This window comes from Triturus cristatus, chromosome 7 (assembly GCF_964204655.1).
Source record: "Triturus cristatus chromosome 7, aTriCri1.1, whole genome shotgun sequence".
Taxonomy (NCBI): Eukaryota; Metazoa; Chordata; class Amphibia; order Caudata; family Salamandridae; genus Triturus; species Triturus cristatus.
In genome coordinates, this window is record NC_140590.1 from 1,566,047,912 (window position 1) to 1,566,192,090 (window position 144,179).

Genomic DNA, 144,179 nt, shown 5'->3' on the forward strand with positions numbered 1-144,179 from the left:
TGCGCGCTTACGTAAAGTCTTTCCCTGAACCGGCCGTCTAACTAAGCGTAATACTTGAAAGGGGACACATTGGGTTCACTAACATGGCGCCTGTAGAACTGAGCGCTCCTCGTGATCAAGGGCCCCTAGTACTGTGAAGCAAGGCATATAAACATAGCGCTACGCGCAATCAGTTGCATCGTGAAAGAGCTTTCCAACCCCAGCGCAGGAAACAACGACATCACCCCATCGCAAGACCTCTGCAACTCCCTCGCCTCATACTTCCACAACAAGATCACGGACATACACAGTAGCTTCAACAACCAACCAACGCACACCATGACCGACCAACCACCCCCCCCCCACCACCACCCTCCACGCCTGGACCCCGATCAGCACCGAAGACACCATCCGCACGATGAACTCCATCCACTCCGGATCACCGACCGACCCCTGCCCTCACCACGTCTTCAACAAGGCCGACGCTGTCATCGCACCCCACCTGCGAGACATCATCAACACATCCTTCGACACCACCATCTTCCCTGAGAGCTGGAAACACGCCGAACTCAGCGCTCTACTCAAGAAACCAACAGCGGACCCCACCGACCTCAAGAATTACCGCCCCATCTCGCTTCTCCCGTTTCCAGCCAAAGTCATCGAGAAGACCGTCAACAAGCAGATGGCCGCCTTCCTCGAGACGAACGGATCCCTCGACCCCTCACAGTCCGGCTTCCGAGCCAACCACAGCACCGAGACCGCCCTCATCGCCGCCTCCGATGACATCCGAGCCCTGATGGACAATGGAGAAACAGCGGCCCTCATCCTCCTAGACCTCTCCGCGGCATTCGACACGGTTTGCCACCGCACCCTAGTACGGCGCCTCAGCAACATCGGAATCCAGGACAAGGCGCTGGAATGGATCATCTCCTTCCTCGACGGAAGAACACAGAGAGTCCGCCTACCACCGTACAAGTCAGAGGCCTCCGAAGTCATCTGCGGCGTCCCCCAAGGATCATCTCTGAGCCCCACCCTCTTCAACGTCTACATGAGCCCCCTCGCGGCCATCGTACGCAAACACAACCTCAGCATAATCTCCTACGCCGACGACACCCAGCTGATCCTCTCCCTGACCAACGACCCCGCCGCCGCCAGAGCCAACCTGCACGAAGGGATGAAAGAGGTAGCCGAGTGGATGACGTCCAGCCGCCTGAAACTGAACTCGGACAAGACGGAGGTCCTCATCCTGGGCTCCTCACCCTCCGCCTGGGACGACACCTGGTGGCCTCCCGCCCTGGGCACCGCACCCAAACCGACGGACCATGCACGAAACCTGGGCTTCATCCTGGACTCCTCCCTCTCCATGACCAGGCAGGTCAACAACGTCTCCTCCGCGTGCTTCAACATCCTACGCATGCTACGGAAGATCTTCTGGTGGATCCCCACAGAGACCAGGAAGACCGTCACCCAGGCCCTCGTCACCAGCCGACTGGACTACGGTAACGCCCTCTACGCCGGTACCACCGCCAAGCTCCAGAAGAGACTCCAGAGGATCCAGAACGCCTCAGCCAGACTCATCCTCGACATCCCACGATCCAGCCACATCTCCGGACATCTGAGAGACCTTCACTGGCTCCCCGTCAACAAGAGAATCACCTTCCGCCTCCTCACCCACGCACACAAAGCCCTACACGACCAAGGCCCGAGCTACCTCAACAGCCGAGTCAACTTCTACGCTCCCAAACGCCACCTCCGATCAGCCAACCACGCCCTCGCCGCCGTCCCCCGCATCCGAAGAGCGACTACAGGAGGAAGGTCCTTCTCCTACCTGGCCGCCAAGACCTGGAACTCCCTCCTGACCGACTTGCGCCTGACCCAAGACCACCTCTCCTTCAGGAAGAAGCTGAAGACCTGGCTGTTCGAGCAGTAGCGGCACCCCCCCCCCCCCCCCAGCGCCTTGAGACCCTACGGGTATGTAGCGCGCTTTATAAGTGATTGATTGATTGTGGATACGTTTGCGTAGAACATTTAATACATCGCGTGACTCGTAATCAGTCGCATGTCATTACCTTTGAGCAGAGCATATAACACAGTGCGCTACTCGCATTCCTGGGCATGTAACTACTTTCGAGCAGAGCATATAACACAATGCGCTACTCCCATTCCTTGGCATGTAATTACTTTCGAGCAGAACATGTAACACAGTGCGCTACTCGCATTCCTTGGCATGTAATTACTTTCGAGCAGAGCATATAACACAATGCGCTACTCGCATTCCTTGGCATATAGTTACTTTCGAGCAGAACATGTAACACAGTGCGCTACTCGCATTCCTTGGCATGTAATTACTTTCGAGCAGAGCATATAACACAATGCGCTACTCGCATTCCTTGGCATGTAATTACTTTCGAGCAGAGCATATAACACAATGCGCTACTCGCATTCCTTGGCATATAGTTACTTTCGAGCAGTGCATATAACACATGGGGTTACTCGCCGTCCCGGTCTCTCCGGCTGAGGAAGCAGAGTCGGTGGCGTGAAGCGCCACACGAGAGTAATGTCAGTCAGTACTTTGAACGGCTTCCAGCGGGGAAGATTACTGGACTTGAGGAGCGAGTCCCTATGCTCCGGTGCAGTTCACAGAGCACCGCGCTCAGTAACACAGGAGGGGGGACACGGACAGGATCCCTCGGCGGGGTCTCTCCGTCGCGCAGGCAGGGGAGGGGATTCCCACGGAGGGGACAACCCGGGCCAAGAGCGGTGTGGTTTCCAGACCAGCAGGGGGCGCACCAGGGGGGATCTCGGCCTCCGGGCTTACCTCCGTCTCGGCGTCAGCAGGCGTCCGTCCTCACGACGTTGGGGGAACTCGGCCCCGACCTTGCGCTTCTCCTCACACGGCTGCGACGGCAGCGACGGGGACCCGGACTTCGCCTGGGCCTCGCGACACAGCAGGGCACTCCTCCAGGCCTCCAGGCCGCGGCGGTGAGCGCGCTGGCTTCGTCGTCGCAGGGGGGGGGCTCAAATTAAGGATGGGGATATGGTGCTCAGCGGAGCACGCTGCCGGGGGTCCCAGACCAGGGCAGGGAGCGCGGGGGTCACAGCGCTAGTACCTGGTCGATCCCCGGTGACTTGGCAATCGGCTTAGTATTTTGTTCACTAGGGTAGCTTGGACACGCAGTCTCAGCTCTGGCATTCAAGGCTTACAGCTCGCTCTTGTCATGCAGTCTCAGTTCTTAAAGTTAGGTTTCAGTTCTCAGTTGACAGATGAAGTCTTTTGGCGCAGATGTATCTGGCGCCCTTAAGGGGTTCTGTTACAGGGGTAGGGATGGAGAGGGCGACTAGGTCCTTCCTAGTCAGGCTGGCAGAGAGTCTCTGGGTCCTCCTACTACTGGGCAAGATCAGTGGGATTCACAGGGCACCTCACTCACTTAAGAGGCAGTACCTAAATCCTGTCACTCTCAGAGGCATAAGTCCCTGGCTAGGCCCTACCGCCTACACTCCTGGTGGATTCTTCCAGCTCTGCTTCACCCCAATGGCCAACTCACCACAAAAGCTTCCCTCCCACTCTTAAGTAGCCCTAGGTCAGGTGACCTCTAGCCAAGGCGGCAAAAGTAAAACCCCACCTCCCTTCTAGAAGGTCCAGCTTCTTCCAGGAGCTTCCCCACTCTAACTATGGGACAAAAAGGCGGGCTGGTATCGCAACATTGTTGTGGGTCCCAGCCAGCTCCTGGCAGCTGGGGTGCTACTATGAAAAACGACCACCCTGCAGTAGCAGGGGTCTGTGGCAGCCATCTTGGGAGAAGTAAGCACCTGCACCTTAACACTGCAAAAACGAAAAAAATGAGGGAAAAAGGGCCAAGTCCAACAAGATGATTATTATATCTTGAGAGATGCTTTGATAGATGGGTTTGGTCTAACCACTGATCAATACAGGATAAAGTTCAGAGATAACCAGAAAGCACAGAATCAAGATTGGGTAGACCTTGTGGATTGTGCTACCAAGGCTCTTGAGGGTTGGTTAAATAGCAGTAAAGTAAATAATTACCAAGGATTATACAATCTCATCATGAGGGAGCAGATCCTTAATAATTGTCAAAACCAACTCTTACACCAGTACCTGGTGGACTCTGATCTGACCTCTCCCCAAGAATTGGGAAAGAAGGCAGACAAATGGGTCAGAACCAGGATTAGGCCCAAGAACCAAGGTGGTGACCAGAAGAAAGATTCCACAAAGCCCAAAGAGAAAGGTGGGGATAATAAAACAGAAAAGTCCTCTGAAGGGCCCCAAAAACCCAGTTCTGGGGGTGGGTCCCAAAATCCTTCCTTTTCCAATAAGAAACCATATTGCCATGTGTGCAAGCAACCTGGCCACTGGAAAACTGACTCCAGTTGTCCAAAGAATGGCAATAAAGAAAATGTTCCTCCCATTGCAGCTCCAACACCTCCTGTTACTACTAGTAGTAATCCCCCAGGTGGTGGGAGTGCACCCAAAAACTTAGTTGGGCTTTCTTGGGGATCTCAGGTGGACTCTGGCCTAACCAGGTCCCCTAAACAAGCAACTCTAGTCTGTGATGGTGGAATGGGGTTTGCCAACTTTACCATGAGTCCCCATATCTTGGGCAGGTACAGACAAGAGCCCATGATCAATGATCAGAAGGCTGTGGCCTACAGGGACACAGGGGCTAGTGTCACCATGGTGACAAGGAAACTAGTGTCCCTAGAACAGCTTTTACCTGAGTTTAGATACCAGGTGACCAATATTGATGGAATTAGGACAGACCATCCCATGGCAGTGGTAAATCTCAGCTGGGGAGGGGTCACTGGCCCAAAGATAGTGGCAGTGTCCCCACCCTTACATATAGATTGCCTACTGGGGAATGACCTGGAAATCTCAGCCTGGGCTGAGGTAGACCACAATGCCCATTTAAGAATGTTAGGCATCCCTGAGAGAGTTGATGGGACCCTAAGGGCCTCACCTCCACCCCAGGAGGAATTAAAGGGAGTGAAGCCTGAAACAATGGATCACTCCACTCAAACAGAGAGCATAGGGGGTAAGGAGCAGTCCTCTCCCCACCAGATTAAATGTAAGGGTCAGCTTTCTAAGGGAACTGATCCTGCCCCTTGTGAAGTAACTGCCCCAGAAGTGGTCAGGCCTGTCCTGGCCACACTCTGATGGCAGGGGATCCTTCCAAGGTGGTACCCAGTCTGGAGCAGGTATCCTGCCCCTCTCTACCCTGCCTCAATCAGCCCAGGGCTGCAGAGGACAGGGAGGTCAGTGGACCCTTAGTGGGCCCCTGTCCAGAGGAACCCCCTCATCTGCAGATTGGGGACACCCAGCAGAGTAGTTCTAGCCAGGTGACTATTCCTCTACAAACTGAGAGCATAGGGGGTGAGGAGCAGCTCAAATATTTTTGCAAACGCTTCACAGTCTCTATCACAGGTCTCACTAGAAGGGAAGAGTATTACAAGGCGCTGAAGGCCTGGTTAGAAGCCAGGGATGCCCCTGGGAATATGGAAGAGCCTGTGGAGGGGGGAGAGAATGCAGGAGAGCAGCAGGATGAAGTGGTAGATTTGGTAGGGGATAAAGCATTTTCCAGCCTGGGCACTAGTGTGTCCTCAAGGGGCCTGACTACAGAAGAGATGGAGGACAGGGAGAGAGATAGGCGGCATAATATGGAGATGGCTAAGCTTAAAGTGGATGGTCAGAGGGACCTAGAGAATAAGAAGTTAGAATTTGAAATGATGAAAGTGAAACTTGAACATGAGAGAATTTTGCGGGAGTTGGAGATTAAGGCAAAGAGTATAGAGATCTACCCCCTCTGGTGGCAGCATACCAGTAGTGCATACTGAGAGTAGAGTGTATATACCCAAAGAGGTTATTAAGGATTTCCATAAAAGTGAAGATATTGGGTAATGGTTTGCCGCTTATGAATTAGCTATGGTGTCCCACCGAGTCTCTGAGAAGGATTGGGGAGCGGGGTTGTGGGGACGCTTTGTGAGTGAGGGGAGGGATACCTTGTTGGACCTACCCCCAGAAAGTAGGATGGTTTATGCCCACATGAAGGAAGCTTTGATTACCCGCTATGGTTTGACCCCTGAAATGTACAGGCAGAGATTTAGAACCTGCAAGAAGCTAGAGGGTACCACGTGGGTTTTTATATGTGTATCCTTTTTTTGCAGAGCAATGGAGCGCTGGGTAAAAGGTAGCAAAGTAGAAACTTTTGAGCAACTGTATGATTTGATTACATGGGAGCACTTATCTAGTAATTGTTTACCTGAGCTACGCCAGCATCTGATAGATTGCAAGCTAACTAACCCTAGGAAGCTTGCTGAGGAGGCGGACTGCTGGGTGAGCACCCGGGTTCGCAAGGGTCCAGTGGGAGACTTCGCCAAAGGTGGGCAGGGTCCCCAGCAGAGAGGTGGGGGGGACAGGGGTAAACCAAGGGAGTTCCACAAAGGGCCCCAAAGTAATTCCCAAGGGAACCAAGCAGTGGGTGACACTAAGAAGTACAGGCAGTGGGTGAGCATCAATGGCCATAGAGTGGAGGCTCTGAGGGACACCGGAGTGTAACTGCTGTCAGCTCCCGGTTGGTGTCCAAAGATCAGGTTGTTCCCCATGCATTCTACCCAGTAGTGTCCGCAGACAACTCAGAGAGCCAATGTGAGGTGGCTCAGGTTCCCTTTGAGTGGGGGGGGGGTCTCAGGAACTCTTCAGGTGGCTGTGAGGTCCGCCATGCCTGTAGACTGTCTTTTGGGCAATGATTTAGAGAACTCCCCATGGGCTACGGTGGAGAGGAAATCTCACTTGGAAATGTTGGGTCTGCCTGAGTGGGCGTGTGCTACCACTCGGTCCATGGCAGCCAGAGAGGGTGTTGAGAAAGACCTGGAGCCTGAGAGTATGGCCCAGGTCCCTGCCTTAGAGAGAAGGGGCAGGGGGTGCGGGAAGTCAGCCCCCTTGGTTCCCACGGCCCAGGAGGGAGTAGACCCTGAGGGGGATGCCCTGGAGCCTACCCGGGAGCAGAGTGCCGACCTGGGAGACCTGCCTGAGCTGACCCATTGGCAGCAGGAAGGAGGGCCCACCAGGGAGGAGTTTTGTGAGCAGGAAAGAGTTTGCCCTTCTTTTGAGGGTATGCGGCGACAGGCTGCAGCCCAGGCAGCAGGTGACATGTCTGGTTCACATCTGATTTATTGGGAGAACAGTCTCCTGTATAGCGAGCCTGAGGCTGCTGAGCCGGGGTCAGCCCGTGTGCTGGTGGTACCCGAGTCCAGAGCCTTCCTACTGGGGTTGGCTCATGACATTCCATTGGCAGGACATCTGGGGCAGACCAAGACCTTTGAGAGGCTGGTCACCCACTTTTATTGGGCCTAGATGAGCAAGAGCTCAGATACATATTGTAGAACCTGTGAGACTTGCCAGGCAAGTGGGAAGAGTGGGGGGAAGATCAAAGCCCCACTCCAGCCCTTTCCAGTTGTGAGTACCCCATTCGAGCGAGTGGGATTGACATTGTGGGTCCTCTGGACCTCAAGACAGCCATGGGCAACAGGTACACCCTGGTCTTGGTGGACCATGCCACCCAGTACCCTGAAGCCATCCCGCTCATGTCAGTGACGGCCCCCGTGGTGGGACGTGCACTGATGGGGATCTTCTCCCGTGTGGGGTTCCCCAGAGAGGTGGTGAGCGACAGGGGGACCAACTTCATCTCCCAGTATATGAAGTCTCTGTGGAAGGAGTGTGGGGTAACTTACAAGTTCACCACTCCTTACCACCCCCAAGGTAACGGTCTGGTTGAAAGGTTCAACCGGACCTTGAAGGGCATGATCATGGGCCTAGAAGAGCCCCTGAGGCATAAGTGGGACGTCCTCTTGCCATGCCTGTTGTTTGCATACCATGAGGTGCCACAGAAGTCCTTAGGATTCAGTCCCTTTGAACTGCTCTATGGCTATCCAGTAAGAGGGCCTCTGGGTCTGGTCAAAGAAGGCTGGGAGCAATCTCCCAGGAGACCTTCCCAAGATGTATTTAGCTACATATTGGCCTTCAGGAACCAGACTCGGCGTTTCAGAAAGATTGCTGAGGCAAATCTGGAAGTCAGCCAGGAGGAGATGAAACGTTGGCATGACCAGAATGCCACTCTGGTCGAGTTTCAACCTGGTCAGAAGGTTTGGGTACTGGCCCCAGTGGAGCCTTGTGCGCTCCAAGATAAGTGGACCGGTCCATTTGAGGTGGTGGAGCGCAAAAGTCAAGGTACCTACTTGGTGGACTTTAAATCTCCCAGGAACCCCCTGCGGGTCCTGCATGTGTACTGCCTAAAGCCCCACTTTGAGAGGTCTCAAGTGGGCATGCTTCTTGCCACAGATGCAGGGATGGAGGAGGAGAGTGAGCCTCTTCCTGACCTCCTGTGTGCAGGAGAGAAGGATGGGTCAGTGGAGGGTGTGGTCCTTTCCACCACACTTACCCCTGAGCAGCAGAGAGATTGCCACCAGCTGTTGGGACAATTTTCTGATTTATTTTCCCTGGTGCCTGGTGTCACTAATTGGTGCTTCTATGAGGTAGACACCGGGGACAGTCCTCCTGTCAAGCACAAGGCTTACAGAGTGACTGACAGGGTAAGGGCCTGCATTAAGGAGGAGGTCTACAAAATGTTTGCCCTAGGGGTGATTGAGTCCTCTAGCAGCCCTTGGTCCAGCCCCGTGGTCTTGGTACCAAAAGCTGCAGCGCCTGGTGACACTCCAGAACGTAGGTTCTGTGTGGACTACCGAGGTCTCAATTCGGTCACGAGGACCGACGCGCACCCCATCCCCAGAGCTGATGAGCTCATAGATCGGTTAGGGGCTGCCCGGTACCTCAGCACGTTTGATCTAACGTCTGGGTACTGGCAGATCGCCTTAACTGATGGGGCAAAGGATAGGTCAGCATTCTCCACACCAGATGGGCACTACCAGTTTTGTGTGATGCCCTTTGGGATGAAGAATCCCCCTGCCACCTTTCAGAAGTTGGGCAACCAGGTGTTGGCTGGGTTGGAGGATTTCAGTGCCGCCTACCTGGATGACATTGCAGTGTTTAGTTCCTCCTGGGAGGACCACTTGCACCACCTCTGGGAAGTGTTGGTGGTGCTGCGCAGAGCAGGCCTCACAATCAAGGCCAGTAAGTGCCAGATTGGGCAGGATTCTGTGGTGTACTTAGGACACCAGGTAGGGAGTGGCCAGGTGGCACCCCTACAGCCCAAGATTGAAACCATCCTGGCTTGGGAGCCCCCAAGGACCCAGACCCAGGTGAGGGCCTTCTTAGGACTCACGGGTTACTACAGGAGGTTTGTCAAGGGGTATGGCAACATTGCTGCACCCTTGACTGAGCTGACTTCCAAGAAGCGGCTAAAGATTGTGAACTGGACTGACACCTGTCAGAAAGCGTTTGATGCCCTCAAGACTGCCATGTGTACAGCACCCGTACTCCAGGCGCCCAACTTTGCTAAGGAATTTATTGTCCAGACAGACGCTTCAGAGCATGGGGTGGGGGCTGTTCTGTCACAGATGAATGAGGAGGGACTAGACCAAACTGTAGCCTTCATCAGTAGGAGGTTACTTCCACGGGAAGAGAGGTGGAGTGCAATTGAGAGTGAGGCATTTGCTGTGGTCTGGACACTGAAGAAACTGAGACCATACCTGTTTGGGACTCACTTCCGGGTTCAGACAGACCACAGGCCCCTCAGATGGTTGATGCAGATGAGGGGTGAGAATCCCAAGTTGTTAAGGTGGTCCATTTTCCTACAGGTTATGGACTTCACGGTGGAGCATCGCCCTGGTACAGAACACGCCAATGCTGATGGTCTGTCCAGATTTTTCTGACTTAGTGATGAGAACTTCCAAGGGGATGGGTAGTTCTCCCCACATTTCAGCTGGAGGGAACGCGTGTTAGACCTGGCACCATTGGCGTGAGTCTCCCTTCCATTTTTCGCTGTGTCTCCTCTGTTTTTGCTGGTAATAGATGCTCTGGGCGCTGTGCCACTGCCATTCAGAGCCACAGCGCGAATGCTCCCTGTGTAAAGATGTTATATGAATTGGTACATTCATGATTGGCTTATTTGGTTTACCTGTTAGTCCCTAGTAGCGTGGCCTCTGTGTGCCCAGGGCTGGTAAACGAAATGCTGCTTGTTGGCCTGCAGCACTGGGTTGCGCCACCCACAGAAGCAGCTTGTAAAGTGTGTCTCAGACCTGCCACTGCAGAGTCTGCATGCAGTCCAGAACTGACACCTTGGCTGTGAAGTGCACCCACTTCCCAGCCCCTGAACCTTCCCTTGGCATCATGTAAGCCACCCCTATGGTAGGGTGCATTGTACGTGTAAGGTAGGACATGCTCTTATGTGTGTAGCATGTCCTGGTAGTGAATTACAACCAATTTCGTTTTTCACTACTGTAAGGCTACCTGTTCTCCATAGGCCAGAATGGGAGGTTTGGCTATTACATTCTATAGTCCTAACTGACCCACAGAACATGGTAGCAAAACGAATTTAGTATGCCTGAGCTCAGAATATTAAAATACATCTTTTAGTGAAGTTTATTTTTATATTCTGTGTTTGAAAATACCACTTTTAGAAAGTAGGTATTTTCTTGCCTAAGCCTTCCAGTGTGCTCTGCTGTTATGTGTATTGGCTGTCTGGTTTTGGAGGTACAGGGCAGGCTGAGTCAGACCTGGGTTGAATAGAGAGATCTGCATTGGAGTATGGGGAGGGGTAGCTCCTGGACCTGAATAGGGCTGTGCCTGGCAAGGTGAATGCTGGCTCCACCTCCCACTGTGCGTCTGATGGCAGACCCACTCTTTCTGAAAGGAAGGATGCAGCCTGGTAAACAAAGTGCTGCAGGTCTGGACAGAACTGGTTCTGGCTGGGTTCAGTGACTTGTAGCTTCTGAGAATAAAGACTTTTGGGGTATAAATATATGTGCCCAAACCCCTACAATTTGTATTGCTCCTGGACAACAAGAAGTACCTCTGTCCATGTAACTGAAGGAATCTGCAGGAGAAGGACTGTCCTTGTGCTTGTGTGCTGTTTCTGGGACTGGCCTGCAGTGGTTACTACTGGACTTGGAAGAAGATGAAAAGGACTTTGAAGGAACTTTTATTTTTGCTACAGCAATCACCCAAGGGCTAGAAGAGAGCTAGCCTCCTGCAGGAGTCTCAGGCACATCAGACTCCACCACCAGCCTCCTGTTTCCTCCCAGCGAGGAATTCTATCTGCAGGTGAGGCTCCTGTGAGTTCCAGGGCCTCTAGTTCTACTGTGGAGAAGAGAGTGCTGAAAATCGTCGCTAACGCCCGTTAGCGAGCCACTGCAGCTGAAGAGCGTGAGGAAAATCGTCGCTCTGCTGCCGCCGAGTGCTCGCTACCGGAGATCATCGCATCACCTGTCGGCGGGCTGCCAAACGCTCGCTAACCCGAAGATTATCGCATTACATGTTTGCGGGCCTGAAAGCGCTCGCTAACCAAAGATCATCGCATCACCTGTCTGCGGGCTGCCAAACACTCGCTAACCCGAAGATTATCGCATTGCATGTTTGCGGGCCTCAAAACGCTCGCTAACCAAAGATCATCTCATTGAGTTCATCGCTTCACGACATCGCAGAGCGGACGCCGAGCATTCGTCATTTTCATCGCATCGCATCAGGATCGTCGCTCCCTCGCGGAGCGCCATTTTCTTTCATCGCAACTTGATCGCACATGCAACAGGCTCGGTGCATCATCCTCCCTTCGCGGCAAGGATTTTATCGCATCACCGGCTTAGCGTGCAGAAGTTTGTCGCTTTGTCCTGCCCACAAACCAGCGCATCATCCTCCCTTGCGGCAAGGATTCAACGCATCGCTGGTTAGCGTAAGGAAAATCATCGCTACAACTCCTTAGTGACATTTTTGTTGCTTTGCTACAGAATCCAGGTATCTTGTGAGTAAAAGGGTCGCAGAGACCACTGCCTTGAACTGAACTCCTCTTTGCACACCTTGAACTATTTTTGCAGCATTTTAAGAGTAACCCTATTTTCTAGTATTGTGGATTTTCACTGTTATTGGTCTTGTGTTAAGTCTATATTTAAAGATACTTATGTTTTATAACTACTTGTGTGGTGCCCCTTTGTTGTGTTCTTCACTGTATTACTGTGTATGGTCATAAATGCTTCACACACTGCCTCTGAGATAAGCCTAGCTGCTCGTGCTACGTTACCACAGGGTTGAGCAGGGGTTATCAAAGGGTGTAGTCTGCTTACTCTGACTTAGGAAGAAGGGTCCCTACTTGGACAGTGGTCAGCAATTGCCAACTAGAGAACCCCATTTCTAACATTGGTGGTCAGCGGTGAGGAACAAGGCAGATGCATACGTCATTACGCTTAGTAAATCGATACATCACTGTTCAACTGCAACCCTTTATATCCAAAACTTACCTGCTTTGACAAAGTGTATTATTGACAATTATGTTAAAAATATCTCTAAATATGTGATTTACAATCAAATGTTTTCTTTAAGGTTCATGCAGCCATGCGGAAAAAACAACTACAGTATGAAATAAAAAAGGATTCATTAACTGATGCCTATTACATGATGTGATCATGTCTAGTCTAGGTCATGTGAACAGTCAGAAGCACTGTGATGATATGTTGGAAGAATCAACAATCATTAAAAGTTATGGTGAATCCCGTCATATAGTTTTCTTAATCACCTATATAATAAATGGCTGGGTTTTGGAACTTGAAGAATTATTACTAAACGTACTCATAATCTAAAGAAGTATTCTTACTGGGCCATCTTGAAACCAAAAGGTATAACTGAGCGTACATACGTGTTGAAATGAGAAATGCCTAATCCAGGACGTCAACTCCCATGATGCCATCCTCAGACTACACTATTACTGGGATATCAGATTATTGGGTAGATCTAGTGATTAATCTACCTTTGCATAATTAAAAAAAATCATTTAAACTAAACTGTGAATCGACCAGTGGTTTTTAACCTTTTGACTTCTGTGGATCTCCAATTAATCATTACGGGCCCTACCAATGACTTATTATTGGAATCTGGGGGACCCCCTTGTAGTCATTACTAGAAGCCAGGGACCCCTGCCTAAGCATTTTGGATGATTTGAGCCACAAAGCCATACACCAGAAATACAGAAATAAGCATTCATCAAACCAATCAAATGATTAAGTATTTTATCGAATACACAAACAAATACAAAAGAAATAAAAATATATACATTTTAAAGGGAAGGTTGAAACTTATTTAAATTCAATTGAGGCCACTCATTGTCCATATTATATTCAGTTTGATGCACTTACTCTGCTCCCACAAATCAATCTGAAGAAAGCAACTTAGGGGCATATTTATAGCAAAGTAACGCAACATAGTGCAGTGCATCAAGTCACCTTGCTGCGCTAGTCTGCATGATAGGGAAAGGGCATGAATGCTCCATATTTAAGAGAATACGGCATATTCCTACCTTTGTCCCTGTTTTAACTGCCTAGCACCAATGCAGGCACTCTTGCACCATTGTGCAAGAGTGCCTGTATTTCATGTAGGATTTTTTTGTGCAGAACGGGGCACCTTTCTGCAAAAAAACAATTGTGAGATTCATATTTCTCTTTTAATATGTGCTGCAGAATGCAGCACACATAGAAAGAGGAAGTAAAGAGGAGATATACAGATATTTCTACTTGTTACGCCTCCCTTGAGAAGGCGTATCTTTTTGGCACATTCCCAGGTCTACCACTTTTGGTAAATCCGGCAATGCATCAGAAACCATGGGAGCTGCGTGGGAACACTCATGCAATGGCCATAGAACACCTTCCCAGGGCAGAGTAACTCAACACAGCAATTTTCGCTGTGCTGCACTACTCCAGATTTATGAAGCCACTCAGGGCCATGCAAAGTGGCCTTGCATAGCTTCAAAAATCTCATTTTTGAGTTGCGTCGTGCATGCACCATGTTACATCATGAAAGTGCCACGCAACTGGCCTCATAAATATGGTCCTTTTTATTTTTTTGATTTTCAAAAACCTTTATTGAACAAAATTGCACAGCAAAGTTACAAGATTGCACCATATCAAAGCACCGTGTACAGGAATATAATAGAATTTGGGAAGAGGCACCGTATACAAGGGAGAGGGCGGAACAAGCTGGGGTAAGAAAGGACAGGGGGTGAGCTACTCACTGACCTACACCGGTGGAGCGCCGGCAGGGAGCGTGGGAGAGGTTGCTGGACACTGGGAATTACGACTTATGAGGTAAGACACGAGTTGGCCCCATATGTCAAGTGGGCGGGATCTGGCTGGCATGAGGTCCCAGAATTTGGACAGGAGAGTCTGGCAGTGCGATGCATCCTCAAGCCAAAGGGCGAACTTGGGAGCGGGTTTGGGGCCCCAGCACATGGAGACCCTACGCCGCGCAAAGACCAGTAGCATGGTAATCAAGTGGTGGGAGGCATCAGGGCAATATTTAACAAAGCCTAAGAGGCAAAGCGGGGGATCGGGCTGGACCGGCGACGAAGTGATCTCAGAAATAGCGGCACGGACCTCACTCCAGTAAGCAAAGACCTGGGGGCACAGCCAGGCAAGGTGGGAAAAGTCCGCCGCCGGAGCGGAGCAGCGCAGGCATCTATCTTTGGGAATACGTCCCATCTTGTGCAGTAGAGCGGGAGTCCGGTATAGCCTATGTAAATATTTAAAGTGAATAAGGCACAGATGGTAATTTTGGGAAAGGCGCTTAATCTGATTGCAACAATAAAGCCAGTCTACTGGAGATATCTCCATACCGAAGTCCTCGCCTCATGCCACACGAGCCAGGTCAGTGGAAATGGAAGAGGCTGGCAGTGTAAAGGCATATATTTTAGTCACTTGCTTCCGTGGGGAGGGGGATGAATAAAGGAAGTCGAGGGTGGCCATCGAGGGAGGGGGCTGGGGAAACGAGGGGTGCAGCTCCCTGCAGACAGCCCTGAGTTGATAGTAGAGTAAGGTGTCCATGGGACCGGAATCAGCAGCTAGAGAGAAGAATGTGTTCCCAGGGTAGAGATCCGCTACTGTAGTGAGCCCTAAGTGGGTGGCGTGTTTAACCATCCCAGAAGTCTGGAGAGGAGGGAAAGCCAGATGATGAGTGATTAGCATCGTATTTGCAGAAAGCATATCAGCACCGGAAAATCGGCGGTGCCCCTCCCAGGCCCAGCGCATGGTCTCGACCGTATCAATCTCAGTGCGTAAGAGTTTCGCTTGAGCGAACAGTGCGGTTGTAAGGGGCCACGGGGTGGCAAGATCGGCTTCCACCGCAACATGTGGCTGGAAGGGTGTGGGATGGAGCCAGAAATGTAGAAAACTGGCCTGAGCACAGAGTGCGTAAAGTTTCAAATCTGGGGTGCCAAGACTGCCACGTGCCATCGGAAGAGTGCGAATGTTATACGCAATCCTAGGCTGTCTGCCGGCCCAGACCAGAGAGAATAGCAACGAGCGAACTTTGTGGAAAAAGTGGGCAGTGAGGGGGATGGGTACTTTAACGCATGGATATAAACATTTCGGGAGCACAACCATCTTAGCTATTGTTATTCGACCGGCCAAAGATTTAGGCAGCCGGCTCCAGAGGGGAATCTTGCTCTCAAACCAGTCCATAGCGTGGCCAAAGTTAGCTCTCCAGAGTTCGTCCACGTGCCTGCTCAGACAGATACCTAAGTATCTAGTGGGGCCCGACGGCCACAGGAAGGGGTAGTCCTGGGTAAAAGGCGTTGTGGCATCAGTGAGAGGGAATACTACGGACTTATTCCAATTCACCTGTATGCCTGAGTAGCCACCAAACCGTATCAACTCGCGGACCAGGGGCTGAGGCTTTCCTGGGGATTGCAGACATATAGAGTGACATCGCCCACGTACATGGAGACTAAAAGGGCACGCGCCGCTTAGCCGATGCCTCTCTGGGTGTGATGTTGTCGGAGTCTATCCACAAGGAGTTCCATTGCGATGGCGAAGAGCTTAGGTGACAGCGGGCACCCCTGCCGGGAGCGCCGCCCGATGGAAATGGGATACGATATTTGGCCGTTGATTCGGAGACGGGCTGTGGAAATGGTGTAGAGGAGTAAGATTTTGCGCATAAAGACCGGACTGAAAACCAGACAAGGAAGGAGATAAAAAAGGAAGGGCCATTCTAGGGTTTCGAAGGCTTTGGTGGCATCAAGCAAGGCGGCCACCGCAGGGAGCGCTGGGTTAATTTGATGGAAGATGGAGGAAATGGTCCGGAGACTGTGAGAAGTCGCGCGGCTGGGGATAAAACCAGACTGGTCCGAGCGGGCAATGTGTGGCATAATAAGGAGAAGGCGGGAAGCGAGTAATTTTGCGAAGATTTTATTGTCCGTATTAATAAGTGACAGGGGGCGATAGGAGTATCGCAGCTCAGGGGGTTTGTCCAGTTTAAAAGCTAAAGTAAGCATAGCCTCGCAAAGCGAGGGGGGAAATTGACCATTTTCGAAGGAGTCATTCTACATGGCTGCCAAGTGTGGGACCAGAAGTTGAGCGAAGGTTTTGTGGAAGGAGACTGGCAGGCCATCCAAACCGGGGGCCTTGTCACCAGGCATGCCGTTTATAGCGGCTAAGATTTCTTCTTTAGAGAAGGTCTCATCGAGAAATTCTCGGTGATGGTTATCGAGCCAAAGGAGCTGAAGGGTATCAAAATATTGGTCAAGGACCTCACTCGGGGGGCAGATCCAGCAGTGTACAGTTGTGTATAAAAAGCTTCAAATCATGCCCTAATTTCCTCAGGGGAAGTGGTTCTAGCCGGGCCACCATCCTGGAGGGTGGTTATATAGGATGCGGCACGAGGTAGACGGCGGAGGTTGGCAAGGGTTTTACCAGGGCGGTCACCCTCGTCAAAGCGGCGTGCTCACGCCCCCCTACCGAGGAATGAGAGTTCTCTGTTGGCCTCGTCAGCAAATTCGGTGAGTTTCCTTCGAATCTGGGCTAATGTATCAGGGTTAGGGTCCCGAGCGTGAGAGGAGTCCAAAGATTTAATCTCCATTTCCAATTTGTCGAGAGCGCCGCGGATGGAGCATAGGACACCAGACTGTTTGGAGATACATTCCCCGCGAATGACAGCTTTAAAACCCTCCCACAGCATGGAAGGGGAGTCTACTGTACCTTTGTTGAGCTTGAAGTAGTTAGTGATCGCAGTTTGGATCTCATCGCAGAAGACAGAGTCCCGCAGCACATTGGTGGGAAGCCGCCAGGAGAACGCAGGGGGAGACGTAAACAAAGACGAACAGGCGCATGATCTGAGAGGGTGCGCGCCATGTGATCAACAGAAGTGAGCCAGGAGAGAGCATCTGGAGTGGTGATCCAGATGTTCAGATGGAACCAACAACCACGGGTTCCAGTGACGCAAGTGCCCTCGCGAGCCTCAGGGTGCATGTGACGCCATGCATCAAACAGGGAGTTATCAGCAAGGATGGAGCTAAGGAGTGCAGCAGCGTACGGGTGGGGAGCGTGGGGGCCGGAACAATCTAATGCCGTGGACAGTATTACATTAAAGTCACCTCCCCAAAGGAGTGCAGCAGGGCCCAGGGATGAAAAATGGTGCCAAACTTGCACAAAGAAGTCCGGGTCGTCGCTATTGGGACCATACAGCGCAGCGATTGTCAGTGGTTGGGCTTGAAGGGTACCATGGAGGATCACAAAAACCCCCTCGGGGTCAAAAATTACCTGGGAAGTTTGCCACAGGAGCCCTCTGCGTATAAGGATGGACACCCCCCGAGAGTAATTAGAGTAGAAGGATGAATGTGTTTCGCCCTAGTACCAGGAAAGAAGTCTGGAGGCAGTCGTGGGGAGCAGGTGGGTCTCCTGAAGAAGACAAATATCCACTGTGTGCCGGAGAAGATGGGCATGTACCTTACGCACCTTGTGGTGGTCATTAGGGCCACGAACGTTCCAGGTCCAGAAGGTGGTGTCTGTCATGGTGCCATATTAAGGAAAATAATGACAGAGGAGGTGGTGAATGAGGAGGAGACCTTGTGTAGATGCGTGGAACGGTGCAGCATATAGTGAAGGGAGATACATAGTGCAACAGCATTTGAAGTGCAGTAAAACAACATGGAATGTGCCAAAACAAACAAATCGGTCTCAGAGGGAGACCACGAACCCCAAGAACCACCCAGCCCGCCACCCACACCAACCCCCCAAACAGGCTGAGAGTCCACCCACACCCACCCCAGGGACCCACAACTGGGAAGGGAAAAGTATATGTCCAAGGAGGGAATCATCCCTTGGAGGCATGGCGTCGCTCAGCATACACCCTTGCTATAGAGGCCAAGCCCAGTATTGTAGCAGACGGCAGAAGAAGGAACGACAAAGGTTTAGAGGCACCTTGCCCAGCACATAGCTGTGAAAAGAGTAGCCCTGTGGGATAAAGAGATGTGGAGTGGGCCAAGGCAAAGTGCTCTGGCAACGAGAAAACCGGCCAGCAAAAAGGACAGTGGAACATGCCAGTTCAGTCATTATCGCTCAAATTACAGTCGGCAGTGGCTTGAGAATTCGCTGGTGAGGATCGATGTGAACGGTCTAGTTTCTTTGCAAAGGCCAGATCGTCCTTAGGGTCAGGGAAAGTGAGCGTCTTGGAGTCTTGCCTGACTATCAGTTTAGCGGGGTATGCCAAGGAATATGAAACTTCATGCTTCTGGAGAATCCGTTTCCCAGGAAGGAACTCAAGGCAGGCAATCTGCACCGCCATGGTGTAGTCGGGGTAAAAGGACAAGGTGTTGCCCTGATGCCGGATCTCGCCCTTCTCCCTGGCCGCTCGGAGAACTGCATTGTGGTCCCTGAAATTGAGAATTTTTGCAATGATTAGGCGAGCCTGCAGGCTGGGGCCGGGACGAGGACCAAGGGAGTGGGGGGCCCGCTCAACGATGAAGACCGAGGAAAGCACCTCACCAAAAAGTTCACGGATAAGTTGCTCAACAAAGTCCTCCATGCGCAAGATATTGGAGGATTCGGGCACACCCGTGATGCGGAGGTTGCTCCTTCAGGAACGCGCCTCCAAATTCTCGTTTTTGTTCCTTATCAGCTTTAATATCTTGTCCATTTGTAGAAGCTTTTGACGATCCTGGGTGGAGGCATCTTCAGCGTCGGAGACCCGAGATTCGACGTGTAGTAGGAGGGCGTCATGAGAGTCCACACGGGATTTAACTGTGTGAAGACGAGATGACAACTGTTCAAGTTGGGCCGCAATGCCAGAGACCGCGGATTTGACTTCCAGCATGATGGACTTCAGGTCATCCTCTTGTGTTGAGGCCAGCTCTGTGGGAGCAGCGGGGTCGTCCCCCCTCAGTGACAGCGTCATCGTGGCATGTCTGCCAGCGCTGGTCTGAGGCTATCTTTGGCTGTTTGGGGTCAGTCTTCCCCATGTCCGGGTGGAGGTGGGTTGAGGAGGCAGCCAAACGTAAAGAGGAGGTTGCAGCTGGGAGGCGAGAAGGCAGTGCCCCTGGACGTAGAGGACACGATTCGGCTGAGCAAAGAAAGGAGCAGGTGGGGGGGGGGGCAGCGGTGCAGACCCTAAGAGAGCAGGCGTCAGCAGGCCAGATGCAGGGTGCCAAAGAGAAGCGGCAGTCCGCGCTCCCCACAATGGCGAAGTGCAGAGGGTTCCCAACAGGTCCAAGGGTCCCAGCAGAATGTATCCAGGAGTGCGGCGTGATGGCGTCGGTAGGCTGGCGGAGGAAAGCAAAAAGCCTGTGGATGCTGCCCAGTGTGGGGTGGCCTCCGAAGTGTCCGTCCAGGCGTGGGCAGCACAGAGGAGAGCGCGACCGGGGGGCGGCAGCAGCGGGGAGACACTGGTGGCACACAACCTCCGGCATGGGGCCAATGCAACAGAGCCAGTGGGCAAGGGCGCTGCAAAGGTATCCCAACAGCGGTGGTGGAATAAGAAGCTCCACGGATTGGCACGTCACTGCGGCCGGCCTCAGGATGAGGCAGAGGAGCAGGCAGTCAGGAGGATGGAGCCGGCGAGCAGCAGGATAGCGCCAGGCAGCAGCGGCGGAGTGCAGGGGGGAGCCGGGGCCCTCACCGGCAGGAGATAGCAAGCAGCGGGGAGTCTCAGGAGGCGCGCCACCCCCGCTGTCAGACCCGGGAGCTGTGGGCCACAACGGCGGGCACCATTAGCTGAAAAATGGAGCCCATACTGTGGGAAGGCCTGGGCCGGACGATGCGGCTCGTGCGCCCCCAAATCCCGCTGCAGGACACCCCGCGGCAGCAGCACTCACCGGCTCTGGTGGTCCGGTGCTGAAGACTGGTCTCAGGCCAACACTCCAGGCCCGGAGGGCCTCAACAGCGGCGCAGCAGACAGGTCGGGTCGTATCAGCAGGGGAGGCCGGGCTCGAGGTGAAGGCCGGATAGCAGAACACAGCTCCACAGCAATGTAGGGGGCCAGAAATTACTTCAAGCGGTGCCCCGGGGGGGGGCGGATGAGTGCGGATCGCAAGGCACCAGGCGCATGAGATGTATTGGTCTGCAGGATTATGGCGGATTATAAGGCTTGGCCGGCAGAGCCCACTAAAGTTCGCCCATCTTGCAGCCGGCTAAGCCACGCCCCCATAAATATGGTCTTTAATTGTTAGCCTCTAATTTATATTGCTTCACATTTTCAGAGCATTTTGACATTTTCAATGTTACGTTTCGCTTCTCTATTTACATACACATTATTAATCTGATAATATTATTCAATTTCTAAGCAGTCGCAGACCCCCTGAATAGGCTTTGTAGATCGCCAGGGGTCCCCGGACCACAGTTTAAAAACGACTGTGCACTAAAACAAGTTCAGAGAAAGCTGCATAATGTCGTCATTCACATACATTATGCAAAACACTATCTGTATGTAACACCTCCAGCTCCTGGTAATGTGATTGGCTGATGTTCTGCCCATGTTCATTATAATAAGAACCACCACAGGTTTTTGATTCTTTGTTTTTATATGCATCTTATGTTCGCTCTGTCTTATGTCAATATTGCATTTTGTTTTCCTCATGGACATTTCAGCAAGTATAAATAATTTTTTGGGTCATGTACGCAGCTCTGTGATTTAAAGGAATCTTTTTCCCACTGTGTGGGTGCATTTCTGTTTTCATTCTTGTACTTGTAGTCCTTTTTGTCCGATAATACATATAGAAATACATATATCAAAATATCAAATAAAAAACGGTGCTCATAACATGAACCGCTGTTCTAGATAAGTGCACAGCGAAGATCCTTGTTTTTGTGTTTACCCCTATAATGTAGATATATTTACCACAGAATTCCTCTGATTTAGTACCATTGTTGCAGACAGAAAATCTTGGAGTCAAAGGCTAAGGATGCTCACTGTTTCTGGGCTATGCCATCTGCAGTGCAAGCGCTAGCACCAGGCGCGGCCCGTGCAGGTAAGAGCGGTGAGGCAGGGTGGGGGCAGTCGACAGACGAGGGAAACTTGAATTTAAAAAAAGAAAATCACTTACCTTGCACTCGCCACATCGCCTACTCAGCGATGCGGCAAGAGCAAGGTAAGTGATTTTTCGGCTTCCACCCCACCCTGTCCCACCACTCTTACCTGCATGAGCCGCACCTGGCTAACACAGAGAAAGTGAGTTAAAAGTATGCAGTTTGGACACACACTGTAAATGCAAAGAAACAAGTTCACCTCTGTGCTTTGAGCCAGGGCAGCTGCTCAGGAGATGGTCCTTCATTTGGATGAGCAGGACACGCTTGGATCTGAAAATGTTAGTGTTCTGCTATGGGTGGAGGGTCACATTGGATTAAAGCCCTAGCAGGGCCTAGTATTCTGCCCAGGGAGCAGAAAAAAAACAAAACACATTAGAGGTTGATTCACAAACAAATAATTAAACTTGCATTTGCCGTAGTGCCCCTAGCAATGGGGGCAGAGGTACTACTTTGTGCAATTCATAGACATGGCTCGGCGCATGCTGGAAAAGCTGCCCCAGTAGCAGGTTTGTAAGTGATTCTGCTGTTAATGTCCTCTAACTTTTATTTAATTTGACATTTCCGCAAATCTGATTTTTACTCACAATATAGTGATGCATTATGGAAAGACAGTCCTCTGTGCAATTGCACCTTTTTTAGATTATTTCTTTCTCCAAAGGAAAAATATGCTTCTCTATGAAGGAACCGCTTTCACTGCACTCTCGCAAAGTTTTAGAGGTTCCCCACACAGCCCTGAAAAAGGAGATTTACTCCAGCTCTTTCCTGGAGGAAACCTCTGGCCTTTAACAGGGCTGACGTTTGTGAATGATTGTGACAAGTTTGTAGGCGTCCACACACTCTCAAAGTAAACAACTTCTTGATACCGCAGTCACAGTTGTGGCATACATATAATAGCGCAAAGTAAATACATGCACAGCTGCTTGGGGCTGTTTTGTAGCCACCTGGCAGGTGCAAATGAATCCAATAAACTCAGGGTCTTATTTATGAACACCTGCGCTACTTTTGCACCGCCATTGCGTCACTTTTTGTGATGCACCGGCAGTGTAAAATATGCGCCATGTTGCGCCTTCTTTACAAAGTGACTCATCTATGCAGATACCTCACTTTGTAAAGCCCTGTGCCACATTATACCTGTGTCAGGTATAATGTATGCAGGGAGGGTGTTTCCCCACAAAAAGCCTCGCAGAAGTGGCGCATTGAAATCTATAAGATTTCAGTGCGCCACTTCTAGGATGCCAATACGTCAATATCTTACGACTGCCTCACAGCAGGCGTAAGACTGATCCAGTGCTATAATCATAGCCCTCCCTCCTGCATTGCTGGAGTTGCGTCACGCTTCCGACACAATTCCAGCAATGTGTCAGTTTTGCGCCGACAGTTACATCAGTAATACTGACGTATCTGTCATTCCTTGCGACATGATGTGTCATACAGTAAATATGACGCATCAATCATGTTGCAAGGAGGGGGCACTGAAAAGTGGCGCATCGTTGTTTTCACGCAGCGATGCGTCACTTCTCATAAATAAGACCAACTGTGTCATCTTAAGGTTTTTCGGGGCCCTCATCAAGAAATATTTTGGAGACCCCTTTTCGGAAAAAATTAGAAATGTATTATCTATTTTCTGTTAATTCATGCCTACATGATGCCAAACAATATTGAATTATATTTTAACTTTCACTCAAAATACTGCTGAGTCTGTCCGGGGAACCCAAAATTCATAAAAGTAATTCTGGTTAGAGAAAGTCAAAGGTAAAGATAGGCAGAGAGATGTTCTGATAGATAGAGTGGGAGAAAAATCGCTTAATAGAGGGCTCCTACGAAAGTGGGGACCTGGGCAGGTGGCCACTTTGCCCATGCCTTAAAAAGTAGCCGACATAAATTGCTGAAATGGAGGTGCTCGAGATTTTGTCAGACATTGAGGCGTAAACGTGTGGAAATCTACCCAGAAAAGATACGCCATAATTGCACAGCCGAATGCCAAACATGGACTTTTGCACCTTTTTACTGGTTGAGAAAAATGATAAGAAACAATGCTGTTGCTAATTAAATGCTAATGCGGATTTGTAATGTGAGTGTATTCAGACAGCAGTGTGAGTGAAAGAAATAGGACAGCTGTTCCCATAGGAACAGGTCAAATATTAAAATAAGTGTTCCTATCGAATGTGATGCAATAATGTGGATAACTACTGCTACATTTGTATTTGAACCAGTGGTGCTGGATGCACCATAAAAGCATGTGTAATACTTCATTCAACCAGTAGATGTCAGACCTTGACCATGGAAGAATATATCAAGTACACTTTGTCAGAGAGGTGGTAAAAACACCGAAACACAGAAGCCGTTTGCTTCACGGCTAAATGAATAAGTGGATAAGCTTCTATATAATAATGCATTAGTCATTGGCATAGAATAGAAACAAAGTTATTGCACATCACACCTATACATTGGAATTGGTCTCATTTTAGCGATGCTTTATATGTTCAACACCGCCTCAGATACTTTATTGATTTCTAACAAGATGAAATGTTAGATAATATTAACTATCTAAATAATTCCAGTGATAAACGCTCGAGAACTGACCAGACACTTTAATTAAGAGCCAGGAATTGCTGACATCTGCTTTTCTCTCCTCTGGCGGAGAGGCAGACAACAATTTTAGGCAGTAGTACTGCCTTATAAAAGGTAGCTTTGCTGTTATGATGCTCCTTAGGTTTGGGAAACTGATGTAATTCAGAGTTATGATATCTATGAAATGAAAGATCATGTTTGCATACTTGGGGCTGGCTCCTGCAGGATGAGTTTACAGTGAATGGGTGAGACCACAGGTTAGTGTTATTGTAAACAAGTAGGTCACGTAGGCCATCTCTAGGGCACCATTTTGTCAGTGTAACATGTCTAAGATATGACAAGTTCTTATTAGTGAGTGTCGTCTGTTGTAGATTCTGATTAATGGCCATAGGTGTGCTGTCTAGCCCTGTTGCTACATCTCCCCACTTGGGTAGTTTTCTATACCTACTAGCAATATATCCTCATGAAGACCAACATTTTCTTGAAAGTGCTAGTTGGGACTGAAATTGCATGTGCCTTTTTCTTGTCAGTTATGTTTGTCACTATTTTCTTCTCATCTTTAGATTTCGGGCGACTTGCTCTTATTTTGGTGTGGAGCTGATATCTGTTGCTGTGAAATGTATGGTCCATTCTTTGTGTGGGCATTCTGGTGGTGAGCTGTCAGGTTTATCTGGTGAATGTGAGGGTGGTTTAGATATAGTTATGGCAACAATAAGAACATGATAGAGGCCTGCTGCTAAATGTGGAAGTAACATCTGTGGGGCAGTGTGCAATTTGTAAAAACATAAATGCAGAGCCCCAAACTTTTACTCAGGGCCCTATCGCTGAATGCCAATGTTGCCATATCTTTTTTCTTTCACTACTATACATTTGCCCAGTTTTGATAGTTCTTTTTTCATCCTATTTTCTTCCTTCAGCTTTGTTTTCCAGTCTCTCTTTCTCCTTTTTTCCCTTTCTAACTTTCTATCTGTTGTTGCAAAATGAACCCCAAACTCCTAAAATGAGTGCAGGTGCCCACAACAGGCATATTAAGTGGTGGGTATGTCTGAGTAAGCATTCTTTCCATAGGAGAGGGTCTCACCTCCGCAGAGCACAGGCAGCTAAAGCAATTACATCTACATGGAAATGTGCTGCATATTGAATATTACGCCTGGTGGGGTAAGCTGGCGGCAGAGTTAGTTTGTCAATCCTTGAATAAAGGAAGCTTTACGCTGACAAAAGGCAACATTGTTTGATGTGTAGCTTACAAAAGCTTGAATTTTCTGCCTAAATCAGGAGCGTCTGTGTGTATACTCACAATGCACTCAAATGTACTCATTATATATCTGCTAAACATATGTGTGAGGTCTTAAGATCTGATGTCACTTCTTGTGATGCCACTTCTTGTAAAGTCATGGCTGTGATGCCAGTTCCTCTGATGTCACTTCTTGTGATCCCACATGCAATGCCACGTGCGATGTCAAGCGCCATGATGTCATGGGCCCTGATGTCTGTGCCGTGATGTCACCTGCATACTGCCTAAATTGGTTATTTCCTCCACTTTTTTTTAGGACTTGTGCCCTAGTACTACGTAAGAGTCAACAATACTGTCTTTCTAGTTATGGCTAGTTTAACTAGTGTATAGGAAATACATTTTTATCGTGCTCGCTATTAACTGTGGCTGCCTTTCATGACTACACAAATGTTTCCAAAAAATGCTTCTTCACTTACCATAAAATCGACATTAGCAGTGGCCACGGTCGGCCTTGCCTCCAGTGCAATCTGGCAATGTCAAAAAAGTTGGTCTGACCGGTCAGTATGTGGGCCATTGGTCTATTTGCAGGCCTGTTTTATGGTCAGGTGGAGTGAATTTTAGGTTTCACCTGCACAGCACTTGCGATGTGCTTGTGAAATCTATTGTTTTTAATATAAACTTAAAAGGGGATTACATCCCACCGCCTCTCTTTCCTGGCTTTTGATTGATTCCTGTGCTTGCCACTTTCTTTTCCTTGATTTCTATTGGCTGTAGCATATTTTCCTGCATTTACCAATGTTTGTTGCACAACTGCTTCTGTTATCAGTTTCCCGTAGCCTCAGTGGATTATTAACATTAACCCCTAGAACAGGTCTTGTGGCAGGCAAACCATTTAATTTTCCAAAGCCTTGCCGCATATGTTGTTTGTTACTCATTCAGATGATGTTCCTCGCGACTTCAGGTAGACTTCATCATTGTGCGTTACTATGCCAATTAAGAGATAAAGAATTCAATTTTCTAACATGAAAGAGCACAGCAGCATCCGTCTCGTCTGGTAAGTTTTTGTTTCACTTTGTTCTGGCAATGAAGTACAAAAACCAATGACGCGTTCATTAGATATGTAATCTGCTGTGTCTTGAGAGAGTCATGTGACAAGCATACGTTTTTACAACATTCTGTGTATTAGTTTTTAGATATCTATACATGCTGCCTATAAACATTCTCCCCGCTACCCCCCAGCGACAGGATACCATCAGAGGAGATATGCAGCGCTCTTCAAATTCTAATTGATCGATTGACTGATTGACAAATTGCAAAATGACACTACTGACAGATTGATAAATTGTGAAATGACACTACTGCAGTCTCATATTCCTCAGAAGGTAATGTTTCTGTTTTATTGTTTCCTTGATAAGTGCAGAGTAACCCGTTAATTTTCATGATCTTTCTTGCTGGGGGATGGTGGAGTTCATTGTGTCTTGTCTAAAGTGATAAGTGTTTCAGCCTTCACTTCTTTTTTTTATTGTCCTCATTTGCCTCTAAAAAACACCATTCCACTTGCACCTTTGAATGGAGTACCGTGCCCTTATGTGCTGGAAGCAGGGAAGAAGAGAAAATGGGGGTTTTGCCCTTTACTGCCCTTGTTTGTTTGAAACTCCATCTTCTTCAAAATTCCCTTTCTATCCCTCCATCCCCCCTCCATATTAAGAGAAGGGGGAAAAAGAGGACAGGAAAACCAGACGAGTCAGAGAAGGCTTAATCATTGGACTTCGTTAGTCTGTTGCTCACACCAATTCAGTATGGGAAACCAAAATTCGTGCTTTCTAAACCCCATCATATCCAATCAGACAACATATTTGACGGAGCGTACCTAATCATCGAAACTGGGAGGGGCCGCGGCCACCCACTGTTTACATATTTCCCTACGTGCCAGCAGTATAGAGTAAAAAATCAACCTTGCCTGACTTTTTGTAGTTTTTACCAGAGAATCTACACATCCAAAGATAACAAGCAAGACGCTTACCTTAATATCGATCTTCAGCATACTAGACAAGACCCTACTCACATCTTTCCAAAATGACTGGATCTCGTTGCAGTTCACAAACATGTTTACATCATCTTCTCTCATACTGCCACACTTAGGGCAGGCTACTTGACCTCCTCTCCCAAACTTTGCCAATCTCTGAGGAGTCCAGCAGGCTCTGTGGATGGAGAAAAGATGATTTCTTCTCAGGTGTGCAGGTTTAACTATTTTAAACAACATGGACATAGATACTTGCCATTGAAGTTCCAGCAATGTCTCCGGCAAGCATCGTCCCCACAATTCCGTTTGCAATGTAAAGGCTCCATCTTTCAGTTCCACCATCAACCAATAGATTGATGCAAGCTCCTTCTTGAGTACTGCCTCATGCATTAGTCTATCTTCAAGTTTGTTTGATTCTCCTATTATCGTACCAGGAACTTGGAACCAACTCTGCATTTGCAGATATTTGAACCTGGACACTTTATAATCTGATAGTTGTTTGCATAGTTCCCAAGTTATCAAGTGTCCGTCTTGAATTATATGATGCCATTTTGTTAAACCTGCCTCTTTCAGTGGTACTGCTAGTATATCTTTTGTCCACTCTGGTGAGCCAGTAGAATCCCAAATGGGAGCCATTAGGCTACAAAATTGTATTTTTAGAACTTTTTTAACCTTATACCAAGTCTCTGCCATCCCCGTCAAGATCTTTAGCCTAACTTTTTTAAAGTACTTGGGGACTGAATATTTAAACATGAAGTCAAAATACCCCCTGACTCCTGCCTTGACATTACTCCCAGTAATCTCCCAATCTCGGATTGCGTGGGTATATTCAACAACATTTTCCCATTCTTCAATAAAAAAACCATGAGTAAAACAACAAATCTGGCAGTGCTAAACCTCCTTTCTCCACCCTCCTTCTCAATTTTTAAGCCATTCCTTCTCAAAAGGGAGGGTAATTGCGTCAAACAAAAAAGTAAATTTCGGAAGGATCATCATTTTTACTAAATTTACACGACCCAACAGAGTGAACTGAAGATACGACCAAATTTTTTGACTTTTTCAAAGTTTACTTTAGTTATTTTAGTAATATCCTGTGGTATCATGATTCCCAGATCTCTAATTTCACCTCTACTAGTGGCATCTCCTATTCCCAAATTCCAAGACATAACCTCCGTCTTATTCCTGTTAATATCATAACCTGAAATTTTTCCAAAGTCTGCCGTCAAGGTCATGATACGACTCAAGGTATTTTGTAGGTTGGTTGTATAGATGGGGATGTCATCTCGCATATAGACTCAGTTTCTTACTCCAGCCGTCATATTGAAAAGGTAAAATGCCTGGATCCTCCCTGATTTTCCTAGCTAGGGGCTCTATATATAGATTGAATAAGAGCGACGATAAGGGGCAGCCTGTCTCGTTCCCCTGGTGATAAGGACAGGATCAGTCAAGGAGCCATTGATCAGGACTCTAGCTTTTTGTGCCGCATAAAAACCCGCCAGTGCTCTACAGAAATTTAACCCAAGATTTAGAGACTTTGCCACACCTTGTAGGTAGACCCAATTAACCTGGTAAAATGCTTTAGTGGCATCCAGTGCTACCACCACAGGCAGAAGCTCATAAACAGTTGCCAGGTCTATAGAGCCTATACATGTATAAGTCAGCTCTTTCAGAGATCGAACACGTATAAACCCTTTTTGGTCTACATGCACCAGCTCCGCCATAGACCGATTTAACCTATCGGCCAAGATTTTTGCAAAAATCTTATAATCGCAGTTTAAAAGCGATATTGGCCGGTAGGAATCGCAATTTTTGGGGCACTTTCCTGGCTCACAGATTAGGGAAATAGGAGCATCCTTTCACGAGGCCGGCATTTCGACCCCTTTAATATACAGGTCGATAAAGATTTTAATTATAATAGGAATTAGTACATTTGCCAAGACTTTGTAAACTTCATGAGTCAAACCATGGGATCTGGGAGCCTTCCCTCTCTTGCCCTGTCTCAATGCAAGATCTACTTCCTTCGCATTAATCTCCCCATTCAACTGCCTACTCTTGTCTGATGAAAGGGGGTTTATGAAGCCTTGCCCTAGCCATGCTTCCATCTCTTCTTCAGTAAGTTTTAACTCTTCTTGGTAAACTTTACTATAATAACTGTGGAAGGCATGCTCAATGCCTTTATTATCTCTAATTAAGGCTCCTGTGTGTTCACATTTAACCTGACCTATCCTATTTCTCACCTGCTCTCTTTTGACCTTCCAAGCCAGCTTGCTGCATCCCTCACTATATTCGAAGGTAGCCAGGCAACTGATCTACCACTTTTTCCTAACCTTATCATGTAGTATTGTTTCCAAGTTAGATTTTGCTTCCATCACTTCCTGTAACAGCCTTACCCGGTCTTCTTCATCTGCCCTAGGGTCAATCAGATCTTTTTCTAAAGAATGGTGATATATCTGCATTTTTTTCTGCAGCCAGTGCCCCTAATCTTCCCCTTAAAAATGCCTTGTATGCATCCCAGATCATTCCAGATGCAGCCGAACCCCAGTTAAACTAAAAAAAACTCTTCTGTCTCTCTACTCGGTACTTCTATGACTCCCTCCTCTTGCAGGATTGTGCGATCTAAGGTTCATCTAGATTGAGTGCCCCCTTCATAAATCTTCAAATGTAGTATCACTGCCTCAGCCTTCACTTCTGGTATGGGCTGCATGCAAGTTCATGCTAAGGAGCTGCACTGAAAGATACCGTAGACTGGGCGATTTAAATAGTAATATTGTAAGGAGATTATGGCCTCAGGCAGGCGTCATGCGATGCATGATGTGGCACACACAAAACACGGCTTAGAACATAGTGTTTCCTATAGAAGTCCAGTCCATATTGTGATGTCTTGGGCCCTAGGCCCACATGCTGGAGGAAATGACAATGCGGACACAGTAGTAAGGTACTGGAACTGGCCCAGGGCACATGCCCCGCCCCTTTTATTTGCAGGGTCACCTGACCGGTGACGCCTGTGATGGGTGGGTGTATAGTGTGGGGCAAAACACTAGAATGTGTCCAGCGGGGCACTTCATATATATCTTTGCCATGTATTAATGTAGTGCTGGTTTCCGAAACACTGGAGCTCACCCATGGAGAAGATTCTGCCTTCTAATTACAACACTTCTTTCATTTCTGAGTACTATAAATGTGTTATAGTTGCAAACTTTAATAGTACTCAATAACCCCAACTCGGAAAGGGGGCGGTCTTGTAGGTGTTTTAACCTGTGACCTGCTGTTTGTGCCTGTCGAAGTAGCAAGCATTCACTTCTCTGGGCAGCCTTGGTTTGTCTTTTTTAATGTTGACAGATGCAGTTCTTGCCTTGCAGTATTATTATCTAAAGAAAATCCGGCAGCAGCAGCGAAATAACCACAAATAACCCTTGCCCCACAAACGAATAGGAAGGCGTGCCACTGTCACAGCTGTACCTATTTGGGAGGAAGACCCCATTTCAAGAGGACGTCACTTTTTAGGAGGTGAGGTTCTTTTCGGAACAAAAATGAGTATTTGTGGGTGTATGCATTTATTAATTGTGTCAAACATAGCCCCGTTTTAGGTCTCGCACAGGCAGCGCATGCGCTGCCTCTCGGAGGCATTAAGTAGTTTGGTATACCAGCGAAACTGCTCCCATTGCATTTCTTTTTGTTTATGCGCTTGCCATTGGTCCAATCTGGCATTGCTTTTCTTACCTCGCTCATTGTTGGCTAGTGGTCCCATCCATCACTTCCGTTTTCTTTCGTTTCTGCAGGAAGTAGCATCGACCAACTACAGTAGGTACACTGCAGGGCGATATCTTTTGATGTAGGGACTACTTTGTTGTTTTGTAGGTCTCTCATAGGGATCACCGAGAGCCGCATGGACATCTGCTCTGCAGCCCCCACCACGTCCAAGCCGCAGCCCCCAGGCTCTCTGTTACTGCCCTGAACACACCACTGGCAATGCTTTCCCTCCTCCCGCTGTCTGTGCTCTCTTGCCCCTCTCTCCCCTGCATCCGCAAATGCTTTCACTTTCGCGCGGCCGGGTAACTGTGTAACTGAAACCCGTGTGTGAGGAAACTGAATCAATTAACTGCAAACATGAAGTTGTGGCTCACAAATGCTTTCACTTTCGCACTGGCAGCCACGCACATACCTTGTAAAGCACTTTTTTCCCGAATGCTGTTCCACCTAAAAATGCTCAAATATAAATCAATGCAGCGCCGATTTTACAAAAAGCACCATGCTTTAATGTTATTTGCAGCCTGACCCTGTCACAACACTAGAGCTCACCCCCACCACCACCTTTTGCTCCGAGGTTGTTGCTCCTCCCATTTGAAATAACAGCAGCAACTGCATACGTGAGCGCCTTGTTTTAACATGGCCACTGGCATCTACACACGTACTGGGCGAAGCACTTTAAAAAAAAAAATTGCTGCCACCTAAAAATACTCCTCCCCCAACAATGTCCACCTTTTAAAGAAAGAACATTCTCTTAAAGGCCCCGTATGGCCGGGTAACAGGAAACTGCGGTTTTAAGGGTGCAATTAAATCTCTTCCCGTTTACTGCCTCCTGCCTCTGAGGGTGACGCAGCTTAAAGGCAATAAGGCGCATGTTAGAAATGGGGGCCTCCAGTTGGCAGCGGCTGGGCCTCCAGTTGGCAGCGGCTGGGCCTCCAGTTGGCAGCGGCTGGCGCCGGTGTCAAATAGTGACCCTTCTTCCTAAGTCAGAGTAAGGGGGCTACACCCTTTGATAACCCCTGGTCAACCATGTGGTAACGTAGCACGAGAAGACAGGCCTATCTCAGAGGCAGTGTGTGAAGCATTTATGATCATACACAATAACACTGGAAAGACGCTACAAAACGAACACCACAACCGAGTATAGAAAAATAGTTATCTTTATATAGGTTAGGCATGAAACTGAGAAATGCTCAAAGAACCACAATGCACATAATCACAGATTCATTCAGGTTGATGGAAGCACTTGTGCGTGCGGTTGGAATGAGCTTAGTTCGAGATCGGGGCCTAGGCGGCCCGATGATGCACAATGTACCGGGGATATAAAGGGGGCACAGCGAACAGCTCCGCGGGGAGGGTGCGGGATGACGGGCAAAGGTTTTCGTAGCAAGGCAGATGCGGGCACTCAGCGGCACAGCTCCTCAGCTGCAGCGGCCCACAATGGCGATAGCAAAGGTTTTCGTAGCAAGTCAGATGCGGGCACTCAGCAGCATAGCTCCTCAGCTGCAGCGGCCCATGATGGTGATAGCAACAGTTTCCGTAGCAAGTCAGATGCGGGCACTCAGCGGCACAGCTCCTCAGCTGCAGCGGGCCACAATGGCGATAGCAATAGTTTCCGTAGCAAGTCAGATGCGGGCACTCAGCAGCACAGCTCCTCAGCTGCAGCGGCCCACGATGGCGATAGCAATAGTTTCCGTAGCAAGTCAGATGCGGGCACTCAGCGGCACAGCTCCTCAGCTGCAGCGGCCCACAATGGCGATAGCAATAGTTTCCGTAGCAAGTCAGATGTGGGCACTCAGCGGCACAGCTCCTCAGCTGCAGCGGCCCACAATGGCGATAGCAATAGTTTCCGTAGCAAGTCAGATGTGGGCACTCAGCGGCACAGCTCCTCAGCTGCAGCAGCCCACAATGGCGATAGCAATAGTTTCCGTGGCAAGTCAATTGCGGCGTTCCCCACAGTAGAACTAGAGACCCTGGATTTCTCGACAGAGGCCTCACCTGCAAGTCGGATTCCCCTCAAGAGGAATCCGGGCTGCTGACGAATGAAGTCTAATGTCCCTGAGACTTGAGCAGGAGGCAAGCTCAAATCAAGCTCTTGGGTATTTGCTTCAGTAGATGGATGATAGTTTCAAAGTCCTTTTCCTCTTGTTACGCGGACAGAGGTTCATCTTGGCATCCCGAAGTTACACAACACCAAGGGGTTTCAGCCCAGATCTTTATACCCCAAAAGTCTTTGTTCTTGAGAAAGTCACAAATCACTTGACCCGGCCAGAACCAGTTTGGTGTCGACTAGGGTAACTTTATTTACGAGGCGGCATCCTATCTTTCAGGGAGAGGGGGCCCACCATCAGACGCCCAGTGGGAGGTGGAGCCATCATTCACCTTGCCATGCACCCCTGCTCAGATCAAAGGGGATCATCCCTCCCCACACTTGAACGGCAGATTCCTTCATTCGACCCAGGTCGGTCTCAGCCTGCCCTGGCCCCCTAAACCAGGTGGCCAATACACATACCAAGAAAACACACGGGAAGGTTTAGACAAAAAGATACCTGCTTTCCAAAAGAGGTAGTTGTACACTCAGAATATAAAGACAATCACCACTACCAGATGCACGTTAATATTTGAAGCTCAAGCATACCAAGTTCGACTCTCCTAACATGTTCCTTGGCACTACTAAGACAATACAAGTTCATTCAGTTAATTTATAATAAGGAGCATTCGCTCTGTGCCACTGAATGGCAGTGGCACAGCGCCCAGAGCATCTAACGCAAGCAACCACGAAGGAGACAAAAAGTGACAAAAAAATAGAAGGGAGACCTACGCCAATGGTGCCAGGTCTAACAGCGCATTACCAAGTTGTACCCACGCATAATCTATAGAACTGCCCTTCCATTCTCTCTCACACAAATTTTCATGCTCCCTCCCACCCAACTAAGGCCTCTCTACTCTTACTCACACCTATATCAAAATAACGGACACTTCACGGGTTTTTAATCACGGCACGTGTGCAAGGTGCGGGTATAAGAATCTGAACAAAGAACACCCGCCCTTCCCTTCAACAGTACGCAACAGGCTGCCCAGAAACATTTCATATCCCCAGCGTCAAGGCAGATTTCTCTAAAAAATGCTCAACAATTAGAGTGTGCTGGACGTTCGCATGGTTGGCTACCCGCTGGGTTAACGATGACAAGCTCTGACAATCACGAGGCTGAGCATGGGCTGCACAGTACACAGATGTCTGCTCGCTGCTCTAAGACTGGAGGAAGGTACATCCGTGCTCTGTTAATCAGAAGAAACAAAGCTCAGCCATCAAGACACGCACAGTTGGGTGTTGCAAAGAGATTGGCGGTAGAGGACTGAAGACTGGTGTTGCGATATTTATGACAAATCGGGACTGTTTAACTTGTAGAAAACATTTGTGATATTTCTAGTACAGGTGTCCCAAAGAAAAAAATCTTCTTTGTCTCACTGTAACACTAGGTGCCGATTACGATCCGGTAAAAACCGGGTACGAACCGTCGGTCGGAGCGTTTTCCCCGTCCGACTCGTACCCGGTCGTAAAACTTTACAAACATGGAATTACGATTCGCACGGAAACACCATTTCCGTACGAATCGTAAAAAACACCGACCGACGAAAATATACATACGAATGTGATCCGGGAATGCTGCGACGTGACGTCGGTACGCTTTCAGGCAGCGTTTCACGACCCAGGAATTACGATTCGAACCGACAGCAGTCCGGACGGCAATATATTCACGGCACCCAAAAAGTGCCGGAAAAGCGAAGTATGGCGCGAATCGACCAGAGTAGGTGGCCCGGTACGCACCGTACCCCCCCCCCAGCCCCCGTACGTACGCGCCGAACCCCCCTGTATGTACACCCGTGTACGTGTCGAACCCCCCCGTGTACGTTCGAGTCGAACCCGCCCGTGTACGTTCGAGTCGTACCCCCACCCGTGTATGTACGGTGCGTACCCCCAGCGCTACGACATGTTCACGATTAAGAAAGCATTTATGGCTTGAAAAGAACAATCCCATTAAAGTGCCGTTTGTTGGCGCTTAACGCGTGTGCTTGGTTAATTGTAGGGTCTTTCCTTTTTTACAAACTCCGTGTCTGCCTGTGAACTAGAGTATCGATTTTCATTTTTAAACTAAGGTTGCAGTATCCCTAGTCAAAAAGGAAGATCATCCTGGAGTGATTCTGGACTCATCTGATGACTTCAGCCAGGCTATTCCTGTAATTATCAGGGGAAGTCAACTCAAGCCATCCTGAAGTATACCCATAGGGCAGAATATTGAAATGAGATGACTCTTTCTGTAATCACAAAAACTACTCTAGGATGGTGTTCTGATGACTTCCACTGGCAGGGAGTGATTACCTTTTACAACTCCACGAATACTAATTGACAACTTCAGGATGAGTGAAAAATACTCCAGGATGGGCTCTAGACAATTTAAGGATGACTGTTGATTATTCCTTGATGATCCTATAACCGCTTCAGGATGGAAGTTGATTACTCTGGAATGATCCCATGACATTTTCAGGATGAGTGTGGATTATTCCTGGACGATCCTATGACCGCTTCAGGATGGCTATTGATTACTTTAGAATGGCCCTATGACATTTTCAGTATGAGTGTAGATTACTCTAGGATGATTTAATGACAACTCAAAAATGAGCATGGACTACTCAGGATTATTTCAGGGCAACTACAGAATGAGTGTGGATTAATAAATGATGACTACATAAGGACTTTTAGATGATTATGAAATACTCTTGGATGATTTTAAGCCAAGTGTAGATTACTCCCAGATGATTTAATTAATAATATAGAATGTCTGTGGATCACTAATAAATCATTACGGGTTGGACTACACCTTGACAATTCCATGTTAGGAGCACGTTAGCCGACTGCCAATATTGTCTTGCAAGGTCCCACTAGTAGTTTAGGAATATTGATTTGCAGGTAGGAAAACATTTGGAGGATCACCTCCTCCATGTACTTTCCTGTCGTAAACAGTCAACTTGGATGTAATATGCCTTTTTTACGCAATACCAAGATTTTTTTGCAATGCCACGAGTTCTAAAGTAAGGCCCAGGTTTACTAAACTGTTGCTGAACGAAGTGCAGCACCCTAATTGGATGTGTTGCATAACCGGGAGAGTAGGAAAGTGTCATGTCTATCCCTCTCACTAGCAACACTGCACCATTAGGCAGCTGAGAGCCATGCACACAAATTGGCACTATAATGCAATGTGGTCTGCGAGAGTCTAGCTTAGGTTTTGTAATGGAAGGGTACCCTTCCGTTACCAAAAAAATACTATCTCTAGACAAACGTGAAACTTTTCCCAATTCGGATGAGTGGTGTACCAAATACCAATTTGCTCTGGTTTGCAAATCCTAAAAAGGATTTTGATTCAGGTCTGCATTATAAAACTCAAGCAAACCAGGCACAAAACTTCTATAAATCTGGTCCTAATAATCAGATTAATTTTCTCCTGCTTTAGAAAGATTACGTTTTAAACTCTACAGTGAGAGGTAGACACTTGTATAAAATAAATCTGTGATTTGCTATTTTTGGCTAGGTTTGTGCTGCAGAAATACCACAAGCACCTTCATACAAAAGAAGTGGTCTGCAGCAATGTTATACCTTTGCATTCAGATAAGCTTAACATGTGCCGCTACTCCCATACTCCTGACTCACTGGGATTTGCCTTACTTTGAGGTACAGAGCATTATCTGACGCTGTTTGACATGGTGACCAGTTGCAAAAGACTAAACAAAACTGTGGTTAAAGGAAAAATGATCAAAAGGGATGTGTCAACATGTAATTTTATTTATCTAAAGCACATATTTGGCCCCACAGGGGCCAGGATACCAAGCAAGAGAAAAAGTCCAGAAAAAAAAAATCCAGGGAAAAAAGGCCAGACTACTGCAACAAGAACAAATGGCTTAATGAAAACCAGCAACTTCGTGGTTTGATTCTAGATGCAGAGTTTTCCTTAATCCTCCTCCGGCATTGCAAATTTTTGTAGCCAGCTTCTTTCTCATACTTCTGTTGTCCAGGGGTGGCCAGCCATTGGCACTGCACACAGACTTCATAAACTCTGGAAATACCATACATCAGTATCATGCTACCACCACTATATTTGGATTTTAATAGGGCTGGACTGCCTATAAAAAGTTCAAATTCCATTATTTCATACAGTGTGCCAGATGAGATATGATTAGGGGTGTTTAGCCAAAATATCGAGTTTTAAATTTCGACCTACAATAATATCGTGTTTTTAATATCGTAGGTACAGAATATCGAAGTCAAGAATATCGATGGACAGAATATCGATCCCAAGGTAAGTAATATCGAAGTTAATAATATCGAAGTACTTAATATCGATGTAAGTAATATCGTAAGTAAAAATTTCGATGTCAATAATATCGATATTTATTTAGTGTAATGTCATTTAATATGTATTTTATTTGTATGTTAAAGATTATTGTAATGTATTTTAATACATTTAAAAATAAATGTTTAGAGATTTATAATTATTTTACATTTAATTTAGCGTTTTAGTATCAGAGCGGGTTGTGGGTTTATAGGGGAATAGGGTGGGAAGTAATTTAATTATAATTAATGAATTAATATGTATTGTTTAATTGGTATTTATGATTAATTAATTGGTAATTAATTAATAATTGGTAATTAATTGATTAATTAATTGTTAATTAATTATTAATTGTAAAATTATTTTATTAATTGGTTAATTATATACATTATAATTACTTTATTATTAATATTTATTTATTGTTATTGTTAATTAATTAATTGTTAATTAGTAATTAATTGGTGATTTAAGTTTATTAAGTGATTAATTGATAATTAAATTAATTATGTGAATTTTTATGTGTAGTGGGTTGTGGGTTTATAGGGGAATAGGGTGGGAAGTAATGTAATTATAATTAATGAATTAATATGTATTGTTTAATTGGTATTTATGATTAATTAATTGGTAATCAATTATTAATTGGTAATTAATTTGATTAATAGATTAAATAATTTTTAATTAATTATTAATTGTAAAAAGAATTAATTATTTGGTTAATTATATAAATTATAATTAGTTTATTAATAATATTTATTTATTGTTATAGTTAATTAATTAATTGTTAATTAGTAATTAATTGGTGATTTAATTTTATTAGGTGATTAATTGATAATTAAAATTAATTATGTGAATTTTTATGTGTAGTGGGTTGTGGGTTTATAGGGGAATAGGGTTGGATGTAATTAAAATAAAATAAATAATGATATATTTTATTTATTTGTAATTATTATTAATTAATTGTTATTAGTTAGTTAAATATAGTAAATATAAATAATTGATTATTGTATTTTATTTGTTGTTATTGCTAATTAATGTATTGTTAATTAATAATTAATAGGTGAATATTTGTAATTTTGTAGTTAATATGTATTAATTAGTGAATTAATAACTATATTAATTATAAAGAATGTATTATTAATTGTAAATAAGAGATAAATTGATATTTAAATCTATTGTGTATTTTGTATGTGTAGTGTGTTGTGTGTTAAAGGGGGAATAGTGTGGGATGTAATTTAAATTTATTTATTTAAATATTTATTTTACATAATTGGTATTTAATAATAATTATTTTTTTAAAACATTGTTAACATGCAATTTTTTTATAACAAATTATTGAATTGGTCATAATGTTCATAGAATCACTATGCTATCTAGTGCTTTCCCAACTGTTTTACTATCTGGAGTGGGAATAGTAATTTTTACCCCTACGCTATCCAGCGCTTTCCCTACTGTTGCACTCTCTGGAGTTGGAATAGTAATTTTTACCCCTACGCTATCCAGCGCTTTCCCTACTGTTGCACTCTTTGGAGTTGGAATAGTAATTTTTACCCCTACGCTATCCAACCTTTTCTCTACTGTTGCACTGTCTGGAGTGGGAATAGTGAATTTTACCTTTACGCTATCCAACACTTTCCCTACTATTGCACTCTCTGGAGTTGGAATAGTAATTTTTACCCTTACGCTATCCAACACTTTCCCTACTATTGCATTCTCTGGAGTGGGAATAGTAAATTTTACCCTTACGGTATCCAACACTTTCCCTACTATTGCACTCTCTGGAGTTGGAATAGTAATTTTTACCCCTACGCTATCCAACGTTTTCCCTACTGTTGCACTCTTTGGAGTTGGAATAGTTGTTTTTACCACTACGCTATCCAACGTTTTCTATACTGTTGCACTCTCTGGAGTGGGAATAGTAAATTTTACCCTTACGCTATCCAACACTTTCCCTACTATTGCACTCTCTGGAGTGGGAATAGTAAATTTTACCCTTACGCTATCCAACACTTTCCCTACTATTGCACTCTCTGGAGTTGGAATAGTAATTTTTACCCCTACGCTATCCAACGTTTTCCCTACTGTTGCACTCTTTGAAGTTGGAATAGTTATTTGTACCCCTACGCTATCCAACGTTTTCCCTACTGTTGCTCTGTCTGGAGTGGGAATAGTAATTTTTACCCTTACGCTATCCAACACTTTCCCTACTATTGCACTCTCTGGAGTGGGAATAGTAATTTTTACCATTACGCTATCCAACACTTTCCCTACTATTGCACTCTCTGGAGTTGGAATAGTAATTTTTACCCCTACGCTATCCAACGCTTTCCCTACTGTTGCACTCTTTGGAGTTGGAATAGTAATTTTTACCCCTACGCTATCCAATGTTTTCCCTACTGTTGCACTCTCGGGAGTTGGAATAGTTATTTTTACCCCTACGCTATCCAACATTTTCCTTACTGTTGTTTTTGTTGAAGTTGGACTAGTAGTTTTATTGTGTCTGATATTAAATATGTTTTGTAATATTTTAGCTATTGTAATATATAATTAATAATAAAAATTATTCAAATTAAAATTATTGATTATTATTTGCTATATGTAATTATTTAATATTTATTAATGTTATTGTTTTATGTATATAGATGTATTGGTAATTTAAATAAATATTTAATAATTTATATGTTACAGAAATTATTATTAAAAGTAATTATTAAGTAAGTGTATATATTATATATTATATATATATGTTTCATTAAAGTTTCATTTAATTATATATATTTATTATACATTTTACATATTATACAATATATTTAATTATGTTTATTTGATTTATAAGTATTATTTGGTTTATTTTACATATATTTTTAAACTAAAAAAAACCGATATTTTTGAATTACGATATTTTTGACATCGATATTAAATTATCGATATTTTTGTACTTACCATGTTGTAGATAGGATGTCGATATTCTTGACCACGATATTTTTGTTGCGATATTTTTGTAGGTCGAATTTTTGTCTTTCGAAATTATGTCATACAATCATGATTAGGGTTACAAGGTTCCTAAGTGTAAGATTAGGGTCCCTTGGTCAAAGAGGCACAGGTGAAAGCAAAGCATTGATGAAGAGGGAGGCAGAAGGTGAAGAAAGAAAAAGTTCCTTTATGAACTTAAGAGTGAAGCAGCAAGTTGTGTATTCAGGAAATCTGTTGGAGTTTCAGGAAGAGGACAGAAATGTCCACCTTCAACAAAGGTCTTAACTTTTGTGCGATGAGACCTCTGATGATGAAAAGTTGGGTCCCCTCCAAAACTTTATATAACACTTATGGCAGCAGGAGTAAGCATGGCTAAGAGCTGGGGTACTTTTCTGTAGCTCAAAATCTGCACAAAATGTGAGAATTATAAAAGAGCAAACGTGACTGACAACAGAAATTGAACACAAAGCACCACCACATAGCTGGTGTTTAGCCCCTGGTCCCTAATGACAGTTCTAGCCCCAAGTAGCAGCCTGTCGTCTCTGCCTCTTTCACCCTTTTGAAATGCTGGGGTTCTTGGAAGAAAGACTGTACCAATGTAGATGCATTGAAAAAAAATGTGCCATAGTCATGTTCACTAGACGCTGTCATGCTTCCTCTGCCAACAGAAAGTAATCAGTGCCAGATTTCTTTACAAAACCATCAAGGAGGCAGCCACGGTGAGTCTGAACTGTACTTGCAATATTCATATTTGGAAAACAGTCTAAAAAACTAGCATAATGAGCAGAAATCAAAATAGGAGCTTACAACCAAGTGCTAGGATCAGGACCAACTTATCTAATTATTAGGAGAGTTGGTCAGGTCTAAATAAAAGCTGCGAGCACAGTATATTTTATAAGTGCAGTTTGCTATCACCCATTCATCCAGTTTCCCCTCACACCTGGACCTACAGATTTAGAAATGAAATCCCAACTCAAGGCTTTGCGCCAGATTTGCATGCCATTTGTTGCCCAAGCTCAGCACAAACTGTTAAGAAATTACCAGCCACCCCCATTGCTCTTATTGTTCTTTTGCAGACAGCTGTTAAGTAATGATGGAGTCATCGTACAATTATGATACAACACCACATATGCAAACATAGCTTAACAAAATGTATAATAATGAATTTTCACAATCCAAGCTCGAATGAATGTTAATTTGAACATTTGTATAATATCTTACAAAAACAATGCATCAACCTTCTCCTCATCAAGGACAGCTGTTCCAGCACAAGCCTTCATTACACCTTTTGCAGATGCAAGTTATTTAGGAGAAAAAAGTATTTTGCTGATACCATTGAGAAGAAAACCTGCACTGTCCCGAGCTGCCTTGGCTTCCTCCAAGAGGCTGTGCAATTTTCTCTTTGGAACGAGTACATCTCTGAACCGTGAAGGATCATTTGAGGCCTTTACCAACTGCTGCATATCAGTCTGCAAAATAACACAACTATTAACTATTTGCCATTATGTTAGGTTACATACTAAAAATATATATATAGAAGAGAGTGTTTTTTTTTATTTTGATTTGGCATCTGTACATGGCTAGCAATGTAATATTTGCTAGGTTAGCTCCAGGAGTATAAAGCAGCCATATTTAAAAACATTGCATGCAGAAACATTTCAAAGTCCTCATGCAGGAAATCTACAAGGTTTGTCCTATATAAACTTTAACTGTGCTAAAAGAGTGGCAAAGAAAAGAAGTACCTTTTGTACAGTGAATGATCGACTGCATATTTTTGATGCTGTTGTATCTGTTAAATTCCTTGAATTGGTCAAAGCAGACAGCGCAGCTTGCAAAGACTGTATAGCCAACTCACTATTGCAAGTGCCTTGCAACTGTGCTATTATCAAATAAATACAGTTGTTAAAGGCGGCAGATAATAAATACAATATGGATGTATGACATTACAATGCGTGTCATTACAACGCGTGCAGTTACATCGAATGCGTTACAACGCATGCGATGTTACAACGCTATGCCATTACAACGCAAGTCTTTACATCGACTTGCACTAGATGGCGTGCTAACATTAGAAAAGTGTAATTTACTATTCCAACTCCATTCCACGTAACAGTAGGGAAGGTGTTGGGATAGTAAACTACACTATTTGTAATGTTAGCACGCCATCTAGCGCAAGTCGATGTAAAGACTTGTGTTGTAATGGCATTGCGTTGTAACATCGCATGCGTTGTAACGCATGTGCTGTAAAAGCTGCGCGTGGTAAAAACCGCGTTGTAATGGCTGTTCCCCATACAATATACACATAACAAGCATACTTTTTGACAAAGCATGTGTTTGGATGGAAAAAAAGGATTATTAATGGGAATTTGTTGCAGTTTACGTGGAAAGGTAGAATATCAAGCACGCACCTTTTAAGTATTCTTTTTCGACTTGTAACCGTACACACTCCTCATTCAGACAGGAACCAGGGCCAAAAGAAAAGCTTTCATTTTGATTAATTATGGATAAGGAGTTATATACCATTTCCTTAGAGAGAAAGCAAATCATAATTAGGTGGTACAAGTGGAAATGCTATTTCCTATGTACCTTAAAAAAAAAAAATTACTCCAGTGTTGAATGATGGACTTTCCTCCGTCATCAAATGAAATGATTCTTCATTGTCCTAAGGGGAAAAAAAAGAAAAGCAACCATTAGTCCATCATTTATACTGATCATATCAAACAGTTTTCCATTTGTTTACTCACATTTTAATAGGTAGGCTTATGTGCCCTATTGTTGAGGAAATTAATGCACCATATTAATTCAATATTTTAATAAGTATCAAGGCTTTTTGCAGAGATAACCGGTAAAACGTATGTGGTTTTGGCTGTGGCCTAATGTTAGAGCAGTTGACTCCCAAGTTAATAGCAGGTTCGAGCCTGCACCTCCCGTGATTTGAAAAATGTTTCCCCTTTATATTTTAACTGCTGCTCGATTGAATGCGCTCCCAGCATGCGCTATATATTTAAAACAAAATCTAGTCTCTGTGGCAGTGAGGGGTAGAGAAGGGCACCTAAAGATTAACGGTCATCGCCGGCAGGACCCGGCCCACTTTAAGCCCTGGGGCCGGGAGTCTGGGACTGCCTGCTCTTTTTTTATGCAAGGCCCAGGGCTCAGAATTGGGGTTGACCCTGGCCTGCTAGCTCCCCCCTCATAACAAAACAAAAAACAAACGGGCCCTTCACCAAAGCCAAACAACTTTCCTTTGCACAGAGCTGCCCTACTGGAATTTAGCTGCTTCTGTTCATTCATTTGCCATAAAACACAAGTAACGTTACACCTACAATAAGCCAGGACTATTGGCTTTGTCAATGGGTGTAATTTGCTTCAGATAAATAAGCAACAACTCTCACTTTGTTGATTATAATACTAAAGATTTTACTCGTTTTTAGTATCGAAACCTGTGGCCTAATGTTAGAGCAGTCGACTCTCAAGTTAATAAAGCAGGTTCGAGCCTGCACCTCCTGTGATTTGAAAAAGGTTCCCCCTTTATATTATAATGTCTGCTTGATTTAATGCACTCCCGACATGCGATATATATTTAAAACATAACATCTAGTCCTTGTGGCACTGGATAGAAGGGCACCTAAAGAAGAACGGTCAGCACCGGCAGGACCCGGCCCACTTTAAGCCCTGGGGCCGGGAGTCTAGGATTGCCTGCTCTTTTTTTAGGCGAGGCCCCGTGCTCAGAATCGGGGTAATTGACACTGGCCTGCAGGGCTCCCCAGTAGCCCGGGGATGCGGTTGACTGCGTGGGATGTGCTGCTGGTACCGCGTCGATATGCACCTCGGGCCTGTCTCAAGTGTTTAAGCTGGACCCCTTGGTGTCAGCTGCAGCATGCCTTAGCTGAGTTCGCTGGAATCCCTGAAGTTTTCCTGCTTTCGAAAGGTAAAGTTGGAAAATAAAGAGACCGAGGCCGATCCATCGTGCCCTTTTTATGGCCATTGCACCCTCACTGCATTCGTTCTTGCAGCAGAGCAATGACGTCACTTCCGGCGCTCCCGGATATGCGTAGGTTTTGCGAGTTCACCTGAATAGTTCAGGTATATGCAGGTGAGTGCAAGCTAGGACATGCTGTAAATTTTAACATTTTGGCTATTTGATACTTATGTATGTATTTGGATGCTATAGTTGACGGAGCTGGGAGCTGCTGTCTATTGAGGACCCGGGTTCGAGTCCCAGCTCGGGCAGGCACAGGTTCTCAGTGGGATGGGGTCTGTAAAGTTATTTCCGTTTGTTTGTGGGGAACTTTGTGTGATATAATGTAACTGATAAATATGGTGCGTAAGGCCTTGAATTTCTCTTGCTGACCTTCACTGCTTTCCATATTGAAACAGTTGCATCTGAGTTTACTTGAGCCATCCGGCCAACTGCGACCACTTATCTCGATTGGTCCATGGACAGCCTAATTATTTTCTTTGATTTCAAAAGTAGGCAGCATGTGTGGGAATAAATATATCCTCCTAGCCTTTAAAGTTTTCACGCTAAGGTAGGAGGCAAAGACTGGCTAATTGGACAGGGGGAGGCCGAACAGCTTGATGTGGAAATGTTTTTGAAACATAATTTTCTGCACATTTAAAATTTCCTTCTTGCTGCACTGTGCAACGTTAACATATAAAGCTATGAGACTGCACACATTTTGTATTATTTTTATTATTACATGGGTTCATTCTTTCAGAAGGAGTGCGTGATATTATCTCCTTCTAATTTGAATTATTTTATTCCCCACAATGTTTACAGGGCACTTTGTCTTTTTTACATGACTTTCCGAACAAAAATAGGGCTTTAAGTTTTAAACTTGGTAGACAAATAATTAAAACACTCCACTTCTAAACTGCTACTATGTAGCAGACAAGATTCTTTATGCTTAAGACCATAGGTTTAAATTCCCACTGATCGCTTTCTCACTCAAGACAATAAATCATACAATTTATATTGTGAAATGGTATTATTTATGAACAGTGCTATACAAACAAGTGCCACTACTAAAATTCCACTTTAAAAACCGTCATATACAGCTTTTCAACTGCTTAGTGCACATCACCGAAGTTTGGGTGCTGGCATTGTCTACAAGAGGGTGAAGTGACTGTTTCAGGAAAAGGGCACTGTAAAGTATTTCCTTACAATGCTGAAAACCCAAAAGGCCCACCAAGGACACTCAATACAATTAAATCTGATGTAAACAGTGCAATAGCTAATATCGAGAGTGGACTTTCTGATTACAGAGTAAGAGGGATCAAAGGTCCCATGTGGTTCATATTTTTGAAACATTTTTGTGTAACCAGAGGATTTGTGATTGATTACATGCATGGTGTGTGTAGTGGCATTATGAAATTGTTGATGACCATCTGGTTCACTAAAGAATATAAGCATCATTCTTACTCTTTTTATGAAAAAGTCAAAAGTAGTTAATGTCTATTCGAAACAGATAAAACCCACACTGGACGTTAGTAGAGTTCCAAGGTCTGTTGTTGAACTACCATATTGGAAGGTCTCAGAGTTTCGAAACGTTCTTTTATTTTATGGAATGCCTGTGTTAAAACATGTTTTAGATAGATCACGCTATTTACACTTTTGTGTACTTATGAAAGCAATTCATAAGCTATTAAATGATGACATTAGCCAGGAAGATTTAAATATAGCAGAACAGTGTTTACTTTTGTTTGTGCAACTAACTGTTTAATGATTTATATAAAAAAAGATTTTTGACAATGAATGTTCATCAATTGGTCCACTTAGTAGACAGTGTAAGAGCAGCAGGGCCTCTGTTTACTGCTAATTGTTTTGTTTTTGAAGATCTTAACCCCTTCAGCGCGGCGGGAATTCCCCCGCGGTGCTGAAGGGTTCGAGCGCGGGCGGGGCCATGACGGAACGGTTCCGTCATGAGCACAGCGCAACCGATGCTCATGACGGAACCGTTCCGTCATGGGCATGGAAGGGGTTAATGTGCATGGTACAGTAAGCATAGAAATACAAATTCTAGATGCAGTAAATATGAGACAAGTAATACCTGTGTTAATGGAAAATCATTTGCCTCCTGATAGTGTTGAGGCTGAATTTTACCAGAGTATGATGTGTTCATATAATACAAAGAGACAGTGATACCTAAGAATAGAAAAATGCATTTACAGTGTTGGTTCTACATACCCTTACAGCTTAACAGAGAATGAATATGTAGCAGTAACTCAGATCTCTCAAATTTTAGGCTCGGATGTAGTAGCCTATAAGAAAATATTTTTAGAACAAAGCAATCTTCTTGTTTACAGCTCAAATTACACTTGTATTCAGAGGAAAGACCAAAGTGTAATAAAATATGAAACAGAACCTGGAGTGTTTGCCTTTGGCAGAGTCACTAGATTCATTCAGTGTAAGCAGGCAGAAGTGTCTGTTAACCTAGCACTCATGGTTCCACTTAAGTGAGAAACCTATGACATCAGGGAACCAGTTCATCTGGTAGTAGTAGATAACAACATCACAGCTATCAGGATATCAGTGATAAAATGTGCCTGTTTTTACATTCAGGTAGAAAATGAATCATTTGTAAGTGAAATGCCAAATCGATTTGAAATAGATTAAGGCAAATCATGATAGAAAGTTCTCCTACATGCACGTCTCTTTTTATAGCACATTTGATTAGAAATCATCTTTATAAACATTCTTAACCTGTGCTCCAAGGACACCTAGGGGTCCGCGACACCTACGCAGGGGTCCTAGACTGCTCATAAAATATAGTAATGTTGGCCAAATAATAAAGTATATGTCAATATAGAAGCAAAATGTACAAATGAACAATCAAAAATGTTTTATAAGTGTGCAACTAATAATTCATTTGGTATCCGCACATTGATTTTTGGAAGCAGTGTAAGTACATCAAATACAATACAGTATGGCCAATGGGTGGTCTCAATTGAGTTTAGAAAAGCTTCAACCTTCCCATTAAAAGTTAAAAAAAACTTTTCATTTGTTTGTGAAATATTTCATAATTTGTGTATTTGTTTGATGGATGCTTGTTTCCGTCACTTTGTGTATTGTTTTGCGGTGCAAATCAATAAATGTCAGATGGCTAGATAAAGATTCTGCTGCATAATGTGCCTCCAGTGATTGCATAATGTGCAGCATTTATTTTTGTTACTTTATTTAGTCTATCCTGTCACATATTTTCATACTTCATTGTCCCTTAACTTCAGTGACTATGCATACAATGGCCAATGTTCATCTTTAATAATGTTAAGCATTGATCCTTTTCAGTGGATGCTTATTTTACCTGTTTTGTACAAAAAGAAAGTGACAAAAATAAAAAGAAATGTGTTAAAAAATAACCTATGACTTATGCACAGTTTGCTAAAGTTCATTGTATGCTCAGTTGTGTATAATAGAAAACTTATATGTCGTTTTGCGTTTATCTGCAATTAATCGTGCAATCATCCAACAGTTTGCATTTTTCTAGAAAAACTGAAACAAAAGTGGTGGACATGCTCTCTAAATAGACAAGCAATTCCTGTTAAAATCACCAGAAGAACATCTAATTAAACACACTATAGTACCTTTGAAGTAATCAGATACTTATTTTTAAATCATCCCAAAGTCATCAGGAACAATCTCATCTTGTAAAGTTATCGGATAGTCATTTTCAAGTCATCCTTAAATCATCAGGAAAAACAAGACCTTCTGAAGTCATCAGATACACATTTTCAAGTCATCCTCAAATCATCAGGCTGAGCTTTTCAGCTTTGCTGATGACTTCAAGAGCTTGATGATGTCTGATGATGTGAAAATGACTTCTAATGTAGTTGAGTGACCATCGAATGACTCTAGGATGGCTTTTAAAGTAATCCTGTTTGACCTGGGTATAGCTAGACCCCAGATACGAGGCTCTGAAGTAAAAAGTTTTTGTGACTGTCCCAGAAATGCTGGTCCAGAGTTAATGTATCCACCAGCAGTTTCTCCAGTATATGGAAATTATTTGGAGTTTTTGGGGTATAACCCATAAAATATTTCTGTTGGCTATTTCCGCACATCACCCAGGCAGCAAAATGATGCCGAAGTCCGTGCCTTAAATTAACAAAGGGGTTGTCTCTTCATCTCGATGTGTCTAGTTCCTGTCAAAAACAACATCAACCCCGGGACATCTGTGTCTTTCTTTTAGTTTGAGGGTATTTTTTTTTTAAATAATCATGAGACTTGAGAAGACCTTTGTGCAAGCCATATGGTAGAAGTAGACTATCTCTAAGACTGCCTACTCGTTTTTTCCCCAAGTTTTATTTAGTGTTTTTGCTAACTTGCCTATCCCACCCTAATACTGCTAACAAGTGTCCCTAATATAAGGGTTTGGAGGTAGGTTAGTTATGCTCTCTGCATGGTTTTACCAGCGCTTTGGTTCTTTGTGATAAAATAAACACGTACACAGTCTAAATTATCTTTTTTTAATTTAATGGTTGAAATATGCTTTGTATGCCCCACTTCTCTTTTCTGTCTTATATCTGACGACGTTCCAGTCTCCCTAACTGCATCAGTGTTTGCACATATCTCTGTCTGCCGCTTTCTGTCAATCTGCGACTGTTAATTTAATAGCACACCACATAATTCAAATCCACAACATGCCACTCCACAACACACAATACCATGCCACATAATAAATTCCATAACACACAATCTCACTCTACATAATTCCAGTACACTATCATTTAATTACTATCCACATAATTCCACAGTACACAATGCCACATGTTTCCACTCCACAAATCCACTCCACACAATAGCACAACTAAAACAATACAGCCCACATAATACCACTATACACCACCTACATACACTCCATAATACACAGGTAAAAACATTGCCATTTACAATGCCAAATAGATCTAACTCAAACAAATGCGAGACCTATTGCATGTCCAATGCTTGTTTCGTTTGTGGCTCTCAGCTGGAACAGAGACAGATTCATCCTCTGATATAGTTCATGCCGAGGGTCAACTGCAAACAATTTAAAATGGCCAGTGGACTTAAAGGAGGTAGCTCTAAACCTGGTTGTCTTCATTTTAACACTCTCTGCCCTCTACAGACTTTCTGTCGGGCATCTTTAGGTCTTGCCTGAGGCAGTGCATGTGCTGTTGCTTCGAAATCTTTTGTTAACTAAAAAAAAGGATTAAGAGCAGCCCGTTTACACAGAGGCAGGCAAAAACACACTGACACAAATGTGCACAGATACACCACAAGAACACATTAGTGCACCCACACACAGGTGCATATGTCAAAACATCCAAACATACAAACCCCACAAAGAAATAAACCGGAAACACAAACAGCTACTTAAAGACACTTGCACAGGTGAGGTGCTTACAGGATGTCACAAAGACACATGCTTGCGTGCATACAGTCACAAACCATACAGAAACACCCAAGCATACAGAAACATCCTGCATTTAACAACATGTCTAAAAACATTGACAAAGACCGTAGATCTCAACATAGGTGAAACCTGTTGGCTTTGCCAATGTTTGTTACTGCTGATTTCCCGCAAATCAACTACAACAAAGACAAGTGAATGCAGTTTTCCATACTTTCCATAAGACCGATACAGCGGGTATGTACCAGTTCATACTGCCTCAATTTGCACTTGTGCGCCTCTTTTGTTCTGGTGCCAGGGCTATTTTCTGTCACAGTCTGACATTGCCAGCACCCAGTATCCTGTGTGCTAAATATCACACATGATAAAATCTGAAACTTACGTGTTCAGAATTTTGCAGGCATGATAAATATTGCCTATTGCAAGTTTTGTCCACAAAATGTTACATAACAAGCTAACTTTGGTGCTTACTGCATCAAAATCTGCATGTCCAGGTGTTTTACCTTGTTAAACATCGGTAGGTTTGACCTGTTAAAATGTATCCAGGCAATATAGATTTTATAGTACCAGGTGTTTACCAACTGCATTAAAATATAAGCAACTCACAATCCGATACATGTGGTAACAAGAGTTACCACACATATCAGAATTATGATGGCTGGAAGCAGTGGAGTAGCAAGGATACCATAGGGCTTTATACAAGCAGGGAAAACGGGCCCCACATCACCCAGTTTCGCAGTGAAAATAAAGCTGTATTTGGGGATCAGTTAATGCTTCAGACACCTGGGCCTTAGTGCCACTGCACCTGCTGCACTATTAACATCTGCACGCTTGAACGGCGGCCCTTGGTTTGTGTAGCAGCCCAGATGGGCATTTTAACTAAAGTGGGCATATTGCGGGTTCAGGAACTAGTCTACAGTTTATGAACTTTGCTGTGGAAGCAACTTACTGTGGCCATCGAATGGTACAGTGAGCACCCCAGAAAGGACTACAGCACACAATCAAATCTGTGCAATGACTTCTAACCTAGGGGAAACATCATACGTAAGCTGAGTGTTTTGGTATCAGCTCATAAACCTTCTTCCACCTCCAACCCTGCCAAGTACCACGCATCAGGCGTTAGACTAACGCATTTCGGTGTGGTGGTCCGCATCACAGAACTGAAATGCGAAGTCACGCATTATAGCCCCCCCCCAGCTGTCAAGCCGGAGCACTGCTGTAATGCACAATACTGACTGTAAAAGTTGTGGCACCGCGGTGCGCGCCGCTCCGGGTAGGCTTATGAGCTGACTGAACTGTTCGCAGCTGTAGCTGCTACACTGCAACATTGTTTCAATGATACCGGACCAACACCACGCGCTGCATTACTGAGCATTCACTGACGTCACATGACATCAGGAGTCAGTGCTCAATCATGGCTGTCAGCCTGGTGCGGTCAAGATTAGAATTTTTCAGACACAACTTAATAGGCGCGGGTGACAGAGTGCTTCCAGCCATGGTGCAACCGTGTAGCAGTTGTTCAAGAGAACATTTTTGCTGCTGTTTGCAGTGGTAATGCAGCTCGCCTGTGTTTGCACTGCCGGAATGAATCACGTGACCGGACCTGAGCCCACCGGCAGCTGCCAGAATGTTTCTTCAGCAGCCCTGACTACACCAGTCCAGTGTGAGCAGCTGAGCCTCAGTCATTGCGGAAGCTGGTCACCAGGCCTGTACCAAACAGCCCTTGTTGCAAAGAAGGAAGTCATAAGTTGGTAATACTTCCAAATGAAAATGTGCTGTTTTTTTTAATGCTCTGCATGGTCATGAGCATGATTTCTATTCTGAGCTGCCACACTGTCTGCATAATGGTTTAACTCGTGTTTAACTTGGGTCGGGTGTGAGCCACTGTGGTGCCCGCTGGTTGGGTCCATCTACTCAACTTTCATTGCCGAGCTAGAGCTTCACTAAGTCAGCTGGCTGTATAATCTGGTGCCGCTGTATGGCTGACCGCTCAGCTTGGTAATTATTAGGGATGAGGCTGCTAAACTACTGTTTTTTTTAAATAATACAGCCTGGCTGTAACCTACATTTGGGCCTCACTCTCCTGTGGCTTGCCCGATGCCTGGTGCTGTCTGCCAGGAAGGGAAAAGGGTCTATGGCGAGACTGTTGACTATAATAATATTAGACAGCTGACAACAGATCTGAGTTTGGGCCTCTCGTATCCTGTTTGGGAGTCTTGCCAGGTCCCGAGGTCCCATGTGGGACAAGAAGCGACCTGAAGTCGAGAATGATGCGCTGTATTATCAGCTACAAGGGCTTCAATTCTTGTGCTTTGCAGCAGTTTTAGGATATTCTTAGTTTCTCATTACTCAAATGGGTGCAATTTCTGATATTTATATGTTTCCGTCGTCTTCAAAACTTTATTTTGCTTGCGTGTGATTGTCACTCATAGTTGTTGAATGTCACTCATAATTACACTGAAGTTATCAAAATGTCACACATATCAATCTGAAACCTTGGTAGCTATGCACCTCACACACTCAGACACAAGTTTTAAAAGATCATCGTATACTTAGTGAGTCAAAACGAACACACTGGGGGGTGTATGAGAAGTGGAAACAAAAAAAATAATAGGGCAGAAGAATTGGGTTCAGGGTGTGATCAAAGGTCGTGCCTAGCCTTTGGTGCATGCAGAGCATAGCATACGAAACATCTTAGTGGTCCCTCAGTGTACAAGGACTCTACGCAGTGGCGTCCGCTACTTAACGGGGGTAGCAGGGTGGGGAGAGTAAATTTTTTTTTTAAAACTACTTCCTGCAAGCCTGCTGCCGCATTGCGGTCCTCTTCTGCTCCTCGGTCGTCATCAGGAAGCAGGAAGAACACAGGCTCTCAGACTCCCCTAGCAAATCACAATGCTTCCTTACAGCAGCGTTGTGATTGGTCCAAGCACTGTGGTTTGGCACTCAGAGAGGGACTGGGAGGCTGTACATGTTTTCTACCCAAGCTGTGCAATACAGCCAGGTGGAGAACATGCAAAGTGAGCATTACTGCTTGGCCGGCCCAAGACGGCCAGTCAAACTGTCATGTGTTCTAAAGAGTGTGCCTCCCACGCCTCCCCTTGGCCCCTGCTCTGGTCAGCCCAGCCCCACCCCACCCTGCGCCGCACCTAAGCAGGAGCGGAAAACTAAATTGATAATAAAATTGGTTATTAATATTTTAGTTTTACTTTTTAAACTCAGAGCAGTTGGCTACACTCCTTCCCCTTAGCGGAGCAGCTGCCACTGACTCTATGTAGATGTCAGCCAATGGTCAAAAGCCAAGTAATCTGAGGTTGTATGGACTGTGAGTAGGGTGAGACTAAAGCCCATGCCCTGTCACCAGAGATTGGTAGGCACGGCAGATAATCATGCCTCTTGGACTCTTATGGCCGTACGACTGAACCAGCATGTGGCCGAAGGTTCAACTCTTCAACAAGGAAGAAGCCAGAAAAATAAAAGACCTGCCATTGTGAGCTCTTTGGCACTAAATGACTGACAAAAGTTTCCAATCCAGACCCTTTATATGTAGGTCCATGACATTTTCTTTCCCCTGAGGAAAATTTTTAAAATGCTGGAAATTAATAGATTTTAAAGTACGATTTTAAATACATTTAACCACAAACTGCACATTTATCAATGTTGGTTCTTTCATTTATTGAGTCTTTCCTTCTAGCCATCCTCTTCCTTTCCATCTTGTTTGTTTCTTTTTATTTTCTTTCATTTTTTTCTTTCTTTCTATGTGTTCTTTCTTTCTATTATTCTCTCTTTACTTCTTTCCATTCTTATTTCATTCTTTCTTTCCATCTTTCTTATTCTCTTCTTATTCTTCTTGCATGCCACTTTTCTTCCTTTCTAATGTTTTGTTCTTCCTTATATCCCTGTTTGGTTGTTTCCTTCTTTCCATCTTTTATTCCTTTCTTCCATTCTTTAATTAATTTCTTGTTCATTCCTGACTTCTTAACATCCTCCTGTCCTTGTATTGCCCCTTCTTTCCATTTGTCTTCCTTTTTGTATTCTCTCACCATTCCTTAACTCTTTCTTTCTCTTCTTTCCCTCATTCACCCTTCCTTCTAACTCTCATTACTTCTTCCAATTATTTCATTCTGGTGCCGATCACGATCCGGTAAAAAATTCCCCCGTGCGACTCGTATCGGGTCTTTTTACCGTACGAATCGTACAAGTGCCGTACGAACTGGCAATCACGATTCGCATGGTAAAAAGTCCATACGAACCGCACTGGGAACCATTCCCCACACGTCCTCGAGTCGGAAAATGTGTCCGACACGTCCTCGGACGATTTACCTTACAAACGTGAAAATCCAAGTCCGACCGAGGAATCACGATCCATCCCGTGCGTCCGAGCGTACAACCGTATGGAAAAAACACCGTCCGCACCGAACACCTATAGCAACCATGGAGACATGTGCCCGCATACGCGCCCAACACTCCCCCCAGCCCCCGTACGTCCGACACGTACCCCCCGTATATGTATACCCCCACCCGTCTAGGTACACCCCAGTACGTTCCAGTCGTACCCCCACCCCAGTACGTGTCATAGCCCCGTCTACCTACACCCCAGTACGTTCCAGTTCTACCCCCACCCCAGTACGTGTCGTACCCCCCGTGTACCTACACCCCAGTACGTTCGAGCCACACCCCCACCCCAGTACGTGTCATAGCCCCGTCTACCCACACCCCAGTACGTTCCAGTCCTACCCCCACCCCAGTACGTGTCGTACCCCCCGTGTACCTACACCCCAGTACGTTCGAGCCACACCTCCACCCCAGTACGTGTCATAGCCCCGTCTACCCACACCCCAGTACGTTCCAGTCGTACCCCCACCCCAGTACGTGTCGTACCACCGTGTACCTACACCCCAGTACGTTCCAGTCGTACCCCCACCCCAGTACGTGTCGTACCACCGTCAATGTACACCCCCCCACCCCTGTACGTGTTGTACCACCGTCAATGTACACCCCCCCACCCCTGTACGTGTCGTACCACCGTCCATGTACACCCCAGTACGTTCCAGTCGTACCCCCACCCCAGTACGTTCCAGTCGTACCACCGTGAACCTACACCCCAGTACGTTCGAGCCACACCCCCACCCCAGTACGTGTCATAGCCCCGTCTACCCACACCCCAGTACGTTCCAGTCCTACCCCCACCCCAGTACGTGTCGTACCCCCCGTGTACCTACACCCCAGTACGTTCGAGCCACACCCCCACCCCAGTACGTGTCATAGCCCCGTCTACCCACACCCCAGTACGTTCCAGTCGTACCCCCACCCCAGTACGTGTCGTACCCCCCGTGTACCTACACCCCAGTACGTTCGAGCCACACCCCCACCCCAGTACGTGTCATAGCCCCGTCTACCCACACCCCAGTACGTTCCAGTCGTACCCCCACCCCAGTACGTGTCGTACCACCGTGAACCTACACCCCAGTACGTTCGAGCCCCACCCCCACCCCAGTACGTGTCATACCGCCCGTGTACCTACACCCCAGTACGTTCCAGTCGTACCCCCACCCCAGTACGTGTCGTACCACCGTCAATGTACACCCCCCCACCCCTGTACGTGTCGTACCACCGTGAACCTACACCCCAGTACGTTCGAGCCCCACCCCCACCCCAGTACGTGTCATACCCCCCGTGTACCTACACCCCAGTACGTTCCAGTCGTACCCCCACCCCAGTACGTGTCGTACCACCGTCAATGTACACCCCCCCCACCCCTGTACGTGTCGTACCACCGTCTATGTACACCCCAGTACGTTCCAGTCGTACCCCCACCCCAGTACGTGTCGTACCACCGTGTACCTACACCCCAGTACGTTCCAGTCGTACCCCCACCCCAGTACGTGTCGTACCACCGTCAATGTACACCCCCCCACCCCTGTACGTGTCGTACCACCGTGAACCTACACCCCAGTACGTTCGAGCCCCACCCCAGTACGTGTCATACCCCCCGTGTACCTACACCCCAGTACGTTCCAGTCGTACCCCCACCCCAGTACGTGTCGTACCACCGTCAATGTACACCCCCCCCACCCCTGTACGTGTCGTACCACCGTCTATGTACACCCCAGTACGTTCCAGTCGTACCCCCACCCCAGTACGTGTCGTACCACCGTGTACCTACACCCCAGTACGTTCCAGTCGTACCCCCACCCCAGTACGAGTCGTACCACCGTGAACCTACACCCCAGTACGTTCGAGCCCCACCCCCACCCCAGTACGTGTCGTACCACCGTCAATGTACACCCCCCCACCCCTGTACGTGTCGTACCACCGTCAATGTACACCCCCCCACCCCTGTACGTGTCGTACCAACGTCAATGTACACCCCCCCACCCCTGTACGTGTCGTACCACCGTCCATGTACACCCCAGTAGTTCCTGGCACACCCCCAACACAACCTCCTAAGTACGGAGCGCACCCCATGCCCCAACATCACAACCGCATGTACGAGTCGTACAAAGCCACACACAAGGACATAATCGTACAACCAAATGGCCCATGTACACACCGTACACACGCTCAAAACGCACGTACACAACAAGGACAAAACAAAACAACACAACAATACACCATTCGAAAGGCACACAGCCACTAAACATGGCCAACAACCACTAAAATAACACAATCACTGACCTGCAACTGTCAAAAACAAACAGAGGCCCAATACACCACCACTCCTTATAACACACCCACCCAAAATTCAAACACTGCCACACCCACCCATGGACCAATGAAAAGGGCCCACACACACAAACCATGAGCCTTTGCAACAGACTCACTGCTGCCAGACACCACAGAACCAGACTACAAGCTACACCACACCTTACACTTGCACACCTTCACACGACCACCCTCACAAACACCCTCTCATCACATTCACACACACACACAACCATCCACACCCCCCCCAACATCCACACACCCCCCACACCCACACCATCCTCACCCACACCCCTCACCATGCCCACTACCAAGAATCCAAAGTTCAGTCACCGAGAGTTGGAGGTCCTTGTTGATCAAATCCTCAGAGTCGAGCCACAGATCTTTGGAACATTGGTCAGAAGCACCAGCCAGGCAGCCAAAACAGCCATGTGGCAGACCATCGTCGATGCTGTGAATGCCGTTGCGGACACCAGGAGGACCAAGCAGGATTGCCAGAACAGGTGGTACGATCTGCGGAGGAGGGTCAGAGCCAAGAGGCAGGAGGAACACGACCAGGCCAACGCCACCGGAGGAGGGCCCTCCCGCAGAGCCGTACAGTACCATCCCTGGGAGGAGAGGGTGATGGCCATACTGCCGGTGGAGGCAGTTGAAGGAGTAGAAGGACTCCGAGACCCGGGTGAGTACACAAACAACGCACCTCACATGGGGGGAACTGCAACCACAACCAAAATTACTAACAGGCACGCAACCACCACAAGCCATCGCATGACTCAACCACACTCCATGAGCAGGCACATGCCACTGCTGCCACCATGCCCCATGCACCCAGCTGGACAATGTCAAGTCACAGGCCACAGAAGACAACAACACATGACACGGTAACCCGGATGGCGGGAGGCTGGGCACCAAAAATCACATAGTGCGACTCCAAAGCAGACAACAATGGCCTCTGCCCATATGGCCTAGGTCACAGCCAGACAAACACTGTGTCCCAACACAGGAATGACTTGCCAGCAAATGGCGGACGCCTTGCATCAACACATGGGGGTGAAGGCACTGTTTTGCACATGACAGCAGCTAATGAACAGCCAACATTGTGAAAGAGTGGCAGCACACACCACCACAGCAGCAGCGCACAGACACACAGCAGACAAAATGGGTGCCTGGAGATCAGAAACAAACTCACATCAACAGGCCAAGGGCCACTCAAAGATCTGCCAACAGTGTGTGCCCAGGAAGCTGGGCCAAGGTGACAGAGGGTGACACACGGAGGGAGGGAGAGGGGGACAGAGAGGGAGGGAGAGGGGGACAGAGAGGGAGGGAGAGGGGGACAGAGAGGGAGGGAGAGGGGGACAGAGAGGGAGGGAGAGGGGGACAGAGAGGGAGGGAGAGGGGGACAGAGAAGGAGGGAGACACAGGGAGAGCAAATCAGTCCTTTGGTGTGTGGGAATGTCTGCTCGTCAGCAGGTGGACTGCGTGCATGTAGACAAGGGTGGCCAGTGCCAGAACCCCCCCTCTTCATCATGGCAACACGCAGGGCCATGTCACAACCTGTACACGAGCACAAGGACAGCCACCTGCATCATATAAGTGTGTGGATCCACTCCATGTGCACATGTACAGTGCTACAAGGAAGGCGCAAATGCATGGCTCGCCACACCTGCACACTCCACTGCTGACTGCAGTCACACTTGACGCAGCAAGTAAGACTGTGCCACACATAGTTAAAGGGGCCAAATTGGTGCCCAAGGGACACACCCATGCACAAGTGCACTGTGAGTGGAATGCAAGACAGATCCTAATTCCAAGAGGAAATGTGCAAACTTTGAAACGGATGAAACATGGATGTTGCATGGACCAAAATTAACATTTTCTCTCTCACACACAGGTCAACGTCGTGCTGCACCCCCCAACACTGGGGGGGAACACTCACAGGACCCGGATCTGCAGGAGACCGATCCCACCGGCAGCGACCACTCTCACCACTCTGCGGACGACCCCGACCGACCTGGCCCTTCTGGTGTCCAACCACCTGCAGCACCTGCGTCAGGTACAACCGTGCCAACCACCACCCCCACTCCTGCCACATCCCAGGAGACACCCAGGATCCCTGCCCCAACACCACAATGCAGCCAGGCTCGCCAGGAGGGACACGGTGTCCCGGGCACCCAGGAGGAGGCAGGCGACAACGCCAATGCCCCCCCTCAGGGGTCCCGGAGACCCGATGTGCCCACAAGTGCAGGCCAGACGCAAGTGGGCAGGGGTGGTGGGAGTGGAGGACGGCGGAGGCGCGAGCCTGACCAGTTGGCTGGGGATCCGGTATTTTCCCATGTCCGTAACATCCTGGACTCATACCGGCAGGACACCACGGGCATGGCCCAGGTTGTGTCCGTCCTCGAGGGGATCAAGGTCCAGCAGGCCCAGCAACATGCGGAGCTAATAGCCTGTCTACAGGTACACCAACGGAGGATGGAGGACAGACAGGCTGAGCAAGTGACGGCGTCCCAGGGGATTCACGCTACACTCCGTCGGATGGCCGACACCATGGCCGACCCTCCCTGTGCCAGAAGGCGGAGAACATAACCACCCACAGGGAGGGATCAGGAGGAGGAGGAGGAAACATCCGACGGAGCATCCCAGACGTCGTCACGGCCTGCTGCTGAGGTTCCCCGCAGGAAGCCGGGTCGTCCACGGAAAGGACCGTGAGGGTGGCTGCTACATCACCATCTCCCAGGACACCTGGCCTGGCACCTGGCCCACTGGAGCAACAGCATCACAGCATCAAGAGACATTCTCTGCCACATGGCCCTGCTGGTCACTGGCTGACCAATGTTGACAAAGACTGTGGCATGGACTCTGAGGATTTCCAATGGCAAGGACACCAACTCCCCTACTGAACTTTGGATTCCCTAATCCCGGAAAGCCCCTCACTTTGTCCCCCCCCCCCCAATAATAAATCACACTATTAAGAGTAGATGCCTGCTGGTAGCATTATTACCTAACATGTGTCTTGTACAGTCTAAACATGCCTGAGTCATCTGTTCACTTCAACCATCCACACCCTGGGGCCTTAGTCTGGCACAGGACACATGGGTCACAGTTTATTAGGCAAGACAGACATGGAGCACCATACACACCCGTGATGGTCAGAACCAGCTGAGGGGGTGGCCGAACAACCGTGCTGACAGACACATTGAGTACAGCAACAGTCATGCGCAGAGGTCAGGGATCCTGGCCAGTGTCCTGGGGGGCACCCAGGTATGTGTAGACAGGTGGCAGAACCATGTCCTGCAAGCTTGAGTCCGGTGGATGCAGAGAATGGGGTCATGGACAACGTTGGATGCATGGGGATGGCACATGTCACAATACCCACACAGTCATGGACATCATGCCCAATACACAGTCTCAGCACACACACACAGCTTGCATCTTGCCACTCGACACATTGACACATAGCCACAATCAGGGAATACCATGCCAGACATGCAGGATGCACCGTGCCAACACACCAGCATTGACTGAGAAGAGGCACCTTGGAGGCATAGGGACACCTTTATTAGTCATGTTTTTGGGATTGCAGAGGCAACTTGAAGTACACATGAACACATCATGTGGAGTAACATGTGGCTCCAACACTGGCACCCCCTTCTGCAGCACAAATGCGTGATAGCCATGGAACTGGCACACAAGCGTCGGCTAACAGCTAAACACCCACAGCTGCTCACGGAGAGCCTGCCATACACCATAGATCCGCTGATGTGGAAGTCCCACGCCATGTCAAGACAATGTTAACCGTATGTGTCCGAGGGCAGTGTCACACACATTGATGCCATCATCACAATCCACTATCCCATCACTGATGACTGACAACCAGGCAGCCCATCTATTCAGGTGTACCCAGCTGCATGTCGTGTCCCATGGGGATGCCACATGTCTGCAGAGGAACCAAACCCCGACCGGGGCAGTGTGCACACATCGTGAACAACTGCCACACCCAATACACCCCAGATGCATCCCTTACCCCATGGAGACTTCCAAACGTGTCCGTGCCTGTAACGCTGAGTCAGCCCACGATGTCATGTCCATGAGGAATAGCAGTGCCACAACAATGCAACCAGCAAACGGCATGCGCAGGTACCTGGGGAAGAGAGACACACAAGAAGTCAGCCACAAAAAGCACAGCCACTTGCATGTGCAGTTACTCGACACATGTATGGATGACAACATGCTAGGTCACAATTATGACTGGGGAAATACTACCATCACTGCCACCATCACTCCAGTGACACACCCACACACACCTCTGACCCACGTGCCATACATGCAGGTGGAGACACACATCACAACGCATGCCACACGGGGACCAATGCGTACACACTCAGACCCTGGTACTCACCACTAAGCAAAGAAGTCGCGTATGAGCCGAGTCCGGATGTCCTCTTGCGGCTCCACATCCTCCACATCACTAGCCCCATTGCCAAGCCCTTCGTCCTCCACGGGTGGATGGTCCTCGTCATGTTGATTCAGGATGAGTGGCACAGCTCTTTCAACTGCCATGTTGTGCAGCATGCAGCAGACCATGAAGATCTTGCAGACCTTCATGAGTGCACCGCCGGTCTTGTGGAGGCACCGGAATCGGCTCTTCAGCATGCCAAACGTCCTCTCTATCACTCGCCTTGTCCGGCCATGGGCGGTGTTATAGCGGAGCTGGGCCGGCGTGATGGGGTTGCGGAGAGGTGTCAGCAGCCAAGGCATGTTGGGATAGCCAGCGTCCCCTACATGGGAAGCACATGGACATCGTTAGAACTGGTGTAGCGGTCGTGCTGGTCGGCTATACAGAATACAGGACAGACAGACTGTACCCACCAACAACACATGCCCGTTCGTTGCGCAGCTGCATCATCATATCAGGCATCCCGCTACGCCTCATGATGTAGGCATCGTGTGCTGATCCTGGGAAACGAGCACAGACATGTGAAATCACCATATTGGACAGACACACCACAAGGGCATTGATGGAGTGGTAGTGCTTCCGATTGCGGTACGCCACCTCCCGTGCGTGTGGTGGTACCAAACCTACATGTGTCCCATCTATGGACCCAATGACATGGGGCATCCCTCCCAGGGCATAGAATCCACGCTTGACCTCAGTCATCTGTTCAGGGGTTGGGAACTTGATGAAGTCATCCAGGTGAATTAACATGGCCTCCAAGAAATCATGCAGCACACCGCTGAACATGCTCTGGGACATGCCACCAACATGAGCTATGGTATTTTGGAAGGTACCCGTGGCAAGAAAATGTAGGGCAGCCATTACCTTCAGCTGGGGTGTCAGTGCCGTAGGATACCTGTGCTGCGGTTGCAGGTGTGGTGCCAGTCTCGCCGTTAGCTCCAGAATCAACGGTTGGGTGAAGCGGTAGAGCCGGATCCTGTCATTCTCCTGCATGGTAGCCAAGTCTGGAATTCTTCGGGCAACAGGAGGTGCTCTGCAGTAATTTGGAAGTGACAAGGAAGAGTGAGTGCACTACGAGAACAACTCATGTCTACTGAGCACATGTAAATCTGGCAATACACACATGCCACATAGGGAGTCAGGCATGTGCTACATGCCCAGGACACGTATGGATGCAAGGTGACACTCCTTCCAGGACCCAGCTACACACGGTGATTGAGAACCTCCCCATGCCACGCCATGGAAATAGCTGTGTCCCAGTGCAAGTGCACAGCCCGACGCAAGACAGGAGTGACATACACCCACACATCAGCAGAAGTGGGATGCCGATTGCAGAGACTGCTAGCGGAACACTGGAGCCACAGGTCACATGACATTACACTAGTCCAGCCCACACACCTTGCCATGAAGGTGCACATGTCATGACTCACCACACATTCCTTGTGAGGATGCTGACATGGCCTTGTCACGCTACTCCGTGTCCCATGCATACATGTGAACCTCACATCCGATGACACATGTGGCATGGTGTGCGGAACAGTGTGCAATGACAATCTACACACAGCCACATGTTGGTTGCTGCAACGGCTGCAGCTTTTGAGGGTGCTACAACATCAACCTGATGTAAATGCCGGACACATATATGACATAGTCACATTGTGCACTGTGGGTAGTGACAAGTCATGTGTCATGACCCCAGTACCGGGCATCATGGGACACTTCCGTGTGTTGGTGTCCGTGCCATGCCAGTGACGCTCACCCCAAGTGCGCAGTCCCACATGCACACATGTCAAAGGAGTCAAGGGCATGCCTGGCACACATTGCACCCTCACACAGTACACCTGTACACATCTCATCATACATCTGGTGCCTTCTCCACTCAGGAGGCATGTTCCACATCACAGCCTGTGACACCTGTGCCCCACACATGTAGTAATGCACAGACGATACCTTGATGTACATTCCTGGACAAGTATGTCCATCCATGGACAAGTATGTCCGCCTGTTGGACAGGCCACACGAAGGGCTTGCTCCCTCCCCCGCATGACAGGGCCCAAGCCCCGGCCCCCCAGGCGCAACCCACGAGAATCACCCGCACCCCGTCTCCCGACGGAACTCCTGCCCTCGGACCTCCATGTATCAACGGGCCCAAGCCACCACCGGCTCCCTCGGCCGGGTCAAGCCGCCATCTTGGGCCCTGCGCCACGAGGCCGCGTGGCCTCCCCCCGACCCTAACCCTGGGCCTGGCCGGCCCCGACATCCCGGCACCACCATCCACCCAGGAGGTGAGCGGTCCACTTGGCAGGTCAATGGGAGAACGAAGCGCCAAAGACTCTCCCCCGCCAGGTGACGATCGCCTCCAGCTCCCCCAGGCACCGGCTCCACCCCCCGCTGGGTGTCTGGACACCTTCATCCCGGACCCTCCGACCTCCAAGTGCGAGGGTCCGGACATCAAAGGGCACCTGCCCTATAACTGGAGCAGCTCCGGAGCAGGAAGGCAGTTGTATCCTGGAGTCGAGAGACACAGAGAGAACTCAGCCTGGACGGACTACTGGCGCTGCCGTAGCCCTATCTTGTGATCTATCGTCTTGCCTGCTGGCGCTGCCGCGGCCTTCTGCAACATCCATCCTCGTCGGGACCTGCTGGCGCTGCCGCGGCCCGTTGTAACGACCATCTTCACCGGGACCTGCTGGCGCTGCCGCGGACCGTACATCAACCATCTTCACGGGGACCTGCCGGCGCTGCCGCGGACCGTGTATCGACCATCTTCACCGGGACCTGCTGGAGCTGCCGCGGCCCGTACCAGCTAAGCCACCTAGCTCGAGGATTGTGAGCTACCCACCATACCATCTCAACTACCAGACTGGTAACCAGACTGTCCCGCTACCCCCTTTCCTACCTTGAGAGACTTGAATCGAGGGGACCCCTGAGTCCAGACCTCCTTGTACCATTTCATCGTACCTTAAGAAGTGCATATAAAGAACGCTAAATCTTATCCTTGTGTGGTATCTGTCTGTGGGGGGGAAGTTATTTGTCTGTACGATCGCTGGAGACGGCTCTCCCCGGAGACCTCTCCCCTTGTCCTCGGCCGACCCTCCCGGTCCGTCTAACATTGGTGGCCAGCGGCGCGATCCGAATCAACGCGTAATCGTACAGAGAGTAGCTCACCCCACGACAAAACCACGGTGTCAGCTAAAGATAGCGGTTCCACTGAAAAGTTCCAAATGGATAAGTTGGAAGAGTATAACCACCGCGAACTTAAACAATTCTGCATGGAACTAGGCATTGCTACCACCGGCCTGAGTACCAAAGATGATTTGAAGCGCGCCCTTGAGTCGTGGGCAGAAACTGGGATCACCGGATCCTCCGACCAAAACAGTGTCGCACCAGAGGGGAACGCCACGGCTCCCGAGGAGCGGAGAACGGGCCTCTCGCAGGAGGAGATCCAGGAAAGAGAAAGGACCAGATTACACGAGTTGGAAATGGCACGACTCAAGATGGACGGTGAACTAAAGTTAGCCGAGCAGAAACTAAATCTAGAGCATCTGCGGCTCCGAGAGGAGCGAGAAGAAAAACAGAGACAGAGAGAGCTTGAGGAAAAAAGAATAACACTCGAACACGAGCGCAAACTGGCGGAAATAGAACTTCGGAAACAGAATAAAGAAACGGGGGTGCCTGAGCGACCGCACACCACAGGGGCAACCGAGAAAAAAGTCCACATCCCCAAGGATGTTGTCCGAGAGTATGTCCGAGAAGACGACATACAGCAGTGGTTCAAAGCCTACGAGATCGCCATGACCTCCCACCGGATCGACCGGAGTGATTGGGGAGCTGGACTATGGGGAAGGTTCGTCAACGAAGGTCGCGATGCCCTGTTGCAGCTCCCAGATCACCAAATGTCGTCCTACGACCACATGAAGGCTGCCCTCCTCACCCGCTACGGCCTCACACCCGAGATGTACCGCCAGAGGTTCAGAGATTGCACCCGGATCCCGGGTACAACTTGGGTGGAGTACGTAAACTATTTCAGCCGAGCCTTCGAGGGTTGGATCAAGGGGAGCCAGGTAACAACCTACGAACAACTCTTTAACCTCATGGTATGGGAACACCTGTCGAACAACTGCTTCGTCGAGCTCAGGCAGCACCTCCTCGACAGTAAATTGACCGACCCCCGGCAGCTCGCCGCTGAAGCTGACCGATGGGAGAGCACCCGAGTGGGCCGGAGAGGACCGCACGAGCAGAACCGAAGCAACCAAGGCCAGCACCGTCCTCGGGGAGGAGGAGGAGGCCAGGGGCGAGGGAGAGACACCCTCCCGGCAACACCCGTGGCCAGCACCCCGCCCCCGGCCGGCCGGGGAAACCCCCCGATGCGTCCCGGGTTCCGAGCCAATGTCACGTGCCACCGATGCCAGCGAGTCGGCCATTACGCCAATGACCCGAGCTGCCCGCAGAACCAAACACCCAAGCCCCGCCAGGTAGCTGCCGCCGCCCTGGGGGAAGAACGACTGTCAGAGGAACAGGAAGAGTATGAGCCGGCCCAGCAAGAGTGGGAACCGGCCGCCATGGTTCTAGCGTGCCTAGGGGGAAAAGACATAGTCCCGCGGGCTCCCCTACCCGCCAACACCAGGAAATACGGTCAGTGGGTGACCATTAATGGGCATCGGGCCGAGGCCTTACGTGACACAGGCGCCAGTGTGACGGCCGTCCGCTGTCACCTGGTGAAACCCGAGCAGATCCTGCCGAACATTCTGTGCCCCGTCCGCTCAGCCGACAATTCCGAAAGTCTGTGTCAAATGGCCTGCGTCCCCTTCGAATGGGGAGGGGTCTCCGGCCTGTTGAAAGTGACGGTCCGGGATGATGCCCCCGTGGACTGCCTCCTGGGGAATGACCTTGAGAGTTCCCAGTGGGCCACCGTCGAGAGAAGAGAGCACCTGGGGATGCTGGGCCTCCCGGACTGGGCCTGCGTAACCACCCGGTCCATGGCAGCCCGTGCCGTTCCCCGACCAGAAGAACCGGAATGGCCAGCACCTCCGCCCCCGGTCGCCCCAGTAGAAGACAACGATGAGGCCAACCCCCCGGAGCCAACGACCGAAGGGGACGCGCAACTCCAGGACGTCCCCGGCCTGGCTCAGTGGCGTCAAGAAGGGGGGCCCACCCAAGAACAGTTCCGCCAGGAGCAAAAGACCTGCCCCTCCCTCGAGGGACTCCGCCAACAAGCCAGCGCCCAGAGCGCAGGGGACTCCACCGGAACTCACTGGGTCTACTGGGAGAACGACCTGCTATACAGCGAACAGAGAATCGCAGAGCTAGGGGCCGGTCGAGTACTGGTGGTACCTCTCCGCTTCAGAGACTTCCTGCTCAACCTGGCCCACGATGTCCCCCTGGCTGGACACCTGGGCCAAGACAAAACTTACAGTCGCCTAGTGACCCACTTTTTCTGGCCGAAGATGCGGAACGACGTCCTGAACCACTGCCGGTCCTGCCCCACGTGCCAGGCCAGCGGGAAGAGTGGCCGTAAGCTGAAGGCCCCTCTACAACCCTTCCCGGTGGTCACCACCCCGTTCGAGAGGGTAGGAATAGACATTGTGGGGCCCCTGGACCCCCGCACGGCACAAGGACATAGGTTCATCCTGGTACTGGTGGATCACGCCACCCGCTACCCCGAGGCGGTGCCTCTACGAACTGTAACAGCTCCGGTGGTTGGCCGGGCCCTAATGGGGATCTTCTCCCGGGTGGGCTTCCCCCGAGAAGTCGTCAGCGACCGAGGCACGAACTTCATCTCCAAATACATGAAGTCCCTCTGGCAACAGTGCGGGGTCGCCTACCGATTCACGACCCCCTATCACCCCCAAGGGAACGGACTAGTGGAGCGATTCAACCGCACTCTCAAGGGGATGATTGGGGGATTGGAAGAGCCCCTCCGTCGCCAGTGGGATGTACTACTCCCGTGCCTCCTCTTCGCCTACCGAGAAGTTCCCCAGAAATCCCTCGGTTTTAGCCCTTTCGAACTCCTGTACGGGCACCCTGTGCGAGGGCCCCTCAGCCTAGTCAAAGAAGGTTGGGAGATGGCCCCCCTAAAGACCCCTCCAGACGTCTTCAAGTACCTCCTGGCCCTACGTAATCAGACCCGGCGCTTCAGGGAGATGGCCAAGGCGAACCTCGAGGCCAGCCAGGAAGACATGAAGAGATGGTATGATCACAATGCCTCCTCCGTCGAGTTCGAACCTGGACAACAAGTGTGGGTGATGTCCCCCACCGAACCATGTGCCTTGCAAGATAAGTGGACGGGGTCCTTCAAGGTGGTCGAGCGCAAAAGCCCCGTCACTTACCTCATCGACATGGGGACCACCCGGAACCCCCTTCGGGTCCTCCACACCAACAGACTCAAACCACACTTTGTGCGCTCAGAACTCAGCCTCCTGATGGCTACAGACAGTGGAGCAGAGGAGGACTCCGAACCCCTCCCGGATCTCCTGAAGACTCAGGAGAACGACGGTTCCGTGGACGGGGTCCGGCTCTCCGATGCCCTCACCCCAGAGCAACGCCAGGGCTGCCGGGACCTCCTGCTGCGGTTCGCTTCACTATTCTCCCTCACTCCCGGGGTCACCCCTTGGTGCTTGCACGACGTGGACACCGGGGACAGTCCCCCTGTCCGACACCGGGCCTACCGCGTACCAGATCGGGTACGGGCCTGCATACAAGAGGAAGTGGCCAAAATGCTCACGATCGGGGTCATCGAGCCTTCGGACAGTCCCTGGGCCAGCCCGGTTGTATTGGTCCCCAAAGCCGCTGCCCCCGGCACCACACCTGAACTGAGATTCTGCGTCGACTACCGGGGCTTGAACGCTGTCACCCGAACCGACGCTCATCCTATCCCCAGAGCGGATGAATTGATCGACCGGCTGGGGGCCGCCCGCTACCTCAGTATCTTCGACCTAACAGCGGGCTACTGGCAGATCGGTCTCACACCCCGGGCTCAAGAACGATCCGCCTTCTCTACCCCCGATGGCCACTACCACTTCAAGGTCATGCCCTTTGGCATGAAGAACGCCCCCGCTACATTTCAACGTCTTGTGAACCAGGTCTTGGCGGGGCTCGAAGAGTTCAGCGCTGCCTACCTGGACGATATCGCTGTATACAGCCGCCACTGGTCCGACCACCTCCTCCACCTCCAGGAGGTCCTACAGGCCCTCCAGCGGGCCGGCCTCACGATTAAGGCCGGCAAATGCCAAATTGGTCAAGGGTCCGTGACCTACCTGGGGCACCAGGTGGGGAGCGGGCTGGTGGCCCCACTGCAACTTAAGATTGCTGCCATCCAGTCCTGGCAGCCCCCCGTCACTCAGACCGAAGTCCGAGCCTTCTTGGGGCTCACCGGCTACTACCGGCGGTTCGTGAGGGACTACGGCAGCATTGTGGGGCCCCTCACGGGTCTCATATCCAAGAACCAACCGAAGCGGATTGACTGGACCCCCGATTGTCAAGCGGCCTTCGAAAAGCTGAAGGCCGCCCTGTGCACCGCCCCTGTGCTCCAGGCCCCCGATTACAGTCGGGAATTCATTGTACAGACGGACGCCTCCGACCACGGCATCGGGGCGGTTCTTTCCCAGCTGAACCCCGAGGGTCAGGACCAGCCGGTGGCCTTCATCAGCCGACGTCTCCTAGCCCGAGAACAGCGCTGGAGCACCATCGAGAGGGAGGCCTTCGCAGTGGTGTGGGCCCTCAAAAAGCTCCGGCCCTATCTCTTCGGTACCCACTTCCGGGTACAAACCGACCATAGACCCCTGCAGTGGCTGATGCAGATGCGGGGGGAAAACCCAAAACTATTGCGCTGGTCCATCTCCCTGCAGGGAATGGACTTCACCGTGGAGCACCGACCGGGCCAAGACCACGCCAACGCAGATGGCCTGTCCCGCTTCTTCCGCCTCGACGAGGAGAGTCCCCAAGGAGATGGGTGACTCTCCCCGCCTTCAGCTGGGGGGGACGCATGTTGGACAGGCCACACGAAGGGCTTGCTCCCTCCCCCGCATGACAGGGCCCAAGCCCCGGCCCCCCAGGCGCAACCCACGAGAATCACCCGCACCCCGTCTCCCGACGGAACTCCTGCCCTCGGACCTCCATGTATCAACGGGCCCAAGCCACCACCGGCTCCCTCGGCCGGGTCAAGCCGCCATCTTGGGCCCTGCGCCACGAGGCCGCGTGGCCTCCCCCCGACCCTAACCCTGGGCCTGGCCGGCCCCAACATCCCGGCACCACCATCCACCCAGGAGGTGAGCGGTCCACTTGGCAGGTCAATGGGAGAACGAAGCGCCAAAGACTCTCCCCCGCCAGGTGACGATCGCCTCCAGCTCCCCCAGGCACCGGCTCCACCCCCCGCTGGGTGTCTGGACACCTTCATCCCGGACCCTCCGACCTCCAAGTGCGAGGGTCCGGACATCAAAGGGCACCTGCCCTATAACTGGAGCAGCTCCGGAGCAGGAAGGCAGTTGTATCCTGGAGTCGAGAGACACCGAGAGAACTCAGCCTGGACGGACTACTGGCGCTGCCGTAGCCCTATCTTGTGATCTATCGTCTTGCCTGCTGGCGCTGCCGCGGCCTTCTGCAACATCCATCCTCGTCGGGACCTGCTGGCGCTGCCGCGGCCCGTTGTAACGACCATCTTCACCGGGACCTGCTGGCGCTGCCGCGGACCGTACATCAACCATCTTCACGGGGACCTGCCGGCGCTGCCGCGGACCGTGTATCGACCATCTTCACCGGGACCTGCTGGCGCTGCCGCGGCCCGTACCAGCTAAGCCACCTAGCTCGAGGATTGTGAGCTACCCACCATACCATCTCAACTACCAGACTGGTAACCAGACTGTCCCGCTACCCCCTTTCCTACCTTGAGAGACTTGAATCGAGGGGACCCCTGAGTCCAGACCTCCTTGTACCATTTCATCGTACCTTAAGAAGTGCATATAAAGAACGCTAAATCTTATCCTTGTGTGGTATCTGTCTGTGGGGGGGAAGTTATTTGTCTGTACGATCGCTGGAGACGGCTCTCCCCGGAGACCTCTCCCCTTGTCCTCGGCCGACCCTCCCGGTCCGTCTAACACCGCCCTATTCCTACCTGTGTGTCGCCTATCACCACAGTGATGTGTGAAAACCGCCGTACTGCTGCTGAGAGGGCCTGTGTATGTTCCCAAATCACTGTGGGAGTGCTGCCGTATGTGTACCCATCGTGATGGCGAGCGTACAGGCATTTGTACGGTCCGTAGCACTACGAGTACGCATACGCATGCAGACCCATAGTGATAGGGCCGTACACACGCATGTACGCTCACTATCACTATGGGTCTGCACGCGTATGCATACCCATAGTGGTACGGACCGTACACACGCATCTACGCTCACTATCACTATGGGTCTGCACGCGTATGCGTACCCATAGTGGTACGGACCGTACACACGCATCTACGCTCACTATCACTATGGGTCTGCACGCGTATGCGTACCCATAGTGGTACGGACCGTACACACGCATCTACGCTCACTATCACTATGGGTCTGCACGCGTATGCGTACTCGTAGTGGTACGGACCGTACACACGCATCTACGCTCACTATCACTATGGGTCTGCACGCGTATGCGTACTCGTAGTGATAGTGAGCGTACACTCGCATGTACGCTCACTATCACTACGAGTACGCATACGCGTGCAGACCCATAGTGATAGTGAGCGTAGATGCGTGTGTACGGTCCGTACCACTATGGGTACGCATACGCGTACAGACCCATAGTGATAGTGAGCGTAGATGCGTGTGTACGGTCCGTACCACTACGAGTACGCATACGCGTGCAGACCCATAGTAATAGTGAACGTAGGCATGCATGTACGGGCCGTTGCCATGCATTTGGGGTGCCCTAGGGCCCCGAAACGCACCGTACCTGTGTGTGATGCTCCAAATTACATAGGGGACAAGTATTAAGGCCTACATGCATGCTGGTTGTCATGGAGACCAAGTTCAAATTTCGAGATTGTTCTGGAAGGTGCACAGCAGAAGTCAGTTGGAATTCTTCTACTTTGTTGCAATGTGTTTGTGGGGCTGACATCATGCAGGAGAATGAAACCGATAGAGAACCCACAGACTGCTAGGTTTGAAGGGATTGGTGGAAACATAGGATGCAAATGTGAGTGACCAATCACTCTGTACTCCTGTGCATGAGACTGGGCAGAAGGGCACATATAAGGCAGCCAGGTCCCATGAGGGAGTACTTGCCTGCACATCTTTGCATTTGTCGACCAAGCTGCTGCTACTGATTCCCTGGAACCATGTCAAGGGCTGTGGAGAGGACACAGCCATTCACCCTGGAGGAGAACATGGCTCTGCTGGATGTGATCCTCCCACAGTACTCCATGCTGTATGGGCGACCAGGGTATCAGGTGAGTGCATAGGCCACTGCCACAGACTGTCCCTATGTTGTGACTGTGACTTCTGCCATTGTGGCCAGGTGTAACACACATGCCATGTACTGTCGGGGGGGTCCCAGGGGGGGGTGCCTGATGTCTCCCAGCAGTGCCCTGAGACAGGAGGGGTGGGGGCCTATCACTCACAGCAGTGCCCTGAGACAGGAGGGGTGGGGGCCTATCACTCACAGCAGTGCCCTGAGACAGGAGGGGTGGGGGCCTATCACTCACAGCAGTGCCCTGAGACAGGAGGGGTGGGGGCCTATCACTCACAGCAGTGCCCTGAGACAGGAGGGGTGGGGGCCTATCACTCACAGCAGTGCCCTGAGACAGGAGGGGTGGATGTGATGCACAGTGTGAGCCTTGATCATTGATTGTGACATTGCCATCATTCCACCTGTGTACCCACTGTGGCACGTACTGCATTTTCCCTCACCAGGGGATGATGTCCCTATGACAAAGGTGCAATGCGTTGGCTGCATGACATGCCTTGTTGTAACCAGCTAATTTGTACCCATATGTCTCTCTGTGACATGTGGCTGGTGTATTGATGTGGTGTCACTTGTTTCTCCTCACAGGTAGGCGCCACTGCCAAGGAGCAGATCTGGCTGACCGCCGTCAGTGCCGTGAGGGGTGTGGATGGTCGGAGGCGGAGCCTGCCCCAGGTGAGGAAACGCTGGCAGGATATCCGGTGCTGGACGCGGAGGATTGCACGGCTCCTGCTGGGGGACTCACCTGAGAGCCACAAGAACCGCGGCCGCCGCCGTCTGAGCCACCTCCACAGGCGTGTGCTGCCGGTGGTCTTTCCAGACCTGGAGAGGCGCTTACAGGCGATGCAGCAGCCGGAAGGGGGTAGGTACATGTGTGTTTGTTGTGTGTCACCGGCATTTGTAAGGGCACAGTAGCATGAATTCACTGGCAGGGTTTAAAGGTGCTGTGCAGATCCTGTTTGCCCCAGCATAGCGCTGTGCCCCTGCCACCCTTCCCCTCCTTGCAATGTGTTCCCTGGTCTGTGTGTAGTCACTCCTTCACAAGGTAATGTAGGCTGGCGCTTTGTCCACGAGAACAATGACTGTAGCATCATGTGTGGGGGTGGTGTGTAACAGGTTGTGGGACCTTGCCTGTGCACTGTCAAGTTCACTGCATGTGGGTTCCATGTCAGTTGGCACTGATGCTGACTCCAGACATGGGAGTTGGTCTCTCATGTGTCATGCCTTACAGCGCGCATGTCCTATGTAGTGGCCTGTGACATGATGTGCATGAGTGTGCGATACACATAGTGCAGGGATGGTGACGTGTGTTGCAGTCATTACCATTCAGTAGCATGTAGTTGCGTGCCCACTACTGTCCCCTGGGGCACCTTTTCCTCAGTGGTGTATGTGTCATCATAAACGTGGACAATCTCAGTGTCTACAGCGTAGGTTGTGCTCTGTGCCATTGTCCCCTGTCACCATGTATATAGACGTGCTATTTTGTACAGGTGTCCACTGTGCAGCCTGACCTGATTGTCCTTCTTCATACTCACAGTTGCCAGTGCCTGTGTGTCTTGTTATACTCATCTGAGGATGGGCACTGGTACCTCATTATTTGTACAGGCGCACCTTGGCTGTTTGGCGTCCAATCTTGCTTTTTGCCTGCCCCTGTGTGTATCACCCAGACTATGAGATGTTGGTGCCACCTGTGTCTCAACAATTTGCCTCGTGTAGGGTCTTGTTGGGGCGGGCAATGCCTATGTGTCAAATCCTGATTTCTACTTGCTGGGTCTGGGCAGTGTGTGATGTGTCTGGACACACACGCAATGTGCAGTGACCGAGTCATGTTGGGCATGTTTTCAGCATTACCTATGCAGCATGTGTCTCAAGTTCATGGATATGGTCCCTGGTCATCGGTATTTTCGCCAACGCTGTGTGGTGCAGATGCAGTGCTGGATTGTCCCCAGGGCCTGGGTGCTATGTCAGACTCCGTTTCCTGTGTTTAGCTATTGTCTCATGCTCTCCATGGTATTTCAGTGGCATGGTGGCTCAACCAACTGTGTGTTTCATGCCCTACATCGGTACCTTGTTTAGTAGATGTTAGGGATCTTCCTTTTCAGGCTATGCAATGTTACCTATGTAGATTGGACTCATGTGACAGATGTGTACAGGTGTCTGATTAATTTCTGTCTCTCCACCCTGCCCACAGCATCGTCGGGGGACACAGAGGGAGACATGGACACGGACCAGGCGGAGGGACCGAGCACCAGTGCCAGCCGTGACATCGGGTCTGGCACATCGAGTGGGACAGAGGCGGAGGAGAGTGTGCCCGAGGACCTGTCGACTGGCACATCAGACTACGAAGCTGACAGGTTCGAGGAGGATGTCTCCGAGTGGGCGGAGGCTGCACCAGCAGCTGAGAGCGGAACAACACCTCGCACCGCCCCCTCAGTGTCCATCAGCCGCCTCCCACTTGCTCGTGTCCCTTCCCAGCGTGCCCGGTCACAGCATGTCTCCTTCCTGCCAGGCACCGCACCCCCTGCCCCTGTCTCCACTGCTGCCGCCAATGCAGAGTCTGTGGACATCCAGCGGCAACTGCAGGTTGGTCAGGCTGCGATCCTTAATGTCCTCCATGCCCACGGCAAAACCCTCACCAACATCAAGGCTTTCTTGGAGGGCATTCATTCATCGCAGGCTGACCAACGCAACTTGCTGAGGTCCATAGACTCCACACTGACTGCAGCAGTGGGTCTCCTGCAGCGCGACCTCCCCCCACCTACCCCTGCCCCATCCACACTTCCCACTCCCATGCCTGTCCCACGTACACCCAGACGTCGGCATGCACCCAAATCAACGGACACGGGCACCACACCAGCAGGGAAGGTCCACCGCACTCCTCCTGACACGCACACACAGGGTGAGGTAGGCACACCCACTGGGTCGGGGGGCAAACGTGTGACACGCAGCCATAGTGGGAGTCCGCATTCCACCCAGTCCACTCCCTCCAAATCCCCTCCCCTCAGCTCTCCTGGCCACATCTCCCCCAAGGACTCCTTCATGGCCGCTCTGTCCCTGAGCCCCACAGTTACACCACCACGCAAGCGGTCAAGGAGGTCCCCGGTCAGGGTGGTTGAGTCTCCCCCCCTGTCTCCACCCTCCCCCGGTGGCGCTGCGACCCATCCCTCTGACCCCCCCCCTCCTTGGGGCCTGAGGTCCCTTCGGGTGCAGGGGACTCCCTGGAGGACCTTGCAAAGGTGTGTAGTGCCATCCTGGCCTCCGCCTTTGGCACTGACCCACCCCCTGTGGTGGAGTCCTCCATCCCTGCACCCACAACGCCGCCCCTTTGCCCTGATGTCCCTGCGGTGCCTGTTGCTTCCCCACCCCCTGATGCCCTCACCAGTGTGGAAGACGATGCCATTTGACTGTGCAGGCAAGGTAGGGGACACGCATCCCACTGTGTCCCCCATCCAGCTGAGAATCATTGACTGCCCTATGGGCTTTGTGAAGATTGAACTGCCTGCGATCCACGGACATTGTGCTCATGCTGAATAAAGCTTATTTTTGTTTTCATTATCACACTACTGCTATGCTGGTATTGGTGTTGGTGGGGCTGCTACATGGTTTTGGATGGTGTGTAAGGGTTTGGGTGTGTGGGATATGTAGTAGTGTACTGCTCATTGGTGGGACCCTGGGATCTGTGTGCCATCACAAGGTGTTGGCTAACTTTCTTTGTTCATGTAAGCAGTTACTGCATGGTGCACTTGTCCCAGGGTGTATTCCTTCCTCTGTGTACCCAGCTTTCTTCCCTGCAGGGTGTTCCCTATGTTTAGCGCAGAGCTGTGTCTACATGAGCTGTGTGTGTGACGGAGCCCTTCTACTTTGGCCATGCATGCAGGGCCATGTCTCCACCTGCAACAATCGTGGCATCCTTGGTGATCACTGTACTTGTGTGTGGAGTCTGTTGACATGAGTTCATGGGGACATGTTCCCTTGTAGGCAGTATGCATGTGGATAATTCTGGCCTCACACACATGTGTTACACCCCTCCTGTCTCAGGGCACTGCTGTTAGTGATAGGCACCCACCCCTCCTGTCTCAGGGCACTGCTGGGAGGACTCTGCACACACCCCTCCTGTCTCAGGGCACTGCTGGGAGGACTCCACACCCACCCCTCCTGTCTCAGGGCACTGCTGGGAGGACTCTGCACACACCCCTCCTGTCTCAGGGCACTGCTGGGAGGACTCCACACCCACCCCTCCTGTCTCAGGGCACTGCTGGGAGGACTCCACACCCACCCCTCCTGTCTCAGGGCACTGCTGGGAGGACTCTGCACACACCCCTCCTGTCTCAGGGCACTGCTGGGAGGACTCCACACCCACCCCTCCTGTCTCAGGGCACTGCTGGGAGGACTCTGCACACACCCCTCCTGTCTCAGGGCACTGCTGGGAGGACTCCACACCCACCCCTCCTGTCTCAGGGCACTGCTGGGAGGACTCCACACCCACCCCTCCTGTCTCAGGGCACTGCTGGGAGGACTCCACACCCACCCCTCCTGTCTCAGGGCACTGCTGGGAGGACTCTGCACACACCCCTCCTGTCTCAGGGCACTGCTGGGAGGACTCCACACCCACCCCTCCTGTCTCAGGGCACTGCTGGGAGGACTCTGCACACACCCCTCCTGTCTCAGGGCACTGCTGGGTGGACTCTGCACACACACCTCCGATTTCAGGATATGTACGCTTGGAACATACACGGTGGGGGTACGCTCAATGCATTCGAGGTGAGGGTACGAGTCTACTTACACTGGTGTGGTGGGGGTACGCTCCTTGCATACGCGGGTGGGGGTACGGGTCGTACTTACACTGTTGGGCTGGGGGGTACGCTCCTTGCATACGCGGGTGGGGGTACGGGTCGTTCTTACACTGTTGGGCTGGGGGTACGCTCCTTGCATACGCGGGTGGGGGTACGGGTCGTACTTACACTGTTGGGGTGGGGGTACGGTCCGTGAGTCCGCGGGTGGGGGTGGGAGTCGTCCTTACACTGGTGGGGGTGGGGGTACGCTCCGTACGTCCGCGGGTGAGGGTTCGAGTCGTACTTACACTGTTGGCATGGGGGGTACGCTCCATGCATACGCGGGTGGGGGTACGGGTCGTACTTACACTGTTGGGCTGGGGGGTACGCTCCATGCATACGCGGGTGGGGGTACGGGTCGTACTTTCACTGTTGGGGTGGGGGGTGCGCTCCTTGCATACGGGGTGGGGGTAGGGTCCGTACATATCCGTCCCCACGCTATGTGATGTTTGTGCGGACCGTACCCAGGCCTTTGCCACGTGGGTGCGATCCGTCCCGCCATTGTTGGGGTGACGTGTGTGGGCGTGGTCCGACTCGTACCCACGCTCTTCAGGCGTGGGTACGGGACGTACCTGTCTGGTTGTGTTGCCGGTTCGCGTGGTGACGGACTTCCGTTGTGGCGGTCGCTGGCTTATCAGGACACGCCCCCAGCCCCTCGTAGTGACCAGGGCATGGGAGTCAGGTATGTCCAGGGCATGTGTGCTGTGTGACTTTGGTGGGGGGTTTGTGGCCTGCCCTGGTCCTGCCACCCCCACCCCACCCCACTTTCCCCCCTCCCTTAGTTATTCTGACCTTCTGCGGCGTCTGCGTCGTAACCTGTAGAGGAGGTGTACTGCTATGAGGGCAGGGATGACTCGTAGGTTCGGGTCCATGTCTGTCCGTCGCGTACTGGTCCTCCTTGATCGCGTCGTCCTGTCGCGTACGGGTCCTCCTTGCTCGCGTCGTCCTGTCGCGTACGGGTCCTCCTTGGTGGCGTCGTCCTGTGTGTCCGTCACGTACTGGTCCTCCTTGTTCGCGTCGTCGTCTGTCCGTCGCGTACTGGTGGTCCTTGTTCGCGTCGTCCTGATTTCCCGGCAGTTTTTGGCTGCCGCAAAATATTCACCGTGCGGGGTGACGTCGGTGCGAATCGTGATTCCTGGGTCGTGAATGACTGGCTGCGAGCGTCCCGACGTCAGGTCGGCGCTTTCCCGGATCGCATTGGTAGGTGTTTTTTTGTTCGGTCGGGCTTTTTTACGATTCGTACGGTAATGGTGTACCCGTGCGAATCGTAATTCCTTGTTTGTGAAAATTGACGACCGGGTACGCGCCGGGCGGAGATTGTGCTCCGTCCGACGGTTCGTACCCGGTTTTTGCAGGATCGTGATCGGCACCTCTGTGTTCCATCTTTTCTTCTTTCTCTATCTCCCACCATTTCCTTTTTCATAGAGGCCCAGAAGTTGGAGAAAATGTAAACAAATATTGGAGTCAAGAGGAATGGATACAAGGTGAGGCTGAAGGCCAATATATCACTCAGACCCACTGGCCATGGCTAAACCGTAGGAACAAGGGCACTGTGCAAAGGGGTGGCTACATGGTTTACCATGTAGACTGTAGACTATAGGAATAGGTCGACTGAGCACCGAGACCCACCATCTAGAAGGCTATTTGGGCCAGAAAAATGTCTCTCAGCCATGGTCAAAATCCATGCCTAAATAGCTCTGCAGTAGGTCACATCCTACACTTACTGCCTACCAGGTCATGGGTAAATTCCAGGCTCATAGACTCAGATGTAAAGTGGAGGTGTGCCGGGCATAAATAAAACATTCATGGTCGTCCAAGAGAAAACAAATTAAGGAGCAGCAGATTGGGTAAACGGGTAGGTCAAAGGAGGTGATCTCAGTGCTAAAAGGGCATGGCATCTTAAATGCAGGGTCTGAATAAAGTACTTGGGGGGGCCATTAAGATGGCGGGCAGATCGCCATCACAACATCATTTACCCCCTGGCACATTACCATGGCGGGGGGTACCGCGTCCGCCGCTTTTCCACCAGTCGGCAATCGTTACGATTGCCAGCCGGGCGGAATTAGGGCATGATATGCCACCCATATTATCATGCCGGGTTTTCAGGGCCTTTCCATGGTGCAATGCCGCCATGGAAAGGCTAAAGACACACAATTGATGGACTGAAAAGACATGGACATGGAAAGGCTGGCGGGAATTGCTTTGGGGAACCCATTGCGGGCCCCTGGGGGGGTTGGGGAGGTGGGGGGCTGCACTTGGCCCCCCTACATTGCCATGCACAAGGTGGCAGGCACCGCGCGGTGCCTGCCAAGTTGTGCATGGCAATGCACAACGTGCCTCTTTGGCATTGCGATGGATGCTGCTTACAGCAGCACCCACCGCAATGTCAAAGATACGGACTGCGACCGCCATGGTGGCGGTCACATCCTAATTTGCGGTGCGGGACCTCCGTACCACTGGCAGCAGGTCCCAACATCACTAGGGTGGCGGGCGGACTCATCCTAATGGGACCCTTGGTGTTTAGACAAAATATCAGGTTGCAAATATCGATGTACAAGAATATTGGGTTTAAAATATCATGACATGAAAATACCGATGTCAAGAATGTCGATGTCAAGAATACCGATTTGAAGGTAAGTAATATCGATTTATAAAATATAGAAGTCATTAATATCGTTTGCAAAAATATAGTTGTTTAAAATGTCGTTTTTTTAATTAGTGTTATGTATTTTAGTATTTATTTTAAATGTTTGTGACGTAAGTGTTGTTTATGTTTTATTATATGTGTTACATTTTTAGTAGTTATTACATTTAATAAAATTTTGTGTTTTTTACTTCCCTAGCGGGTTGTGGGTTAATAAGGGAATACGGTGGGAAGTGATTTAATTATAATAAATTGATGATTATATTATATTTCATAATATTTATTTAATTGAAATTTAATTGTGTTAATTGTGCTTTTAATTTTTGGGGGTAAATTGTATGTGAGGGTTGTGGGGTTTATGGGTTAAAGGGGGGAAATCATTTAATTTTAATTAATTAATAATTAGTTGGTAATTAATACTAATTAAATGATAGTTCATTAAGTTAATTGTGTCATTATTTTAGGTGCAGGTTGCAGCGTTATATGGGTAAAGGGTGGGAAGTAGTTTATTTTTAATTCATTAATAATTAGTTGATAATTAATATTAATTAATTGATAATTAATTATGTTAATTGTTTAATTCCTTTTTTTAGGTGTGGGTTTTGGGTTTATAGGGGTAATGGGTGGATAGTAAATTAATTTTAATTTATTTATAATTCGTTTTTAAATAGTACTAGTTATTAAATTATTTAGTTGAAAATTAATTTTAATAGTGTAAATAATTTGTTTTCATTTTAATTTTAGGTGCGGGTTGTGGGGAATATAGGGCTAAAGGGAGAGAATTCAATTAAGTTTAATGATTTATAATGTAGTTTCTAGTTAATATTTGTTTAATTGATAATTAATTATGTTAATTGTGCAATTATATATTTTTTTAGATGTGGGTTGTGGGTTTTGTAGGAGTATAGGGAGGGAAGTAAATTAATTTTAAGCAATTATTAATTGTGTAAATATTTTTTTGTTAAATGTTATGAGTGTGTTGTGTGCTTTGTGAGGATTTATTGTGGGAAGTACCCTCATTATAATTAATTAATAGTTAAATTTTATTAATGAAAATTAGTTTGTGATTATTTGTATTAATAGTGTAAGAATTTTGTAGGTGCAGGTTGTGAGTTTTGTGGTGTTACAGGGTGGTATGTAATACTTAGGGTGTCTATTAGGATGACGGGCGGATGGCCGCCGCTGGGCCGGCGGACATCCGCCCACGATCGCAACCCAGAAAACTGCCAGTCCCATTAGCATGGTGGTGACGACCGCGGCAGTGAGAATCTCCGCCCGCCACTTTTCCACCCGTACCAGTCCGCACGCATGCCGATTGGGTGGAACTGGACCGCCACAATGATGCCGGTGCAGGGCGGTAGCCCGCCTTTCCGCAGCGGTTGAACCGCCATGGAAAGGCATGCAGAGAATGTCTCCTGGGGCCCATTGCGGGCCCCCAATGTGTTGGAGGGGTATGTGGGTGCACTGAGGAGGTACCCATGGTACCCCCCTACATGTCCCTGTACCAGGTGGCAGGCACTGTGCAGTGCCTGCCACGCAGTGCATTGACATCCTTTTCACACCGCGGTGGTGCTGCTGTCAGCAACAACCGCCGCAATGTTAATCGCCAGAATCCGACCGCCGCGGTCAGATTTCGACTGCGGAGCATCCTAATTGGACCGGCGGTAATGTTGCAGTCCTTGCGGGCGGTCTTTTTCCGCTACCATGGTGGTCAGGGAGATTTTCCGACCGCCGTCCTAATAGGCTCCTTAATGTTTTTGTTAATAAATAATTTCTAAATAAAAATGTTTGCATGGAAATTATTTTTGTATTTTATTTATAATGGTATTTGTATGTATTTGTGTGTATTTAAGATTGTGATAAGTTTTCATTATTACATTTCTTTAATATCAAATATATTTTTCAACATATTTATATATTTTTTATTTACTTTGTTCTTAAAATAAATTTATTTTGTTGAAGATATTTTGTGTGTTTTTAATGTTGAACAGAATCAAGTGGGAATAGTAAATGTTACCCCTCCTCTGTTCAACAATTTCCCTACGGTTGCACATATTGGAGTGGGAATAGTACATTTTACCCCTCCGCAATCCAACACTTTCCCTACTGTTGAATTGACGGGAGTGGGAATAGTCAATTTGACCCCTCTGACATCAAACACTTTCCCTACTGTTGCACTTAGTGGAGTGGGAATAGTAAATGTTACCCCTCCGCAATCCAACACTTTCCCTACTGTTGTAGTGAGTGGAGTGGGAATAGTAAATTTTACCCCTCCACAATCTAAAACTTTCCCTACTGTTGTAGTAATTGGAGTGGGAATAGTAAATATATTCCTTCGCAATCCAACACTCTCCCTAATGTTGCACTTATTGGAGAGGGAATAGTAAATGTTACCCCTCCACAATCAAATACTTTCCCTACTGTTGTATTGACAGGAGCAGTAATAGTAAAGTGTACCCCTCTGCAATCCAACACTTTCCCTACTGTTGTACTTACTGGAGTGACAATAGTAAATTGTATCCCTTTGCTATCCAACTCTTTCCTTATAGTTGTACTTATTGGAGTGGGAATGGTAAATTGTATTCCTCTGCTATTTAACACTGTACCTACTGTTACACTCATTGGGGTGGGAATCGTAAAGTGTACCCCTCCACAATCTAACACTTTCCCTACTGTTGTAGTAATTGGAGTGGGAATAGTAAATATATCCCTTCACACTCCAACATTTTTGCTACTGTTGTACTAGCTGGAATGGTTACAGTAAATATTACTTATCTGAAATCCAATGCTTTTACTACTGTTGCATTTATTGGAGGGATGTTTGTACACTTTAACCAGTTTTATTATTTTTGTGCTGTGTGATGTGGGAGTAGTAAAAGTTTTATATATTAATTTTAATAGTTTGTGTAGTTTGGTATAAATTGTAGTGGGAACAGTGTTTGTATTACATTTTATAATTTATTTAATGTTGTTATAATTTATTGTGTTTCTGTTTATTTAAAATTATACTGTTTTTAATTATTAATATTTTTAATGTGGAAAATATTTTTGCTACATTTAATTATATTGTTTTTTTTTTAAAGATTTATGTTAATTGTATATTTATATATGTATTTGTTTTAGAAATATAAAATTATACTATACATAAAGTTTTTAGTTTAATAATGTTTTTTGTAAGCAACAGCCTAAGATTGTGCCCCATGAACTGTTTGGACACAGTATGCCACATGCCCTGAGCCCATGTGGGGCAATAAAGAGTAGGGCCATATTTTCATATAATGCACACAACACTAGGCAGAAACTAAAGTTGCTGTGCTGTGTTGCTTGAACGGGGGAGAGCAGAACAGCACCATATCTACTAAGATATGGGACTGTTTTGCTCTCTCCCTGCTGTGGCGAACTTTTAGCTGCCATGCTCCAACTCTGATACCTTTGTGCTATAGTGCATGGGAGTCTGCATTTTTGGAAGGTTCAGCTTTGTACTGGAAGAAGTCCATTCCAGAACAAAAACTATGCTTTGAGGCATCTACCACACTACCTGTTCTGTACCATGCAGCCCACATGCAAAGATTGAAATAAGAGGAGAAATGAAAGCATTAGATGGAGCTTTGCATCAAAACCCAGGGATGGTTACACGGGAACACCCATGCACCACCCATGGGACAACTCTGTGACTCAAAGTAATGCAAGGCATTTCATAGCACAGCTTTGTGTTACTTTTGCAAAAAATCCAATCCAGATTACAGTTTATGTTGGATTGTAAACCCCACCACAATACTTTGCATCAGGTTTACTTTAAAAAAGTAGTGCAAATCTGATTTAAAGTGTTTGTAAATCTGGCATACGATTTGCATTCTGGACATACCATACGTATGTCAAAAAACAATCATTCAACTCAGTGTCTTATAACACTCTGCCATTTTAGTACTAATAATATAAATTAGTATGTGCTTTGCCTCTAAACATTTAAGACAAATATACAAATAACCTTTTAAAACTTCACTGGTTCATTTTTTAATAGATAAATGCTTTTTGAAAACACATAACATGGTTGAACTGGTGAGAATATGAGAACATCCTACGGGGGAAATGTACATGAATTTAAAAAAAGTAAAGCGATTTTAAGGATGATGTCCGAGTTTTGCTCATATAGGGGCATATTATCAAGAAATGGCGTTAAAATTATCGCCGCTTTAGCGGCAGAAAACTGCCGCTAAAGCGGCGATAATGGGCTTGATAATATGCCCTTGAGAATTCCCATAAAAGCCCATGTTGACACCAGAACATGGGCTTCTATGGGAATTCTCAAGGGCATATTATCAAGCCCATTATCGCCACTTTAGCGGCAGTTTTCTGCCGCTAAAGCGGCGATAATTTTAATGTCGTTTCTTGATAATATGCCCCATAATTATTCATGTGAAAATTTGTTACTACTAACAGACTGTGTCATCAATTTTATTCAATTCTCGGGTTGGTCCAAATATTACCACAAACATACAAGTTGTTAACAACAAGCCTATTGGTTGCCCAAAGTGGCCATCATAAGCATTGACCTAATCCCCTCTTCTACACAACAGTTTTCTCTAAGTCTGAAGGAAGAGATGAAGACCCTTTTTCCCCCCTCAACCAAACGCACGCTAATTTCTACTAGAACAAGTAAATCAATATAAAAAAAACAGATACAGAAAAACAACCGTACAATGCCAAAATTAAAGATATGGTGCCAATTACGATCCGGTAAAAAAACTCCCCGTCTGACTCGTATCCGGTCTTTTTACCGTACGAATCGTACAAGTGCCGTACAAACTGCCAATTACGATTCGCATGGTAAAAAGTCCATACGAACCGCATTGGGAATTATTCCCCACACGTCCTCGGGTCGGAAAATGTGTCCGACACGTCCTCGGACGATTTACCGTACAAATGTGAAAAGTGAAGTCCGACCGAGGAATCACGATCCATCCTGTGCGTCCGATGTTACAACTGTATGGAAAAAACACCGTCCGCACCGAACTCCCATAGCAACCATGGACACATGTGCCCGCATACGCGCCCAACACTCCCCCCAGCCCCCGTACGTTTGAGACGTACCCCCGTGTATGTACACCCCCACCCATGTATGTACACCCCTGTACGTTCGAGTCGTACCCCCACCCATGTACGTGTCGTACCCCGTGTATGTACACCCCTGTACGTTCGAGTCGTACCCCCACCCGTGTACGTGTCGTACCCCCGTGTATGCACACCACTGTACGTGTCGTACCCTAGTGTATGTACACCCCTGTACGTTCGAGTCGTACCCCCAGCCGTGTACGTGTCGTACCACCATGTATGTACACCCCTGTACGTTCGAGTTGTACCCCCACCCGTGTACGTGTCCTACCCCCGTGTATGTACACCCCTGTACGTGTCGTACCCCCGTGTATGTACAACCCTGTACATGTCGTACCCCCGTGTATGTACACCCCTGTACGTGTCGTACCCCCGTGTATGTACACCCCTGTACGTTCGAGTCGTACCCCCAGCCGTGTACGTGTCGTACCACCGTGTATGTACACCCCTGTACGTTCGAGTCATACCCCCACCCGTGTACGTGTCCTACCCCCGTGTATGTACACCCCTGTACGTGTCGTACCCCCGTGTATGTACACCCGTGTACGTGTCGTACCCCCCGTGTATGTACACCCGTGTACATCAGAGTCGCACCCCCACCACAACCTCCTAAGTACGGAGCGCACCCCAGGCCCCAACATCACAACCGCATGTACGAGTCGTACCAAGCCACACACAAGGACAGCACTGTACAACCAAATGGCCCATGTACACACCGTACACACGCTAAAAACGCACGTACACAACCAGGACAAACCAAAACAACACAAGAATACACCATTCGAATGGCACAAAGCCACTAAACATGTCCAACAACCACTAAAACAACAGATTCACTGACCTGCAACTGCCAAAAACAAACAGGGGCCCAAAACACCACCACTCCTTATAACACACCCACCCAAACTTCAAACACAGCCACACCCACCAATGGACCAATAAAAAGGGCCCACACACACAAACCATGAGCCTTTGCAACAGACTCACTGCTGCCAGACCCCACAGACAACCTACAGCACCATACTACAAGCTTCACCACACCTTACACTTGCACACCTTCACACAACCACCTTCACAAACACCCCCTCATCACATTCACACACACACCTGCACAACCACACCCACACACCCACAACCATCCACACACACCCCCCACCATCCACACCCACACCCCTCACCATGCCCACTAACAAGAATCCAAAGTTCAGTAACCGAGAGTTGGAGGTCCTTGTCGATGAAATCCTCAGAGTCGAGCCACACCTCTTTGGAACATTGGTCAGACAGACCAGCATTGCAGAAAAAACAGCCATGTGGCAGACCATTGTAGATGCTGTGAATGCTGTTGCGGACACCAGAAGGAACAAGCAGGAATGCCAAGCCAGGTGGTACGATCTGCGGAGGAGGGTCCGAGCCAAGATGACGGACGAACACAACCAGGCCAACGTCACTGGAGGAGGGCCGTCCCGCAGACCCGTACACTACCATCCCTGGGAGGAGAGGGTGATGGCCATACTGCCGGTGGAGGCAGTCGAAGGATTAGGAGGACTCCGAGACCCGGGTGAGTACACAAACAACGCACCTCACATGGGGGGAACGTCATCCACAACCAAACCCACAAACAGGCACGCAACCACCCCAAGCTATCGCATGACTCAACCACACTCCATGAACACGCACATGCCACTGGCGCCACCATGCCCCATGCACCCAGCTGGACAATGTCAAGTCACAGGCCACAGAAGACACCAACACATGACACGATAAGCCGGATGGCGGGAGGGTGGGCCCCAAAAGTCACATAGTGCAACTCAGAAGCAGACAACAATGCCCTCTGCCCATATGGCCTAGGTCACAGCCAGACTAACACTGTGTCCCCACACAGGAAAGACTCGCCAGCAAATGGCGGACGCCTTGCATTAACACATGGGGGTGAAGGCACGTTTTTGCACATGACAGCAGCTAATGAACAGCCAACACTGTGAAAGAGTGGCAGCACACACCACCACAGCAGCAGCGCAGACACACACACTACACCCAATGGGTGCCTGGAGATCAGAAACAAACTCACAGCAACAAGCCAAGGGCCATTCAAAGATCTGCTAACAGTGTGTGCCCAGGAAGCTGGCCTTAGGTGACAGAGGGTGACACACAGAGGGAGGGACAGGGGGACACAGAGGGAGGGAGACACAGGGAGACGGACAGAGGGAGGAGGCTGACACACAGAGGGAGGGAGAGGGGGACAGAGAGGGAGGGAGACACGGGGAGACGGACAGAGGGAGGAGGCTGACACACAGAGGGAGGGACAGGGGGACACAGAGGGAGGGAGAGGGGGACAGAGAGGGAGGGAGACACAGGAAGACGGGCAGAGGGAGGAGGCTGACACACAGAGGGAGGGAAAGGGGGACAGAGAGGGAGGGAGAGGGGGACAGAGAGGGAGGGAGACACAGGGAGAGCAAATCAGCCTTGTGGTGTGTGGGAATGTCTGCTCGTCAGCAGGTGGACTGCGTGCATGTAGACAAGGGTGGCCAGTGCCAGAACCCCCCCTCTTCTCCATGGCAAAACACAGGGCCATGTCACAACCTGTGCACGAGCACAACAACAGCTACCTGCATTATATAAGTGTGTGGATCCACTCCATGTGCACATGTACAGTGCTACACGGAAGGCGCCAATGCATGGCTCGCCACACCTGCCCACTCCACTGCTGACTGCAGTCACACTTGACGCAGCAAGTAAAACTGTGCCACACATAGTTAAAGGTGCCAAAGTGGTGCCCAAGGGACACACCCATGCACAAGTGCACTGTGAGTGGAATGCAAGACAGATCCTAATTCAAGAGGAAATGTGCCAACTTTGAAACTGATGAAACATGGATGTTGCATGGACCAAAATTAACATTGTCTCTCTCACACACAGGTCAACCTCGTGGTTCACCTCCCAACACTGGGGGGGAAGACTCACAGGACCCGGCTCTGCGGGAGGCCGATACCACCGGCAACGACGACTCTCACCACTCTGTGGATGACCCCGACCAACCTGGCCCCTCTGGTGTCCAACCACCTGCAGCACCTGCCTCAGTTTCAACGGGGCCAACCACCACCCCCACTCCTGCCACATCCCAGGAGACACCCAGGATCCCTGCCCCACCACCACAAAGCAGCCAGGCTGGCCAGGAGGGACACGGTGTCCCGGGCACCCAGGAGGAGGCAGGCGACAAAGCCAATTCCACCCCTCAGGGGTCCCGGAGACCCGATGTGCCCACAAGGGCAGGCCAGGTGCAAGTGGGCAGGGGTGGTGGGAGTGGAGGACGGCGGAGGCGCCAGCCTGACCAGTTGGCTGGGGAACCGGTATATTCCCATGTCCGTAACATCCTGGACACATACCGGCAGGACACCACGGGCATGGCCCAGGTTGTGTCCACCCTCAATGAGATGAAGGGGACCCTCGATGAGATAAAGACCCAGCAGGCCCAGCAACATGCCTGTCTACTGCAACACCAACGGAGGATGGAGGACAGACAGGCTGAGCTCGTGACGGTGTTCCAGGGGATTCACAATACACTCCGTCGGTTGGCCGACAACATGGGCAACCCTCCCTGTGCCAGAAGGCGTAGAACATCACCACCCACAGGGAGGGATCAGGAGGAGGAGGAAACATCCGATGGAGCATCCCAAACATCGTCACGGCCTGCTTCTGAGGGTCCCCGCAGGAGGCCGGGTCGTCCACGGAAAGGACCGTGAGGGTCGGCGCTACATCACCATCTCCCAGGACACCTGGACTGGCACCTGGCCCACTGGAGCAACAGCATCACAGCATCAAGAGACATTCTCTGCCACATGGCCTTGCTGGTCACTGTCTGACCAATGTTGACAAAGACTGTGGCATGGACTCTGAGGATTTCCAATGGCAAGGACACCAACTCCCCTACTGAACTTTGGATTCCAAACTCCCGGAAAGCCCCTCACGTCATACCCCCCCCCCACCCCCCCATAAAAATAAAAATTCACACCATGAAGAGAAGATCCCTGCTGGTTGCATTATTACCTTACATGTGTCTTGTAAAGTCTAAACATGCCTGACTTCTCTTTTGACTTCAACCATCCACACCCTGGGGCCTGAGTCTGGCACAGGACACACGGGTCACAGTGTATTAGGCAAGACAGACATGGAGCACCATACACACCCGTGATGGACCCAACCAGCTGAGGGGGTGGCCGCACAACCGTGTTGACAGACACATTGAGTACAGCAACAGTCATGCGCAGAGGTCAGGGATCCAGTCCAGTGTCCTGGGGGGCACCCAGGTATGTGTAGACAGGTGGCAGAACCATGTCCTGCAAGCTTGAGTCCGGTGGATGCAGAGAATGGGGGCCTGGCCAACGTTGGATGCATGGGGATGGCACATGTCACAATACCCACACAGTCATGGACATCATGCACAATACACAGTCTCATCCCACACACACAGCTTGCATCTTGCTACTCGAAACATAGACACATAGCCACTATCAGGGAAAACCATGCCAGACATGCTGGATGTACCGTGGCAACACACCAGCATTGACTGAGAAGAGGCACCTTGGAGGCATAGGGACACCTTTATTAGTCATGTTTTCGGGATTGCAGAGGCAACTTGAAGTACACATGAACACTTTATGTGGAGTAACATGTGGGTCCAACACTGGCACCCCCCTTCTGCAGCACAAATGCGTGATAGCCATGGAACTGGCACACAATGGTCGGCTAACAGCTAAACACCCACAGCTGCTCACGGAGAGACTGCCATACACCATTGATCCGCTGATGTAGAAGTCCCACACCATGTCAAGCCAATGCAAACCGTATGTGTCCGAGGGCAGTGTTACACACATTGATGCCATCATCACAATCCACTATCCCATCACTGATGACTGTCAACACGTCAGACCATCTATTCAGGTGTACACAGCTGCATGTCATGTCCCATGGTGATGCTACATGGCTGCAGAGGAACCAAACATCGACAGGGGCAGTGTGCAGACATCGTGAACAACTGCCACACCCAATACACCCCTGATGCATCCCTTACCCTAAGGAGACTTCCAAACTTGTCCGTGCGTGTAACGCTGAGTCAGCACACGATGACGTGTCCATGAGGAATAGCAGTGCCACAACAATGCAAGCAGCAGACGGCATGCGCAAGTACCTGGGGAAGAGAGACACACAAGAAGTCAGCCACAAAAAGCACAGCCACTTGCATGTGCATGTACTCGACACATGTATGGATGACAACATGCTAGGTCACAATTATGACTGGGGAAATACAACCATCACTGCCACCATCACTCCAGTGACACACCCACACACACCTCTGACTCACGTGCCATACATGCAGGTGGAGACACACATCACAACACATGCCACACGTGGAGCAATGTGTGCACACTCAGACACTGGTACTCACCACTAAGCAAAGAAGTCGCGTATGAGCCGAGTCCGGATGTCCTCTTGCAGCTCCACATCCTCCACATCACTAGCCCCATTGCCAAGCCCTTCGTCCTCCACGGGTGGATGGTCCTGGTCATCTTGATCCAGGATGAGTGGCACAGCTTTCTCAACTGCCATGTTGTGCAGCATGCAGCAGACCATGAATATTTTGCAGACCTTCGCAGGGGCATATGGGAGCGCGCCGCCGGTCTTGTGTAGGCACCTGAATCGGCTCTTCAGCAGGCCAAACGTCCTCTCTATCACTCGCCTTGTCCGGCCATGGGCGGTGTTGTAGCGGAGCTGGGCCGGCGTGATGGGGTTGCGGAGAGGTGTGATCAGCCATGGCATGTTGGGATAGCCAGCGTCCCCTACATGGGAAGCACATGGACATCGTTAGAACTGGAGAAGCGGTCGTGCCGGTAGGCTACGCAAAATACAGGACAGACAGACTGTACCCACCAACAACACATGCTCGTTCGTTGTGCAGCCGCGTCATCATTTCAGGCACCCTGCTACGCCTCATGATGTAGGCATCGTGTGCTGATCCTGGAAAACAAGCACAGACATGTGAAATCACCATGTTGGACAGACACACTACAAGGGCATTGATGGAGTGGTAGTAATTCCGATTGCGGTACGCTACCTCCTGTGCGTGTGGTTTTACCAAAGCAACATGTGTCCCATCTATGGCCCAATGACATGGGGCATCCCTCTCAGGGCATAGAATCCACGCTTGACCCCAGTCAACATTTCAGGGGTTGGGAACTTGATGAAGTCATCCAGATGAATCAACATGGCCTCTAAGAAATCATGCAGCACACGGCAGAACATGCTCTGGGACATGCCACCAACATGAGCTATGGTATTTTGAAAGGTACCCGTGGCTAGAAAATGTAGGGCTGCCATTACCTTCAGCTTGGGTGTCAGTGCCGTAGGATACCTGTGCAGCGGTTGCAGGTGTGGTGCCAGTCTCGCCGTCAACTCCAGAATCAACCGTTGTGGGAAGCGGTAGCACCGGATACGATCATTCTCCCGCATGGCAGCCAAGTCCGGAATTGCTCGGGGAAGAGGCGGCGCTCTGCAGTAATTTGGAAGTGACAAGGAAGAGTGAGTGCACCACAACAACAAAAAATTTGTACTGAGCACATGTTAATCTGTCTATACACATATGCTACATACGGAGTCAGGTATGTGCCACATGCCCTGGACACGTATGGCTGCCAGGTGACACTCCTACCAAGAGCCAGCTACACACGGAGATTGAGAACCTCCACATGCCATGCCATGGGATTAGCTGTGTCCCAGTGCAAGTGAACAGCCAGACGCAAGACCGGAGTGACATACACCCACACATCAGCAGAAGTAGGATGCCGATTGCAGAGACTGGTAGCGGAACACTAGAGCCACAGGTCACATGACATTACACTAGGACAGCCCACACACCTTGCCATGAAGGTGCACATGTCATGACTCACCACACATTCATTGAGAGGATGCAGACATGTCCTTGTTACGCTACTCCGTGTCACATGCATACATACGCACCTCACATCCGATACCACATGTGGCATGGTGTGCGGAACAGTGTGCAATGTCAATCTACACACAGACACATGTTGGTTGCTGCAACAGCTGCATCTTTTGAGGGTGCTCCAACATCAACCTAATGGGAAGCCCCCACACATACATGACATAGTCACATCGTGCCCCGTGGGTAGTGACAAGTCAGGTGTGGTAACCCCTGTACCGGGCATCAGGGGACACTTCCGTGTGTTGGTGTCCGTGCCATGCCAGTGTCGGTCATCCCAAGTGTGCAGTACGACATGCACACATGTCCAAGGAGTCAAGGGCATGCCTCGCACACATTGCACCATCACACATTACATCTGTACACATCTCATCATACATCTGGTGCCTTCTTGACTCAGGAGTAATGTTCCACATCACAGCCTGTCACACCTGTGCCCCACACATGTAGTAATGCACAGACAATGCCTTGATGTCCATCCATGGACAAGTATGTCCGCCCTATTCCTTCCTGTGTGCTGCCTGTCACCACTGTGATGTGTGAAAACCGCCGTACTGCTGCTAAGAGGGCCTGTGTACGTTCCCATATCACTATGGGAGTGCTGCCGTATGTGTACCCATCGTGATGGTGAGCGTACAGGCATGTGTACGGTCCGTACCACTACGAGTACGCATACGCAAGAACACCCATAGTGGTAGGGCCGTACACGCGTGCGTACGTTCACTATCACTATGGATGTCCTCGCGTATGCGTACACGTAGTGGTACGGGCCGTACACACGCCTGTACGCTCCCTATCACTATGGGTGTCCTCGCGTATGCGTACTCGTAGTGGTACGGGCCGTACACACGCCTGTATGCTCCCTATCACTATGGGTGTCCTCGCGTATGCGTACTCGTAGTGGTACGGGCCGTACACACGCCTGTACGCTCCCTATCACTATGGGTGTCCTCGCGTATGCGTACTCGTAGTGGTACGGGCCGTACACGCGCCTGTACACTCCCTATCACTATGGGTGTCCTCGTGTAAGCGTACACGTAGTGGTACGGGCCGTACAAGCGCCTGTACGCTCCCTATCACTACGTGTACTGATTCCCTGGAACCATGTCAAGGGCTGTGGAGAGGTCACAGCCATTCACCCTGGAGGAGAACATGGCTTTGGTGGATGTGATCCTCCCACGGTACCAAATGCTGTATGGGCGACCAGGTTATCAGGTGAGTGCAGTGTCCACTGGCACAGACTGTGTCCCTTTTTTGTGACTGTGACTTCCGCCATTGTGTCCAGGTGTGACACACATGCTATGTACTGTAGGGGGGGTCCCAGGGGGGGAATGCCTGATGTCTCCCAGCAGTGCCCAGAGACAGGAGGGGTGGGTGCCTATCACTCCCAGCAGTGCCCAGAGACAGGAGGGGTGGGTGCCTATCACTCCCAGCAGTGCCCTGAGACAGGAGGGGTGGGTACAGAGTCCTCCCAGCAGTGCCCTGAGACAGGAGGGGTGGGTGCCTATCACTCCCAGCAGTGCCCAGAGACAGGAGGGGTGGGTGCCTATCACTCCCAGCAGTGCCCAGAGACAGGATGGGTGGGTGCCTATCACTCCCAGCAGTGCCCTGAGACAGGAGGGGTGGGTGCCTATCACTCCCAGCAGTGCCCAGAGACAGGAGGGGTGGGTGCCTATCACTCCCAGCAGTGCCCAGAGACAGGAGGGGTGGGTGCCTATCACTCCCAGCAGTGCCCAGAGACAGGAGGGGTGGGTGCAGAGTCCTCCCAGCAGTGCCCTGAGACAGGAGGGGTGGGTGCCTATCACTCCCAGCAGTGCCCAGAGACAGGAGGGGTGGGTGCCTATCACTCCCAGCAGTGCCCAGAGACAGGAGGGGTGGGTGTGATGCACAGTGTGAGCCTGGATCATTGATTGTGTAGTTGCCCTCATTCCACCTGTGTCCTTTCAATGGCACGTACTGCTTTTGGCCTTCCCCCAGAGGATCATGTCCCTATGACAAAGGTGCAATGCGTTGGATGCATACTATGCCTTGTTGTAAACAGCAAATGTGTTCTAATCTGTGTCTCTGTGACATGTGCCAGGTGTATTGATGTAGTGTCACTTGTACATCCTCACAGGTAGACGCCTCTGCCAAGGAGCAGATATGGCTGGACGCCGTCAGCACCGTGAGGAGTGCGGATGGTCGGAAGCGGCGCCTGTCCCAGGTGAGGAAACGCTGGCAGGATATCCGGTGCTGGACGCGGAGGATCGCACGGGTCCTGCTGGGGGACTCACCTGAGAGCCATAAGAACCGCGGGCGCCGCTGTCTCTCCCACATCCAGAAACGTGTGCTGGCGGTGGTCTTTCCAGACTTGGACAGGCGCCTACAGGAGATGCAGCAGCCGGAAGGGGGTAGGTACATGTGTGTTTGTTGTGTTTCACCAGCATTTGTAAGTGCACTGTTCCATGGATACACTTCCAGGGTTTATGGTGCTGTGCAGATCCTGTTACCCACAGTATTGCAGTGCTCTCCTGCCTCCCTTCCCCTCCTTGCAATGTGTTCTCTGGTCTGTGTGTAGTCACTCCATCACAAGGTTATGTAGCCTGACACCTTCTCCAAGTGTAAAATGCCTGCAGCATCATGTGTGGGGGTGGTGTGTAACAGGTTTTGTGACCTTGCCTGTGCCCTGTCCAGTTCTGGACTTGTGGGTTCCATGTCAGTTGGCACTAATGCTGATTCCAGACATGGGAGTTAATCTCTCGAGTGCGAGGCCTTCCAGCAGGCATGTCCCATGTGGTGGCCTGTGACATGATGTGCATGAGTGTTAGAAATGGGATTTCTGGTTGGCTAGGGCTTGCGCCAAAGCCAGACAGAAACCACCACTCTAGTCAGGGCTGGGGAGTTACACGCCAAAGATAACCCCTGCTCACCCCCTTGGTAGCTTGGCACGAGCAGACAGGCTTATCCCTGAGGCGATGTGTAAAGCGTTTGCGCGCGCACCCAGCAACAACACCCAAGGCCCACCACAAAGGAAACTCCACACAAGGTATTCTATAAAAATAGCCTTTGTATTATACACAACACATTAGATAAAAACACACACTCTACAATGTGCCAACAGGCACGGGCAGAATTTACAAGGGATTATATATACAGGGGACAGGGCCACATGGACCACTGTCAGGAATTAGCACTTTGTAGAAATAGCACTTAGAACGTAGGAATAATATTTTAGAACATAGCACATACAATCACTGTAGCACTAAAAATAGAACATATAGCACACCACCAGTAACTACTGGCGCAATAATGACCTCAGCGTCATCACACTAGCATCAGGTAAGTACCACCTACGCAACCCTAACCACCTTTAGGAAAATATTGCGCAGGGAATCAGGACCTCACTAGCACCACCTGTGTTAGGGAGAAAACAACCACCTAAGTATCACAATACCTGTAGGGGTCTAAGTACATAAACACATGATGCATAACATTCAGAGGTGTAAAGCAAAGCACATGACGCATAAACACATTCAGAGGTGCAGGAAAGGAACAATGGCGCAAAAACTCACATTAGCCACTATCTGTGGCAGTCCCTAGGCCAACTGGCCTCGTTGGGGCTAGGACACCTTGTCCAGATAAGGCTGCGCCAGCTGCGCAAGCCAAGAGCGTAGAGTTCCCAACCTAAACGTTGCAGCTGCCCACTAAGTGCTGGGCAGCTGGAGGAATGAGCGTGGCACCACTGTGCCCTTTAAAACAACTCTGTTGCTCCCGTGGAGCCTCCCTGGGCTCTAAAACAATTAAAATGCCCCCTAGAGCCTTCGTGGCCCTAAACGTTACTGTGGGGCAAGGGAGGAGCGACCCGCTGCCATCTGGGGCCGCCCCGTCACAAAACAACTGGTGCCCCCTTTAGGTGGAGCCTCGATGGGCTCTCGCAAACCTTGCCCCGTCGTTGGAGCGCCACGCGCTCAGAAACTACAACAATGCCCCCGAGTACGTGGGAGCCTTCTAGGCTCGAGGACAACGTGCCCAGTCGTTGGAGCCTTCACGGGCTCTAAAACGAATATGCCCCCTTTGTTGGTGCGAGTCCCACTCGGGGGACGGTCTACAATACTGATGGCCCCCTTCCTCGGCGGGAGCACACCGGCAGTTTCCTTGGGATCCCCGTGGGGGGGGGGGCAGGCACTGGAAACGTGCCCCGGCTCTCTCTCACCCCCCGGGCCCCTCCTCACCTGGTCGGCGGTTGCAGGTGCGCGGGGTGGGCTCCCGTCTGCCTCCTGCTCGTGTCGTCGGGCAGCGCGGGACTCTCCTTTCCCCAGGGGAGCTCCGCTGTCCTCCGCTGGCTTCTTCCGCTCCCGGGCAGATAACCGGAACTCCCGTCACGCTGGGCCAAGCCCCGCCCACGTCAGCACCAGGACTGCCTGACTTCCTCTCTAAGCCCGGACCGGGCTGCAGCGGTGATTTTTAGATCGCGGCAACAGTTTCACGTCGCGGGGTGGGCACCCGCGACGTAAGGGAAATAAACGTGGTGGGCACCCGCAACGTAAATGATCAAATAAGCGGGGTGGGCACCCGCCAACGACTGGCAATGTCCCTGGCAGGGTGGGCACCTGCCAGGAGGCTTTAAAATCCGCAAAGACGGGTCAAACGCCGGGTGGGCACCGGCTTCCCCAAATAAAGCGCTCCTAGCGCTACGGCCAAAGGAAAAGCGCTCTGGCAGCGCTGGGGGGTACCATAAAAAGCGCTCCTAGCGCTATTTGCAAGATAAAAGCGCTCCCAGGCGCTTAGGGGTGCCAGTAGCCACAAAAGTCCAGCAAAGTCCTTCCCTGCATGCAGCAGGGCAGGGGTGGAGGGCAAGGCTAGGCCCAGAGCCAGCTCACTGGGCCTCCAGGCAGGGAGGTAGTCCAAGTGGCGGTCCTCTGGTCCAGCAGCAGCAGCAGCCCCCCTCAGGTAAGATCCTGGCAGAGAACAACTTGTAAGGGGACACAGCCCCTTTTTATACAGTAAAAGTCTTTGTTCTTGGTTCAGGGTGAGGGGGAAAACCAGTCGCAGCTGGTTGGGGAGCACCCTTGATGTGCTCAGCCCCTCTCTCTATTCACTGGCAGGGCTAGGGTCGTCAGTCGCACCACAGGGGGCGGGGCCAGCATTGTGTGTGGAAAACCCTGCCCTATTCAGGACCCAGGTGTACTCCTCCCACCCATCTAGCTGCTGATCTCCCCATTTACCACTGGGTGACTCATCCTGACTCTGGGGAATCCCTAGCCCGTCACATGATATGACCAGCCAATCACGTGATGGACACACTGCACACAGAAGTGCCCACTTCTAGAAGTGGCACTTCCACACTAGGTACATGCACGCCGCACACATCATCGCGCAGCATTTACTCCCACGAGTCCGCACATACCAAACTCGGGCCTGCACACCCCACGCCTCAGGAACTACTAGGGACACATACATTCCCCATGCATTCCTATGGGAGGGCAGGCCTATCTCACCACATGCACTCAGAGCGCGCACGCACTTTACCCTGGGACACAGGGAAAGTGCGTAGAAACCAAAAAATCACCACACCAAGTCACCAGTAAAAAGCAAAAAAAATTCAGGGGTGAACCTGCCAGAAGGGCCAAGTCCAACAATGAGTGTGCGTTACGCATAGTGCAGGGATGTTAGCGTGTGTTGCAGTCATTCCCATTCAAGAGCATGGAGTTGTGTGGCCACTACTGTCCCCAGGGGCATCTTTTCCTAGGTATCATGTGTGTAATCCAAGAATGTCGACAATCTCTGTGTCTACAGCATAGGTTGTGCTCTGTGCCATTGTCCCCTGGCACCATGTATATTGACGTGAGATGTATTACAAGTGTCCACTGTCCAGCCTGACCTGATTTTCCAAGTACATACTCAAGGTGGCCATTGCCTGTGTGTCTTGTTGCAATCATCTGATGATGCCAATTTGTACATGATTATTTGGACAGGCGCACCTTGGGTATTTTGTGTGCAATATTGGATTTTTGCATCCCATGTGTATTTCACCCAGACTAAGAGATGTAAGTGCTTCCTGTGTCTCCACAGATTTGTCTCATGTAGGGGGTGGGTGGTGCGGGCATGGCCTACATGTCAAGACCTGTTATCTCTTTGGTAGGACTGGCCAGTGTGTGATGTTTGTCTGGACATACACTCAAGGTGCAGTGTGCCAGTCAGGGTGGGCATGTTATCAGTATTACCTATGCTGCATGTGCCTCTAGTTCCTGGATGTGGTCCCTGCTCATCCCTATTGCCTGCCACGCTGTGTGGTGCAGATGCAGTGCTGGATTGTCCCCAGGGCCTTGCTCCTCAGTCAAAATTCCATGTCATCTCATTTGCTATTGTGTCGTGCTCTCCATAGTTTTTCCATGGCATGGTGGGTCACACAACTGTGTCTTGCAGGGCCTACATATGTACCTTGTTTTGTAGTTGTAACTCTTCCTTTGTTTCAGGCTATGCACTGTAACCTAAGTAGATTGGACTCATGTGACATATGTATACAGGTGTATGATTAATTTCTGTCTCTTCACCCTGCCCACAGCATCGTCGGGGGACACGGAGGGAGACATGGACACAGACGGCGCGAAGGGACCGAGCACCAGTGCCAGCGGTGACATCGTGCCTGGCACATCGAGTGGGACTGAGGCGGAGGAGAGTGAACCCGGGGACCTGTCGACTCGCACAACAGAGTATGAAGCTGACGGGTCCGAGGATGATCTCTCCGAGTGGGCGGTGGCTGCACCACCATCTGACAGCAGCCCTACATCTCGCACCGCCCCCTCCATTGGCATCAGCCGCCTCCCACGTGCTCGTGTCCCTTCCCAACGTGCCCGGTCACCACATGTCTCCTTCCTGCCAGGCACCGCACCCCCTGCCTCTGTCTCCACTGCTGCCACCAATGCTGAGTCTGTGGACATCCAGCGGCAGTTGCAGATTGGTCAGACTGCGATCCTTAATGTCCTCCATGGCCACAGCCAGGTCCTCAACAACATGGAGGCATACTTGGAGGGCATTCATTTATCGCAGGCTGACCAACGCAACTTGCTGAGGTCCATAGACTCCACACTGACTGCAGCAGTGGGTCTCCTGCAGCGCTACATCCCACCCCCTACCCCTGCCACACTTCCCACTCCCATGCCTGTCCCACATACACCCAGACGTCAGCATGCACCCACCACAACAGACACAGGAACCACACCAGCAGGGAAGGTCCGCCGCACACCTCCTGACACGCACACACAGGGTGAAGTAGGCACACCCACTGGGTCGGGGGGCAAACGTGTGACACGCAGCCACAGTGTGAGTCCGCATTCCACCCAATCCACTCCCTCCAAATCCCCTCCCCTCAGCTCTCCTGGCCACATCTCCCCCAAAGACTCCTTCATGGCCGCTCTGTCCCTGAGCCCCACAGAGACACCACCCCGCAAGCGGTCAAGGAAGTCCACGGTCAGGGTGCTTGAGTCCCCCCCCTGTCCACACCCTCCCCCAGTGGCGCTGCGACCCATCCCTCTGACCCCCCCCCCTCCTTGGGGCCTGTGGTTCCTTCGGGTGCAGGGGAGTCCCTGGAGGACCTTGCCGAGGTGTGCAGCGCGCTCCTAGAATCCACCTTTGGCCCTGCCCCACCCCCTGTGGTGGAGTCCTCCATCCCTGCACCCACGTCGCCTACCCCTCGCCCTCCTGTCCCTGCGGTGCCTGTTCCTTCCCCCCCACATGATGCCCTCACCCCTGTGGAAGACAACGGCTTGTAACTGTGCAGGCAAGCTAGGGGACACGCATCCCACTGTGTCCCCCATCCAGCTGTGACTCCTGGACTGCCCTATGGGCTTTGTAAATATTGAACTTACTACATACCAGTTTTTGGATCATGCTGAATAAAGCTATTTATTTTTTGCCCTTGGAACACTACTGCTTTGCTGGTGTTGCTGTTGGTGGGGCTGCTACATGGTTGTGGGTGGTGTTCATGTGTTGGGTGTGTGGGAAATGTAGTAGTGTGCTGCTCATAGGGGGGACCCTGGGATCTGTGTGCCATCACACGGTGTTAGCTAGCTTTCTCCATTCATGTAAGCAGTTGCTGCATGGTGCAATTGTCCCAAGGTGTATTCCTTCCTCTGTGTACCCTGACTTCTTCCCTGCAGGGTGTCCCCTGACTTTAGCGCAGAGCTGTGTGTACATTAGCTGGGTGTGTGACGGAGTCCTTCAACTTTGCACATGCATGCTGAGCCATTCTCCACCTGCATCATTCGTGGCATCCTTGGTAGTCATTGTACTTGTGTATGTGGACTATTGACATGACTTCATGTGGACATGTTTTCTTTTTGGCCCTATGCATGCGTATACTCCCAGCCTCGCACACATGTGGTACATGTACTGCAGTGTTGGACAGGCCACATGAGGGGCTTGCTCCCCCCCACATGACAAGGCCCGAGCCCCGGACTCCCAGGTGTTACCCACAAGGGCAACCCACACCCCGTCTCCCAACGGAACTCCTGCCCCCGGACATCCAGGTATCATGGGGCCGAACCACTACCGGCTCCCCCGGCCAGATCAGCCGCCATCTTGGACACTGCGCCACGAGGCCGAGTGGCCTCAGCCCGACCCTAACCCTGGGCCTGGCCCGGCCCCGACATCCCGGCACCACCATCCACTCAGGAGGTGAACGGACCACTTGGCAGGTCAATGGGAGAAAGAAGTGTCGATGGCTCTCCCCCGCCAGGTGCCGATCGCCCTCCAGCTCCCCCAGGCTCTGGCTCCACCCCCTGCTGGGTGTCTGGACTCCCTCATCCCGGACCCCCCGACCTCCAAGTGCGAGGGTCCGGACATCAAAGGGCGCCAGACCTATAACTAGGGCGGCTCCAGAGCAGGAAGGCAGTTGTATCCTGGAGTCGAGAGACACCGAGAAGAACTCAGCCTTGACGGACTACCGGCGCTGCCGTAGCCCTGCCTTGTGAACTATCGTCCGGCCTGCTGGCGCTGCCGCGGCCTTCTGCATCCTCCTTCCTCGTCGGGACCTGCTGGCGCTGCCGCGGACCGTTGTAACAACACCTTCATCGGGACCTGCTGGCGCTGCCGCGGACCGTGTAACGACCACCTTCACCGGGACCTGCTGGCGCTGCCGCGGACCGTGTAACGACCACCTTCACCGGAACCTGCTGGCGCTGCCGCGGCCCGTCCAAGCTAGAACATCGAGCTCGAGGATTGTGAGCTATCCACCATTCCATCTCAGCTACCAGATTGGTAATCGGACTGTCCCGCTACCCCCTTTCCCAAACCAAGAGACTAGAATCGAGGGGACCCCTGAGTCCAGACCTCCTTGTACCATTCCATCGTACCTTAAGAAATCGCTTATAAAGAACGTTAAATCCTATCCTTGTGTGGTGTATATCTGTGGGGGGGAAGTTACTCATCTGTACGATCGCTGGAGACGGCTCTCCCCGGAGACCTCTCCCCTTGTCCTCGGCCGACCCTCCCGGTCCGTCTAACATTGGTGGCCAGCGGCGCGATCTGAATCAACGCGTAATCGTACAGAGAGTAGCTCACCCCACGACAAAACCACAATGTCAACCAAAGAGAGCGAATCCACCGAGAAATTCCAGATGGATAAATTGGAAGAGTATAGCCATCGCGAACTGAAACAATTCTGCATGGAACTAGGCATTGCTACCACCGGCCTGAGTACCAAAGACGATCTTAAGCACGCCATTGAGTCGTGGGCGGAAACCGGGGTCGCCGGATCCCCAGACCAAAACGGTGCAGCATCGGAGAGGAACGCCACGGCTCCCGAGGAGCGAGGAACGGGCCTCTCGCAGGAAGAGATCCAAGAAAGAGAAAAAAACAGATTACATGAATTGGAAATGGCACGACTCAAAATGGACGGTGAACTAAAATTAGCCGAGCAAAAACTGAACCTAGAACATCTGCGGCTCCGAGAAGAACGGGAAGAAAAACAGAGGCAGAGAGAGCTCGAAGAAAAAAGACTAACATTCGAACACAAGCGCAAACTGGCAGAAATAGAACTACGGAAGCAGAACAAAGAACCGGAGGTGCCCGAGCGACCGCGCACCCCGGGAGCAACCGAAAAGAAAGTCCACATCCCCAAGGATGTTGTCCGAGAGTATGTCCGAGAGGACGACATACAACAGTGGTTCAAAGCCTACGAGATCGCCATGACCTCCCACCGGATTGATCGGAGTGACTGGGGAGCCGGCCTATGGGGGAGGTTCGTCAACGAAGGCCGCGATGCCCTACTGCAGCTCCCAGACCATCAGATGTCATCCTATGACCACATGAAGGCTGCCCTCCTCACCCGATATGGGCTCACACCCGAAATGTACCGCCAGAGGTTTCGGGACTGCACCCGGATCCCGGGTACAACGTGGGTGGAATATGTCAACTATTTCAGCCGAGCCTTCGAGGGTTGGATCAAGGGAAGCCACGTAACGACCTACGAGCAACTTTTTAACCTCATGGTGTGGGAGCACCTGTCTAACAACTGCTTCGTCGAGCTCCGGCAGCACCTCCTCGACAGTAAATTGACTGACCCACGGCAACTCGCCGCCGAAGCTGACCGGTGGGAAAGCACCCGAGTGGGCCGGAGAGGGCCACACGAGCAAAACCGGAACAACCAAGGTCAGCACCGTCCCCGAGGAGGAGGAGGAGGCCAGGGGCGAGGGAGAGACACCGTCCCGGCCACTCCCGCGGCCAGCACCCCGCCCCCGGCCGGCTGGGGCAACCCCCCGATGCGCCCGGGGTTCCGAGCCAACGTCACGTGTCACCGATGCCAGCGAGTCGGCCACTACGCCAATGACCCGAACTGCCCGCAGAACCAAACGCCAAAACCCCGCCAGGTAGCTGCCGCCGCCCTGGGGGGAGAACAAATCTCCGAGGAACAAGAAGAATATGAGCAGGCACAACAGGAGTGGGAACCGGCCGCCATGGTTCTAGCGTGCCTAGGGGGAAAAGACATGGTCCCGCGGGCTCCCCTACCCGCCAACACCAGAAAATATAGCCAGTGGGTGAACATTAATGGGCGCCGGGCCGAAGCCCTACGTGACACAGGGGCCAGTGTGACGGCCGTCCGCTGTCACCTGGTAAAACCAGAGCAGATCCTGCCGAACATTCTCTGCCCCGTCCGCTCAGCCGACAATTCCGAGAGTCTATGTCGGATGGCCTGCGTCCCCTTCGAATGGGGAGGGGTCTCCGGCATGTTGAAGGTGACGGTCCGGGATGATGCCCCCGTGGACTGTCTCCTGGGGAATGATCTTGAGAGTTCCCCGTGGGCCGCCGTCGAAAGAAGAGAGCACCTGGGGATGCTGGGCCTCCCGGACTGGGCGTGCGTAACCACCCAGTCCATGGCCGCCCGTGCCATCCCCCGACCAGAAGAACCAGAATGGCCTGCACCTCCTCCACCGATCGCTCCAGTAGAGGACTCCGACGATACCGACCCCCCAGAGCCAACCCCCGAAGGGGTCGCCCAGCCCCAGGACCTTCCCGACCTGGCTCAGTGGCGTCAAGAAGGGGGGCCCACCCAGGAACAGTTCCGCCAGGAGCAGAAGACCTGTCCCTCCCTCGAGGGACTCCGCCAGCAAGCCATCGCCCAGAGCGCAGGGGACTCCACTGGAGCCCATTGGGTCTATTGGGATAACGACCTGTTATACAGTGAACAAAGAATCGCGGAGTTAGGGGCCAGTCGAGTGCTGGTGGTGCCCCTCCGTTTCAGAGACTTCCTGCTAAATCTGGCCCATGATGTCCCCCTGGCTGGACACCTGGGCCAGGACAAAACCTACAGTCGCCTGGTGACCCACTTTTTCTGGCCGAGGATGCGAAACGACGTCCTCAACCACTGCCGGTCCTGCCCCACGTGCCAGGCCAGCGGGAAGAGCGGCCGCAAGCTCAAAGCACCTCTGCAACCCTTCCCAGTGGTCACCACCCCGTTCGAGAGGGTAGGAATAGACATTGTGGGGCCCCTGGACCCCCGCACAGCACAAGGACATCGGTTCATCCTGGTACTGGTGGACCACGCCACCCGCTACCCCGAGGCTGTGCCCCTGCGAACTGTAACAGCTCCGGTGGTCGGCCGGGCCTTAATGGGGATCTTCTCCCGGGTGGGCTTCCCCCGAGAAGTCGTCAGCGACCGAGGCACAAACTTTATCTCGAAATATATGAAGTCCCTCTGGCAACAGTGCGGGGTCACCTACCGATTCACGACCCCCTATCATCCGCAAGGGAACGGACTAGTGGAGCGATTCAACCGCACCCTCAAGGGAATGATTGGGGGATTGGAAGAGCCCCTCCGTCGCCAGTGGGATGTACTACTTCCGTGCCTCCTCTTCGCCTATCGGGAAGTTCCCCAGAAGTCCCTCGGATTTAGCCCTTTCGAACTCCTGTACGGGCACCCTGTGCGAGGGCCCCTCAGCCTAGTCAAAGAAGGGTGGGAGATGCCCCCCCTAAAGACCCCTCCAGACGTCTTCAAGTACCTCCTGGCCCTACGCAATCAGACCCGGCGATTCAGGGAAATGGCAAAAGCGAATCTTGAGGCCAGTCAGGAGGACATGAAAAAATGGTACGATCAGAATGCCTCCTCCGTCGAATTTGAACCTGGTCAACAAGTGTGGGTGATGTCCCCCACCGAACCATGTGCCTTGCAAGACAAGTGGACGGGGCCCTTCAAAGTGGTCGAACGCAAGAGCCCCGTCACCTATCTCATCGATATGGAGTCTCCCCGGAACCCCCTCCGGGTCCTCCACACCAACAGACTCAAACCCCACTTTGTGCGCTCGGAACTCAGCCTCCTGATGGCTACAGACCGTGGGGCGGAAGAAGACTCCGAGCCTCTCCCTGATCTCCTGAAGACTCAGGAGAAAGACGGTTCCGTGGACGGAGTCCGGCTCTCCGATGCCCTCACCCCAGAGCAACGCCAGGGCTGCCGGGACCTCCTGCTGCAGTTTGCTCCTCTGTTTTCCCTCACCCCAGGGGTCACCCCCTGGTGCTTGCACGACGTGGACACTGGGGACAGTCCCCCTATCCGACACCGGGCCTACCGCGTACCAGATCGGGTGCGGGCCTGCATCCAAGCGGAAGTGTCCAAGATGCTCACGCTCGGGGTCATCGAGCCCTCGGACAGCCCCTGGGCCAGCCCGGTCGGGCTGGTCCCCAAAGCCGCTGCCCCCGGTACCACTCCTGAACTCCGATTCTGCGTCGACTATCGGGGCTTGAACGCTGTCACCAGGACCGATGCTCACCCCATCCCCCGAGCGGATGAATTGATCGACCGCATGGGGGCTGCCCGCTACCTCAGCATCTTCGACCTGACAGCGGGCTACTGGCAGATCGGTCTCACACCCCGAGCCCAAGAACGGTCCGCCTTTTCTACCCCCGATGGCCACTACCACTTCAAGGTCATGCCCTTCGGCATGAAGAATGCCCCAGCTACTTTTCAGCGACTAGTGAACCAGGTCTTGGCGGGGCTCGAAGAGTTCAGCGCCGCCTACCTGGACGATATCGCTGTGTACAGCCGCCACTGGTCCGACCACCTCCACCACCTCCGAGAGGTCCTGCAAGCCCTCCAGCGGGCCGGCCTCACAATCAAGGCCGGCAAGTGCCAAATTGGTCAGGGGTCCGTGACCTACCTCGGACACCAGGTGGGAAGCGGTCTGGTGGCCCCTCTGCAACTCAAAATTGCTGCCATCCAGTCCTGGCAACCCCCAGTCACGCAGACCGAGGTCCAAGCCTTCTTGGGACTCACCGGCTACTACCGGCGGTTCGTGAAGGACTATGGCAGCATTGTGGGGCCCCTCACGGGTCTCACGTCCAAAAACCACCCGAAGAAGATTAACTGGACCCCCGACTGTCAAGCGGCCTTCGAGAAGCTGAAAGCCGCCCTGTGCACCGCCCCGGTGCTCCAGGCCCCCGATTACAGTCGGGAATTCATTGTGCAAACGGACGCCTCCGACCACGGCATCGGGGCGGTTCTCTCCCAGCTGAACCCCGAGGGTCTTGACCAGCCGGTGGCCTTCATCAGCAGACGCCTCCTGGCCCGAGAGCAGCGCTGGAGCACAATGGAGAGGGAGGCCTTCGCAGTAGTGTGGGCCCTCAAAAAGCTCCGGCCCTATCTATTCGGTACCCACTTCCGGGTGCAAACCGATCATCGACCCCTGCAGTGGCTAATGCAGATGCGGGGGGAAAACCCAAAACTATTGCGCTGGTCCATCTCCCTGCAGGGGATGGACTTCACTGTGGAACATCGACCGGGCCAAGACCACGCCAACGCAGATGGCCTGTCACGCTTTTTCCGCCTCGACGAGGAGAGTCCCCAAGAGGATGGGTGACTCTCCCCGCCTTCAGCTGGGGGGGACGCATGTTGGACAGGCCACATGAGGGGCTTGCTCCCCCCCCCGCATGACAAGGCCCGAGCCCCGGACTCCCAGGTGTTACCCACAAGGGCAACCCACACCCCGTCTCCCAACGGAACTCCTGCCCCCGGACATCCAGGTATCATGGGGCCGAACCACTACCGGCTCCCCCGGCCAGATCAGCCGCCATCTTGGACACTGCGCCACGAGGCCGCGTGGCCTCAGCCTGACCCTAACCCTGGGCCTGGCCCGGCCCCGACATCCCGGCACCACCATCCACCCAGGAGGTGAACGGACCACTTGGCAGGTCAATGGGAGAAAGAAGTGTCGATGGCTCTCCCCCGCCAGGTGCCGATCGCCCTCCAGCTCCCCCAGGCGCTGGCTCCACCCCCTGCTGGGTGTCTGGACTCCCTCATCCCGGACCCCCCAACCTCCAAGTGCGAGGGTCCGGACATCAAAGGGCGCCAGACCTATAACTAGGGCGGCTCCAGAGCAGGAAGGCAGTTGTATCCTGGAGTCGAGAGACACCGAGAAGAACTCAGCCTTGACGGACTACCGGCGCTGCCGTAGCCCTGCCTTGTGAACTATCGTCCGGCCTGCTGGCGCTGCCGCGGCCTTCTGCATCCTCCTTCCTCGTCGGGACCTGCTGGCGCTGCCGCGGACCGTTGTAACAACACCTTCATCGGGACCTGCTGGCGCTGCCGCGGACCGTGTAACGACCACCTTCACCGGGACCTGCTGGCGCTGCCGCGGACCGTGTAACGACCACCTTCACCGGGACCTGCTGGCGCTGCCGCGGCCCGTCCAAGCTAGAACATCGAGCTCGAGGATTGTGAGCTATCCACCATTCCATCTCAGCTACCAGATTGGTAATCGGACTGTCCCGCTACCCCCTTTCCCAAACCAAGAGACTAGAATCGAGGGGACCCCTGAGTCCAGACCTCCTTGTACCATTCCATCGTACCTTAAGAAATCGCTTATAAAGAACGTTAAATCCTATCCTTGTGTGGTGTATATCTGTGGGGGGGAAGTTACTCATCTGTACGATCGCTGGAGACGGCTCTCCCCGGAGACCTCTCCCCTTGTCCTCGGCCGACCCTCCCGGTCCGTCTAACATGCAGGGTCTTTGTGCACCTGACTGACATTTGTGGGCATGGTATCTGTGGCTACTCCACCCATTGCGTTCCATGGGCACTGCTGGGAGTGTTAGGCACCCACCCCTCCTGTCTCTGGGCACTGCTGGGAGGACTCTGCACCCACCCCTCTCATGTCTGGGCACTGCTGGGAGGACTCTGCACCCACCCCTCTCATGTCTGGGCACTGCTGGGAGGACTCTGCACCCACCCCTCCTGTCTCTGGGCACTGCTGGGAGGACTCTGCACCCACCCCTCCTGTCTCTGGGCACTGCTGGGAGTGTTAGGCACCCACCCCTCCTGTGTCTGGGCACTGCTGGGAGGACTCTGCACCCACCCTCCTGTCTCTGGGCACTGCTGGGAGGACTCTGCACCCACCCCTCCTGTCTCTGGGCACTGCTGGGAGTGTTAGGCACCCACCCCTCCTGTCTCTGGGCACTGCTGGGAGGACTCTGCACCCACCCCTCTCATGTCTGGGGACTGCTGGGAGGACTCTGCACCCACCCCTCTCATGTCTGGGCACTGCTGGGAGGACTCTGCACCCACCCCTCCTGTCTCTGGGCACTGCTGGGAGGACTCTGCACCCACCCCTCCTGTCTCTGGGCACTGCTGGGAGTGTTAGGCACCCACCCCTCCTGTGTCTGGGCACTGCTGGGAGGACTCTGCACCCACCCCTCCTGTCTCTGGGCACTGCTGGGAGGACTCTGCACCCACCCCTCTCATGTCTGGGCACTGCTGGGAGGACTCTGCACCCACCCCTCCTGTCTCTGGGCACTGCTGGGAGTGTTAGGCACCCACCCCTCCTGTGTCTGGGCACTGCTGGGAGGACTCTGCACCCACCTCTCCTATTTCACAATATGTACGCTCATAACATACACGGATGTGGGTACGCTCCATGCATTCGAGGTGGGGGTACGTGTCGTACTTACACTGTTGGGGTGGGCGTACGCTCCATGCATTCGAGGTGAGGGTACGTGTCGTGCTTACACTGTTGGGGTGGGGGGTACGCTCCATGCATTCGAGGTGAGGGTACGTGTCGTACTTACACTGTTGGGGTGGGGGGTACGCTCCATACGTACGCGGGTGGGGGTACGTGTCGTACTTACACTTTTCGGAGCGTCTCTCTATTTCCGTGCTCAAACAGTGCAGTCTCTTTGATTTCCCAGCGAACCACGAGGACAGTGAGTGCCGCCGCTTCCTACGGTAAGGGTCACACCTCTCCCTTGCTATTGAATGCTGAGCTGCCGGGATACATTTCACTTTTCAGGCTGCCAGTTCGTACCGTATAATTCCTCTCCTTGGCGGGTTCTTGAGATAACATCATCCTGCATCCGCGTACTTGCCAAGCATATAGGGGTGGGTTCTGGTATTCACCAAACTTGACCCTATCTAATTTTATTTAAGTAACCTGTTGGCCAAATACCATGTGTATGCTTGTATCATCCCCTTTGCCATCTTTTTGAAGGGAGCGATTATCAGCGCACGTTTTAAAGCAATGTTGTTTGGTGACATTGCGTGGGTTCCTTGCCCTTTTAGCTGCACTTCCTTTAGGCTTGGGTTTTTTAAGACATTAGTATTATTACTCCTCTATTTTACTTTTAGAGACTGGATTCTTCTGTGATTAATTTCACTGTCGCCACTGAGAATGCGCCATGGCTTCTGATTCGGGAGATATTAATTTCCCCGACTTGTCCGACATTGCCAATTAAGTAAGTTCTCCTTACTGAATCAATTTTGAATTCTATATGTGCCTTATAGATCTCCACTATGACACTTTATAATTTCTTTCTAGGTGTCACTCACTCTACCCCCATCGGGAGCTTCCCAGCCCCAGCGCCTTCTGACGCCAAGAAGTTATTGATTACTTGTTCACCCTCGATTTGGGTAAATATGGTCACTTGCCCCATTTTGAGTCCCTTTGACTCAGTCCATTTGGGATTCCGAATTGATAATATTTTAATAATATATACATTTCTTTAGGTGCCACTCCCCTTGTCACACTGTCTCTGTCCTGAAGAAGACCCCGTTAGTAAGGAGCCGACTTACCTACCTATGTCCAGGGGTCGAAACGTCGACAATACTCCATTGCCAGTACTTCCAACAGTGTAATGTACACTGTGTTCTTGCTTGTACATGGTTGTTGCAAATAATCCTATTATTCAATCCAATGAATTTGATCTGGATGTTATGGCTTGAAATTGTTCTGCCTTGCAATTGAATTGTGACGTTTTTATAATTTATATGTCACTTACCCCCCATACCTCACTCAAATCACTATCCCCCTTTTCCCTTCCTTGGCACCCCGCACTATTTGATCAAGGTTTATTGTATTTATTAGCAAATGTGTACTTTCCCAAAGTGTGATTAAATAACACTTTGGCAGCATTCTTTTTGTATTTTTTTTGTATTCTTTTGTGATTGCTCCTGTGTCAGCTTTTAATAAGTCTGTATATTCTGGGACCCTTTCTCCCTTATAGTACTTACACTGTTGGCATGGGGGGTACGCTCCATACGTACGCGGGTGGGGGTACGCGTTGTACTTACACTGTTGGGGTGGGGGGTACGCTCCATGCATTCGAGGTGAGGGTACGTGTCGTACTTACACTGTTGGGGTGGGGGGTACGCTCCATACGTACGCGGGTGGGGGTACGTGTCATACTTACACTGTTGGCATGGGGGTACGCTCTATGCATGTGTGGGTGGGGGTACGGTCCGTACATATCCGTACCCACGCTATGGACTGCTTGTGCGGGCCGTGCCCGGGCCTTTGCCACGTGGGTACAGCCGTCCAGCCATTGTTGGGGTGACGTAGGTGTGGGCGTGGTACGACTCGTACCCACGCTCTTAAGGCGTGGGTACGGGACGTACCTGTATGGTTGTGTTGCCGGTTCGCGTCGTGAAGGACTTCCGTTGTGGCGGGCGCTGGCTTGGCTGGACATGCCCCCACCCCCTCGTAGTGACCAGGGCCTGAGGGTCAGGTATGTCCAGGGCATGTGTGCTGTGTGACTTGGGTGGGGGTTATGTGTCCTGCCCCTGCCCCCCCCCTTTGCCCATGGGTGTTGTTCTGACCTTCTGCGGCGTCTGCGTCGGAACCTGTAGAGGAGGTCGACTGCTATGAGGGCCGGGATGACACGTAGGTTCGGGTCCATGTCCGTCCGTCGCGTACAGGTCCTCCTTGTTCGCGTCGTCCTGTCTGTCCGTCGCGTACGGGTCCTCCTTGTTCGCGTCGTCCTGATTTCCCGGCAGTTTTTGGCAGCCGGAAAATATTCACCGTGCGGGATGACGTCTGTGCGAATCGTGATTCCTGGGTCGTGAATGGCAGGCTGCGTGCGTCCCGACGTCACGTCGGCGCTTTCCCGGATCGCATTTGTACGTTTCTTTTAGTCGGTCGGTGTTTTGTACGATTCGTACGGAAAAGGTGTTTCCGTACGAATCGTAATTCCATGTTTGTATATTTACACGACCGGGTACGCGTCGGACGGAGAATATGCTCCGTCCGACGGTTCGTACCTGGTTTTTACAGGATTGTGATCGGCACCATAGAAGGGAGAACCTATCCAGCAGTGTTAGATTATAATAACTAGAAAAAAGAGAACCTTTAGAGAAACATTTAATAAACATTTTTGAACTTAACAAATAGAGGTACATTTTGCTTTTTCTTGACCCATGTTGCTATAGTTGACAAATTCTGCACTCAAAATAAGAAAAAAAAGATCTAGAGTACGAGGCAGTTCTCCACAAGCTTCATTTTACAGGCATAGGTACTAAAAGAAAACAAAGCACCATCAAAAATATTCAGAAAATGCACATAAAATGCTCAGGTTTTATGCACTTGTATGCAATCTAGTTTGTGAAGGACAGCAACAAAAAACTTTGAAACTAGTCAGTAGAGGGTATCATAAATTACAAAGATTCCAGTACATTTGTAAATATGTGTAAACCCCAAAGTAATATTATTAAAACCGAAAAAAAAGAAATGCATAGGGAGCTTAAGCTCCAACCTACACTGGTTCCTTTTCCACCACTTCGTAAAAGGTTTCGTAAACAATGTTTGAAACTATTCTAGAGCCTGGTTTAGACTTTGGTTGAGAGGGTACTCTGTCAGAACTGTGACAGAGTACCCTCTGCACCAAAGCAAAGTCCCGCCTGCCTCATTTAGAGTCGGGTGGAACTTCAGTATGTAGACTGTGGCGACGCTGCCTTCAACATACACCTTCGTCAGCCCGATAAACTAAGGGCAGTCGGAGGTTTAGCCATTTGTCCATATGAACTATTTTGAGTGGGCAAACACATGGCCAGTTTTCACTGCCCATCACCGTCAATTATAAACTGAGAGTAAGGGGTAGTGAAAACTGCAAAACAACAACCACACCATAGGAGAAAACTCCCAGGGGGGGAGGGTCATGTTTTATTTATTGTCAAAAACAAAATCTTGTTTTGGGATTTAGTTTTTGAAAATAAATACATGTTTACATTTTGATGTACAGCTCCTTCATGCTGACGAAGCTGTCTGTCAAAATTTCAGTGCATTTGCAGGAACCGCCATGATGATAGTTCCTGTAAATGCAGGAGATGTACACTGGACCAGCAGACATCTCTAAATTTGGTGAGCAGAATACCCTTGGCATGGTGGGAGTAAAGTATTCCTTCATGCGGATGGCACTTAATCCATCTGCCGAACTATAAATCAAGCCCTAATTTACCAAGCCAACAAGATTTACTTAGACAAGCACCAACAAGGAAAAACATCCTTTATTAAAAACAAATGAAAAATAAACAGGATTTTTAAAATCTTTTGAGTTTGAGTTTCAAATCCCTAACAGCATGGGCAAAGCAAAATGAGTTATTTTTCAATACAAAGTTATCCTTTAGTAGGTGACTACATGGGAATGTGACCATCCTACTAGGTTTAGCTTGAAGAGTGTCTAAAGTGATTTCCCCCTTCGTGCACTTTTTAGGTCTCGCCTACGTGGGCTGCGCACATGCGCAGTCTCGCTGGTGAGATTTAACGTTTTGGGTATTTTTCTGTAAAGGGCTTTAAGTCCCGCCCCTCTTTTCCATTGGCTGGCGTCACCGTTTATGCTAAACGGTGGCCAGCCATTGGAAAAGAGCTCTTTGTGACGTTTACGTTTGGCTTTTTCTGCCATCCCACTTGGACGGACTCGCCTGCTTTCCTTCTGAAGTAAAAGTTTTCTTGTATTTATGGGGCCAAACACATGGCCCCATAAAGATAAGAAACCTTTTACTTCAGAAGAAAAGTAGGCCGTCCAAGTAGGACGGCAGAAAAAGAGAAAAGTCTACGTCAACCGCGGCTGCCTGGCGAATGCTTACAGACTTGTTTCTTGAAGCACATGCGTTAGCGCTCATGTGCCAGCGAAATTGGTTTTAGTCAGGCTATAATTTAAAACAGATGCAATGCGCTGGTAATAGTTACTGACTTTTTCAACTTGTCAAAGTTTCAGCTCAGCAGAGTTTAAGCGAGCTGACAATGCAATTATGAATCATTTTCTCGATTCCTGCGGGCTTCCTGAGTCCGCCCTCGGGGTTTATTAACGGCGTCTGGGTGGCGCTGTACTGTTACTATTCTGATGTCTGGCCTCTCTCCTGCTTCATGGGTCATGCGCTGACAGGTGGGCAAGAAGGGGGGAGGGGAGGGTCGTTCTGGGGTACCAAAGAACTGGGCTTGCTGGCTTTATGAAAATGTTTTCATATGGGTGATGTCTCCTGCCAAGTGCTGACTGGGTCATGTTGAGCCCGCATCAGGAGCTAGTGTAAATAGCTGTATTGTTTCAATGTGTGTTCAATGGAGCATTTTGTCATGTTAGGACTAGGGCAGACATCCCATTCTTTTCTGTCACATTACAGCTCTTTATGGATGCAGCTACTCTTAATTGTAAGATATTCCGAGGCTTCTGACAATATTATGCTTTCTGGTGTTTGAAAAAGGGCCATTAAAGGGGTATTTACCTCATAATCCAGCTTAGTTTTCGAATCAATGGAATGGATTTCATCTCCACATTCTGGCAACATAGTTATTGGCGCTTGATTTTGGCATGCAATGCCACATGAGCCTGAACGTCAGCCAATCTGTGCATTTTCCCATTTTACTGGTGTGTGCTGTTAATTTCGGGTAACCATATTGAAGTAATGCCTGGATGCGACTAGCACGGCTCCTGGGTCTGATTTGTTTAGTGGGAAGGTACCCTTTGCTGTGTGTTGTGCACCTTGACTACACAAGGCATGCAGGGGTAACGGTTGTCAGACATATTTTCTCAATGCTTAACAATGAGGCTGGCATGATGCTTATTTGTTGGTAGTGTATTTGGAAAAGGTAAGTCTGCGAAAGACATTAATGCTTTGCTTAAGACAACAAGTGTACATCATCTGCAGAATGCAGTCAACCTAGGTTGGCATATCGTGCACTTATTTTCTAAACGATCATTCCACTGCAAACAAAACAAGCATTGGCATAGCCAATAGGTCTCGCCTTTGGGATCTTATAAGTGTTTAGCCATGCAACAGTTGATGTTGTTGCAGCAAGATATTGTGCTGCATAACTAAATACTTATAAAGTCCCAAAAGCAAGACCTATTGGTTATGCCAATGTTTGTTAAAGTTGTTTATTAAAAAAATGTGAGTTTTACGGCTGAAGACCATGTGGATCCTCTTTCATCTTTATCATACCTGAAAGCAGTAAGCACCTGTTACTTCTTTTAATGAAAAAGATGTCTTTCCTTTGGTGACATTTTCTGAGACAGAGCGAGAGACTGGTTTGCTCTCATATCCAAAAGGCTCAATAAGGCATTTATGCATGGACGCCGTTACCCTTACGGACAGGTTTTATTCCAGGCTATTGCCTTTAGAATAATGTGGAGTGGTCCAGCCATCCAGTCTTCATCTGGACAGTAGGAGGGTTTCCTTCATACAGTTGAAGTGTATCCTCCCTACTGTGACTCAGTTAATTCGGAGAATTGTTTGCATACACTTATTACAGTTCCTTGGTCGGTCTTTTTGGTTTGAGCCGCATGTGGGCATTTTTGACTGTTTCTGCAGTTGAACCCCCCTCCCCTGCCCAGAACCGGAATTCCCTCCAGGTTCATCATTCCCCCATTATTTGATTGTTTTTCAATTCTGATGCCCTGAGGAACGTGTGACCAATATCCTGGATCTTCACCAAAATGCACGTCGGTGCTTACGTTGGATTGAAATATAGGGAACAGATTATCTGATTCATTCCATCATTCAGAGATCTAATGATCCTTTAGATGATTGCGAACTGATAGTCTCTGTATAATATGTATTTGAAATATGTTTCCCAATGTATAAAGTATGGGGTTATGTTTTCAGTCCATATTATTCCACATATAGAAATATTGTCTGATTTGATTGATTTTGTGTTGAATGTTGATGGATGACTGATATATGCCCTTTGGCTGGTGTGTATTTAGTGTGCTTCAGTTGTTTTGATTGTGTCGTGCTTGGGGTTCTAAGCCTGGGTCTCTCCAGGGTGAACATATAGTTTTTGGTATGGTTATGTTGGCATGTAAATAGATATTGTTGATATCTCATTCCTGACGTATCTACCACAAGAATTATTGAACATTTTGTGAATAAATATGATGTATATGCATTTGTGATGAAGGTGGTTTTGAGATTTGGTGCGTTTTTGATATATTGAATCACTGAGGTCTAATGGGACTGACTGCGCCTTTGAATTCATTAATGAGATACCATTATTTCAATTTCTGTGCATGACAACTTGTTTTTTCTATTTGAATTGAGTCAAAAAAGTTAAATTCAGAGTGCCATGTGAAACATTTGTGGGTAACAGTTGTCTTAAGGGAAGATGGGCTTGCAGTATATTTCCAAGTTGACCACACTGTTATGATACATTATTTGGAATCAATATGCTATCTGTAGCCAATGGCTCATTGAATCAGAAAGGATGACAGAATGTCCTCAACATGAAAAGGTAGAGCCAGCTCCCTCTCTGTGACCTCTTCGGCTTGGATGGAGAGAAGAATTCTGACAACAGATCAAACTTTTCTGTGACCAATTTCTCGGCAAATTGGAGCTCACTACATGAGAAGTGAACTTACTGATGGTCCATTCACAAAGAAAATTAGGATGTCATATTCCTGTCGTACTCTTTTATGTACTCATATGCCTTTATGAGTGGCCTCAAAGCATCTAAAATAGGAATAAAGTTGGAATAAAAGGGGAATATCTTATACAATTAGTTGAAATAGAAAGGACTTTGCCAGCTTTGGACTTTTACTTATATAATGAGTTGGATGTGTTAAAACGATTAGGAAAGGCATGTATGAGTAAGAAAAAGAGTTAACCTGTAGTTCTACGTCCTGTACTCATAAAGGAATGTTTGATGACACCTAATTATGTCTTATGGAGAAACAAAGTTTGTAATTAACTGCACTCAGTTAAGCCTGGCAGAGTGGGGGGTGGTGAGTATAAGAACATTAGACCTCCCTCCCTGTTTAGAGCAGAAGGTCTGACGTTAGTTTTTTCTGTTTGGGACCACCAGGGAAAATCTGGTGGTCCTAAACAGACCAAATATTACTAATAATATGCACAATCTGAGAGAAAACTCCCAGAGTTTCAGGGTCATTAGTAGTTCACTTTTCAAAAACAAATTTCCGGTTTGGGAGAAAATGTTCTTTTATAAACCAAAAGCATGGTGAGTGGCTGCCGAAAACATGATGGCTGCTCACCAAACTTTCAATGCCTTGACAGTGGCTCCTGTGAACACATAGAGATCACCTCTGGGCTGGTGGGGATCTCTAAATATGGGGGTCCTCTGTCCTTCAGAGTGACAGGTGTAATCTCCCCTACCACCCTGATGGACAGAGTAACCGCTGCAGGCTATAAGTCATGATCCATCAGTTTTAGCCTTTTTGTGCCATTTCTGCAGTATAAAAACCTATTCACCTTGCTTTGTCTAAGTAGTAGAAGTAGTGATTGAATACCAATTTTAAATAACAAAATGGTTACAATAATTTCAGACTTGTGTCCCGCTTCAGACGTATAGAGGATTTTGCAGAGTGTAGACATCCTATAAACACAAAAAGTAACAAAAATGAGTGATACAGACTAAAAACAATCAGTGGAGGTATTCTATCGTGAATACGAAAAAGTATTTTAGTGTTTTGCATACGTGTTGGCAAATGTAAATACTAAATTAAAAATATTTGACATATTATTGTTTTTATTTCATTGGGCAGGAGACCTTAATCCAGGAGCAATTAGAAGAAAAAAATTCACATGGGTTTTTGAAAAACAGAATAAAATGCGGTCCCGGAACTTATTATTAGAGCAGATTAATAACGTTGATGTTCATTTTCATGTGCTTAACTTAGAACAACTAGGCTGCAAAGCTAATTTACTGGGCCTGTTGGTCTGGTTGCACACACACCTTATAAACATGGCTTTTAAAAAGTTACTCGGCCTGCATGATATCTCTGTCTCATTCTGTTTGTCATCTTTTAACACAATAGGCGAAAATGTGATTTTTTTCCATGGTGCTGCTTATTTATGTTGTATCAACTAATGTGCTTCGAAGGAAGCCTCGAGGCAATGTTGAAAATGTTCAAGGTTTATGCTGCCTGCTGTCTCGACTCTGCTTTCATTAAATTTTAATAGTTAATTGTTCAATCGTGTAATGTCATTTCCCCTTGTATGTAGGTTAGAGGCCCTCAATACCTATTCATTTTGAGATGGTTTGTAGAGTAGCTTGTATTCCTAATATAATTTCTTCAAGGCTGATTGTTATCTATCACAGTGGCGGTTGGTGAAGTCTGAGAGTGGTAGGCTGAGAGGGGCCACGCCATTTTTATGGGAGTCCTTGGCGATTTACTGTGCATTTTTTTATGGGGTTAAATTAGTTCTGAGGCTGATTGACAGAACTGTGTTACGCATGTAGGCAGGGCCGTTTCTAGGTGTTTTGCCGCCCTAGGTGAAAAATTGAAAAATGCTGCCCCCTCCCTTTTACTACCATCACTCTCTCCCCTTGTCATCCATTTCGCTATTTGGTTTCAAATAAAAAAATCCCCTTTTTGCTGCCTAGTCTTGCCTAATGGTAGAAACGGCCCTGCATGTAGGGGCCAGGCAAAGTTATTTTCATTTTAACGGCATAGTGCACTGTTTACAATATTTATTTTGTGAATGGAGGCGATCAACGCTGGCTCCTTCATAGGCATGGCAAAAAAGCGCCACTTGCAAGCAAGTCTGCGTCTGCAGCGTTTAAAGAGCAGACTCCCTTGGCCTTTCCATAAATAAAGTCAGAATCCGTGGGAGTCTGAGACTCTTGACACATCAACACACTCCCATCTCTCTCAAGATAAGGCCCTACACTTACCTCAATTATAGAGCATATGTAAAGTAACAATAAAGAGGAAAGAGAGTTTACCAGGCCCCTAAACCACAGAGGCTTGAACGCACTAGAGTTTACACTACCCTTTGATTTACGGCGAGGCAAGATTCGCAGCACTTCACAAGGGCGAACAAGCACACTTTTTTACTGTTCGCTCTGTTGAAAAAATTAAAATACCTTTAGTCACACTTCATCCCAGGGAAAGGCCAGACATTCATTGTAATTCAAATAGCTTCTGCAGTGTGTCTGAATCAGGGCCATCAATGCGTGCCCTACTGCCTAGTAGAAAGAACAAGCATTTGCAATGCTATCGGTCTCGCCTTAGGGACTTTATATGTATTTAGCTATGCAGCACATTGGCCGGGGCGCTGAAACATCTCGTGTTCTTTAACATGGAGGGAAATTAAGCACCTAAGTGCGTGACACGCCAGGCATGGGAACACATGGAGAGACATATTGCCTTTCAGCGGGAAATGGTATATTCCAAAGCTCTGTTTTTATCATAAAATCAGGGCCTTCGGTGCTCATATCACTGAAAATACAAGATTTGAAAAAAATATTATTGTCTACGGGTGCTCGTGGAAGACAATCTCTATGGACTGGAATCCAGAGAATGGTAAAGTGATTCTGGTAATTTACTGACCTCTGCTGGTCGTTTTCTATCAAGAAAGTTAAATAGAGGTAGTTGCCAGAAAAAATAATAATTATAAAGTTCCTCAGTAGAAAGCAATTCTGGTATTTTACTGACCTCTACTCTAGCAAGAGAGTTAAATAGAGGCAGTTGAACAAGCAGAAAGCAATTCTGGTATTTCACTGACCTCTACTGCTCGTTTTTTCTATCAAGACAGTTAAATAGATGCTGTTGAACAGAAAAAAAAGTCCCTAAGCGGAAGCAGACAAGTTCCAGGGCTGATCTCCAGAGTCCACAAAGTACATACACATATAAGTATATACTAAAGTATATAAAAGAGGTCTCGAATGCTCGACCTAAAAACCAAAGCCACTTTTCATACCAAGGAGTAAGATGGTATTGGAGTGCTTTACATGAGCACTAGTCACGTTACACAAAGACACATTCATTTATTTTTAGGCACAGGGAGATTTAGATTATGTGATTTGCCTAGGATCACAGGAGGTTGAGCGGACGCTACTCGCACCTGGTTCCCTTGCTTGTAATTTATATCTAGTCACACGCACAATTTAATATTAGCACCCTTAAAAAAAAAAACACCTCTAGCCTACAGCGGCGTATTCGAACACAGACAACAGTGGCATTGGCATACCATAGAAACACATAAACATAGAAAATCAACAAAACTGAGTTAACCTTTTGTTTTACTCTGTGCATGGTCCCCCGCTTCTGTGACTTGGAGCAAGCTTGCAATTTCGTCCGGCCAAGGACATTTCAAGTTGGCAAGGGGGCTCACGAGGTGTTAGGAGGAGGGGTCTTGTCTGAAGCACTCCCTCATGTGCAAAGCCGTTAATGGTGGCAATGTGTACAAAGAGGGAAAAGAGGAAAGAGCAGAATTGGCCAATCACCGCATGGCTTCATGATGAAGCCAGACAGTGATTTGTCATGCTCCCCCTCACACTGCCTAGTGCATCAGAGCCAATCTAGACAATGCTCCATGAGAGCAGCACCTGGATTGGCTTGAGCAGGTGTACTCAGCACTCATTAGGAGGCAGCGGGGCTACGGCTGTGATTGACCTCAGCTCCCTAATTGCGCTGGTGGGGAGAGTGCTCTAGGGCGCATGTCAGGTTGGTCACAGAAAAACAGCTGGCCAACCCAACATGCGCAGAGAGTGCAGACTCAAGTAGGAACCCAGGTAAGCCGAGGGGGCTTGTCTAGTTTCTACTTCTATTATTTTGAAGCTCCACCACAGCAGGCCGGCATTCACGGCCCTGCTCACTGAAGATTCAGGAACTGTAAGTCCTTGGACGCGGCACGGCTGGAAAAAAAAAGCATATCGTTATATTTCATACAGGTGTCTGGAGGTGGATAAATATGGCAGAACAATGCCCCTACGCCCTAATAAAGGAACCACCCCCGTTCTATCATGTAACGTTTATTGGTATAGTCCATCTTACAACTTGACATTATGTGGAGGGCATGATTCTCTACTGCTATGAAACTATAAAAAGTGTCTTTTTTGGGATGTTAGGCTGACCTTTCCTATCTTTTAAACCGAGCAGCCTCTATGTCAGACTCTTTCTAAATTCTGTACTTTTGCTTACTAATGATGAGTCTATACTCAAAATTTCTTTGAGGTTCGCTTAATGTTATCCTCATGCTTATAATGAATTATTGAATTGACTAAGCATTTGCACTTTTGCTTTCTGCAATGTTTCTTAATTTTAAAGAAACCTTCATGGTTTTTACTTTGAATCTTGTCTGGTGTAGATTTCTACTTGTCAAAGGCCCTCGTACTTTAGGACTGATATGGCCTCGATCCTTCTTATCGGCCGTTTGAGTCAAAAGCGCCAATACTGGCTCCAAATCTCCTCGTGGACACCCAATTCCAGACACAAATCCGCTTGAATTTAAAACCTCCTATGGGTATCCAGTAAATGGGAATAATGGGGTCTCTGTAGAGGGGGGTGACCAAAGACAAGAGTGGGTCAGGAGCCAGGGAGCAGGGTAGTCTTAGCCGGTCAGGGGTGAGCAGTTTGTGATCCTGGGCGCTCTACTAGGTGGTAGGGCAGGGATCAGGCTCTGATTGCTGTCTGATCCACATGCATTTTTACCAGCTGGTAAAATCAGGATCAGCGTTCCTGTACCCAGGAAATCTGTATGCGGGTACACAGGACCAGTTGTCATTGGACGGAGAGATACCCCACAAAGAGATACATTCTGGGCAAGTCATAATAGCTAGAGCCTTAGTAGGTTAGAAAAATGTGAGTGTTGGATCTTTTCATTTGTTGTTGAAAGTTTGCAGATTAGGTATGTTTTTTATGTGCTTGCATGAATTCTATATAAATATTGTTAATGCTTTTTTGGTAGTAATGTGTTTTCTCATTGTTAGAGTTGTTTATGCATCTGTGATTATTCTGGCTCATTCCCATTCTTACAAACAATCTGAGAAACAGCAGCTGTTTATTCATGTATTTTTGAAGGGCAGATGTGAGATGTGCCCACAGACAAGGACTGAAGGAGTGTGAATTGGGCAGATCTCCTCAGAACGGCAGACATTAATGTAGGATTGTTTTTAACAGTTAAAGTTTTGTACCTTTTTTGAGCTCAGGTTCTTATTATTGTCCCTTGCTAAAGCTCTGATAATTTTTGGAACAATTAGATGACATTTTCATATACAAGGTTAGCATTTAATACAGATTTGTTGATCTGCCATTATTCCTAACAAACAAGTGGGCGGGCCACCCTGAAATAACTTCCGCTAGGGTCTCTAGCAGGACTGACTCAGTCTATAGGCCATCCCATACCATTGAAATATTCACTGCCTTGGAGAATGAGACACCAGACTGTTTTCCCAGAAGCATGGTCCCACTGGCTACTTCCATGAGTTTAGGGGCCACAGAAATTCTACAGGGAGGACCAAGGCCTTAACAGGTGTCAGTTCAAAGAATATATCATACGGGAAATTAAAAAAGGCTAGAGAAAATAGTATAGAGGGACAGTTTTGTTGCATTGAGTAATAATAACCTAAATCAGATTTGTAAATAAGATATTACAATATTTATGGAGATCAGTAGTTGTATTTGATGAAATTATCGTTGTCAATAAGACTATGGTGGTCATTTAAATCTGTGGGTGTTCTTGTGTAAATATTTGACCAAATGGCCATGGTCATCATGCCTTCTTGTTAATGGTCTTCTTAATGCCAAATAACAGAGCAAGAGTTGGGAAAAGTATGGTGTTAACATAGTAATCTCTTTTAATGTTGGTGGCAGACTCTAAGTTGGGAAGAAGTTTTGAAGAAGAGGTAGTTACCAGGTGCTGTCAAAGACCTAGTCTGACATTGGACATGGTAGAATTCTACGTTCATAAGAGACTGGAACTCAAGTTTGCAATGTAACTAATTAGCTGTCACTAATGGTATTGGTAAAAAGAGGTCTACAGATAAAGATAGGTTTGGCTTCAGCCTAATAAAGTATGCTTTTGAGCATTACTGTGAACACTGGAGATCTCTTAGGCAGTCACATGGAATATTGATAGGTAGTTCCAGAACAACCTGGACACAGTCAAATGTGGTGCACATGGTGTACGAGATGCTTAGCTAGAAAATATATATTTCATGGAATGTATCAAGACTGTGATGAAATATCAAAGATTACTTAAAGTGATAGTGAAATCACGGACGACACAAGGTCTGGCATTTGTCATGGTCTTGTTATGAACTTGTTGATATTCTGTAGTGTAGGTCATGAGTAAGACCACTGATAATGTTGAGTCAGTCACATTATGTGGAAAAGGTGAAATTGTGTGCAGATTGTTTGCTGGGCTAAACAAAGTATGTGCCCGATGATAGCTGACATAATGCTGTTGAATTGGCCTTAACCTGTTATTATCTTTTGTGCCAACAGTGCTAATGGCCATGGCCAATGGATGTTAAGAGTATATCCACTTTTTTATTTTAGTTTTTTATAACAACCTACCAGCTACAGATTTGCTGACACATAGGTGCCGATTCCGATCCTGTAAAACCCGGGTACAAATGGTCGTAAGGAGCGTTTTCTCCGTCCGACTCGTACCCGGAAAAACACCTTACAAACTCGCAAGTACGATTCGCACAGAAATACCATTTCCGTACGAGTCATACAAAAGACCGACTGGCAAAAAAATACATACAAATCTGAATCTGGACAGCGCGTACGCGACGTCCGGACGGAGTCAGGCAGCGTTTTACAGACCAGCAAGTACGATCCGTGCCTACGTCACTCCGCACCGCTATTTTTTTACGACAGCCAAAAACTCCCGGGAAATTGAGGACGATGCGAAGAAGGAGCACCGGTACGCGACGGACAGCGATGGACCCCAACCTTCGCATCATCCCGGCCCTCATAGCCTACGACCTCATGTTCAGAAACCACCGCAGATGCCGCAGAAGGTCAGAACAACACCCAGGGGCAAAGTGGGGTGGGGGGGCTGGGGCAGGAAACATTACCCCCACCCAATTACAAATATACATATGTCCTGCACAGAAATGACCTCCAGGCTCTGGTTACTCGGGGGGGCGTGTCCACCAATCCCTACCTACCTCCACAACGGAAGTGGACGTCGACTTGTACCCGTCACCACTACAATGGTGGTACGGCCCGTACCCACGCCCCCAGAGCGTGGGTACGGGCCGTACCACGCGTACCCCTACGGCACCGCCACAATGGTGGTACGGCCCATACCCACGCCCCCAGAGCATGGGTACGGGCTGTACCACCCGTACCCCTACAGCCCCATTACATGATGGATACAAGGCGTACACACGCCACGGATGTAGGTGTACTGCTTGGTGCAGCACATCAGCTGTAAATTGGGGGTGGTGTATGCCCAGGACAGCAGTGTACCACAGCAAGGGCACAAGTGGGTGGGTGGGTGGTTACAGAGGAATACCAGCAGTGGACAGGGACATGGGGGTTGGTGCAGAGGAATACCAGCAGTGGACACAGATATGGGGGTGGGTGCAAAGGAATACCAGCAGTGGACAGGGACATATGAGGGGTGGGTGCCCATCACTCCCAGCAGTGGACAGAGACATGGGGGTGGGTGCAGAGGAATACCAGCAGTGGACACAGACATGGGGGTGGGTGCAGAGGACTCCCAGCAGTGAACAGAGACATGGGGGTGGGTGCATATCAACTCCAGCAGTGGACAGAGACATGGGGGTGGGTGCAGAGGACTCCCAGCAGTGGACAGAGACATGGGGGTGGGTGCAGAGGACTCCCAGAAGTGGACAGAGACATGGGGTGGGTGCAGAGGACTCCCAGCAGTGGACAGAGACATGGGGGTGGGTGCATATCAACACCAGCAGTGGACAGAGACATGGGGGTGGGTGCAGAGGACTCCCAGCAGTGGACAGAGACATGGGGGTGGGTGCAGAGGACTCCCAGCAGTGAACAGAGACATGGGGGTGGGTGCAGAGGACTCCCAACAGAGGACAGAGACATGGGGGTGGGTGCATATCAACACCAGCAGTGGACATAGACATGGGGGTGGGTGCATATCAACACTAGCAGTGGCCAGAGACATGTGTGTGGGTGGAGAGGACTCCCAGCAGTGGCCAGAGACATGGGGGTGGGTGCAGAGGACTCCCAACAGTGGACAGAGACATGGGGGTGGGTGCATATCAACACCAGCAGGGGACAGAGACATGGGGGTGGGTGCATATCAACACTAGCAGTGGACAGAGACATGGGGGTGGGTGCAGAGGACTCCCAGCAGTGGACAGAGACATGGGGGTGGGTGCAGAGGACTGGGTGCAGAGGACTCCCAGCAGTGGACAGAGACATGGGGGTGGGTGCAGAGGACTCCCAACAGTGGACAGAGACATGGGGGTGGGTGCATATCAACACCAGCAGTGGACAGAGACATGGGGGTGGGTGCATATCAACACTAGCAGTGGCCAGAGACATGTGTGTGGGTGCAGAGGACTCCCAGCAGTGGACAGAGACATGGGGGTGGGTGCAGAGGACTCCCAACAGTGGACAGAGACATGGGGGTGGGTGCATATCAACACCAGCAGTGGACAGAGACATGGGGGTGGGTGCAGAGGAATACCAGCAGTGGACAGGGACATGTGAGAGGTGGGTGCCCATCACTCCCAGCAGTGAACAGAGACATGGGGGTGGGTGCAGAGGAATTCCAGCAGTGGACACAGACATGGGGGTAGGTGCAGAGGAATACCAGCAGTGGACAGGGACATGTGAGGGGTGGGTGCCCATCACTCCCAGCAGTGGACAGAGACATGGGGGTAGGTGCAGAGGAATACCAGCAGTGGACACAGACATGGGGGTGGGTGCAGAGGAATACCAGCAGTGGACAGGGACATGTGAGGGGTGGGTGCCCATAACTCACAGCAGTGGACAGAGACATGGGGGTGGGTGCAGAGGAATACCAGCAGTGGACACAGACATGGGGGTGGGTGCAGAGGACTCCCAGCAGTGGACAGAGACATGGGGGTGGGTGCATATCAACTCCAGCAGTGGACAGAGACATGGGGGTGGGTGCAGAGGACTCCCAGCAGTGGACAGACATATATGAGTGGGCGCAGAGGACTCCCAGCAGTGGACAGAGACATGGGGGGTGTACATCATTATCAGATGACCACAACTCCATGGGTGAATGTACGCATCCCTAACTTTGGACAATGATGATAGTGCCATAACAACACATCACTGACAGCAGTGTCCCACTCCCAGGAGGATGGATGTCTTTCCCCCACTGCATGACACACCACATGTGGGTGTGAGGACAAATAACACATGCATACCCACCCCTGGCAGATGCAGCACAATACACACACTGAGATCATGCCACAAGACTGTATAGTCATGTCACTGCATACTAAACTAAGAGAGCCAAAGAGAACACACACTGTCACGCACATCCCAGGACTGATAGGAATGTTCAGGTGCTGGGCCAGCCACCAAGATGTTGTCTGTCATGGAAGGAATAGGGTGGAGTTCCCACAGATACAATGCCCACAATTGTAAGTCAGGTGTTCAAATACCCAGCAGAACAAGTACCATTTGTGTGCTAGGCTGGGATTACACACATGCATTGTGCGGAAAAGGGACACTTTCTCCATGAAGGCATGGCAAAATACTCTAAACACAAGTACAGTGAGTACCAAGGATGGCACAGACGATGCAGCCGGAGACATTGCTGAGCAGGCATGGCCAGAGTTGAAGGGATCCATCACCAACAAAGGAAATGTAGACACAGGTCAACACAACAATTGTGCAACTCTCTGCAGGGAAGATGTCAGGTGCCACAGAGGAAGGAGCACTCCTTGGGACAATGTCTCCAAACACAAAGAGCATACACGACAAAAAATCTTTGAAGAGACCTTGTGATGGCACGCAGATACCAGGTTCCACCCCATGAGCAGCAGACTACAACATTTCCCTGAAACATAACACATGCCCACAACCCCAACTCCTGTAGCATCAGCATCAACATCAATACCTGAAATGCAACGAAAATAGAAAATGCTTTATTCAGCATGAAAATAATAATGTGTAAACGAGACTATTCACAAAGGCCAATGGCCAGTCCATATCATCAGTCCTTGAGGGGGGACACATGGCCATGCATCTCCCCTAGCTTGTCTGCACATCAGAAGACTCTGTGTCGTCGACTGGGAGGGGGGGGCATCATGTGGGGAAGGACCAGGCACTGCAGGCACAGGAGGGGGAAGGGTAGGTGTGGTGGGTGCAGGGACGGACGACTCCACCACAGGGGGTGGGGCAGCGCCAAAGGTGGAGGTGAGCTCGGCACTGCACACTTCTGCCAGTTCTTCAAGCGTCTCCCCTGCACCCGGAGAAACAACAGGCCCCAAGGAGGGGATGGGGTCGGAGGGATGGGTTGCAGCGCTACTGGGGGAGGTGCTGGACAGGCTGGGGGACTTAACTCCCCTACCCGTGGAGTGCCTTGACCGTTTCCGGCCAGGTGAACTAGTGGGGCTGAGGACCAGCCCAGCAAAGTAGGCCTCCTTCTCCGAATCTGGGGCAGGGGAGCCAAGGGGAGTGACATCGGAGGGACTGGGGAGTGAGTCATGTGGACGAGGACTGTGGCTGTGTGCCTGCCTGTGTGCCCCAGACCCAGTGGATGTGCCTGCTTCCCCCTGAGTGTGCGTGTCAGGAGGTGTGTGCTTGCCCTTACGTGGTGGTGTGCTGCTTGTGTCTGGTGGGGTGCGTGTGTGTGGATGTCTTGGTGTGCTTGGGACAGGCATGGGTGTGGGACTTGTGGATGGGGCAGGGGTAGGGGGCTAGGCAGCGCTGCAGGTGACTCACTACTGCAGTCAGTGACGAGTCCAGGGACCTCAGCAACATCCGTTGGTCAGACATCGCTGATAACATGCCCTCCATGTACGACACCATCTGGGACAGCAGTCTGGTGTGGCCATAGAGGACAGTCAGGATCGATGTCTGCCCAACTTGCAACTGCCGCTGAATGTCCACAGACTCGGCAGTGAGGGCAGCAGGGGGGCAGGGGCAGGGGGTGCGGTGCCTGGCACGAAGGAGAAACGGTGTGGCCTAGCACGGACAGAAGGGACCTGAGCAAGTGGGAGGGCGGTGATGGGAATGGAGGGGGCGGGTACGGATGAAGTGCTGCTGCCAGCTGTTGGAGCAGCCTCTGCCCCCTCAGGGAGTTCATCCTCAGTCCCATCAGCCTCGTAGTCAGTGTTGGTACTGGGCAGGTCCTCCGCCTCACTCCCCTCACCCTCGAGGCCACTTGAGTCCGCCGACTCCTCAGCAGTGGTGGCACCACTGCTCGATCCCTCCTCCACGTCCGTGCCAGTGTCTCCCTCGGTGTCCTCCGATGATGCTGTGGGCAAGGTGAAGAGACAGGAAAAAATCAGTCACCTGTATACATCTGACACATGAGTCCAAACAAAATAGGCAACAGTGCATATCAGGAAAGGCATCATGAGTAACATCTAGAATACTCCCCACATATGTAAGCCCTGCACTCCCCAGTTGGTTGACCCACCATGCCACTTGGAAACAATGAAAATTAGGATACAACAGCAAATAACTTGAAATCACAAGATCATGAGAAGCTAGTGTCTGGGATCAGTTGAGCACAGCAAGACTATGAAGGCATGCCACCTCTTGTTCACTGTGAACCAAACAGTATTGTCGCACCCAAGGCCAAATACCACATGCCAATGCAGAAGGTGTCCCCACACTCAGAGACCTGTGAGTACTTTTGAAACCCCAAAGAAATACATTGTGACTCCTGGAGAATCACAACCCTTTACACAATGGACATGTCTAGAATGTGTGAATGTGGCACTCTGTGAACACAACACACATGTGTCTGTATAGCAGAAGTCACACAAGGAGGTGCACACCAAACTACATGTACACAGTCATTGTCTGAGCTGCCAGACTCATTCAAATCAGCCACTGTTAGGCAGAAATGGCGTATCAGTAAGTACATATACATGGCACCATGGTGGTCTGGATGACTTGACACTCGTAAGTTGGTATCAGCAACAACCAAGGACTAACCCAAATGCTACCACACTGTGGGAACATGTATATGTATGAACTCCAAACAAGTTTTGTTCAAACTGTGCCTTACTTTAAAAGTTGCCAGCGTGTCCCTGGAAAGTGTAAAGGTGGTGTCTTGTGCACTTCCTTGGGAGACATCTGTCATGCAGGCACATCATTGTCCTTCACAACAAAACAACAAGGTCAAGCATATGAAACATTGAGACATGTTGACAGGTGTAGTGAGTGCCAATGTACATGTTCTCTGAGTAACAACTTGAATAATGTCATTTGTCACATGGCTATCCGTCACCTGATCACACAGTTGGCTACACATATGACCTACTGACTGTCATCTGGAGTGGCACACATGTCCACACCCAGGACAATGCATAAGCTAATGGGCCTGAAATTGTTTAGCAAAAAGCCTAGCTGTACTGTGGGTTCCCCCTCATGGCAAGCCAGAATGTACCCACAGATGTCATCACACAAAGTCACAACTGTGTAGCATCTGAACCACACACAGGTGCCAAAAATGTACAAGCAGGATACATGATTGTCAAAAACTGACACAGGCTACGAAGCACGAACATTAAGCACTGGCCAACATCATGGGGGCACTGCACGATGACTTTCTGTACTGTGAATCATCACACACAAGTCAAAACTGGCAATGAAACATCAGGGTTGAACATGTATGCTCCTCCCGCACACAACCACCCATACCTGAGTCAATGTGACTGATACCGATCAAGAAGTGACACCTCTTATTCAGGGTTACAATAACTGTGCTTGAAAACTAGCTTCATTAACACGACATCACCTTGTAGGGCTGCCAAAACATATTGGTCACAAACAAACATCAACAGATTGTTGTGAATAGCCACACAGGCACTGCCCAGTGTGAGTATGCACAAGCAAACTGGTGTATCCCTGTCCGGTGGACAAATGTATCACACATGTGAAAAATACTACCTAGGCCAGGGAACAATGCCACAGAGGCAGAGCCATGCTGAACCCACAGTGAATGTGCACAGTGTTGGATGACACACATGAGTAGGAGGGCAGGCTGTGTCAGGGGACTGTAGTGGGCACACTGCTCCATGGTCCTGGAATGAGCTGACTGTAACAGGAGCAACCGTCCCGGCACTATGCATATATCACACTCATGCACATCATGTCTGAGGCCACAACATTGGTAATGCATGCTGCAAGTCTGTTCATTTGAACCCTCACGCTCCTATGTTGAGACTCAGCATCAGTGCCAACAATTATGCACCCCCAAATGACTGAACAGGACAGGGCACAGGCAGACCACCCCCACACATGATGCTGAAAGCAGTGTGCACCTTGATTAACTGGCAGCCTAGATGACCATGTGCAATAGTGATAACAGACAGACCAGGTAACACATGTCAAGGAGGGGAAGGGAGGAAGAACAGCACAGGTTGACTTGGGGGAATAGGATATGTACTGCACATATATAGCCTGGCGGTGTATCCAGGCGACTGAGCAGCTACAAAAGCTGGCGACACACAACAAACACACATGTACCTACCCCCTTCCTGCTGCTGTAACTCCTGTATCCGCCTATCCAGGTCAGGGAAGATCACCGCCAGGACACGCTTCATCTGGTGGGTCAGGTGCTGGCGCCCGCCATGCTTGCGAGGAGCCTCCTCCTTCAGCATGACCCGGGCGATCCTCCGGGTCCAGCACCGGATGTCCTGCCATCTCTTCCTCACTTGTGGCAGGCGCCGACTGCGACCCTCCACCGATTGCACGGCCTTGACGGCATCCTTCCAGATCTTCCCCTTGTGGTAGGCGGCTACCTGTGTGGATGGCAAAGTGGGACAACATCACTACACCTGCACCATGTCACAGAGACACACATTTGAACATCTTTGATTTGTTGAACAGGGCATAATATGCTGGCAAGTAATAGCACCTTAGTCATAGGGACTTTTTCTACTGGGGACGCACCAATGCACTACATGGCATAGTAAGTACACAGGTGGCATGAGGGGTGCGAAACAATCCCTGATCATGGCACACACTGTGCATCCCAAGCAACACAAGGCTGATGGACAGCACCGCAAAGCAGTCACATGCCCCAGGCCACTGACGAAACCTCAGCAGAGTACACAGACACACACAGGCACACATCAATCACCTGCCATTGGCAACAGTGGATGCAAACCTCACACTCGACATGTGCCACCTGCCAGGGGGGGTCACAGGTGTGGGGCTAGCTCAGCAAGTCAGACACACAGCACAGCTTACTTCTCACATCAGATGGATTGAGCAGTTGCCTCCTCCATGCAGCTGTGGTGCAACACTCCACATAGACACTCACCCACATGACAAGAAACATTCACACACATCAATGTCCAGGGGGCGTACACATCATTTGGACACTCTCACCACTCTCACCACAGCTCCACTCAACCCTCACTCACATCTGTGGGTGCAGTCACCTGTCACACCAGGGTGACCACTGAATCACCGCAGGACAATAGAACAAGAATGCCCAAGAGGATTAGGCTGGCTGAATGTGCCATGCACTATGCAGTGAATGTCACAGTAAGCACAATGCAAGTGAGGAGTGCACACATGAACTACATCAAGCCCTGCATGAGAGACATAAGCCATCCACCCCCCCCTGGGACCCACTCCAACCAACATTGCATGTCTGTCACACCTGGACACAATGCCAGAAGTGACAGACAGAGAAAAGGTGCACAGGCAAAGGTAGTGGAGTCAGCACTCACCTGCTCCCCTGGTCGACCATGCAGCATGGGGTACCGTGGGAGGATCACATCCAGCAGGGCCTCGTTCTCCTCCTGGGTGAAAGGCTGGGCCCTCTCCACAGTCCTTGACATGGTGCCAGAGGGAGACAATACAGCAGCAGTGGTATCGACTGACATGTTGTGCAGGCAAGTGCCCTCCCATGGGTTCTGCCTGCCTTATATCTGCCTTGCTGGCCTATTTCATTTACAGGAGTACAGAGTGATTGGTCAGACTCATTTGCATCCTACGTTTCCTCCAATCCCTTTAAACATACACCAGTGACAGCCTTAGCATCTTTCGAATTTGCAGCATCATGTCAAGTCAATAACCACTTTGCAACAATGTATAATGTGGCCAACTGCTTTTTCCAGACCACATGATGTTAAATTTTGAACTAGAAACTCGGTATCCATGACAACCAGCATGCATTTAGGCCCTAATACTTGTCCCTCATGTGTCCCCATTGTAATTCTTAAATCCCCACACAGGTACGGCGCGTTTCACACATACCCCTAGGGCACCATCACTACAGTGATACAGGCCGTACTCACGCGTGTACGGCACGTACACGCGTGAGTACGTGCCGTATCATTAGGGCCTACGGTAACACAACTATAGTGATAGGCACGTACTCACGCGTGTACGGGCCGTACATGCGTGAGTACGGGCCGTATCACTAGGGCCTACGGTACCCCAACTATAGTGATAGGCACGTACTCACGCGTGTACGGCACGTACACGCATGAGTACGTGCCGTATCATTAGGGCCTACGGTAACACAACTATAGTGATAGGCACGTACTCACGTGTGTACGGGCCGTACACGCGTGAGTACGGGCCGTATCACTAGGGCCTACGGTACCCCAACTATAGTGATAGGCACGTACTCACGCGTGTACGGGCCGTACACGCGTCAGTACGTGCCGTATCACTAGGGCCTACGGTAACACAACTATAGTGATCGGCACGTACTCACGCGTGTACGGGCCGTACACGCGTGAGTACGTGCCGTATCACTCGGACCTACAGTACCCCAACTATAGTGATAGACACGTACTCACGCGTGTACGGCACGTACTCACGCGTGAGTACGTGTCGTATCACTAGGGCCTACAGTACCCCCAACTATAGTGATAGGCACGTACTCCCGCGTGTACAGGCCGTACACGCGTGAGTACGTGCCGTATCAGTAGGGCCTACGGTACCCCCAACTATAGTGATAGGCACGTACTCACACGTGTACGGGCCATACACGCGTGAGTATGGGTCGTACACGCGTGAGTACGTGCCGTATCACTAGGGCCCACGGTAACACAACTAGTGATAGACACGTACTCACGCATGTACGGGCCGTACACGCGTGAGTACGTGGCGTATCACTCAGACCTACGGTACCCCAACTATAGTGATAGACACGTACTCACGCATGTACGGGCCATACACGCGTGAGTACGTGCTTTATCACTAGGGCCTACGGTACCCCCAACTATAGTGATAGGCACGTACTCACACGTGTACGGGCCGTACACACCTGAGTACGTGCCGTATCACTAGGGCCCACGGTAACACAACTATAGGGATAGGCACGTACTCACGCATGTACGGCACGTACTCCCGCGTGAGTACGGCCCGTACACACACCCTCAGAGCGTGTGTACTGCGTTTCACAGCTTACACTGGTGATAGGAGGCGCACACGAAAGGAATGGAGGTGTCAGATTTGCACAAGGCTGGACATCAAGTCATTGTCAGTGCAGTCCTTCATGTTCAGGGCCTAGGTGTGTCAGGCAGTGATGTGGCACATGTCTCCTCATGTTGTGGCACAATAGATGTGTGATGAGCTGTTTACACATGTCATGTGTGATGGGGCACTACGTGGCACACTTCCCCTTCACACTTTGCACATGTGTGCATGTAGGACACACGTGTCAAGCACTGCATCACTGGTATGGCACAGTCACTAACATCAAAAAAAGAAGAGGGGGACCAGGAGCTGGTTATGGTCCAATGTCCGTGCTCCACTCATGACAGTTAAATCAATGAGGACATTGTTCCCTGTTGGCGGTGAAACAAAAATAACGGTCACCTGCTCAACACAAGTAGAAAGAGAAGAGAGAGTATAGAGGGGGGGAGAGAGGGGGGTAGAAGGGAGATGAAAAGAGGCAGAGAGAAATGTCCCCAGTCTCAAGGATCCAATCCCGAAGGGGAGGACTCTATGTAGCCTCTAGTTAGCCCTCACACACCCCGAGGGATGTCTTGCTTCATCATTGGGCTTGTTGTTGCTCCTCGTCGGGCCGGCGCTGCAATGCCCGACGGTCCCCCGAAGGGTCTCTTTATCGGAGGTCTTTTAAAGAGAAAAGCCGTAAGGTGAATGCGGGTATGTGGGCCAAAAAACAGTGAAGGTGGATCCGAGAGGTAAGTGATTGCGTGCGTGCAGGGTATGTGAAATAAAAATGCCTAGGGGTGTCCAAAAAGTGAGTTTTAATATTATGGAGCCCCTGGCAAAGTAAAAAGACCACAAGGTCGCAGGGTCACTAATAAGCGCAAGGTGCTAGTGTGACTTTAATAAAAGGTCGACATGTTTCACGCCTTAAATGCCCGAACGGGTCAGTGGCGTTTCATCAGGACCAAATAAGAGTGAAAGGTTGTGCACGGTGAAGACGAGGGTGCCAGAGATTGGAAGGGTAACCCACGTCTAAAAGGAGGTTAAGAGAGGTACGGGGCTGCGGGGTACAGTGACCTAGTCAGCAAAGACAGAAAGAGCGTACCAAGCTAGTGTAACCTGTGGGGGAAATAAACGGGAGGGGAGAAGGGAGGAGAAGGGGAAGGTAGGGGTATGGAAGGAAGGGGAATAGAGGGAGGAGGGAGGGGTGACAGACACACATAAATGGTTTAGACAGAACTGGTACATAAAATCAGTCACAGTTTAACGAGATAACACAGCGAGGGACTGTCTGTGACCCCGAATACCATTCGCATAGTGGTAGTACGGTCACCCCGGTGACCATGTCAACAAGAACATACACAGATAACGTGTCAGACGTCCAGCATTGGTGTCAGACACACTTTACTAACTCAATGGTGGAGTGTTGCCCATGGGTTGAGGGGCGGTGTAAGGCGGAGACCAGACATGTTAAAAAATATATATATATCTCGACATACATGCTGGAATCGAGGGAAACATTTGTGAAGTGGCATTGATAATGCCAGAATGAACGGCACGTGGTGCGTGAACAAAACATAGACATTGATAATCTATAAAAAAGATCTTAGTACAGAGGTCGAACAGTGTAAACACACCACAGATCAAGGTAACGGACCCACTGAACTATAGGGGAATGAGTCAAGAAAGAACCTGACATATTAGCACAGCCAAACGCTTATCAGAAGCCCTGATCATCAAGATCAAAATCTCTGAAGATGGGTTGAAAACAGGGATCAACATATCATCGTTCAAAACACGTCTCGCAGAGATCAATAGCGAGATGAATGAACACCGTGACTACCTGTTACAACAAAAGATCACAAAACTCCAGAAAGATGTCAAAAAATTTGACAGGGAAAAAGTTTACCCGTATATCAAAGAGGACTACCAAACCACAGACAACGATGCCCTCTCGGAAGATGGCTCTACTTCATCTAATCACTCGGGACAGTCGTCCTACAGTAATTCAAGTGATAGAAGCTGGGGAAGAGCTATGAAACAACAGGGACTTCTCCCACCGCCCCAACATATGCCACCCAACCCGTATGGCTTTCACCATCCCCCTTATCCACCTCAAGGCCCAATGTGGTACCCTGCCTTCAACAGACCACAACCAGGCTATGTACAGCTCGGCTACCCCCAACCATTCTTCCCTAACCCACCACCTCCTTTTCAGTACAGAGGCAGGGGGCGAGGCAGAGGGAGAAGAAGAGGTCAGAAGCAGGTTCAGTGGCAAGACGCCGGACAACTCCAACAACAGCAACAGCAGAGACAGACCAGGAGCATGACAAATCAAAGACCCTGATTGTCAACCTCTCCAAGAGACGGCTGAATGCAGAGGAAACCACGACCCTTGAACTAGGACTCGGCTTCGTTCCTACCCCTAAGGAAGATGACTTCAGGACGAATCAGGAACTACACCAATTTTTCAGAAAAATTCGACTGCAGGCATTCTTTCAGGGAAAACCACCCCAGGACAGAGATGACACTGGTCTTAGACCCCCATCCAAGTTTACACCTACCTCCTCCATGGTCCCACCAGCGGTTCTTACCTTTGAGAAGGCCGTACTAAAAGAGACGACTCAACTAATTAAAGGGCCAACGTATAACAACCTTCCTAACAAGATGCGCCAGGCTTTGGAGTCACTCAGAAGAGATGAGACGATCATCATAAAGCCGGCAGACAAAGGGGGTGCGACTGTCCTCTTGGACATCACCGATTACGAAGCTGAATGTGAGAAACAACTCAGGAACACCAAATATTACCGCAGATTGAACAAAGACCCTACAGATGATCTGTCCAAAAAGATCAAGATATTGGTCAACGAGGCAAGCACGGAGGGGTGGATCTCCCCCCAGGAAGCGGCATTTTTGATCAACGATGACCCCAGAACACCATACTTCTACATCCTCCCCAAAATACACAAAGGGGTCATCCCGCCCCCTGGAAGACCCATTGTTTCGGGCATCAACTCCCTCCTGGAACCACTGAGCCAATTCAGCGACTATTTCCTCCGTCCTTTGGTTCAGAACACCACTGCGTACCTCAAGGACACACGAGACGTCCTCAATCTCATAGAAAACATCAACCAAGAGAACATGGAACCCATTGACCTCCTTCTTACCATGGACGTAGAGGCGTTGTATACCAACATCCCTCAAGACGCCACCATCGAGGTTGTCAACGATCTACTCCAGAGGATGGAACCTCTAACCAACACACCAGTGGCCTTTATCATGGATCTAATCACACTAGCCCTGAAAGAGAATTTCTTTATGTACAAAACCTCCATCTTCCATCAGGTACAAGGTACCAGCATGGGGAGTACCTTCGCGCCGAGCCTGGCGGGTCTGTATATGGCTTCTTTTGAGAATAGCCACATCTTTCCAGATACAAACCCATACAAGCACAACATCATCACATGGAAGCGGTACATAGATGACATCTTGGTCTTCTGGAAGGGTACCAGATCATCCTGCGAGACCTTCCTAGAATGGGTGAATGGACTGAACCCACACCTTCGATTCACGGGGACTTTGAGTGACACCTCTATCCCCTTTCTGGATCTCAAGATCATCCTAGAGGACGGCACCCTGAGGACCACACTACATAAGAAACCGACGGACTGTAACAGTCTCCTTGACTTTAACAGTCACCACCCCAAGGCCCTCCGGGAGAATCTCCCGTACGGTCAATTCCTGCGCATACGACGGAATTGCTCAACCAGTCAGGATTATGAGACCGAAGCAAATCACCTTGAAAAGAACCTCCTGGACAGACATTACCCCAAGAGGGTAGTCAGACACGCAAGAAACAGAGCCCGCAATAACCATAGGGACACACTTTTGGAAACAAGAACCAAGACACCCAGTGAGTCTATCACATGCGTGACCACTTTTACACCCCAGTCCAACAAAATCAAACAAATCATAAAACGGAATTGGAAGATTTTGAACACTGACACACTGGATCTGGAACTCCCACGTTTCGCATTTAAAAGAACAGCTAACCTACGTGACAGACTGGTCAACACACGACCATTACAACGTAGACAGGATCCACCCAACACCACATTGTGGAACCTAGCCCCTGTGTCAGGCCACTATCCATGTGGGAACTGCCACGCTTGTTCTACGACCACTCACAGCAAACAACTTACCCTGGAGAACTTTATATGGGAACAACGAGGACACTCCAATTGTAACACCAAGAACTGCGTCTACCTTATCACATGCCCATGTGGTCTAAGGTATGTCGGCATGACCTCACGTCCCATTAAAGTACGCATAAGCGAACACAAGAGTACCATCCGTCGGGGTCGGACAGCCACGAAGCTCACCAACCACTTTCTTGACCGTGGGCATAGCAGCGAACAACTAACATGGACTATATTAGAGTCCAGACCTTTCTGGAATGCCCAAGCCCTCTTGCGCCAGGAACAACGTTGGGTGTTCCGTCTCCGCACTAACACGCAAGGACTCAATGATGAGATACCCTGGGTGGAACTGTAACTAACATCTTATACATACCTTCGCTCCGGTGGGCGCATTTCCCAACACTTGAGTATCTATATGATCTCTCTGGCTCTTTAATAAGGAGCATTCCAGGAGGAGGAGCCCGTGCTCTCCCCTTACTATTTATTTCCCCCCCCCTTTTTTTATCCTCAACACAGACCAGTTTTTATGAAGGTATCAAGTTTTTATTGTGCACCACACTCTAGGACACGTCCTGTCTAGTTGACTCGAGCACGCCATTCTGTCAATCAGTGGCTAGACCCGGGGCACCACCAGGGCTCACGAGCCCTTTACAGTCGCACAAGCGCAGACCACCTCTGAGTAGGGCACTGTGTGTAATTAGTAACGCATGCGCACTCCGCTTGTTCCCCGTTTCCGCTTTTGAGCATGCGCACACCTCGGGACACATTCGCCCACGCATGCGCCAGAACCAACACGCGCACTTCCCCTTGTCCTCTCCCTCGAGCAGGAAGTGGTTCACTCCCTTTCCTACGCCTTAAATGGAAACCTGCTTGCTACCGGCACTATCTCCAGGCAGCCGCTGGCAGAGGGTAGGTGCTGACTGAGCCGGCCCCCGACACAACCGTAAGTACTCTCAGGCAGGATCCACAAGGGAGATGCCTGATGTTCCTGTATGCGCAGCCCACCCTTACGTAGGGTCCCCTCCCTTAATCAATCTACACTTTGTTTGGTTCCTTCAGCAAATAGGGCGCAGGCAGCCTCGGCAAAACCTAGGAAGCCCCCGTTCAGATACACGAGGGTAAGGATCTGGGTACTATTTTCTTCCTAATACCGGTTGGATGTGTATTTATATATTCTCGTATACCCACTTAACATTTACCATTTGCTACCTAAACAGAGTGTTCGCTTGTAGTCTGAGATGTCAGGTTCTTTTTTGACTCATTCCCCTATAGTTCAGTGGGTCCGTTACCTTGATCTGTGGTGTGTTTACACTGTTCGACCTCTGTACTAAGATCTTTTTTATAGATTATCAATGTCTATGTTTTGTTCACGCACCACGTGCCGTTCATTCTGGCATTATCAATGCCACTTCACAAATGTTTCCCTCGATTCCAGCATGTATGTCGAGATATATATATATTTTTTAACATGTCTGGTCTCCGCCTTACACCGCCCCTCAACCCATGGGCAACACTCCACCATTGAGTTAGTAAAGTGTGTCTGACACCGATGCTGGACGTCTGACACGTTATCTGTGTATGTTCTTGTTGACATGGTCACCGGGGTGACCGCACTACCACTATGCGAATGGTATTCGGGGTCACAGACAGTCCCTCGCTGTGTTATCTCGTTAAACTGTGACTGATTTTATGTACCAGTTCTGTCTAAACCATTTATGTGTGTCTGTCACCCCTCCCTCCTCCCTCTATTCCCCTTCCTTCCATACCCCTACCTTCCTCTTCTCCTCCCTTCTCCCCTCCCGTTTATTTCCCCCACAGGTTACACTAGCTTGGTACGCTCTTTCTGTCTTTGCTGACTAGGTCACTGTACCCCGCAGCCCCGTACCTCTCTTAACCTCCTTTTAGACGTGGGTTACCCTTCCAATCTCTGGCACCCTCGTCTTCACCGTGCACAACCTTTCACTCTTATTTGGTCCTGATGAAACGCCACTGACCCGTTCGGGCATTTAAGGCGTGAAACATGTCGACCTTTTATTAAAGTCACACTAGCACCTTGCGCTTATTAGTGACCCTGCGACCTTGTGGTCTTTTTACTTTGCCAGGGGCTCCATAATATTAAAACTCACTTTTTGGACACCCCTAGGCATTTTTATTTCACATACCCTGCACGCACGCAATCACTTACCTCTCGGATCCACCTTCACTGTTTTTTGGCCCACATGCCCGCATTCACCTTACGGCTTTTCTCTTTAAAAGACCTCCGATAAAGAGACCCTTCGGGGGACCGTCGGGCATTGCAGCGCCAGCCCGACGAGGAGCAACAACAAGCCCAATGATGAAGCAAGACATCCCTCGGGGTGTGTGAGGGCTAACTAGAGGCTACATAGAGTCCTCCCCTTCGGGATTGGATCCTTGAGACTGGGGAAATTTCTCTCTGCCTCTTTTCATCTCCCTTCTACCCCCCTCTCTCCCCCCCTCTATACTCTCTCTTCTCTTTCTACTTGTGTTGAGCAGGTGACCGTTATTTTTGTTTCACCGCCAACAGGGAACAATGTCCTCATTGATTTAACAGTCACTAACACCCGCAACTGTCCCCTGATGCCAGGTACACGGATAATTACACCTGACATGTGACTACCAGCATGCCACGATGTGACTATGTCATGTGTGTGTCATGTGTTCCCATGAGCTTGCCGTTGGTGTTCCGTCAACTCCATCTGCTGTTGCAGCATCCAACATGTGTCTGTGTGCATATGTGCATGACACACATATACGCACACCATGCCACATGTGGACTCACACGTTACATGTGTCATGATGATTCGAAGATGACTTCCTGACATGAGGCAATATCTGCGTTGTCTCAATGTCTGTGTCAGCCAGACCACATGATGTTAAATTTTGAACTAGAAACTCGGTATCCATGACAACCAGCATGCATTTAGGCCCTAATACTTGTCCCTCATGTGTCCCCATTGTAATTCTTAAATCCCCACACAGGTACGGCGCGTTTCACACATACCCCTAGGGCACCATCACTACAGTGATACAGGCCGTACTCACGCGTGTACGGCACGTACACGCGTGAGTACGTGCCGTATCATTAGGGCCTACGGTAACACAACTATAGTGATAGGCACGTACTCACGCGTGTACGGGCCGTACACGCGTGAGTACGGGCCGTATCACTAGGGCCTACGGTACCCCAACTATAGTGATAGGCACGTACTCACACGTGTACGGGCCGTACACGCGTGAGTATGGGTCGTACACGCGTGAGTACGTGCCGTATCACTAGGGCCCACGGTAACACAACTATAGTGATAGGCACGTACTCACGCATGTACGGCACGTACTCACACGTGAGTACGGCCCGTACACACGCCCTCAGAGCGTGTGTACTGCGTTTCACAGCTTACACTGGTGTGCATATGTGCATGACACACATATACGCACACCATGCCACATGTGGACTCACACGTTACATGTGTCATGATGGTTCGAAGATGACTTCCTGAAATGAGGCAATATCTGCGTTGTCTCAATGTCTGTGTCATCAGTTTTTGACATGTACCCCTTCATGGAAATGTGTGTTATCTGTCCTTTTTCAGATGACATGTGACCTGTGCGTCTAGACTCCCGCCAGCTGTCTGTATGAGATAAAATCCTTCAAATGCTGATATGTGGATGTCTGTCACTCATGTAATGTGTCTGGCTGGTCACTTACACTGGCCCACAGCTATTTTAATGGCATGTCACGTCAACATTGCCATGCAACTATTGTGGCTGTCTCTTCGTAGGAGTATCACCTGGCTGGCCTACGTGTCCTGGATGTATTGCACAGACCAGACTCTGTATTAAGCAGATGTGTATTAGCTGTTGAACATGTGCTCACCTCAGTGACATTGGTGTGGTAATGTACTCACTCTTCGTTATTCCTTCCAAATCTCTGCAGGGCACCGCCTCTCCCCAGACGAACGCCAGACCTGGATGCCATGTGTGAACATGACTGCATACGCAGATACCGCTTCTCGCAAGAGTTGATAGAGAGCTTGACCCGCCGGCTTGAACCACACCTCCAACCACAACACAGGTATCCTACAGCTCTGACCCCCAAGATGAAGGTGATGGCAGCCCTACATTTTTTTGCCACCGGCACGTTTCAATTGACCATAGCTGATGTTGGTGGCATGTCCCAGACAATGTTCAGCCGTGTCCTGCATGATGTTTTAGAAGCCATGTTGGTGCACCTGGATGAATTCATCCATTTTCCCACTCATGAGCAGTTGACACGTGTCAAGGGTGAGTTCTATGCCCTGGGAGGGATGCCTCACGTAATTGGGGCCATTGATGGGACACATGTGGCTTTGGTACCACCACAGGCACAGGAGGTAGCCTTTCGGAACCGCAAACATTATCACTCTATCAATGCCCTTGTGGTGTGTCTGCCTAACATGTCCGTTTCCCATGTCTGTGCCCGTTTTCCAGGGTCCGCACACGATGCCTACATCATGAGGCGTAGCAGGGTGCCAGAAATGATGCTGCAGCTGCACGCGGAACAAGCATGTCTTGTTGGTGGGTATACTCTGTTAGTCCTGTGTTTCGCGCTATCTTTGTATCTTACGGCATCTCCTGACCCACTTCTTCACATGATGTTTCCATGTAGGGGACTCTGGCTATCCCAACATGCCATGGCTGATGACACCTCTCCGCAACCCCAGAACAGCCGCAGAACACCGGTACAACGACACCCATGGGCAGACGAGGCGCGTGATTGAGAGGACGTTTGGACTCCTGAAGAGCAGATTCCGGTACCTCCACAAGACCGGCGGCGCCCTCCCATATGCCCCGGTGAAGGTCTGCAAAATCTTCATTGTGTGCTGCATGCTGCACAACATGGCAGTGGAGTAGGCCGTGCCACTCATCCTTGATCCGGATGAGCAGGATCATCCACCCGTGGAGGATGAAGGGCTTGGGCACGGGGCAAGTGAGGATGAGGATGAGGATGAGGACATCCGGAGTCAGCTTATCCGCAACTTCTTCTCATAATGGTGAGTCCCTGTGTCTGAGTGTGCACGCTTTGAGCCTTGTGTGGCATGTGTTGCAATGTGTGTGTCCAGCTGACTGTGTACTAAGTGACTTGGAGGTGTGTTCTGATGTGTCATTCAAGTGATGATGTCATTCCACACATTTTAGCTGGGACACAAAATTTTTTAAGCACATGGTGACAACATCATTCCTGTAGAATACATGTACATGTCTGCGGATTACTAGCTCTTCGCTGACTTGTTGTGTGTCTGTCCTCCCCAGGTTATTGCGGCTGTCGTCTGCTCATGTCATCATTGCCCTCCTGCTATTCCTCATGAGTATTGCAACGTGTGCTGGATCAGAGTTACATGCACAAACATGGTGAAAAGTCATTTGGGGTAAGGAGTGCAGCAAGGCATTTTGTGGGTGGTACGTGTTTGTGATATGTGGGGACTGCTCCTGTGCATGCTGTGTTACCATGCATACATGTCGACTCACCATGGGGCACATGACGTGTTGCATGGCTCCCATGAATTGATAGTCACCCTTCCTGACAGTTGTTAGACCTGGCACCTTGGCGTGAGTTTCCCTTCCACTTTTTGATGGTGTGCCTCGATTGTTTTGCTGGTGTTGTCCGCTCAGGGCACTGCGCCACGGCTAATCCGTGCCGCAGTGCAAGTGCTCCCTAGGTAAAGTGTACCTGTAATTGATGTCCATGATTGGTTTATTGGATTCACTGTCAGTCCCCAGTAAAGTGCACCAGGGGTGCCAGGGCTTGTGAATGCCAATGCTGCTGGTGGGCTTGCAGCGCTGGTTGCGCCACCCACGGAAGCGGCCTTGTAAAGTGTGTCTAGGGTCTGCCACCGCAGACCCTGTGCGCGGTCCGGGACCGTCGCGCTGACTGCGCAAGTGCCCCCACTTGCCAGTCCCTAAACCTTCCCTTACCTACATATTAGCCACCCCTCTGGTAGGCCCAAGGGCAGGGTGCATTGTAGGCATAAGGTAGGACATGCCCTGATGTGTGTGGCATGTCTTAGTAGTGAATTACAGCCATTTTCGTTCTTCACTATTGAAGGCTACCTGCTCTCCTTAGGCCAGAATGGGCTGCCGGGATCACGCCAACGCTGTGACCCCAGTGGACTCAGAGAGCATGGTAGAAGTGTCAAGTTTGGTATGCCTGAACTCAGGATAATAAAATACTTCTTGTAGTCAAGTTTATTTTAGTATCCTGGGTTTGTAAATGCTACTTTTAGAAAGTTAGTATTTACTGACCTGACCATCTCAGTCCGCCTCTGCTGTGTGTGTGTGTTCTGCCTGGCAACAGTAAGGAGCAGGGTGGGGGGATCCCCCAGAGACAGGTTGGCTGCCAGGTGGTGGGTAGAGAGGTGACACCTGGATGGGTGGGAGGAGTACACCTTGACTCTTGAATAGTCCTGTGCTCTGCCACCACAAAGCCGGCGCCGCCCCCTGTGGGGCGGCTGATGTCTCTGCCCTGCTGCTGAAAGGAAAGAGCAGAGTCACCATAACAAAGTGCTCCAGAACTGGACTGAGCCAGGCCCAGGCCCCCTGGCGCTAAAGAACAAAAGAATCATGGTATAAAAGTAGGAGCCTGGCTCCTAAGAAATCAGAATCCTGTTTACCACAAAGAACCTCTGCCCGACTAGAAGGAGAAGAAGACGCTGGAGGAGCTGGCCTGCTGCTTGCCTTGCTGAGAAAGGAGAGGAAGAGACTTACTGAAAAGACTTTGTTACTTTGTGCTTGAACATTCTCCAAGGGCTTGATCTGAGCTTGCCCCCTGAACTGAACCCCAGGACCAGTGGGTTCTCTGTGCTTCTTGCTCATCCTCCAATTCGAGCCGTGTGGGCATCCCGCTGGAAAAGAGACTGCGCCCCTCATCGCCCCTCCTAGGGCCGTGACACTCAGAAGCTCGCCTGCCTCCAACCCGTGAGAGCCCCGCTCCGTCCCGAGCCGCTCTCTGTTCCCGGGCCAGGCCGCCTGCATCCCTGTCACCGCCTGCTACGGGAGCGCGCTGACCGCGCTATCACCCCTCCCGCCGGAAGCCGTCCGACGACTGTGATCTACGCCGGGTCATCCAGCTGCACTAACCGTGCCCTGCGACCCCGCTTCGCTATCCCCGGACATCTCAGGCCGCGCCGCCCCCGCTGTGGAGACCCTCCTGCACCGCCGTGCTACAGGGTCGCTGGCCGCGCCTGCCTACGTGCCCACACCTGCTGATTGAGGACCCAAGAACACTTCCGAAGCTGAGAGTCGCACCGACCTGTGCTGACTCTCCACATCACGAAAGAAGTTCCAGTATCGGGCTCGGGGCCCGCAACGCCTTATTTCCCCGTTCGCAGGAGCCGATCGCTGTGAGTACTGGAACCACAAGTAACATTTGCAAGAGACTACAGAGTCTCCATTTGAAGCTACGAACAGAGAACATTTGCCTGCTTTACAACCTGGTGGCATAGCGAAAACGTTATTGGTCTTGTGATAAGTCTGCTGAGATATATATACCTTATTTTTACATAAAGAATCGTATTTTTATATATATCCAAGTCTGGTGTCCGTTTCTGGGGGGATTGATGTATTTACTGTGTGTATGATTGTAAGTGCTTAACCAACAACGCCTGAGGAATCGCCTTGGCTGCTCACGCCACGCACCTAGAGGGTGAGCAAGGGTCATTCGCGAGGGGTTATCCTGCGCCCTGACGTGGAGGAGAGGGTTCCTGCTTGACACAAGGGCAACCTTGCGCCAACCAGAGATCCCCGACTCTAACATTGGTGGCAGCGGGTGGGATTTCGGATTTGCACTTGTAATTTACGTACAGTGAATTATTAATCACCAGATAGTGAGAGCAGACCAAATAACGCAGCCACAGGTTTTCATTTGTTGAACTTTGTTGAGACATCTGCCGTTACTGCAACCATGCCTAGCTCACTCTCCGCTGGGAGAGCACTCTCTGTGATTTCTGGAATAGATGAGGTGGATTGGGAGAGACTGGAAGGCTACACGATGGAGCAATTGAAAGGCTACAGTGTAAAATTCAGAGTCCCCCATGCTGGATTCAAGAGGAAGCCCCAGTACACCAAGGCGTTGAGAGCCTGGAAGGAGTCACGAGACCCACGGAATGCGGGGGACATCGTTCCACCCGACAACCTTGAGGAGCCCAGCAGAGTCCGGTCGCCAGAGGAGCTGGCAGACAGGGCAGCAGACAGGGCGCATGCAATGGAGATGGCAAAGTTGGCAGGACAAATGGAAATGGAAAAGCAGAAGTTGGCCCTGGAGGCACAACAACGCCAAATGGATCATGATATCAGATTGAAGGAGTTGGAGCTGAAGGCGAAAAGTTTGGACACCGCTCCTTCTGGTGGCAGCACTCCACCGGTGCAGGTAGAGTCCAAGGTGTACATCCCCAAAGATGTAGTAAAGGAGTATTTTAGAAAGGATGACATAGGGCAGTGGTTTAGAGCCTACGAGGTGGCCATGTCTTCACACCGGGTCCCTGAGAAAGACTGGGGAGC

General features: G+C 49.8%; 1 pseudogene; it reads right to left on the bottom strand.

The window, feature by feature from the left end:
* Positions 1–36,971: 36,971 nt before the first annotated feature.
* Positions 36,972–112,450, bottom strand: LOC146812391 (uncharacterized; annotated as a pseudogene).
* Positions 112,451–144,179: the final 31,729 nt, after the last annotated feature.